Source organism: Gasterosteus aculeatus, chromosome 8, assembly GCF_964276395.1.
Source record: "Gasterosteus aculeatus chromosome 8, fGasAcu3.hap1.1, whole genome shotgun sequence".
NCBI lineage: Eukaryota > Metazoa > Chordata > Actinopteri > Perciformes > Gasterosteidae > Gasterosteus > Gasterosteus aculeatus.
In genome coordinates this window covers 15842496-15981866 of record NC_135695.1, presented here as the reverse complement: position 1 = coordinate 15981866, position 139371 = coordinate 15842496, and the positions used below count along the sequence as shown (strand labels likewise).

At 44.6% G+C, this 139371-nt stretch overlaps 14 protein-coding genes across 20 annotated transcripts; 7 read left to right on the top strand and 7 right to left on the bottom strand.

The window, feature by feature from the left end:
• Positions 1 to 1703: 1703 nt before the first annotated feature.
• Positions 1704 to 7835, bottom strand: mindy4 (MINDY lysine 48 deubiquitinase 4). Its single transcript, XM_040184436.2, has 18 exons — positions 7433 to 7835; positions 7110 to 7229; positions 6813 to 7027; positions 6451 to 6724; positions 6107 to 6360; positions 5933 to 5988; positions 5716 to 5825; positions 5507 to 5623; positions 5314 to 5405; positions 5031 to 5132; positions 4761 to 4824; positions 4598 to 4663; positions 4441 to 4508; positions 4262 to 4325; positions 3897 to 4058; positions 3213 to 3393; positions 2913 to 2991; positions 1704 to 2763 (listed from the first exon to the last, which is right to left on the bottom strand). The coding sequence occupies exons 1-18, from the start codon at positions 7490 to 7492 to the stop codon at positions 2715 to 2717; spliced, it is 2133 nt and encodes a 710-aa protein (XP_040040370.2). The 5' UTR covers positions 7493 to 7835; the 3' UTR covers positions 1704 to 2714.
• A 328-nt stretch (positions 7836 to 8163) lies between these two features.
• nexn (nexilin (F actin binding protein)) lies at positions 8164 to 18373 on the bottom strand. Of its 3 annotated transcripts, XM_040183284.2 has the most exons (14): positions 18089 to 18373; positions 16152 to 16555; positions 15844 to 16041; positions 14506 to 14590; positions 14260 to 14408; positions 12336 to 12536; positions 12075 to 12248; positions 11680 to 11868; positions 10867 to 11058; positions 10280 to 10474; positions 9974 to 10195; positions 9677 to 9865; positions 9215 to 9578; positions 8164 to 9071 (listed from the first exon to the last, which is right to left on the bottom strand). In XM_040183284.2, the coding sequence occupies exons 2-14, from the start codon at positions 16506 to 16508 to the stop codon at positions 9058 to 9060; spliced, it is 2529 nt and encodes an 842-aa protein (XP_040039218.2). In that variant the 5' UTR covers positions 16509 to 16555; positions 18089 to 18373; the 3' UTR covers positions 8164 to 9057.
• A 3351-nt stretch (positions 18374 to 21724) lies between these two features.
• tab3 (TGF-beta activated kinase 1 (MAP3K7) binding protein 3) lies at positions 21725 to 27907 on the top strand. The gene is made up of 7 exons (XM_040184445.2): positions 21725 to 21970; positions 22517 to 22680; positions 22782 to 23991; positions 24750 to 24910; positions 25258 to 25351; positions 26477 to 26560; positions 26992 to 27907. The coding sequence occupies exons 2-7, from the start codon at positions 22579 to 22581 to the stop codon at positions 27132 to 27134; spliced, it is 1794 nt and encodes a 597-aa protein (XP_040040379.2). The 5' UTR covers positions 21725 to 21970; positions 22517 to 22578; the 3' UTR covers positions 27135 to 27907.
• A 1-nt stretch (position 27908) lies between these two features.
• tmem47 (transmembrane protein 47) lies at positions 27909 to 34553 on the bottom strand. The gene is made up of 3 exons (XM_040184498.2): positions 33957 to 34553; positions 29880 to 30020; positions 27909 to 29592 (listed from the first exon to the last, which is right to left on the bottom strand). The coding sequence occupies exons 1-3, from the start codon at positions 34180 to 34182 to the stop codon at positions 29414 to 29416; spliced, it is 546 nt and encodes a 181-aa protein (XP_040040432.2). The 5' UTR covers positions 34183 to 34553; the 3' UTR covers positions 27909 to 29413.
• A 1409-nt stretch (positions 34554 to 35962) lies between these two features.
• On the top strand, positions 35963 to 41721 carry prrg1 (proline rich Gla (G-carboxyglutamic acid) 1). The gene is made up of 4 exons (XM_040184491.2): positions 35963 to 36087; positions 36797 to 36843; positions 37587 to 37747; positions 38773 to 41721. Exons 2-4 carry the CDS (start codon positions 36834 to 36836, stop codon positions 39235 to 39237), a joined length of 636 nt encoding a protein of 211 aa, XP_040040425.1. The 5' UTR covers positions 35963 to 36087; positions 36797 to 36833; the 3' UTR covers positions 39238 to 41721.
• Positions 41722 to 42510: 789 nt separating this feature from the next.
• cpox (coproporphyrinogen oxidase) lies at positions 42511 to 46960 on the bottom strand. Its single transcript, XM_040184465.2, has 7 exons — positions 45788 to 46960; positions 45556 to 45699; positions 45296 to 45406; positions 45004 to 45145; positions 44198 to 44416; positions 43115 to 43219; positions 42511 to 43015 (listed from the first exon to the last, which is right to left on the bottom strand). Exons 1-7 carry the CDS (start codon positions 46353 to 46355, stop codon positions 42931 to 42933), a joined length of 1374 nt encoding a protein of 457 aa, XP_040040399.1. The 5' UTR covers positions 46356 to 46960; the 3' UTR covers positions 42511 to 42930.
• A 253-nt stretch (positions 46961 to 47213) lies between these two features.
• On the top strand, positions 47214 to 51991 carry ccdc181 (coiled-coil domain containing 181). 4 transcript variants are annotated; one of them, XM_040184457.2, is made up of 6 exons: positions 47214 to 47428; positions 48465 to 48584; positions 49256 to 50176; positions 50301 to 50447; positions 50945 to 51102; positions 51184 to 51408. In XM_040184457.2, exons 2-6 carry the CDS (start codon positions 48483 to 48485, stop codon positions 51353 to 51355), a joined length of 1500 nt encoding a protein of 499 aa, XP_040040391.2. In that variant the 5' UTR covers positions 47214 to 47428; positions 48465 to 48482; the 3' UTR covers positions 51356 to 51408. The 4 variants fall into 4 exon arrangements, with proteins under 4 accessions (XP_040040391.2, XP_040040390.2, XP_040040392.2 ...); XM_040184456.2 differs by having other exon boundaries at positions 47215 to 47428; positions 50942 to 51102; positions 51184 to 51991; XM_040184458.2 differs by having other exon boundaries at positions 47236 to 47428; positions 48465 to 48558; positions 50942 to 51102.
• p3h2 (prolyl 3-hydroxylase 2) lies at positions 51827 to 87232 on the bottom strand. The gene is made up of 15 exons (XM_040184437.2): positions 86464 to 87232; positions 61979 to 62131; positions 61188 to 61377; positions 58721 to 58852; positions 57427 to 57554; positions 55360 to 55449; positions 54986 to 55026; positions 54574 to 54665; positions 54348 to 54475; positions 54157 to 54252; positions 53853 to 54003; positions 53610 to 53727; positions 53447 to 53522; positions 53201 to 53341; positions 51827 to 53066 (listed from the first exon to the last, which is right to left on the bottom strand). The coding sequence occupies exons 1-15, from the start codon at positions 86896 to 86898 to the stop codon at positions 52971 to 52973; spliced, it is 2067 nt and encodes a 688-aa protein (XP_040040371.2). The 5' UTR covers positions 86899 to 87232; the 3' UTR covers positions 51827 to 52970.
• Positions 87233 to 88430: 1198 nt separating this feature from the next.
• Positions 88431 to 91025, bottom strand: LOC120823975 (claudin-19). The gene is made up of 4 exons (XM_040184496.2): positions 90686 to 91025; positions 89954 to 90118; positions 89361 to 89436; positions 88431 to 89229 (listed from the first exon to the last, which is right to left on the bottom strand). The coding sequence occupies exons 1-4, from the start codon at positions 90885 to 90887 to the stop codon at positions 89064 to 89066; spliced, it is 609 nt and encodes a 202-aa protein (XP_040040430.2). The 5' UTR covers positions 90888 to 91025; the 3' UTR covers positions 88431 to 89063.
• A 5687-nt stretch (positions 91026 to 96712) lies between these two features.
• On the bottom strand, positions 96713 to 111689 carry ccdc50a (coiled-coil domain containing 50a). 2 transcript variants are annotated; one of them, XM_040184439.2, is made up of 12 exons: positions 111264 to 111689; positions 108559 to 108621; positions 106075 to 106204; positions 104547 to 104637; positions 103828 to 103930; positions 100961 to 101803; positions 100215 to 100366; positions 99668 to 99712; positions 99256 to 99417; positions 99016 to 99104; positions 98825 to 98934; positions 96713 to 98631 (listed from the first exon to the last, which is right to left on the bottom strand). In XM_040184439.2, the coding sequence occupies exons 1-12, from the start codon at positions 111316 to 111318 to the stop codon at positions 98612 to 98614; spliced, it is 1863 nt and encodes a 620-aa protein (XP_040040373.2). In that variant the 5' UTR covers positions 111319 to 111689; the 3' UTR covers positions 96713 to 98611. The 2 variants fall into 2 exon arrangements, with proteins under 2 accessions (XP_040040373.2, XP_040040374.2); XM_040184440.2 differs by lacking the exon at positions 100961 to 101803.
• Positions 111690 to 113629: 1940 nt separating this feature from the next.
• On the top strand, positions 113630 to 114787 carry uts2d (urotensin 2 domain containing). The gene is made up of 5 exons (XM_040184505.2): positions 113630 to 113845; positions 114025 to 114120; positions 114198 to 114235; positions 114424 to 114514; positions 114611 to 114787. The coding sequence occupies exons 1-5, from the start codon at positions 113737 to 113739 to the stop codon at positions 114634 to 114636; spliced, it is 360 nt and encodes a 119-aa protein (XP_040040439.2). The 5' UTR covers positions 113630 to 113736; the 3' UTR covers positions 114637 to 114787.
• A 1761-nt stretch (positions 114788 to 116548) lies between these two features.
• Positions 116549 to 119422, top strand: LOC120824096 (uncharacterized). Its single transcript, XM_040184679.2, has 2 exons — positions 116549 to 116710; positions 116958 to 119422. Exons 1-2 carry the CDS (start codon positions 116692 to 116694, stop codon positions 118823 to 118825), a joined length of 1887 nt encoding a protein of 628 aa, XP_040040613.2. The 5' UTR covers positions 116549 to 116691; the 3' UTR covers positions 118826 to 119422.
• A 6403-nt stretch (positions 119423 to 125825) lies between these two features.
• On the top strand, positions 125826 to 131100 carry LOC144411455 (uncharacterized). The gene is made up of 2 exons (XM_078108373.1): positions 125826 to 127156; positions 128886 to 131100. The coding sequence occupies exon 2, from the start codon at positions 128894 to 128896 to the stop codon at positions 130592 to 130594; it is 1701 nt and encodes a 566-aa protein (XP_077964499.1). The 5' UTR covers positions 125826 to 127156; positions 128886 to 128893; the 3' UTR covers positions 130595 to 131100.
• A 1731-nt stretch (positions 131101 to 132831) lies between these two features.
• Positions 132832 to 135962, top strand: LOC144411433 (uncharacterized). Its single transcript, XM_078108095.1, has 2 exons — positions 132832 to 134041; positions 134113 to 135962. Exons 1-2 carry the CDS (start codon positions 132832 to 132834, stop codon positions 135126 to 135128), a joined length of 2226 nt encoding a protein of 741 aa, XP_077964221.1. The 3' UTR covers positions 135129 to 135962.
• The last annotated feature ends 3409 nt before the right edge of the window (positions 135963 to 139371 follow it).

The window sequence follows — 139371 nt, the reverse complement described above, 5'->3', positions numbered from 1 at the left end:
TGCTGGTACAACTGACCTCAAACAGACAAAGCAATCATTTCCTCCGCGTTGCTGTCTGATGGTGCAGGATGGCCTCAGCTGCTATTTAATGCAGCTCCTCTCGGCCATCGTGCATGAGGGAGTTTACTCTGAGTCTTCACTCAACGAACAGGATCCAACATTCTTCTTCTTGTCATTTGCTTTATCATCTTGTATTGAGACGTGTCCCCGGGGGAATAGTTACAGTGATTGTTTTTTAGGGTAGCGAAATAAACACACAAACACACACACAGACACACGCACACACACACACACAGAGATGGCGACAGACTGTGAAGGAAGCACCCGCCAAACCAAAACTCGGCAGAATTTGTCTCGTTGTGAGATTGTTATAAAAGCTTCATTTAGAAAGGCTGTGGACTTTAACTTGAGTGGAAAGAACACATTTTCTTTTGATCTGCAAATCTAAATACATGCAGGTTTTCCAACGTGATACGAGACGGCCTGGTTCTGAAGGGCTGATTCTTTAACACAAGAACACCCCAACAATCAAAGTCCTGAATGTTGTCAAACCTGCAAAAAGCAAGTATTTCCGCTCAGGAATATCGTATCATGATTACCTCGAACAATTAATGGAAGAGGGTGGTGTTTTCTGCCTGAGCTATAACAGGATTAGGAAGCTAAAAATACAGCTTGCACCTCACTGGGAGGCACTGGGGATCCCTTCCAGTCCAGCTGGGCAGGGCCGGGACACTGGATCCTAATCTGAGGAGGATATCACCTATCTGGAGACAAACAGCATAGATTAGGAGAGGAGACAGAAGACGCGCCGGGGACAGCACGTGGGAGGACTCTAACGCAATTACACACAAGCACCAAATCCCTCCTCTGGTGCCTCTGAGAAATGCCGATGCGATAAATAGTAAATAGAGACCAAAGCCGGGCCGTTTGTTTTCTGTCAGACCGCATCCGGATGCGGCAAAGCTCCGGAGCAGAGAGGAGACAAGCCCGGAGGTTCTGACCGAGAGCGAGTCGCCTCCAACCGCAGCGAGCTTTCAAAAGGAGACAGAGTCATCCAGTCGCTGCGATTCTGACTGACAGTAACACCGGCCTTTGCACACACTTTGGACCTTTTTAGGCAAAATCCAGTTCTGACTTGACGGCAGCTCACCAGGTAAATGGATTATCCCTGATTTCTTGTTTTAATTGACTTTGCAATCACACGTACAATTGTGATTGGATTAGCCCTTTGGCACCTACCAAAATATTCTATTCTACCATTGTGAATAGCACATAACCTAAACCCTGAACATGGCTCCCGTATGACGTACATCACCCCCCCCCTCCCCCCCACCCTCCCGCCCGCCCGCCCGCACAAGAATTTTGTGGCTAAAGTAAACACTTTAATCCAATTTCTTAGACCCCCAAAGCCTCATTCAGCCCGCAACTTTATTTATAGTGACTGTACATTGCACTTTCAAGATATCATGTGGACTCTTGTCCAATTTTTACAGTTCGGCAGGAAGTGGAAATGAACGCAGCACGGCCTGTGTGCCAGCCGAAGCGCCTTTGATCTTTGGTGTGCTGGAGGTGTTGGCAAAGGTCTGCGTGCCACCCACTCCGCGTGCCCCACACTGTGGCTAAGAGACCAAGCGCCATTTACTGCAAGGCATCCTACGTGTTTTATACCCTGACACAGTGTGACACAGTTACTTTAGAGTTGGTTTCTTTATTTGGAACATGTTTAAGCTTTGAAGAAATAATCAACTATTAAAGAGTTCCTCAAATGCACAGAGGGTTGTTGTTGTGTTTTTTTCATGAAAGTGAATTGGAGTAAACTGTATTATTGCAGCGATCATCGTTTTGCTGTTGACGCTTTCTCCCTCAGTACCGGGCCAATTAAAAAAATTGTTGTCCCCATAAGTCACTAGACGGAAAACCATGGGGAAAATACTGAAGTTGCCCTTTGCAGTATTTGATCAATTGACAGCAGATTAAATGCAGATAATTTAAAGGACAGATAATCCAAAAAAAAAACATTGTGTGGAGACAGAAGAGGTGTGAATGATTTGATTTTACTCTGAATTCATAAAAACAGTTTAGGCCTGCAACTGCACATGAAAAATGTAATGAGGTAACTTGATTTGGCGGAACATAAATAAATCTTAATTTCACCATTTTCTGTTCCACATGAGGTCTATCATGATGATGGTGTCCTTGATTAAAATATTATAAGGGAACTAAACTAGTTTAGACATTTAAAATGGATATATTGGTTTAAAATACATCCTACTTTGTATGAAAAAATTAGAATATAAGGCCACTGTGGTCATCGCACAGCATTGTGCAGCAGTTCCTTTAAACTTTTAGGAAGAATTTGCTTACATCGGCAGCGCGGATGACACGCTGCAGCCTGCCCTCATTTTTAACTTTAACTTTTATTCCTTCCTATTTTAAACTAACCCATAGCATTTTTTTTTATTTTATTCTTGTCTTGTCGTCCATTGTCGTACTGTCTGCTGTTACGCACCAACCGCCAAGTCAAATTCCTTGTATGTATGACACATTATGGCAATAAATGTTTCCTGATTCCTGATTGTGAGATGTATTACACTAAGGCCATTATTTCACGTAAACAATTATCTTACCAACTAGAAGAAAACATGATACAATATGAAGAAAATATATGTAACAGAATTGTTTCATAGAACAATAACGTTAAACCATGTGATCAATTAGAGAATAGGCTCTGTGTCATTCCAATTGACTATCGCGTTCTTCCACCTGGAACGAAAAAAAACAAAATACGTTTACAGACTCTTCAAGAGAGGTATTTGAATTACAACACGTTCTTTGGTTCTGCGTAGGATCTTCAACCATAACTGTCCACGTGTGAGTTAGTGTGTGTGCTTTAAATGCCAACAGATCGTTACCGTGTCCGGATGCAGTGCTCCAGCGGAGGGATGAGCTCTGTGTTGTCGTCTTGACAGCGCAGGGCCGATTCCCCAACAGCTGGACATGCAAAAACGCGTTTAGCATTTTCCGTTAAGATATTAAAACATTTTCTAAAGCATTTACAAGATAATTTAGATTGCAGGAAAACATGATCAAAACATAATCACAGAGATTTTACATAAATCCACATTTCTCTGAGTGGTAATGACTAATAATCACTAATAGGCGATGACAGGAAAGACAAACATGTACACCATTAAACAAGTGATGCCACATACAGACGGTGAGGCGGATCTCCTCCTGTTGATTGGCCAGTCCGTCGTAATAGTAGAGTTCAAACTCCATGCTTAGGCCCCGATTGGTCAACAGCTCCCTCTGCAGGCCGAACAGCACGCTGAAGTGGCTCTCGCTGCACACCACCCAAATGGGGAAACGGGGGGTCTTCAGGTGAACTCCTACCTTTGATGGAGGGAACACAGAAGAGAACAGTCATCTATTAGATACCAGGACATGCGTGCAAAGCAGCTGAATGGAATCCAGCAATCATCAATCCTATTATTTTCAAATAAAAGTGTTAAATGCTCACAGGATTTGGAGAGCCGCCTGTCATGGTACGTTTGCATGCCAATATAGAGACAGTTTGTCAGGGCGTAAGAGTGTTTTGTAGTACAATACATTTTGTACATGTTTTGGTATTTCCTGTGTATGTTAATAATGTGTAGAAAATGTGAAAGATATTTAGCATTTCCTCACTTAATTCCTTCAACACTTTGGGTGCCGTGGCTGAGGAAAAGGCTTCTACAGGTTAAAAGAAGGTTTTAACAACACACCCAACACATTACCGTTTGGACTCCTCCACGGCGGTGTGGACAAATGAGGCTCATTAAGGGAAGACTGACAACAAATGTTGTTGTTTTTTACATTCCTGGCAAAGCAAAGAGTGTGCAGCCAACGCCACTCACTTTACAGATGTTGTAGTGTTCAAACAGGGACAGCAGGCCGACGTCACACGGGCCTTTGACTCCCTTCAGCAGAGTCATGTTGCCGTGGCCGGAGTCCAGCTCCATGTCATCGTCAAAGACGTTAGAAACGGCTCGGCCGCAGAGAAACAGGTTGACCAGCTCCTGGTGTACACAAATACAAGAAGCAATCTTAGTAACCAGAATAAAACATGTGGTGAAATGGCTGCTCTTACTCCCGTTTGAACAAAGAGACACTCTAGTCCCTTAACCAACGTCATCAATACCAATTCCCAGACTTCCATTAGTCATTCAAATGTGTAATTCCCAAATCACAAAACCGAGCATAGTTTCCTTTCAAGACAAACCTGCGTGCAGTAGCTGTGGGCACCAATGAGTGTGGCGGTGGGCACGTCCATATCGCCTCTTACTCTAAAGACAGAAGAAAGAGAAGGACCACTAAGGGTGATGTTTCATCATTTAACCAAAAGGGATTTTTATACAGCACATCTTTGTTCTGAGCCAAAAAGAGAAGCCGCAAAAGTACTTCTCTATGGATCGAGAGAGAACTGCAGATATGGTGAGCAGTATGCATCCTGACACCCCGGTCTCAAACTGTGGAATAACAGATTGAAACAATACCGTTGGTCATCTGTTTATGACCGGCAAAATGAAACAGAGGTATTTAATATTAAGTTTCTTGCCTGATCGATATGCTGCTCCAGCAGCGCCTGCAGGTCTTTGATGTTATCCACGGTGAAACATGTGATCTAAAACAAAATGTTATCATACAACTTAAACGGAGGATCTGTTTTGTGAAAAGTTCATTTTGTGAATGTATAGTCTTGACATAGTTACAACATGAACCTTTTCAAAGACTCCTTCAGATTTGAAGTGTCCAGTTGGGGTGAAATGATTCCTCCCTGAATTGCTGTTTTAAGAAAAACAAAAAGCACACATACTTTTTTTTTTTTAATCAACGCTCTACATGAAGCAGCAGATTTGTCAGGCCTTTCTAAAAAGACCTCAACCAATTTGTAAGTATTTACATGCAATAAACCTACTTGAAGACTGTTAATGGGCTTCTGTGTAGTTGTCTCGATGAAGAGCATTCAGTGGCTAAAAGACGGATCTTACATTGCAATTGTGGCCTGTTTTTCCTCGCCCGCCTTCCACAGTATCTCAGCCGTCGCTGAAGCCAGAACCTTTCTTCTGGTCGTGTTGGAGGGTCTCAGCCTCCTGAGAAAAAAGTGGCAGTCGAGTGGAAAGCAGGTTGCGTGGTTAAATAATACACCAAATGCAGCGGCTACAAAGCATGCCTTGATGTGAACTAATGACTGTGAGAAGCATCCAAGGGATTACAATAGGGCACTCAGAGGTTAACATAGTGTCTGACGCCATGACTTGAAAGATAACGTACTGAAGGCCTGTGTTACTGCTTTCAACGTTTTCAAACAGCAGTTTCTTCAAAACAAAGGCTTGCATGGATGCCAAAACTCCACAGGGACCACCCTAGTAAATAAATGCACAGTACATAATATCATTCGTATCAGTAAATCACATGTAGCTAATGTATTACAGAACGTTCAGAAGGATGGTCCAGTTAATACAACCTTTTTCTGCACAATTCCATATCTCAGGTCATGCGTTTCTGAGAATGCGAACCCTTGATTCCTCCACTCAACACTGAAACAGCTTAGGCTTGAACCAAGGAGAAGCACTTTCAATTCCTGGAGAAAAACAATAGCAGAAAAATCAACGGCATTTACAGTAGCTAGCATTAGTTAAGCAACTAAAAGGAGCACTGGTGTAAACCACCAACCGTGGCAGTGTGCTGGTCCATCGGGCGGCCTGTGTAGCTGCGCTCGGTCCCGGCTCTCTGAAAGGACACTCTGGAGAGCTCACGCAGATCCTCATCATCATCAATGTCATCTGGAAAATTGATTAATTCCCCATTAGCTTTGACGAATTCAAGGAAAAAAATGGAAATAAAAAGGAAAAGCTAATTTTATTATTTTTTCTACATGCACAGCACCCACCTAAAACCATCTCAGCCACATCCAAAGCCACTTTTTGCCTGGCCAAAGACTTTACTCTGAAAAACAGACACAATGTACATCAACTTGTGGATAAAACTTTGTATGACATAATTTCAACACTTTAACACTATGAGGTTGCCACAGAGAACATATTATCAGCTTAAAGCGATTTACTTTGTAGTCGTCAACGTGTCTTGTTGCACTTTTTCAAAGCTCTTTTCCCTCTGCACTTTGTCTGGTGCACTCCACAACTCCCGTTGGCCCCGTAAGCAGTCAGCCGAGTTGATTTCAGACAGGCCGCTCTCTGAGGTTTTTTGATGTACGCCAGTCCCTAAAAGTCCATCACTTGACCGCTTGTTTTCTAGTTCTCCACCGAGTAGCTGCTGCCGCACTTCTAGCCTTCGGTTCGGCTTTTTTTTGTTTGCTTCCTAAAAAGGAAAACATTCGTAAACAAACAGGGGACGATTAATATTAGTAATACAATGAATACTAGATGTGTTTTTTTTTATCTCTATTACCTGAAGTGTACTAGCGATTGGTCCAGCAATCATGCCACGTCTTGTTCGATTAATTCTGGTCCTTTGGGTGCTCTCAGTGGTGGAAGTGGTTTTTTCTGCTTCTCTTCTGAGGACGCTCTCATTGTTCCGTAAGGCTGCCGTTAGTGGCTGGTGTTTATAGGCTTCTGAGTCACAAGACGGGTCTTCTGTGTGATTTAGACTGGGCGCTCTATCTGTCTTAGGCAATAATGATGTAAGTGTGGATTGAGATGGGCGTATTTCTCTTGTATCAGACCTGCGAGGGAGGTAAATATCATATATGCTCAAACCAAAATGTCAAAAAAGCACAAAATAAAGTATCGAAAACCACAATTAAGAAATACCTTGATTTGATTTGTTTACTAATAACAAAAGCGGTGTTATTCTTCGTCTCTGTGCCACTCGTCACTGTTGGTGTCTCAGCAGGAGAATCAGCGTTCCAGCTCACAGCGGACTGCAGGGAATCACTTTTACTGATGGTGATCTGATCATTCTTAAGGCCCTCAATGTGATGCTTTACAATCATTTCCAGTAACGTTTTCAGGGGGGGGATCTGAGCCTGCAATGACAGAGAGGTCAGCAAACAGACGTCTTGATAAAGGTCACTTGCACAGCAGCCAACTTCCAGCTGCAAGACTTACTTTATTATTTCTATAGAGACCCTCTATGTTGAGAAGCTGCCTCAGTTGAGATCTGTTGTTGATACTGGATGTCGTGCGTGGATGTTCTTCATCCATACAAGCAATCGTCCTCTTCAGTCCCTGCGAAACAGTCACACAATATGTCGCAAAAACTGGTTTAAGAGTCGAATATCCGCTGCTGGTGTTACAGCTGGAGTCCTCCCACTGGAGTTCAAGCTAAGCTAACGTTAGCATTCGGGGAGTAAAAGCTAGCTAGCTCGCTGGGTCCGCTATAAACGGCACGAAGCCCGTTTACCACCTGGAGGTAACTTCGGCTAACTTACCTTCCGGCTCAGATATTCCCGTACAACGGACGAAGACACGTCTTCAACCGATACAGTCATAATGGTGGCGACGTGGTGATGGCCTTCCTCTAACACACAGATAGCCAACAGGGCTCGGGCCTGCCTGCAGCGTTTAGCTAATAGTTTAGGTTAGTGAACATAACGAGGCTGCGGCATAACTCAAATTTGTGAATAATGAATAATACAGTTTGGGGGAAACTATGCGTGTCTGGCGGTGTACGTTACCATGGCGACGGGCAAGTAAGTCTTCTTCTTTGGAGCCTTGATGTTCAACTACTGCCACCTAGCGGCCTTGTCCGGTTAAGACAGATTTCACTCATGAATTCTACTTTTCTCTATTTCTTCTGCCTTATCCCCCTAACAAATGCAAATAACCGTACTGGCCCGAATCCTTATTCTTACTTTCTCCTGTCCACACGGCAGCCAACCCAGTAAGAACCATACACTATGGTAACACTTTTCACTTTAATTAAATACAACCGTCTTAAGATGCATGCATCATGTAACAAAATAAAAACCAAAATACTGCGTCTCTAAATTGTTGACACAATACCATTCACTTCCTGTTTATATGTGTGCAATGATGATGGGTCAGTGGGTTAAAATGTATTAAATCCTCGAAGGAGCATTTCACCTCAAAACAGATACGATAAGGCAGTAGTTCGTTGTTTTAAACACTTACAACAATAAGAGAAACCACACATATTCAGTTGTCTTTTGTACAACATATTTTATTTATAATATATGACAAATATTCAAGCTAGCCTATGTTTATTCTTCCATTATTGAACCATAAAACAGTTACCCATTGTCAGCTGAAATGTGATAGATGTATCAAGAGTATTATATTTAACTCAAAGAGAAAAAAAGGGGGGTCGAAAATGAGAAATCAACATATTAACTCATTTTGTTGATGATCATGCAGTTTAAAAATATTTAATCTTGACCTAAAGAGTTCCATTTGAAGACTGGACGTAAACACACATTATTTTGTTCCTGCAATATAATTGTTAACACACCCTTCACTTCCTTTTTCCAATTAGCTGATGTTACTCCTTGATATAAAGCAGACAAGTATCACAACACTAGTTACTGATTTGGCAAAGAGTTCTGAAAACTGTAGTGGGGCAGTAGCAGAATACCGAAGCACGATGTTTTACTGATATTCCTGTAACTTATTCTTTAAGATCAGTACACCGCATACTGTTTATATTTCAACGCCTCAACCATAATGTTTGTATGGACTATAAAGAGTGATATTTACAATACGGTAATATGATACTTAAATAGCTGGCATCACAAATATCGGTCCATTGCAGCAAAGATAGCACAGGAACAATAATCGGATCTGTTTTTGGCACAAGTATCGTTCTACTCTACAGGGAGTGCAGCTTTACAAACGTAAACAACATGTTGCATTCGTGTGTGCATGTGTGTGTGTATTCATGTGTGTGTGTGTGTGTTGTGTACCGCTCCCTTAGGAATGCCAAGCATACTGCCATTTCCTTCCCTCTGCTGTTGAAATATACCACGAGGGATGAAGTTTTACAAAAGGAGAGAGAGAGACAGACAACAGGGAAAGTTTCCAGAACATGGAAGGGGCATCAGTAGTCATAGGCTGCGAAAAAGAAACAGAAGAGCCGTTATCCAACCTGCCTGCGTTCACGAGGGAGAGGAGCGTGCGATCCAACTCGTGGCCAGAGATAGAAATGCGCACAGAGGGCATCATGCAGGCATGCAATCACACCAAGGTGGTCTTACTTTCTACTGTGAGGATGCAGGTACTCGCTGCTGTGCCTCTGCTGTTCACAGCCTTGCACATGTACTCTCCCTCGTCCTCTGGGAAGGTCTCCGGCAGGTAGAGGCAGTACGTCTCCCCTCTCTCTATATACTGATAGTCCTCACAATCCTGCAGCATCTCTCCCTCAAACCACCAGGTCACCTCCGGCTTGGGCTCCCCTGTGATCTTCACGGTGAACCGAACTGGCTCCGAGTCCACCACAGATTGATTTTTAAGTGGCTTTTTAAACCACGGAGCCCCCGACCTGGCATGGTCCTCCTCATCTTCGTAGGCCGCCGAGCCGTTGATGATGCTACCCTCCTCCTCTACGTCATCGTCCTTCTTCTGCGAACAGACGACACAGAAATCAGAAAGCGTTGTTAAATTAGCCAAATTAAACGAAAGTGATTGAGATAATGTGGTCATGAAACTGGAATATTCACTTTTTGGAGGGCAGCATCAATTTCCTGCTGCTCAAACTGCATCCTCTGCAGCTTCTGCTCTTCTATCCTCCTCCTCTCCTCTTCCTCTCTGGCGTTGGCCATTTGTTGAAATCTGGCTTTCATATCCACCTTCTGTTTGAATGGTGACTCCTCGGCCCTCAATGACGGGGTTTCTTGTTCCCCATCCTCCTGAAAAACACAGCAATTTGAATATATACGGGATCATGCCCTGTTCATAACAGCAGGAGGGTCCACGTTTAGAAGTACTTCAAACGTCTTGGATTATAAATGTCTTGCCTCCTGGAATCTCTCCGTTTCTCTCTCTTTAATTTCATCATCAACGGCCTTCCTCCGTGCTCTCTCCATATTAATCTTTTTCTGAATGTCCTCTTCCGTCAGCTGCTTGATCTTCTCAAATTTGGACTTGAGGTTCTTGGCCTGGATGGAGCCGGTCCTTTTGAGTTTGGTCAGTTCTTCGTACTCTTTGCTTACAACGTCGGAGCTTTCATTCACTTCATCCTGTGGGATAGAAGACAAATGTGTTTTGGATTGTTTTAACAACTGCGTAAATGATAACTATCATTTCCAATGTTCCAAACTGACCTCGCCCATCTCTTGTCTGAGCTGCTCAAATTCCTGCTTCTCCTGCTCCATTTTCTTTTTGCGTTCCTCGGCCTTGCGTCTCCTCTCAGCTTCCTCCTTCTCTTTCAGAAGCTCTTCAAAGTTCATCTCAAGTTTTTTAGGATGCAGTGCTTCCTGGGATTCACTCTTTACCATCCCTCCTTCCTCATCTAGTACCTATGCAAAGTACACACAAGAGGACGAGATTTCACCGTGGCGGAGGAGTAACTGGTTGCACCACGTAGGAGACGTTCTTAATATTGTTAAGAACTTTTAAAAACACCATGCATGAAATCCCCGTCATCATCCTGTCTAGACCTTGTACTTATAGGAAATACATGCATTGAAAAATGCTGCATAAATAGCAGTTGTTTCTTTTTTTTTTCTGTGAAAAATATGAAATGAAAATATATATAGTTTTTATGCATAACTAAAGCAAATGTACGCGCTGTTTGCTGGTGTTTTTATGTTCTGTTAAGAGGGAAAGGTCAGCAGCAGCAAACCAGGTTGAAGCCTGAGAAGCGTCTTCTGTTATTGATCAGTGAACTACACGATTCATGAAGACGTACCATGCTCTTGCGGGCCTCAGCGAAGAGCTTCTTCTCCTCTTCCAGTCTCTTCTTGGCATCCTCCTCTGCCTTCTTCTGCTCCTCCTCTCTTCTCTGGCGTTCCAGATCCTCAAAACTGGCGCATATCTTCCCGGGCTTGCTGCCCTCCAGGTTCAGTAAGGCCATCAGCACCTCGTCATCCTCATCTACGAGCTGAGCCACAGCACAGTGAGTCAGTTAATCTCTGTGCACTGTAGATAAGAAGGTCGCTGAGGGCTGCTAGGTCAGGTGGAAACCACCTTAAAGGAATAGTTTGACATTTTAGGAGATATTTGTATTTTTTGGGGGGTGAATTAGACGAAGACGTCTATTCTACTGTTATCTGGCCAATAAAGATAATGCTCCAGCCAGCAGCCGGTTAGCTTAGCTTACCACGAAGGCTGGAGACAGCAGCCCGACAGTAACAAAATCAACAAATCGATGTTTGAGAATGTGTAAAAATGACAATTGTTTTACAAGGGCGCAGTTGCCAGGAAACCAGCACAAATTCAAGGAAGTTAATGCTCCCGTTCAATAAATAGTCACATAAATCCATGCACGACTTCAAATGTGTTGTTGAGTTCATGTTTATAGAAAGAATAAGGGTAGCCGTTTCCAACCTGTTTTTAAACTAAGTTAAGCAAACTGGCTGCTGCCTTATATTTAGCATACAAATTTAATAGTAAGTTAAAATGAACCAACTCGGGGAATCCGTTTATTCCCCTAAACGTGTAACTATTCCTTTAAGGTTCTATGCATCTTTGGTGTTGAAAACTGTATTTATGGGAAGCTGACCATGCTCTTCCTGGCTTCAGCGAAAGCTCTTCTCTCCTCCTCCATTCGTCTCTTGTACTCCTCCTCTGCTTTCTTGCGCTCTTCTTCCACCCTCTGCCTTTCCAGCTCTTCGAAGCTCAGCCTGAGTTTTCCCGGTCGGAACTCCTCGGCGTCTTCCTCAGCCGGCTGAGGGTCCTCCTCGTTCTCTCCCTGATGACCCACGGAAGGTGTTTTAAGTACCGGTCGGCTCGTCTGCCGTCTCGTACATAAAGTATCACTGGCTGTGGCAATTAGTTAACGGAACCTGGAGACTCAACTATTGGTTCTCAGCACCAGTTGGAATCAGGAAACAAGAGATAAGAACAGTTAGCAAAAATGCCATTGAAATGCGGGTTATATTTGGAAGTTGGGTTCACCATCTCCAGCCTGGCCTCCTCGAACGCTTTCTTCTCGTCTAGCAGGCGGCGCTTTGCTTCCCCCTCGGCCTGCTTCTTCTTGTGCTCCTGTCTCTCCTTCTCCAACTCCTCGAACGTCATCTTCAGCTTTCCGGGAGTCACCTGCATCCTCTCGGAAGGCTTCTCCTCTTCATCCTGCGTCCGAATGAGAATGCGTCGTTTAAAATGAAGGCAGAATCGGTGACCGTCGCGTTTCGCCCACAAAAAACGTCATTTCTGTACCTGTTCCACAACCGAACGCCGCTTGGCATCCCTGAAGGAGCGTTTGTTTTCATCGTAGCGCCTCTTCTTCTCTTCCTCCACTTTCTTCTTCACTTCCTCCTCTCGATTCTTCTCCATGTCCTCAAAGTTTACCTTGATTTTGCCTGGAGGCCGTGAAGACTTTCCTGGAACCACCCGTACCAGAATTGTGTCATCTCCATCCTAAAAGAAGTTTAATAAATTAATATAAGGAGGTATTACAAAGGCAGGTTTGAGGTTCTTGCAACGTGAATACCTAATAATCTGCTGACGATACTTTACTCATAGTGCACTTGTAATGGAGTTTCTACATTGTTACGGATACATGCGTAATCATGTACTGGATCCTAATATGTCTTCAACCCTTTAGGCTTGAGCTCTTCTAGGTGACACACTAACTTATCAGTGGTAGAGGGAAAGTCAGGTCAATCTCAGCGCATAGCTTCACACAGACAGGCTGGGAATAAGAGCATGTGGGTGGATAGGGGTCAACTCTATTGGCCTGATGTTGCCATTTGCAGCGGGTCCGCGAATGGGAGTCAGTCTAAGATACCAGAGTCTGATTTAGTCCCAGCAAGGAGGTCTAGGGCTAATTTAGTCACTGGGAGGTGTGGGAAACAGTTGCCGGTCATATGCTGTCTACACCTGGCAGTGCTGCATGTGAGCTGCTGCTGGGTTTTTTTTAAGAATCATCAGGCCATTTGTCCCTTGTGTTCCAACAGGAACGTGTTCATCTCGAGAAGTTTCTTCTGATAAAAGATCTGAAGCATGTTTGATTTTCTTCAGATGAGTTGCTACGAAGAAAATACTTAAATCACAATAATACTTTTTCTAATTACTTCATGCTTTTGTCTGCACCATCACCAGGGGTGGTAGCCAGGATTTTAGAGATTCTGAACTCAATATCAGTAACTAGTTATTATCCCAATCAACCTTGAAAAGGTTGTTGTAATTGTATCTTTCATTGCTTTAATTAAGCACTTATTTTTAGAGGAAACCCTCAGAAAAAATAACGACCTTTAATTTCAAGAGAGCCAACTAGTCTAAATACCTGCTTCATTTTTTTTACATATTTATTAATATCCAAGGCAACTATTACATTATACTTAGATTATTGTTATACTGTAGGTCTCCGTAAAAGAAGGTTCTATCATTTTAGTTTCCCTCATAGTGGTTTATATGTTGTTTAAAGGCCTCTCCAAGCTAAAAATAGGGAATTGCTCACTTGCAAATAAAACACGGTTTGAAAATCAACATAAATAAAGTCTATATTTGTAATTGTATAATGTATTTCCTGCAAAATTGCAAAAATCATCAAACTTCTTCCATATACAAGTCGGTTGCTGCCGCCCTTGATAATATCTGAGAAAAGTAGTAAAAACACATTCATAATAAAAACCACTACTGTTTTTTGTGCACTGTTTAGCTGTTGACAATAAACAGCCTTATAAATGTTTGACAGTACGAGAGTAGAGCAGATTTAGGCCAAAGACATGGCAGGTAATTGCCTGTAATTGGCTATCTGGCACAAGAATCCTTTATGTAACCATTCCCAACAAATACACTGTCTGAAGGTATGAAATCCTTCTACCTGTTCCGTACTTAACGAAACAAATGAATTCTAGTTTTGCACTACATTGTGTTTTAGTCTGAGACCCGTAAGCTATATTAACCCATTTAGCGGGTTCACATGCTGTTCATGTCAACAATGCTACTGGTGGTTTCGGACCTATATCCAGCCTCCGCCAACTGTTTGTGCCACTTAAAATAACTCATCCGAGTGGCAGCTGAGGATTACCTGAATGATTACACTTACAACTACCGCATTTCCATCAGTAAGGCAGCACTGAACCATCCCACTTCCCACTGAGACCCTGTAGAAGGAGCTCAGGCCAGCTTCACTTACCTCAGCAGCTTTCTTAGCCAGCTCTTTCTTTATTTTGGCTTTTTCCATGTTATCCTGGGCTTCCCTTTTCTTCCTCTCTCCCTCCATCCTCTTCCTTTCCTCCTCTTGTCTTTGTTTTTCCATTACTGCAAACTTCCCCTTCACACTACCTGAGGATTCCACAGAGCACAACACAAGCCCTCAGCCTCATCTTCTTCTCAGGCGCATGGCTAAATTCCCGTTCTTCCTACCCTTTGCACTTCTTACCTGTGATTTTAGGGACGTAGGATTTTTCTACCTTTGCTGGCTTCACCTCTTCTTCCTCATCGCTGGAGGCGAGCAGCTCCTTTATCTGCGTGCGGATCAGATGAGGAGTGGTGGTGAGGTTACGGTTTAGCTGAGATCATCTCCTTTGCCACTCAGGAGCCATGCTGGTCCCAGCAAGAACAAGGACATAATCTCTACTAATAGCCAGGTCATGTGACCTGCAGGAGGGCCTCTGATTGGGCCGTGGGATTGTTGCACGAACAGGAGATGAGCGTGAGTGCTCGAGCCAAAGCCAGTTATGGCACGGCTGTAAACAGGGAGGTTGTTCTCTCTGAGTATCACGTATAATCCACTCACTTATCACCATATCACTGTGTTTGTTTCACCGCCATCGACCTCAAAGAAAAAAAATTAAAAAAAATAAAAAGCCAGAATTCTTATCTCTGATTCTTTCATTTTCACACTGGAAGCTTTTCTCTCAGCAAAATGTTCCCCAGTGCATCGGACAAATGGCCATTGTGATTTCACAGAGCGATGCGATGTGCTGAAATGGCTCGTTTTGTGTGACCAACAGTCCAAAGATATTCAGTTTGCAAGGATATAGAATGCATAAAAGAAGAAAATCATCATATTTGAGAAGCTGGAACCAAATAACATTTGCTGTTTTTCCTTTAAATATTGCCTTCAAAATCACTCAAAAGTGATGCTGCAGAACAAGGGGAACATTTTCTCTGCACTTCCACCTTGACAAACCCTGGTGACTACATTACCACCATGCAACTCGATCAGCGAGAGCTTGGTCAGAGATTTTATTGAAGTTTACTTGCATCTCAGACTGCAGGGTTACCCTCGCGAGAACAAAGGACAGAGCATGGACTGGTAGAGACGGGCCAGTTGGCTTCCCACTGACGGGAAGAGAAGATACAAAGTTTCTCTGTGTTGTGCTCGTAAAATGTACTGTAACACATTTGATTGATTTGTGTCAAATTTGGGATGTGGAATACAAAATCAAATTAAGATCTGAGAGTGATTCTTTCCTTTGCGACATGCGTTTAGAATTATTATTATTTCTATTTTGGCCTCATTCGATCACACTTTAGTGGTCCTTGTGCACATCATTAGGGTTAAAATGGCAACCATCCTAAAAGTTAAACACAAACCAAAGCAAAATACAACACAAACCGTTATTTATTAATTGGTTAATTCTGCAAAACGCTGAGTGGTGCCTGGAAGACGATGAATTCTCACTCAGCCCGGCGGCCCCGTCCCCCGGCGTCATGCCCCATCATGCAATGCAGGTCTCAGCCAGGGGGATTAGTGGGGTTATCTGTCTTTGACCTGCTGCTTCCTGCGACCCCACTCTCTCTCCTTGACGTATTGTTCCTTCCTCTTCTGCTGCTCCTCCGTGTTCCTCTGCCTGCTGCGCTCCTCTCTGGCCTTCTGCATGGCCTCGAACTTTCCCGTCACGTCCCCCTTGCCTTTGCTCTGCTTGGGCACGTAGCTCCGGGCCACGTGCTTTCTGGATCGGAGGAGTTTCTGTGGTTTAACAGTGAGAGGGATGAAAAACATTATCCGCATGGACGGGGAAGCCCACGATCCACAAGAGATGGATCTCATCACTGGTCCGCTTTCATCTCCTCACTCACCTCTTTCTTAAGTTGCAGGTCAGAAATGCTGAGGCCTTCTCGCGCGTCAGCGTCCTCGTCCTCCTTTGTCTCTGTGTCCTGTTCTCTGCCACTTAAAGCTTCTGAGTTCTCTTCGTGATTCACGCCGTTCACGCGCGACTCGTCGGCCTGGTTGCTTTCTTCAACGTCGGCGTTGAGAGGCTCTTTGTCTTCCGGTCGTGACGCGTCCTCGCTCCCCTCCTCGGCCTCCGCGTCGTCGCCATCGACCTCCGCGCCATCTTCCTCCTTGTTTTCCGCGTCGCTCGTGTTGAGTTCACTTTCGTTGGTGACATCGTCGACGTCGTGGCCGACGACGGCCACCTGCGCCACCTCAGTCATTTTTGTAGCACAGTGAATAGCTGGCGAACTCAAACGTCGAATGTTACCTGCAAAGCGAAGCAGGGCGTTTCGAATGTTATTTTTCTTGCACATAAAGGAGAGGTGAAGTAATTTGACCGTATGACATATCAAATTACCTTTTAATAAAAGGATCTGATGTATTTATGTTTACAAAATGTTATTGATTTGAAAAATAAAAAGACAACATTTCAAATAAATGTATCCGCAAAATACATTTATTCATTTCGCAATGTGTTCATTACTTCACAGCGAAATGTAAAAACAAAAAGCCTTAGTTGGTGTTTACCTGAATTTGTTTGAAGATGGTGCTTCTCTTTTAAACAATCAAGATGTAACAGAATGTTCACTTATTTTCTATGTATTCACTATTCTGACTATTCTTTTTCTTTTTTTATCTGTCGCTATAATGCAACTCATTTATAGCCACGTGAAAATAAATATTGATCGAAAATAAGAGATCTTGTATTTTCATTATTTTGATGATCTCGTGCTGGGATTCAAGTTAGCCGATTATTAAAGTTAAGGGCAAGCAAAGCTGCTCCATTTCCCAGTATGTTAAGGCAGAGTGCAATGGAGGCCCTCTATCTATAGCACACTTGTGGGTCCCGGACATGTGATCACATCTATTTCTGGAGAGCGATAGGCAGTTGGACAGAGCTCAAGTTGGCAGCCACATGTCGTCCTTCAGGCCCATGACAAAATGGCCAGACAAAGAGCGAGACAACTGGATGAACCACAGCTGTTTGGACTGTTAGTCATCCAACACTGAAATCTGCTAAACCTTTGTCCTCAAACACCTTTTATATTCATGCATGAAGACCAGAGCGCCATGATGCTGCCTATTAGGAGCTCGAGCATTTTGTCATTGAATGTGGAACGTTCAGTGTAACGTATATTTCCCATCACATGATTTATACTCAACGCATTGGAGTCGGGAGACTGGCCGGACACACAAGCAGACAGCTGTTTCCAATCTGGAAGAATATTTCTTCTGTTACGCATTGACACATAAAGTTTGGACTCAAAATACACAACTACATAATCTTTGGTATTAAGGATTTAGCGACTTGGAGGATATAAACTTTATTTTTGGCCTGATGTTGAAGATGTGCAAAAATCTCAAAGGAATCTGTTCCATGAAAAAAGAAAATCTCACCCATAAATCTTCTAATTTAAAAGACAAGGCTGTACAAAACAAGTCCTCTTAAATGACAAACTGGAGGTTTGGCTCTTGATTTGACTCTTGGTCCTATTTCTGTACTCTGGCACAAGATGTTGTGTATCGTACAAAATAAGTTTGACACATTAATGTATTTAACTACTACTTTAGTACAGCCAATAATAATGGTAATGTTCCTGTGTCGGTTCACATGTTGCACTATAACGTATAGTTAACTGTTCTACGCCATATAACTAAATTAAAATACTGGTAATGTGTTCAGGGCAACTTTGGGGAACTAATAGTTTTGACCTTGGCACATTATGATGATGGAAAAGACTATTCATGGTTTTACAATCCTTTTCTTCCTCCACAACTCATTTAGAAAACGGCATTTTACCTCTTTAGTCCTCTTCTTTTTCTGACTTTTGAAAGAAGAAAAAAAAAGGGAAATCCTTCAGTTGGACGGAAAGCGGAAAGAAGTGGAACGCAGGACAATCCGAGGTGCGACCACCGGGTGCAGCGACGCGCACTGGCTGCTGGTTGCGTGTAGGTGAGACGTTCCCATAAAAGTACCGTTACTTTCTACCGGATTCTGCACGCACGCGCGCGGCTGCCGCGGGTTCAGCTGTTGCCGCGCGCGTGCGTTCCCGCGTGCGTATGTGCGCTCACACTCACACAGTCTGGTCGAGATCATTTACAGTCACAGCTGCATGCAGTAGTGTTAATAACGGTCCTGAAAAAAACACTGACAGTTTTGATCGGAGGAGGAAGTTTTATTATTATTGTTTTAATGGTTTATTCGTTGTAGCTTAAGTTTCCTTTTTACTGTATTTATTCCAATAACAGGTTATTGGCGGTTATACGTTTGAGTGATGTCATTTTGCTCTGTGATCACTTGTATCTTGGACATAATGCAAAGTTACACTTTGTCAATAAGTGTAACTTTTATACTGACCTTAATTTCACTGTGAAATCTACAATGTAATTTGTTTGCTGTTAAGTTGTTGGAGGACTAAATAGTTTATATCCTTATACATATTGGGCAGAATCGTCATTCAAATAGGTGCATTTATTGTGTGTATAATCACCTGTCGCGCTTCATTGTGCCCTCGCCATTTCCTACATTAGTTAGATTAGCTATAATTGGCTTGAACAAAATAAACTAGACACTCTGTTTAAGTGTGTTTGGCGGGACTACAATCTAAATCCAGACACATGGCGTCATTATCTAATAGAGCCAAGATTCCTCACTTATCAGTTGAGAGGGACACACAAACGCGTCCTTTGTTTTTCACCTATAGATGTTGCTGTCAATCTGCTATGCAGTGACTCATATCATCATGCCAAGAACGTCACTAAAATAGTTTTTCAATATAGTCACGTCTAATCAGAGAGCGTGCATTCCTGTCACACGTTGTGTAGAATATACAGGAGCCTGCACCGCACTGGTGGGGCTTCCTTAAGATGAGACATTTCTCTTGTGGATGTAAATAGAAACTCTGCAGCAGACACATTTCGTCTAATGGCTTCCAGCACAGCTGCTGACTCACAGAGCAAACAGGCTGCAGGCAGAAAACCTGCAAAGTCTTCTGGTAATGCAATAGAGATAGAGAGATTTTTGAGAATTGGCATGCCTCTTTATTGAACTTGATGTCTAATATTCTTTTGTGCTGCATTAAATAATCATTTGTAATTGACTGAAAATCAATTTTGGAAAACTGGTTCTCTTTTAAAAAGATCATGTGAAAACTACTCGACATTTTAAACCACATGAACATCAAATTTGAGTAAATTCACACAATACTCAGTGCCTTTAGTTATGTTGAAGCTTTGGGAAATCCCCAACAAGAGGGCCTGAGCGGCGGCTAACACTGTGGCCTACTTAAAATTGAAATCTGAGAGGCAGAGCAACATTGAAGAAGAAGAACATTGAAACATCTCTTCAATGAAAGAACAGAAAGATGACTTAAAGGTGTGTGCTTCAAAAAGTAAAGCCTCCTGGTGCACACAATTAAAAACAAATTTAACACAGTTAACACACAGAGTCATCCGAGCTGCGTTCTGTGGACTCGGACCCGTCCTCCCCTGCTCCTCTGAGTCCGACCGTCGGGGCCTCGGGCACAACAAGGTGGCCGCTTTAAATAGCACCACAGTTGTGGCAACTTTTCAACGCTAACCTGAGTCACACTGGGGCCTTCGCTCTGGGTGCTGCACCTCACCCCTTGCACCCCCATGAATATTTTTGTTGTGGTGCAGCCCCCCCCCCCCCCCCTCTTTCCGCAGGCCAAAACTGAGTCAGTGCTGGTGGATGAACTCAAGGATGCCAGCTGTCTCTACTGACACAGTCTCAGTTTGTAGTTAACGTCAAACTAAAAAAAGCTCAGCAAAGACGGCTAAACTTGTGGACCATGACATGAATCCTAGTCCAAAAATTGTCATTATTTGTCGACATGATCAAAATATCATAGGAAATCCTCTCGTACTCTTCTCAGTCTGAGGAGGTGCTACAGTTCCCTGTCCTCCAAAACATCCCAACGCCACAGCAATCAATACTCTTTATTGAACCAAGTTAACAATTGCTGTTGAACTGGAAAAGTCTTTTAGCAATTTAGAAAAAGCAATTACATCACAGAACAGAGCGAATCCCACTCCTAAAGATGCTTTAAGACGCACGCAGTCTTAGTAAGTGAAGAGAAAACATCCTTTAAATTTACCAGAGGATAATCAAAGTAATCCAAAGATGTGCTCTGAAACCCTCATGTCACCTCATGTCAACTCTCTCCGCTAACATCGGCACAAGAAGGGCCTAACTCTGCATTACTGGCTTGTTGACAACACTAAACCAGGTAGAGACTGTGGTGTTATGCATCACTGACCACGATCCCTTAACAACAGCAACCACTGCATTATAGAAGAAGGGCACCGCTCAACATTTGGTCCCATGCTCTGCCCTCAAATATGTGTTGGACTTTTGTTGGACCTTTTTTTTCCCCTTAATCTGCAGAAATCAAGATGCTTGTGTTTTGTGTCCTCGACTAAACCAATTAAACCTGAATGTACATTTGTCTTTAAACAGACCCTTCCCATTTCCTTCCGCTGTGTTTAGTGCGTGTGAAGCTCAAGTGTGGATCTCTCACTGCCCCCTAGTGAAAATACAGAGGAATGCGTCTGTCACACATTTCTACTCTGCTGTTACAATGTTTTATTATCTCCTGTTGACATCCAGACTCGGTGATTCAGCAAATCTGAAATATTTTGAAATATCAGGCTATTCTGTATTGTTTTAATTGAAAGGCTGTCCAAATTGGACTGGACAACTGCAAAATTGTCGGAAAGACATAAAGTTGAGCATCATATTTCATCCATGTTTTTAAGTCTGTTTGTTTCGTCTCAGCATTTCTACTTTTTTTTAATGTCGGTGTACCAGAAGCAATTATCAAGTCATCCAAAACGAATTTAGACCAGGTCACTGATCTCCTCTCATGCAGGATGAAGACTCTCACAAGCATGTTAAATACGACATATGATATTATTGGAGACACACACAGTAAGAAGGACCTTGAGGATTAGGAATGTTATATTATATTATATATACATACATACATACACCAAGTTTAATGATTATATTGTGAGATTCCAATCAGTTATAAATTTGATTTGATTGGGCCATGGTTAGTCTCTTTTTAATAAACAGATTTCGCTCTTTGTTACTTGTGTTTTTAAAGTGTTCTACAAATATATCATTTCAATGTTTAGAGTGTGGCGTATCCAACCGTTTTTCATTCAAAAAGTTTAATGCCATTTGTGTGTCATGATTAAATTATACATCACATTATTATGATTTGTATTATTACTAATATTAATGTCAATATTAGGTTATATACATATAACTGAATAGATTTAGGAGCTCCAGTTTGACGGATCACTCTATATGTATAAGAAAATAACCAACACTTATATGAGGCAACTGTTGAAGTGAGTGGTACCTGGATGAAGATATAAGATACACTAAAGAATGGAATGCCGCGCATGCGCACTAGTGGCGCCGTGACCCGAGCCGATTTAAACTACTTCCTGGTCCGGGAAAACTGACATTATCGCGACAGCCTGTTTCGCTCGCAGCTCAGCGACGGCGGCCTGGCGCTGGAATGCGAAACTATAACTTATTTAGTCCCAACAAACCGTTGACAAACATCGGCGTGCCGCTTCAGACACGTCGCAGGTCTGCTGCGGACTCGTTGGCGGCCACCCGGGACGCGAGGGAGACTCCGGACGCATGGTAACGTTTCATAAAGCCGTCAGTGGCTAACCCGCGCTAACCTTAGCATCGCTTAGCTAACGCTAGCTAATCCATCAACAGCCAGGCTTGTGACAGCTGACCAGCCGACCAAGACCAAGCCACCGCTAGCGGGTCAAGTTAGCCGGCAGGCTGTTGACGAATTGGGTCGACGTTAATCTCGGGTGAACGGTTGACTTTGTTAAGCGGGTCGTGTTGCTGATTCAACTGTTAGTTACGAGAAACACCGACTCGTCTCTCGGCGATGGCAAACGTTTCCTGACTCAGCCGTCACAGCCCTCCGGTGTGTTTGAGTGATGTCCGGAGGCTACCGGATGCTTACAGCTAGCTAGCGATGGTTGTGTGTCGTTGCTGCTCGGTGCAACAGAAAGGCTAAACAAACAAACAGACTGACAGGCGTCTCGCTTTGAAAGCCAAGGTAGACCGTGTGCCACACAGAGCTATGGAGTCACACACACACGACGCTGAATGTTTACGAGCATTCCCCTTGACATTTCGGTTTCGTCCGTCATCTTTTTGCATGTTCAGGATATGAGACGCGATCAGCTGTTCCAGCGTTTGCTGCCTCGGGCTCGTTGACTGGGCTCAGGATGGCGCAGGGGGGCTCTCCGCTTGACTACCACATCCTGCAGGACCTCAAGCAACGTTTCCCAGAGATCCCGGAGGGTGTAGTTTCCCAGTGCCTTCTGCAGGTATTTCGCCAGCGCTCACTTTGTTGTGATCACCAACCTCTAAGCGTTTTTCACATTATGCCACCGCATGACCTGACCGCGTCCCACCGTTGCTTTCTCAGAACAACAATAACCTGGAGATCTGCTGTCACCTGCTGGCCCAGGAGAGTCACCGATACCTGTATGGAGAGTTCCATCACAGCCCGGAGGACGTGCGACTCGGTCGAAACCACATGCTACACATTAGCATGGGATACCCGAGCTCGGAGGCGAGCAAGGCGAATGGAGGAGGAGGAGCAGGAGGAGGAGCAGGAGTAGGGCGCTCCCTTGTGCACAGCAACAGTGACAGTCACATCGAACCCCAGCGGCCCAGCTACCCTGAGCCGCTGTCGGCCCCCGCCACCATGGCCCCCTCCCCGGGATACAACCCCTTCTTCATGAACGAACAGAGCCGCTCAGCCAGCACTCCCACTCCTCCACCCTCTATCCAGGGCATGTCTCCCACGTACTCACCAGTCCCACGTTACTCCATGAACCCTATAACGGTCACAATTCCACAAAATAGTATACCCAATGTCCCACAGGCTCTGCAGATACCCTCAGCGCACTATGCTATGCGACCCTCCCCTTCCCAGAGCCCACAGCCAGCACCCTGGTCCTCTTCAGGGGTGCCTGTGTACCAGCATCAGCAGCCCCCATACAATACTCCCACATACGTCTCGCCATACAGCTCCCCGCAGCATCAGGTCCAGCCCCAGCCGCAGCACCAGCAGTACGTTTTCCTCCCCATTAGCTCCCCAACACTTCCCAACATGACCTACCATCACCAGCAACAACCCCAGCAACAGCCGGCTGTTTACAGGTCATACCATACGAAAAGCACCCTGGAGGGTCCGCGGCCTCGTAGCAACTCCCCTGTGCACACAACCCACCCCCAGGGAGCGCTCTACATGGCCAACAGCCCTTCGCCCGGCTCCCCTTCGAGGGGGATCCCTATGAGTGGACCTTCGTGCCCTGCAGCCTTCCATCCCGGGATGTATCTACAGCATCAGGGCCCCACAAGGCCTCGGCCTGCCTCCTCTCCTCAGCCGGGCCAGTCGGCGTATACCTTAAAAATCAAAGTGTCCCCGGGGGGCCAAGCCCAGAGGCCGCTCGGCTCGCCTCCCGTGGCCGAGGCCGAGTCTCTTCTCAACATAGTGGACCAAGGGGGACACAATGCTGCCCCCGCGCCCATCCTGCCCATCTCCGCTCTGCCAGGGAACATTATCAGTCAGTTTCAGCACATGCCCCGACGTTCAAGCTCAGGCTCTGATGATTATGCCTACACACAAGGTAGGATCCCCAATTATCTGCCTGTGTTTTGCAGTTTCCACCACTACCATGTACCAAAGGAGCATATGCAAATCTTCATGTTCACTTCACTATGATTACACTATATACCAAAATCGTGTGTGTGTGTGTGTGTGTGTGTGTGTGTGTGTGTGTGTGTGTGTGTGTGTGTGTGTGTGTGTGTGTGTGTGTGTGTGTGTGTGTGTGTGTGAGAATATCCAAGGGTTCACCATTTCATGTTTTGAACTCTGCGTTGAAGATCCAACTTCTTATGTACTACATCTCTGTGGGCTTTTGATGGAGAGAACGTGTTGCTACCGTTAATGGAACCACTCCTGAAAATCTTATTTCTTGTTGTCTAAAATGATGACAAGAGTTTGATTTAAGTGGTTAATGGCTAGAGTTGCAAAGGATCAGAGCATTTACAAAAAGTTGAGCATATTATTTTATACATAATCATACATTTCTAATAGTAGACTTACGTGGGTTGAATAAATTCAATGAATATGCAAGATGTATCCACTTCTGTTAAGTGGATAGTGGATACATCTTGCATATTCATTGAATTTGTGATGGTAGTGATTATTCCAAGGGATCTGTATTTGTTACACGCATGTTATTTCAAAAAAATGATTTGATAAAATGTTCAGACTTGATGTTGCTCCTGTACATTGGCATTGATTAGAAATGGAGAACTAGAGTATTTCTTTCTTTCTTTCTTCTAGTTTTGAGCATTTTGTGTTGGTTGTGTTTCCCTCCAGCTCTCCTGCTCCACCAGCGGGCCAGGATGGAGCGTCTAAAGAAGGAGCTGCTGCTGGAGAAACAGAAACTAGACCACCTGAAGTCCAATGTTAACAGCATGGAATATGACGCCCTTCAGAGGCGCTTTCGAAGAGTCAACTCCACCAGTCTTATACCCAGAGTAAGGACCGAACACGATAATTAAGTTTTATACTTTTTCACATGCACACGAAAGCTAGCGTTCAACAATAGCCTGGGAAATCATTATCCTTTCACAAGTTCAATGCAGCTACATTGTTACACAGACTCCGTAATGTGCTGTTGAAAGTGAAATGTCACATTTTATTTACATTTGTATTCCAGTTACAGCAAAAATGCTGCATTATGGAAATGCCAAAATGCTGTATACAAATGTATAAAGAGATATTCATAATAATGGCTTGTATGTGACCTGTGAGAAGTTTGGAAGGACGGGGAATATGTTGGTGTTTTATTTTTGTCTCATCTAACTGGGTTGTGTGTCTGCAGCCTGAAGAGATGACCCGATTGCGGAGTCTCAACAGACAGCTTCAGATTGATATCGACTGCACCCTGAAGGAGACCGATCTACTGCAGTCGAGAGGTATACACACGCACGCATGCCGACACACACATGAATGCACATCACTAGACATAAATCAGAGACGCACTTCAAACGGTCTATCTGTAAGCATTGATCTTGAAAGAGCGAAGCCCAGCAGCAGACAACAGAGTTGGGTCTAGAGTGATGCGCGGGGCTCCATCACGCTGCCTACAGATGTAGCGCTCTGGAATGACCTGCTGGTCCCTGCACGGTTAACCCTCATCGGGCCCATGCTCGGTGTTTGCCTGCCGCGGGATCCTTGTCGATTTTACGTATTTTCTTACCGCATTGAACAAATGAGTTACTGCGCTCCATATATTTACCCAGAGTGGTGTTTTTGGAAGCTGAATGGCAGCCGGCTCGAGATTGGGGACCAGTTTGCTTGATATCTGCCCGCTACCACTGAACATTTGGGTCGTGGTCCTCCTGGAAAATGAGTGGAGCATTTCTCAACGTTAGTTTCAGACTTCCAAATGCCCTTTTGACAAAGTTGACTTGTTATCTGTGCAGTTCATCGCATCCCTCGAGAACATGTTCTCTCTACTTCAAACGTGGCGGCTGTGTGGCTGGTGACACAAGGACGTGCGGTGGTGCAATCTGGACTCGCAGGGGTTCACTATTAATTCACTTTGAATAAACAAGCGGCAGCGCGGCGCAGTGGTCGAGCATGTTGTCGGCAGCTGGCCTTGATTGGTCTGATTTACTGTGGCATTCCTCTAGCGGCCGTTCACACCAGGTCACGCGCTGCCGTGACAAAGCACAAGGCGCTCACTTTGTTTTAAAAGCTTTTAACATGTCAAATCACATGTACTGTATAATACTACAAGTGACTGGAAAGTTACTTTACTGACTCCGTCCTAAAGATTCTGCAGTAAACTGTAGGATTACACTGTTCATGTTACCCATCGTCCTCTCAGGAATGTGGATGCATTTGATTAGCCAACATAGTACGTCGCAAAGTTGTGTTTCCGTGGTTGTTGGTCTCGTGTGCTACAATGACTGACTCGGGGGGGGCTTTTTTGTTGGGTCGGAACCAAGCCGTCCGTCAGGAAACCGGTCGGAGCGATTGTGCTTCTGGTTGGAAAGGACACTAAATAAACATCTGCTCTTTGCTTTCCTCCACAGGGAAGTTTGATCCAAAAGCAATGAACAACTTTTATGACAACATTCAGCCCGGTCCAGTTGTGCCACCCAAGCCTGGGAAGAAAGGTGAGTTGTTGTTTTTTTCCTCCATTATTGTTTTTAGAACAGTAAAATAAGTCATGTTGAGACATTTTCATAACCATGTGTAAAGAGATGAAAAAGACATGTCCTACATGTAACAATCATCAATTGACACTGTTGCAAAGACGCAGATTTGAGTTTTGGTTCAAGGACCTTGATGCTCTTCTTTACTCGCAGGCAGTATTTGGCCTGCCATCAAATTGAAGATTTGCGAGGTTTTTATTTGAAAAAGAGACTAAAAGCTCAATTGAATTGGGTCTTTTTTGGTGAACGCGCTCTGCGTTGGCATGAAAACTACCGCTATTCAGTGAATGCCTACGACTAACAACATTTTATGCTTGAGTTTATAACTTGCATGTGTTCTAAATCCAGCCTCGTGTTGATGACTGAAGCTTTTTTTGTTGTTGTTTTTAAAGCGGATCAGGGTCCCAAGCCAGTCCCGGAGCCTCAGAGGGACGAGGATTTCGAAGGCGCCCAGTGGAACTGTGAAAGCTGCACCTTCCTCAACCACCCTGCGCTCAATCGCTGTGAACAGTGCGAGATGCCGCGTTACACCTGAGCTTAGCGCCGCGCTGTATCGCCCGCCCCTTCCTTGACCATTCCCGGGATAGTATGAGCCCCACCCCTCAAAATCTGCAGAATGTGTCTAGAGCTCTGCCCCTGTCAATCAATACGTAAGCCCCTCTTACCTGCTGAGGAAGAGCCACCATCCCTCTCCTGCTCCTATCTACTACTCATGTGCACTTTGACCCTTTTTCTTTCCATTGGAGGAGGATGATGATGATGATGCCTATTCAGGGCAGTCGGAGACTCTGCTCATGGCAAATGTATAAAAGATGGAGTGACTCTGGCCGTCGGTTGTTCAGGGCTTCAGAAAGGCCTAAAGCGATTTAAGGATCAAGGAGGAGGAGCTTCGGTTTACCGAGAGAAGATTCCACGCAGAAAGAGTGACTGCCCTGTTTACACTGAGCCCATTCCTGAACTTAAAATGGAGGCACTTCCACTTTAATGTAGGACCTGTAACTCCCACCCTGACAGCGGAACAATGAAAGCAATGGTATATACATTCTGATTAATGCGAAATGTAGACTGTACACTGTATCTGGCTCTGTATTAGAGCTCCTTTCACTGAAAGAAGAACACTAAGGACATTTGCATATGAGTATATTCCTGGTACTTTTATGCGTATAATGCCACCATGTATTATGTGTTCAGAAGATGTTGATTTCCTGTGCAAATCCCTCAACTTGCTGTACTTAATAAAGGAGCTGATTCTATGTGACTTGACCATGCACAGCTGGCATGTCTACATAGGTTGTTTTTTTTAAATAACTCATAGATGCTCCTTTTTCCCCCCCAAACACAAATGAAACACCTTTTTTTCCAGTACATATTTATTTGAAGTAATCAAACCAGTGGGAATCAGAAACACAGCAGGAAATGGTAGTAACATGCACACACACGCCCACTTTCATTAAAGTTGCAAGAGGAAGTTGGAGATGTTTCTGAGCACGTTTAAATTGGGCTTGAGACCGTTTTCCTCACTGGTCTCACCTGTTGTGATCACACTATCCTTCAGGTTTGAAACTTTCCCTTTTCTGCTTGATCCAATAGTTCTAACACTGATCACACACGGCATATTTAAACTTCTAAAGTACTGCATCACGAAACTTCCTGTGAGTGAAAAAAAACAGACTTTCAATATCAATAATTTAAAGCCACAGCCTCGACATGTCTGACCTGCCGTGTATTCTTACAGGGTCTCATTCCTTACAGGCGATGAGGAGGCATCACATGAGGGAGCGAGGTATGTATGCGTGTGTGAGAGCACATGCTGGGTTCTATGATCATGCAGACATAACACGCTCTGCAAACTTTGCCCGCTTCCTTGCCACTGGTATGGTAGGGATTATAACTGTATTGTGCTTTTTGCGCATACTTTGCATATAACACAACCCTATTATTGACAAGCAGGTGTAACTTGGGATTATGTTGCATGTTTTACATTAGCAGCCAGAGGCTTTACCGCTGTTTAAATATGAAAGACACTGGTATGCATCAACCCATGAATGTTTCTCTCACCAGTATGTTATTTGGAGCCTGCTGTGGAATGTTTTTTACTCTTAGGTAGACTTTGTTTATATACAGTATATCTGACACTTTTAATTCACTCGGCTGCAACGGGAGAAAATAAAGGCCCCATATTTGGACGTTGATGACATGTCCTCGGCGACCTGTTACACGCTACTGGAGGAACAAGGCCGTGCCAAGTTCCAGTTGCAGTGTAACTGGGGGGAAATGTAGCATTTCCTGAGGTGTGCCCTGTCTTCCTCACTTTGTCATCCTCCTGACATCACTTTGATAGGCCTCCCTGGATCTGTCACTTCCGTGGTTGGCCTGAGCTTACATCATTCTCTGCCCTGATTGGTTATTCATGGTCCTCCTGGTATGCGGTTTGTAAATCTGCTCCCTCTAAATTTTCTGCAGAAATCTAAAGACCTGCTGGAGTTCAACTTCAAGGGGACTGAGAGTTAACTGAGCACTGACATTCTCTCCCAATTTAAACTGGCTGGGTTGGATTTCTCTTCACCCCTGGACCTCTGCCAAACCGTCTTGAGAGAGAGCACGGCTCCGGTCCAAAGAGTGAGGATAGACTTTGAAACAATAAGTTCACAGTATAAACCGAAAGATCATTTCCCGTCCTAAACTAACAAGCGTTTTGTATTTTCTGTTGTTTTTTTGGTCTGTGCTTGTGCACTAATAGACAGAAAGTTCCTTTTTTACTGAGAGGACAGCGGGTGAAATAGAGTCTCCACTTCTCCTCTTGTCCCACACGTGTTAGTAGTAGTCTTCATAGTTCTTGGGGTTGAGGCAATAGAGGATGGCTCCTCCAAAAGAGAAGATGGTGGATCCCCAGGCCAGGCCGTAACCCCAGTTGAACTCGTGGTACACCCTCAGACTGACCATCTCTATGAACTTGATGGGGAAGAGGACCAAGCTGCACACCTGGAGCACCACTGCAGAGGGAAATGGGAAAGAGAGACGGTAATGTCAAGATAATTATGGTGGCTATTCAAAACAGTGGTTGGACTAAAACTGTCAGGGGGGTTGATAGAGGGCACTCCGATGGCGAAATCCTATATTCAAATAATGAAAGGCTTTGCCTTTGGTTCTTTCCCCTGACAGCTATAATAGCGGGAGATTGTTTTGAAAGCAGGCAATTATTTCTTTTGTTTCTTCGGACCGTCCTTTGGCTTTTCCTTGCCTGTTTTTTTTTTTTCTGCTTCAGATTGTCTTTACGTACCTGCGGAGAACAGCAGGACGGCCACCGGCTTGCAGCAGCGACTCCTGCAGCTGGCGCAGAGGGACGTTAGCGCCATGAGGAAAGAGAGCAGGGTGAGGGCCGCCCCCCCCAACAGCAAGGCCAGCGTGGCGATCTGCCAGTCTGAGGAGGAGGAGGAGGGGAGGAGGAAGGGGAGAGGCATGAAATCACACTGATACTAAATGGAGGTTACTCTGGAGAGGCAGGAAGGTGGATGGACGAGGAGGGGTACAGAGACGGAATGGGTCAAAGGTCGTGCCGGGGCAGCTACAGTTGACCGGCCCGCGCTGGATCTTACGCAAGACAAAAAGGATTCCGCCCACTAGCTTTTGTGGTGATTCAACACAGCGCAAACAGCGGGTTTCGGAGGTCGACACAACTCCTTGTGCGTATTCCGAGAAGCCGCTTGCTGTGCTCAGGATGTGTCGATGTGAGCAACTGGGGATACAAGAAGAAGAAGAAGAAGAATGTGAACCACGCAGCGAACGACCCCTTCCGAACCGAGCACAGCAGTTTCTGGCTGACAGGAAACAAACAAACGCACACATGCTTGGCTACACGCGGATATCGGCGGGTTCAGCAGTGGATGCAGCAGAAAGGCTTCTGTGAGGCGACTTCGATAATGAGCATCCCTCCCTCCTGGCTGATGCCGGCTCAGCAGCATTATCAGCATTTTATTCTGATTTACACCAAAATACACTCAAGTGGAGATAACTGCAAGCTCACTTCCCCGTCCCTGCACGCCAAGGCGGAAATGAAAAAAGTGAACAAAATTGAAATGTGTCTGTCAATAACAAGCGCAAGAGTAAGGATTTTGCTTTTCGCAGAAAGGAAATCACTGCAACCTTTTTTCAGAGACTTAATTAGCCATGAGACTTTAATTTAAACTATGTATTGTTGTTTAGAGATTAGTGGTGTTTTACTCTCCACTGGAGGAAACAGGAGGTACATTTGTAAACAGGCAGAGGATATTATGATGGGGGATTTGATTACACAGGAGGAAATCATTCATAGCAAAAAAATAACATCAAAGCATAAAGCTTGAGCCCAACATAAGTTATGTGTATTATATGTTACAATGGGTGTAAAAATGCCAATGGAAAGTTTGTAGTGTAGAACATGTTTTGGCTTTTTAAAATGACTGAGCATTGCCAAGAATATTTCCTCTCTATTGAGGCAGAAAATCATCAAAACATTCAGCAGTAAAGAGAAAGTGACGGCACATAAGCTGCTTAAAGTACAGTTCCCACTCTTGTTGAAGAGAACATTTATTCCAGGGGCCAAGCAGCTCAAACCTAAACAAACACCAACCACTTCTGACCAAATATGGTTTAGGGTTTAGAGTTTAAAAATGGGCCCTGTCACCACAGGATGTTGGAAAAAGTCCACGTAAAGCAGAGCACCAGCTCCCTCCGGCCTTCAGCTTGCACAACTCCAGACCCCCCTTGAAGATCGGACCCCTCGACTTTCTCTGCCGCTGCCTCGCTGGTTTCCTCTCAGCGAAAGGGCCACGGCGACTCGGCCTAATTGTCAAAGCCTATCGTTGGTGGGATGCGTTCCCTTCGGGCCTGTTTGTGGCCTTGAGCCCAGCTGCGCTTATCGGTGCGCTCGTGAAAACAGCAGGATGCAGAGAGTCGTCTCATCTGAGATTTGGAACAGACGCCGTACTCTGTGCGAGAAAAAGCCCCGCCCGAGTCGGAGTGCTCAAAGGCTCTGACGAGCAGGAAGGGCCAAACTGTTAATCTGAGCCTCCGCGCGGCGGCAGATGGAAAGGGGAGATACAGCAAGTAAGATGTAATCGGAGGAATCGTGGCCGCCGCTTTCGTTGTAATCAAAAGCATCCTTCGGGGGCCAAATTCTGATTCTTTGTCTGAGAAAGTGGAGGAAGATCTGTGTCACTAAAGAGCCTTGAACACACTCAGTCTCACTCTCTGAAAGACAGCAGGATGGAGAAATTAAGAAGAAGTAAGAGCTTCAACCAGAGGTCTCCGGTTCAAAACCCCGAGGTGCTGAACCATTACGGGCATTACGAGCTCTTCTATTCTGCTGTGACCTCCTTCAAAGGCAACACAGACACCCAAATACTGGCTCGATTAAGGTGTTCAATTATTAATAAGCTCTGGCATCACTGCGTCTGACGGAGCTCGGCACGCTAACACATCGGCTCCACATTTGTCGCTTCGCCTCGCACCGACCTGGCATCCACACCACCGTTCCACATTCCTGGCCCTGCAGAGTCTGTGTCTTTTATTCTTGACCTCCGACCCTCCTGTCTAAGTGTGCGTACGTGTTAGAAAATGGAAGTGAAAAGCAGTGGGACCTTTTTGTTTGTTGCCGTTTGGTTGAAACGCTTGGGTTGCATGAACCCTGCGAAAAGGGCAATTTATCATGTCTGCTTTTGTAGCTCACGCTGCATATTATTTTCCCAGACACACTCACAGAAAAACCTTGAAACATCTGAAAAGCCAGCTGGTGTTTCAGACTAAGGATTTATTTAATGCCCAGAGCGTGACACTGAGGAAATATTGGGAGGGGCAGTAAAGGGGGGGTACAGAGAGCGATTACTGGGATTCAAATCAATAAGCCCAGCCGAGCACAGGCCCGAGGAAATGGGCAGTTTGCTGTGTGCATTTACTGTGGTATGCTGCTGCTGGGAGCCGAGGGCCGACACACAGACAGCATGTCTTTATATGGCACCAAAGTGCACTTTGTCTGCGCTGACACGGTGGAATCGGGGGCCGGTGTGGCGCACAGTTACTCATCAAATGAAAAGCAAACATTTTGTCAGACTAACAAAAACACAATTTACCGCTCAGCACAGAGGAGTTGGTGGGATTGATTTATATGGAGGAGCACAGCGAGACACGAGACACGAGAACAATAACGTAGGCAGGTGTTCAGTCGTTTACATTTTAAGAATGGAATTTAGTCAATGTGTATTCTCCCTTGTGAGAGGAAACTAAATAATATTCAGTGAATCAGATTATATTTTGGTTACAGTGCGGTCACAAGGGAATGCCTTTTTAAAAAATCCCCATATTAAATCCTTCTTTGCGAAGCTGCCAGTGTTTGTAGTGGCAGGGATTATGTTATGTGTTTCTGATACAATTCAGTTTGCCCTAACGTAACCTAAAGTATCACATTTTCCTGAGATCAGGTTTGATTTTTGTTTAATCTGTTATGTTGTTATTATGTTATATATGGTGACTTGTTCTTAACCACCCTGAACTTTGCGATGTGAATATGAAATGCTTCCAGAAACAAACCGAGGGACTCTGTGAAGGAGTTTTCTTAGATCGGGGAGAATCAGCATTACTCGACTGCTTCACTTGTTACCCTGGTTACTAATCTCCAGGCATCTGGATCTCTGGGGAGTTCTCTGCTCTGAGTTGCCCTCACTCTTTGGCCGGTGAAGAAACCCACACAAAGGCTCATTTTGTGAGCAACAAAAGGCCAAATGAAACCCCAGCTGGACCGCTCCTATCCAGGCAGAATTCCCACATCATTCAGGAGCACACTAGGCCAATGTTTTAGAAAGAAAAGTTAACAAACCGATATATTAAAAAAAAATCAAAGATGTCTCATTTATTCTAAATGAATACTCAGGGATAAACTTTTTTTTTTTTAATTTCCCACTTGGAAGGAAGGCAATGTGCGCGTGTAGAAATGTCTTGCCGTTTAAATTAACCGCAGGCAATAGCTGATTATAAAGTAATTAACATTGAGTGCTCCCTTGGGCGATGTTTTCATAATTCTCACCCGCAGAACAGATTGGTTCAGCAGTGCGCAGCGTGCGGGGACCCTTTGTTATCCCCGCGCGCGCTGCTCCTCTGATGCCCGTGGAATAAACACGATGGGGGGGGGGGGGGGGGGGGGTTAATTATATGCACCCCGAAATCTGCTCCTTTGTTTTTTAAGGCTAAATATGCCCCAAAAACTACACCGTGGCACTGGTTTGAGAACTTCAAAAATAACATGGTGGCGCATCACTGCCATCGGACACGACGGGTGACCGTGTGTGCGTGTGCGTGTATATAGGTGCGCGCGCGTCCGTCTCACCGGTGGTCAGCGTGCTGCTGCAGGACCACTGCGCGGAGCTGACGGGCTTCCAGCAGGACACCCACATGGACAAGTAGTACTGGTCATCCGCCGTGACCCACGCCGGGCTCAGCACGGCCCCGACGTCCAGGCACAGCGCGAGAAAGACGCAAACCAGTCCCACCAACTTCAGGGGCGTCAACGCGGACACCCGCACCTCCTCTGCGCCGCTCTCGGATGAAGCCATATCTAAAGTGTCTCATTCATTAAAAAACAAACAAAAAACGAAGAAGAAGAAAGTGTGTTCGGAGGGTTTGTAATGTTCACCAAATCCACCAAAAAGAAGAAGAAAGAGTCCAGGTCTCAGTTCGTGCCCGTGCGCCGGTCCCTGGCGGCGGTGTTTTTCGGGTAGCAGGATGGGGAGCCGCGTCCCGAGTCCGGAGGACGCTGCTGTCGCTGCCGTGGAGCCGGCGCTCTGCTGACGCCCCCCCCCCGCTGCACACTGCTCAAGTTAACACGGGGGCTACACCTGCTGGGTCCTAGTGCCGAGGCGCTACACCCGCTCACACAGCATCCCTCCGCGCGCGCGGGTCCTTGTCAGTAGTTCTCACGTGCGCTGATGTGACAGAAGTCCGTTAGTCGGGATGAGGGCTGGTGTGTTCCATGTGTGCTTTACTTGGAAACCCGGAATCTGAATTTAACATGAATGCCAAATGTTTTTTGATGTCGCCGGAGCAGTTTTAGCTTTAACTTAATAAAGAAACCACGGCTGTTGTTCATATGCCGCTGACTTTTCAGAAGATCTTTTCAATACTGTTATAAACCACCCGGTTACATTATACCCTGTGCATGGAATTACAATCACAACAAAAAATAAAAATCTTTTTTTTTTTTTTTTCCTCCTCTGATTTACGTCAACTTTTGTCTCGAGGGATTCGTCTTTTCCAACAAGCTTTGCCCCACTTTCCCTCTCTCCTCTTCAGGTTGCATTTATTAACATCCAATTCGCTCTGTCTCTGTCACACACACACACACACACACACACACACACACACACACACACACACACACACACACACACACACACACACACCCTTTGCTGAACACAGCTCCTTTTTTTCCTAATTGAACTTAGCTAATCCTTTGGCCTTGGGGAAGAATGCTGGAGTTAATTCACATTGATTAACTCACCATACAGTGATACACGCACGCACACAAACCACACGCACAAAGAACGAATAATTGACAAGCACATTTACTACATAGTTTAACAGAAAGGCAACAACAACATCAACTACTGAGGAATTAGGTGTGCATTGATGTAGCGCTTTAATCAATCAAATAGTGGTCACTCATTCACAGTTTTGAATTTCATTTTTGTGTGATGAACAAGTGATATGGGAAAAAGGAAAAATATGTGAGACTGATAACACCTATAAAACATGTTTACTAAATAATCATTATATTATTAGGTTGGGCTTTTTTGCTGTCAAGGGAATGAAAATATGAATTGTCAAACTCAAACGATTTTTGCAGTCAAAGCCTTTTTCAACGTGTTTCACAGCTATCCCAATTAACTGGGATTAGAAACTAAGTTTGTTACCAATTATTCCATCTTCAACTCCTGCGGTTGCAACATTTTTTTTCCACAGTAAAATCCATCGCTCATATCTTTTAGTTTTAATTGTGTGTTCATAATACTGAGGAATTCAATTAAACTGAAAATAAAAATTCCAGAAGATGATTTTGGTTACACTCTTGCAAGAAAAGCTAATATAAACGCTATTACAATAAGAGAGAAGGTTGTCTTTTAAATCAAGTTAATTATTAACCATTCAATTTGAAGCAACTTTTGATTGAACTATTTGGATAAATAAATATACAGTCTAGGATTGTCACCGTATCAAGGCTCTGAAACGACGAGGCCAACAGGAAATTCTCTCCATAACTGTAACGTAATTGCGTGGGTGGGGTTCATTCTGATTGGTTGCCTCAGCATTGTTCTCCCTGTTCCTTTAATTGGGAGCAAGGGGCCGTTCGTAGTCTGCCGAGGGAAAACAGAGCTCTGCGCATGCGCACAGTGCATAGCAACATTCTGGGGCAGCGGAGGTAACGAGGGGGACGTTCATGCGCATTTCTGGAACGAAAAGAGGTGAGCTGAATTGATAAAGTTTATTCATATCACCAAAACACGGCCTCGACGTGACGTAAAAACCTGCCGCGTTCATCGCAGGCCCCTCTTTTGCCCACTGTTTCGCATACTAACGCTACGTGTTGCTCGTTAACGTTAAATCGCGGTCCGCGAGACGCGCCGATCCCAACGAACCAGCGCGCAGCTAACGGCCGAGAATAGACCCCTCTCCCCCCCGCTTAGCATCCGCGATGTAGCTCCGCCTAAACACAACCCCCCCCCCGGCTTCCAGCGGTCGCCCCCGCTGCCTCCGATGTCAACCGGACAACGGGGCGGCGGCCGCCGCCGCTTTGTTCCGAGCCGCCTCCGGTGATCTATTTCTGGGAGGCACGAGCGCGGGTTCTCGGAACACCGACACTGGCCGGCGGCCGCCATTGGTCGCTGTCACTTTGGTTGGAGGATGCATCGCGCTGACAACGCGCCCTTTCACGTCCAGCTGCGACGTTCTGCACACATTGATTCCGTTATGATGGTGTCTCAGTTAGAATGTAGGGCGATGGGACGTGGTTGCTTCTCTTTTTTTTATGTGCTGATTTTCCTAACCTTGCTAAATGCAACTTTTAAAAAGGAAATTCCCCAATTGGAGCGATGTTATGAACGATGAGGCAGAAACAGACGTTCCTCCATGGAAGGAAGTCTTGCTTAATTCCTGTTTGACTTGTGCCTACAGGTCCAGAGATCATTCAGCCCAACAGCCTGCAGGAATCATGGGGAGCGGTAAGTCTGTGCTCTATGATTCTAACGTTGCATCACCTGTATGACTTCCAAAATGTCATTGGAAACCTTCCTCCAACGTCTTCCCGATTGTGTCAACATCCAATTTTAGTCGTTGGAATGTGACTATTGTGTTTTTTCCCTCTATTGTCTTTATTACCAAAGGGAATTTCCTGCTTCAAGCCTTTTTTTCGCTATTATTTCCTGCAGCCTTTTTTTTTTGAGTCCGGTCACATCACCGAACTTAAAACTCAATAATTCAATTTGGTTAGTTAGTTATTTCGGTAACACATCACAGATTCAGTGTGTCCCATGTTCTGGAACTATTTTTGTCCTTTTTATTTCATTCCTTCCCGGTCTTTCTTAGCCCAGGGATGGATGCCCAAATCAAAGGAGCTTTTGTTTTTATGCAGAAATGTGGGCACTCGGCAGCGCTCTGCTCTGCATGCCTTTTGTTTCACTAGCTTGTTGCACTCCTCACTTCTCTCACCCTTTTTTTTTTTTTTTGGCATCGTCCTCCCTTTTTCCTGCTCATGCTCCTCTTTCTCTTTTTCAATACACACTCTTTGCTTATATCTCCCCCTTCACTTCCTCCCCTTCTCCTCTTTTCATCCTTTTGTCACTGCGTGTAATCCCAATTGCATCATTCGTTTGCTCGCACATCTTTTAAATCTCACATTCTTTTCTCCTCTGTGCCTTTGTTTTTGTCCCCCCCCCATCCTCTTCTATCCGCCGGGCCCCCTCAGTGTTCCTGCCGGCGGACGCGGCCCACTCGGTGCTGCGGCGGCTGCGCAGGGCCAACTTCTTGCTGGAGGAAATTAAGCAGGGCAGCATTCAGAGGGAGTGCCGCGAGGAGGTCTGCACCTACGAGGAGGCTCGCGAGGCCTTCGAGAACGACGAGAAGACGGTAAAGGAAGGTGACGGACGCGTCGCACCGGGCTCACAGTCCCCAACCGCCTCCAGGCTAAATACACACAGGAACAGGAAAGTAGAGCACACAGTGTGCGTGTGTGTGCGCCTACATGAGGACCCACACACAAACTTTTCTTAATATGTCTACTCGGTCTGCTCTATGTCTATACTGGTAAATTAGCTCCGGAGGGCATTCAAATATTTCCGATAAAGCCAGTGACTTGTAAGACAAAATGTACCAGATGATTGGCAGCAACAACGCCATCAGCAAACACACACACACACACACACACACACAAGTGGTTGGAGATCAGAAAGGGGTGGGTATCTATAAGCTTTTGCTTCCCCCTACTCCTTTTCTTGAACAAAAGGTGTATTTTCTCATTTTGTGGTCTACGTCTATGTTGATTTTTAATTTTTTTATTATTTGGTGTCTACATGTTCAAGAAATAAAATTCTTCAAATCAAATCAAATCTTTGGACACAGGACTGTCAGCCGGGGCTAAAAGCCACGATTCGATTTCAGGACAGCGGAGTAAACTCATTCCTGCTGCCCTATGTGAAATAATCCCTAATTTCCCTTTTTAAAGTGCTGTTTCGCAGGCTTCATGTGTCCAGTAATGAAATTCCACGGTCGCGTGTGGAATGCGTATTGTTTTTTCAGGAAGTGATGATTATCAGCAGGAAGAACAGCCGAGTCCAAACCAGAGAGGCATATTTGTAAAACTATTGTGAGAGGCCAAAAGGCGAAGCGACACGGACGGACGCGCACCATCACCGGGCCGCTTTTTGTTCGGATGTTGTTGTCTACTGCCTTTGTGTTGCAGGCATCCAGATAGAAAGTATGCTTTCAGTGGACATTGTGTGTGCGGGGGTTACACCCTGTGTTTTTCGGAAACCGTTTTGTGTCCCCGTGTTTACTCCGGAGCCGGCGTGAGGGAGCCGAGTCTTATCCAAAAGGATGTTCTTTAATCTCCTATTGATTCCTGATTAAATGCGTGTGTCGTGTTCCCGCTGCAGAGACGGTTCTGGGAAGAATACGTGCGGGAGAGCAGTCCGTCCGGAGGGCTGGAGACGGTGGTGGGAGGAGTCCACTCGCTCTACTTGATCGTGCCGCTGCTGCTGGTCGTGCTCGTCATCGTCGCGGTGGCCATCACGGTGTGGCGCTGCCACTCCCGCAAGCGCTCGCAGCGCAGCCCCAGCCTGGGCCACTCGCATCACGACCACGTCCTCTCTGTGGTCTCCATGGACCATTGGGGGAGGGATTACCACCACGGTGACCAATCAGAACTCAGCGTCCACAGCAGCCCAGCGTATCCGGGCTCAGAGCTCACATCGGGGAGAGGGAGCGCCGGAGACCCGCCGCCATCTTACGAGGAGGCCGTGGGCCATTCAGACGTCCAGATAGAGACAGAGCCGCCGCCACAGTATGAGGATATAGTCAACACCAATGCCTCAAGTGTCAACGGTGGTCACGGGAAGTAAACATCGGCCTCACCAATACCACCACCACCCTAACAAAAGCCCTGAGCAACACTAAGACCATCTGATTATTTAGCAGTGTCACTATCGTGGTATCACCAGCCCGCCGCCTTCAACACAGGAACACTTGTAACTTGTCAGTGGGCCGATGCAATCTCTACCCAGCCCTTTTGAAACGTTTCATCAATGAGGTGAGTCGATAGCAGGAAGGATATTGCAATACCACAACCAACCAACTGTGCTGATCTTCCTCAAGTTGCATCTATGCTGTCACACTGTAGCAAATCGTTTAACTCATCATGCATAACAAGGTTCCTTGTGACGTGAAGAAAGTGTTGTGATTGCCACAGTGAAGGACGAAGGGTGGATATGGGTGTTGGATCAATTCTTTATTGTCATTATTTTGACCTGCAGCAGATATTTTGCAACTATTTAAAAGGAATGTATTCAAGTGGATCTATTTGTTGTCACAAAATAGTTATTGTGTTTAGTGCATATTTTGCAAGAATATTGTTTTGCGAGATGCAGAAACGGCATTTAAAAAACACCAATTTTAAGGAAACCCATACATATTCAAATGTAATTAATGAATTGTTGAAGAGAAAACCGTGCTAATGTCATTTAAAGCCTCAAACTCTGCTGCTGATGCTTCAAGTCTCCTTCTGAAATATGGAGCACCGACATGTCAGCGAAAGACAAAAATGGAAACGCAAGTGCAAGCTCGGCAGTTTGTAGTTTTATTTGAATTGGACTGGAGTGTGAGCCAGCTTGTTGCAAGGCAGCGAATCCGTGGAGACTGCTGCTGCTGCTGCTGCTGCTGTTGTTGTTGTGCGGGTGCTGTGACGCTTGGCCCACAGGGGAAGAATGCCATAAAGAGCAGCACCTGTTGCCCCCCCCATATTCAGATTTCAGTACTTCTCGCTCAGAGGGACCTGGACTTGATAACAAAACACAGCCGGATCAAGCGGAAGGTAAAGAAACCTGTTTTATTATTGCAAATATACAATTTACACCAATGATAATAACCTCAGCGTGTCATTGACTGCGCCAACGCGTCGTTGTCCCTCATTACTGGATCCTTTTCCCGCGTGCACTGTATTTTCATCCCACCAGCTAACACGAGCCCCAACTTTGGTTTGGTGAGCAACTAATGTCTTTTAGCTTGTGAAATACGAAAGAATAATTCATTTACTTTTTGTGGTTTAGTGCACAGTGTTATTGCGGCTTGTGGACTGTAAATACTAAATATAATTTAACGCAAATGGTTTAAAATATGGGGGACAAAGGGAGCATTGAGAGCCAGGCATTTAGTAAAGCGGAACCAAAACAGTCAAAACTGTGTCAGGCTGCAACTTTTGGGTGTTGATTGACTTTTCCACATCACAATCTGTCATTTTAGTCATTGTTTATACTAATAATATCACGTAATGCAGGTTTAAATTGTCAAGTTGCCAAACGAATGCATCGGTCCGACTTCTGTATACTCTTGTGGATGTTTTTAATATTTGACCAGCAGTAAAGTGTGGTGGTGGGGGAAAGGACGTGTGTGCTTAGTGTAAATGTGTGCTTATATTTTGGTGATGCATGTAGCTTCGTCTGGCTCTGCACTGTTTGCTGATGGTCGGCGCGTCTCCTACTCTGGGCTGTGGATGGTTGCTTTGACTGTGAAAATCTTTTTCCTCAATGCAAGCGTGACCACAATGGAAACGAAGACAGAGGCTTCTGCTGTTCCACTTTCACTAAAAGCACACTGATAAATCTTTAGATATACATGTAAGTTGCGGAGTGACTTGCACACGCATGTGGGACAGCGAGCCATATGACCACAAGCTCTGAGGGGGGTGGGGGGGGGATGCATCTATGGGGAGAGATTCTGTATTTAATAACACTACGGGAAGAGTTCACATTTAGCATGTCGTACGTACCTATATATAAATATGTATAGTCCTTACATGTGGAAGTGGAGATAGGAATGCAGCACTGCTAACGGTGTGACTAGTATACAGTAGGATGTGGTTACATTGAAGCACTGTTGTTTCAGCTCAAAATGGGCTGTTTGGTGAAAAATAGGACAGTCCGGGTTGACGTCTTCAGCGTCCCACTCGCCATTACGATGGCGACGGGGGGAAAAAAGTGCTCGTGCTCTATATGCAATTCTCCTGCATACATTCTGAAAACCAAAAATATCTGTCTAACGTTCAGATACTGATGAGTGTCACATTTTGTCAGCTCACCGGGGAGCACTGATTATTATTCTTTGTGAGTTGACCTGTGAACCTCAGCACTATGACCTTTGAACTGCGCTGTGCTGGTTGGGGGGGAGGGCTAGGTCAGCTGATGTACTTATTTTTAGTTTTTTACAATGCCTTATTAAAACAACTAAATGTTATATAACACTAAATGCAAAGATAACTTGTTATAAATCCTTTATGTGTGGAATGTTGAATTCATTTGTAATAAAATGTGCTAAACGTCACCTTGATTTCATTCGGTGTCTTGTGATTGGAGTGTGATGTGCGTTTTTATTCTTCCACTTGTCTGTTCATTGCTTAACGTTGAAGGGCAACACGGTGACAGTTTAGGCCGTAAAAATACATCTCAATTATTAAAACACGATGACTCACTTTACTACGGCTTTTTCTTTCTTTTTACATACGGTACGATAACTATTTTTGACATATCAGAATAAAACACTTCATTGACATTTCTTTGACATGTTACAAGGCCTGTTTTTGACATTCTTTGAGTGTGATTCCATTGATGAAAATAAAACTATTTGCTAATATACTTTACCTACTATACATTTTGCATTATTATACAGCTTAACATTTCTTTAACATACTTTGTTTATAAAAAAAACATACTGTCAATTTTTTACTGAAAGAAACAGGACTTATTTGAATAATTTTTGGTATGTTTGGACATACAAGTACGACAATTTCCCACAAAAAGTACTGCTTTTATTTTCAACATACTAACCTATTAAATTTTGTATTTATATGTATATATTAAGTATTTATTTCAAAATACTAGTATATTGATAATCTATATTTAATTCATTCATTATTTACAGCTTTAATTTATTAAACTAAGTGGTACAATCTTTTATATTTGAAAAGCCGTTACAAACATTTCCTTCTCTGGAATGAGTCACATGGGTTGTGACTCACTTCTAACCCCCCCTCTAACATGCTCCACTGTCAAACAAACCAGTGGAGTTAACCAAAAGGGAACAACAAATCTCAATATAAATGAGACTCAAGAGGGATCAGTTCATTATTGTCCGTTAGAATATAGGTTTTATTGTAAAAAATAACCCATTACCTTAAAGACATGCAATGAAACGGAAAGATTTATTAACATTTGATACCAGCTCAGTTTCCCCTACTTTACCTCTCACTGCTGAAGGAGAGCCACATTTAGCACAGGCATAGAACAGAAACTACAGCTGGTGTTTGACACAAACACCGGATGAAAGGAAGCATCATCAGGGGGGGGTAGGGGGATGACCTCACAGCCTGTGGCCAGCGGTAGTAACGCTATCCCTTTGTGATTCAGTGTATTCATGGATGCTGGGAAACAGAAAAGTACCATTGAGTTCAAACAAAACATATCAAGCAAGTTCCCTGTATTATCACTTAGGACAGAGACGGTTTCCTGGATGTTTTTGTCCACTTGAACCCGTGAACACCGCGCTCACACCCACTCCTTGGGGTTTCGTAATACTTCCAGCATCTCTGCCTCGAGGGTGCCTTTGGCGGGCTCGTGCATGTACTCCCACCTTTGGACGAAGGAGGAGTCGGTTACCAGGCAACACAGGTAGCTTGCTGCCGTCATGACAGGGCAGCGCTGGTGGGGCTTTCAACCCCAGTGATCTTACCTGGCGGTGAGGGGGAGGGACATGAGAATGCTCTCAATTCTGGAGCCTGGCGTGGCCAATCCAAACTTCACTCCCCTGTCATACACCAGGTTGAACTCCACGTATCTACAACAGAAACACGGGGAACCGTTGGTCCACGGCCAGCTTTGTGTTGTCTTTGAGACACACAGAGAGAGGGAGAGGGGGGCAGCGACTCCATTTCTTTGCTCGGGTAGATATTATTCCATGATAACTTAGCAACTATTTGTTCGCTGCTTTATGAACTCTGTGGGGCCCTGACGGTCAGGACGGCGTTATCGGTTTACATGAATGACCGCGCACTGGAGGACAAGCAGTCAGCCCGGCTATGTACACAAGGCGGGGAGAAGCTCAGATAACAACGCACACACAGAACTGTGAGCGCTGTTAAGTTCTGTCACACTTTAATGCAAGAAAACCAACAATTTACAATTTATTCAAATCTGGCATGCAGGTATGTAGAAGAAGAAATATCCCTAAAAAGGATTCCAAATGGCCATAAACTGCCTTTCAGTGCAAACCCGACCTGGGGACCAGGGGGCATTACATGTGTTGCGCAATAGGGGAGAAAAGACAGCAAAGTCAGGAAGGTGGTGTGGTTCACGCAAGGAAACAGCAGACGTATGGACACAAGGACGTGTGACGTAGAAGAAGGAGGAGGACTTCAAGACAGTAAATATTCAGAGGATTTCCCGCAAATCCAGAGACTTCTTGAGGGAACACTTTGTAGCAGGGCTGCTCATTAAGTCAATCACTGAGGCAGTGGCGGTAGATCGACGAAAAACTGGGTAGTGCTAATTAGCAATCCTTGCTTACTAACTTACTAATTTGAGTTAAGGGAGTCACCCGGGTAAGGTAAAGACCGGTTGTGACGGTTCCCTCGCTTCCGACAGACGAGAGACTCGTTTCGCGGTTACAGTAGATAACTATATAGTCTTTCTACATGCCTTATGTGCTGACGGCGAGGGGCCTTGACTCACTGGACTAAAATGGAGGTGTGAAATGCATTCTCCCCGTACATAAATGTGTCCATTACCCATGACGGTTCGCCCGTCTCTTCCTCACCTTCCTCGTCGTACCTGCTGCCAGGCCTTCTCCTCGTCAGTAAAGGAGTCATTGAGGTGTTTGCGCACGATGGGCAGGTAACACGGCACCACCGTGCGCGCACAGCTCTTGACGAAGTCGAACGCTTCCTCCTGACTTGGGGAGTCCAGGTCATCGAAGAAGATCCCTCCGATGCCCCGAGTCTCTCCTCTGTGCCGGATGTAGAAGTATCGGTCGCACCTAAACATGTAGACCAAAGCATGTCAAATCAGCAGCCGTTTATTTTAAACCAGGGCCCGACTTTAAAATATTCAGTAGATCTTAGCTGTGCAAATAAATCATTCAAAAAGGCAAAAGGGATGTTTTCCCATTAAGCTAGAAGAAAGCTAAGAAAAGCTTAGCCTAGTTGTATGCAAGTTACACAAGAGGAGAAAAAGCCTGCCAGCATCTCTAAAAGTCAGCCCAAAATATCCAGCTGCTGTTTGCAGCCTTATGTTAATTAAAATACAGATGTGAGTGGTATCAATCCTCTTATCCAACAGCAACAAAGCAAATAGGTCTAATTCCCAAAATGCCTTTGTATTCAGTCATATATTTAGCTTTAAATCAAGTTGACAGAATTGCGTTATTAAGACAAAGCAGATAACCCCCACCCGTCCCTTCCTTATCCCCCAAATGATCATCCACGGGCCAAACGGTTTTACTCCAACTGCAGAGACTTCCTCTTATCAGCACCACACAGGGCGAACACACCCGTTGTAATCCTCACGCACAAATACAAGCAAGTGACTTCATAGGAGCGCGAGTCGCCTCGAGTCAAACTGCACCATTTCTTGAAGTCGGGGTAGTACTGCGGGTGGTGCTTGTCACAGGCCTCCTTCAGGGTGTTGTGGAAGTGAGAGGCGTCTTCTTTGCTAACGTAAATCGGAGTCAGGTCCGTGCCGCCACCAAACCACCACTGCTTGGTGCCTGGAATACACACACACACACACACACACACCACACACACACACACAAGAACGAAACAAAGAAAGAAACAAGGGTTATCATTCATTCTTGCACTCAATAGTGTCACTGACACCAAGATCACAACTGCTGACGTCGAGGACCGACACTCACCATCTTCCTCCTCGATCTCAAAGTATCTGTAGTTGAAGTGCACGGTGGGGATGTGGGGGTTCTTGGGGTGGATGACGGAGCTCACGCCCATGGCACAGAACGGCAGCTTACCTGAGAGATCACGGAGCATGAGGGGAAACTGCTTCTATCACTTAGTCGCTCAGAATGTGGGTTACCGCACCTCTTTTTTTTTTTTTTTAAATGGATTTATCAAGAACCGTATGACGCTTTAAGCCTGCACACAGATTTAGCACACGTACCGTCTTTCCCTTTGAGGACTTTCCCTCTGCTCCTCATCTGCCTGGCAGCCTCCTCAGTCAGGTTTCCAAACACCACGGACACGTTGACTCCGGCCTTCTCAAACACCTTTCCATCTTGCATCACACAGCTGATCCCTCCGCCACCTGGCGCGCACACACACACACACAGAATGAAACACGTTGAATGGAAACGGACGTGAGGTTTGTGAGTTTAATTCAGAGTTCCCCTCACCTTCATTTCTCTGCCACCGGTCCACCTTGAACGTCCCGCCGTCCACCTCCTGCAGGGCGTTGCAGAAGTCGGCCTGCGTCTCCATGATCAGCATCTCCATCCTCGTGCGCATCTCCCCGCTCCTCCCCTGCAGCACACCGATGTCGGTCACCGGAGGAGACATGAACCCCCGGCACCTCTGCGAGATGTCCCCCTCCTGCTCCCGCTCCTTCTCCGCGGCGGCTCGGGGCACCTTCGTGGCCATGTCGGCGCGCTGGAAGTGGTCAGCGTTGGCTAGAAAACCCGCCACGGCCGCTGTGAGTGCCGCCGCTCCGCTGAGCGCCAGGGCTCCCTTCCTGGTCCGCCCGCCGGCGGCTCTGCCTGCAGTCCCCTGGGACACGAACCGCACGCCGCAGCCCCTGGAAAGCCATCTTGAACCCGGAAGGAGAGTCAGCGGCTTGCTGCTACTGGGGGACAACGTCAAGTGTGACGCCGCCGAACTGGCGAGCCTCTTTAAATGTGACATCGAACATCGTCGCACGGTGCTCTGAGCCGTTTTGTTCACAGAGCAGAAGACAATGGTGGCCATTTGAGACAGAGACAGAGACGTCTTTGTTTGTGGCGGTACAAGTCCGTTGCTCACTCAAAACATTATCAGAAGTTGTGTCAGTGTGTTATCAGTCGTGGGTGACGTCGGTTAGGGAAGCACGTAGTTCCTCGGTAGTAACTGGTGCACCATGGGAAATGTCGTTCTTTGAAAAGCTCTAAGTAGGAGCGGGTGGCTACAAAAAAACGTCAACACCCAGAAAGCAGTGCGGAGAAAAAAAGTGTTGCGTTCATCGACTTCTCATATGCACGTTTTTTTCCGCCTTAAGTATTAAGTATTTATACCTCTACACACGAGTCCAATTAAATGGTCCTGGATCAACCCACATTGAGCAGAGCAGCCAGTGACCAGTTGGGGCTTCCATTTGTAATAACTAGGTTTAGTTTAATCAATTCAAGACTATTGTAAATTACATAATATCAATACATACTTTGGTAATTGTTTATTTTATTATCTCAATGAGGTCTTCTTAGAATTATTATTTTTATTGGTTTTGAATATTATTTAATCTATTTCAGATGCATTTTGTTTACAACATTCTGTCACTACCATTTACTCTCCAAGTAATGCTGCAAGCAGTGAATCAAATTCGGCAGTTCAACCTTCTCTCTCTATAGATTTGATTATTTATTCCTAATGTCGTATACTCTGATTTGCTTTGCATGTGTTGAAATGCACGGATGCCATGATATTATTATACTTTAATAACATTGTACATTTCCAAGACGTTTATTTAAAATATTTTCACGGAAGGGGTTAGGGCAGAAATATATAGTTTTTCTCTTGTTTACACGTGTACGTGGAGATTGTATCGCTGGCGTCAGTATGCGCATGCGCAGTTGGTAAAGCGTGTTGTAGGTCTCTATGACGACGGGTATATTAAACCTTTAAGGGCCGGAGAGGGACTAGTAGCAGATTACGTGCACAGGTGCTGCTCTGCAGACTAGGCGATATGTGGGGCAGTTAAAGGGAGCTATAGTCACAAAGCAACCCGGCTGGATGAATTCTTTCACCGCTTTAATCCAACAGGAATACTACGCAACAAGCTGCTTGAGGTAAATAACAATATTGGCACATGTTTACTGCTGTTATTTCCAGTAGCCGAAACGTTTAAATGCCATGACTCATATAAATGAAAATTGCACGCTCGGAGTCAGCAACTAATTCGATTTTCGTCCTGTTGGTTTTTAAGGCTATAACAATAAACAGGATTATAGTCTGAGTTAAACTCCTAGACGTTTTGTTGCCACCAAATATAGTTTTAAGTGAGAACCGAAACATGGCTAATGTAAACACAAGGTATACGTCAGCAAAGCATATTTGTTTTAAAAACAGACACAAAAAACATACAAAAACAAGACAACAGTTTAGGAACCTTGTAGTACTGATTGTCGTCCAGTAGGTGGCGACAGATCCCCAACACAAGTAGCGAGGTTACAGTGATCCACATCTCCTGGATCAAACGTCATATGACATGTGTGGGAATTAGTGCCACAATCATTTAAAAAATGCCTTTTAATACACACAACCTGGAGTTCATATATACTTGTAAGTATGATGCTTGTAATTCGATTTGTTTGCTGTTGTTTTGATCATGCAAATAGATAGAACCTGATGGGTCTGTATGGTAAACTGTTATAGGGGATAATAATATTCTATTCGCTGTTAATATTCTCAGTCACGCAGGTCAAAGGGACGTCTTCCCACTCAAACCGACCTCTAACCTCTATCACCCACCATACTGTCATGCAATAAAGTGGTAAATAAAACGGTCTGTGATGTGTCCATTGTATTTTCATATATGTAATAATATAATATGTAATATGTAATTGTAAGCAACATTCTACAAACTTGATAAACGACACAAATTAGTTTAAAAACACACAGTGAAATGGGTATTCAATTGGCTAGATGTAGCACATGTGGTGGCAATAAGGGTATGAAGCAATGTCAAGGATGTGTGTGTGTGTATATATATGTATATACATTCCGTAATCCGGTCAGTAGATGTTGAGATATGATGCTCTGGGCTGACTTTCAAAAAGTCCTTTTACTGGTGTGACAAGTCATTCTTTGAAATTTGTCTCTTAGCCTCTTCCAGTAAAGACTATGACTGAGGTGGTTTGCGCAAAGCTTCAGGAGGACTATGAGGACGACTTTGAGAAAGAACTGGACTGGCTGATCGGTGAGGAAAGTCACGGTGAAGACCATGTAAGCCATTTATATCAACAATAATTTACCAAACACGCGTGGGCGTGAATTCTGTCTGGAGAAGTCTGGAGATTGGATTCCATCCTGCCCAACAATAATCCAGGGGTTCGGGATGCTGAGGTCCTATGAGACAAATATGATGGCCGTGTCTTTGCTGCTGACTGGAGGTGTCTGGGGTGGAAGAAGGATCGCATCTGACGCACGCTGAAATGACCACAGTCTGCAGCAAAGAGGAGAACAGTTCTTAAAGTTCAATGTAAACGACACGAGTGGCTTACGGAAACTGTGCCAACCTTGTATGTTTGGTTAATTTAACGTGCACGCCCCCCCGTGCAGCTGAAAGAGTAACCACATGGAGAGAGGCGAGTTACTCCAAACTCTGTCAAAGCCCTCTAAATGTGTAACAGTGAGTAGGTTTGAGTTACCTGACCCGGCGTACATCACTGAATGCATGTGAAACCCACTCTGTTGACATATCATGACATACTTTCACTGAGTGAAACAGTACTATGCAATATTCATGAACACACACACACACACACACACACACACACACACACACAGTCGCACGTCTGTTATCAAACCAGCGCCCCATTAGTATTGATGTTGCTCCTTCATTTACCGCTGAACCCATTCAATGAATGCAGCTCGTCTGTCTTTCCGCCCCACAGGGTCCCGACTTCGGCGGCGTAGAAGCAGAGATTGACACAGAACTGGAGGAGGAGGACAAACGGAGAGGAAGGAGAAGAAAACCGAAAAGCCACAAGGAGAACAGAGGCAAGAAAACACCGGAGCTGGAAGAAGATGAAGAGCGGTGGCCTTCGCCTATGGAGCCATTAGAGTATGACCCGGACAGAGACAGCCCCACTAAGTCGTCGCCTACAGTCCCCCCACCGGATGAACAGACAGATGAGGAGAAGAAGTACATTCTGGAGAAGATCCAGCAGGCCAATCGAGACTTGCACGACCAAGAAGCTCCAGACATGGCGAGGCGCAGGCGGCTGCATTTTAAAGAGACGCTGGTGGACCTGGTGGTGCCTCCGCTGCAAGATGGGAACGCTGCTGAGGTGGGACGGCAACAAGGAAACAATTCAGAGGCCGAGGCCGAAGTTTCTGGAAAGCTTTCCGAGCTCAAACTTTACTCTCGTGGGGAAAGCGTAGGATCTGGCAAAGGCGGGATGACCAGTGAGGGCGGAGCGAAGGAGGGTAGAGTCCTGGTAGAAAAGGACGGTAAGTTTGATTTGGTGAGTCTGAAGGAGGTGGAAAGTCAAGGACTCCTGCCTCCTCTGGCGAGGGACTACTCCTCCCAGCGCCATCAGCAGCCCGCTGCGAGCTCCTCCGCTCGTCCTCGGGCCGGCTCGTCCCCCTTCCAGCAAGGCGTAGACCCCCCCCGGGCGCCCAAACCTCCCGCTCAGCCCAGGGACAGGCCCAGCTCCGCCAGCCACGGCCAGAGAGGCCACCAGGGGAGAGGCAGCAAGCGGCGGGTGCAGTCGGCCACGGGGACGCCCTGCCGGGCCACCTACAGCCTGTCCCCGCAGCAGAAAGAGCTGCTGCAGAGGATCCACGAGAGGAGGGAGAAACTGGCCAGAGAGGTAAAAAACAACAACAAAAAATGGCATATGGCTTAAGAAAGAGATTTTAAAAAGTAGCACATCCAACATTAAAACATTTCCCCTTCTCGGCGTCGGTCTATTCACCACTGGCCTCCGATGTCAGGAGGAGCAGAGGAAACGGGAGGAAGAGGAGCAGAAGAGGCAGGAAAACGAGCTGGCGTTTAAGGCGTGGCTGCTGAGGAAGAGACAGCAGTTTCAGGGGGAGAAACGGATCCAACGAGCCCAGGAGATGGAGAGGATGAGTTCTAAGGTAACACCACACAGCACCCCGTAATCGGATAAAGGGTGGATGTTAAGCACCCTTTGTACTGCAAAAATAAAGATATTCATTATGCAAAATGGCCCGTTTTAATTTGACTAATTTGAATTAGTGATCTGCAAATGCTGGTAAAATGTTCATTTCAACCACGTTTTAAATTTCATTAAGCGTAATCCTCCAATAATAAATGGACATTGCCTTAAATGCTTTTATTGATTATCTGAAAAAGTACATTAACTAAAGTTAAAAAAACGTATTTATTTATTCGTTCCACCTGCTTTCCCCGGCCAGATGTTTTTAAGGCAGCCTAAAATAATAAAAAACAGAAATCAAAAGGAAATTAAATGATATATATACAATTCATAGACAAACTGACACAATGTATACACACAACTAATACAAAGTTGAAAAAAAAGTGTACGACAATAGACTCATTTTAAATGTTATGTTATTTTCAAATAAGCACATTCCTTTTGCCCTCAAAGCAGAAAGACTGCAGCGAATCGGAGGACTCCTTCCGCCTGTGGCTTCAGAGGAAGCAGGAGCAGCAGCAGAGAGAGAGACAGCTGGTGGAGCTCAAGAGGATGGAGGAGGAAGGCGGAGAACTCCTGCGCAGCCGCGCACAGTGTGAACGTGCCTTTAAAATGTCAGTTCATCCTTACAATTTGCATCATCTGACGAGCGAAGAACAGGCGGAGACGTGCTCCTGTCCCTCTCCGTCCTCCAGGTGGCTGAAGCGGAAACGGGCGGAGAAGCGGGCGCAGCAGCGCGCGGCTCGGGAGCGCGCCCGCATCCTGGTGCTGGAGGAACGACGCGCGCGACGCACGAGGGATCTGCTGTGTTCCGTCAACGAGAGCAAACCGTTCCGATTCACCGAAGTGCCGGCGTACCACTTCTGAACGAACACGACTCACACGCACCACACAACATTAAAGCCGCCATTCTGTGCGTAGCTGTAGCTGTGGTTGTGTTTGATCACTTCTGTTTATGTGCCGTGTGTGTTTAGTCACATTTATAAAAACGGTTTACCTCAGTGTGATGAACATGTATTGACTGAAGCATTATTTTATACTACATTTGGCAAATGCACCTAAATGGAGCCTCTTTGTCAGTATTTTTAACTAAACACCTCAATATTAATATATTTTTTTTGGGGGGGGGGGGTTTAATAAATCCCAAGGGGGGGTTTAACTCCAATCCTACATAATATATAGTCTCATATCAACATGAATGTATTGATAAAATTCCGGTCGTAACGCAAGTATTTGATCAGTTTCTTAATTTTAAAATTTTGGCAAGTTTGGACACTGTTTTTATGTCCAAACTTTTGACTGGTATGAATACATCAAATAAAAATAAAGTGCTAAATATAGATGTGAAATTTCACGTTTTTAATAGGCACGTACACATACACATTGGCATGTTACAGCATTTCAGAATTAAATATCAGTGAAACAAAAGTGGCCAACCTCATAACATGACAGGATGACGGTACTGGTTAGCAGTTTTAATTAAAATAAAAAAGAAAGAAAAACATCTCTTTTCCGTTTCTTTCCATCGGATTTACAGTGCAAGACTCGGCCTATCACCTGTATCATCAACACCAATATAAAGAAATAAAAGATAGATACAAAAACGTATTCCTTGAAACAGGAATGATTGACCTCTTTTATGAAAAAAAATTCCCCATATAAAATGCAGACAGTAACGACAGCAGCTGCCGATTATTAAAAAATGCATAAATAAAAGTAACACATAAACAGCGTGTTCGCATGTCGGGCAACATGTTAACCAGTATGTTCTGCTCGGTGTGCCCAGGAAAGAGGGGACTGATTCATTGCGCCAACAACAAAAGGACAACTGGACCAAGTCGCCGAAGAGAAGACGAAAACTCCGACACGCAGAGGAGGAAAGAGGGCATGATCATTAAATATTCATCATATTAGAACGTATCTCTTTCTTAAAACTGGTTGTATGAGTGATATGAGTGAAACAGTCAGTAACAACATGTAGTATGTAACAGTACCGCTTGTGAACTATTTTGAACTACTGACCACTGAAAGTAAAGCATCTTTAATAGTTGTACTTGGTGTTTATGAGCAAAACCCATCAGACACGTTGTCCAGGACAACAACAAGTACAACTCAAAGCAACAGCAAGAAGAAGTTAACTACCGATTCTTCTCTCTGGATTCTTCACAGTTGAGTGAGATTACAGCTACGATATCAGATATCAGTCTTCCATGAAACAGGTGCAACAAAACTAAGTGAGCTGGACTTTTAGAAGCCGTCCGGGGAGGGAAACACAAAGAACAGAAGCTAAACTCAAGTACTTGTGTGTAGAGAAACATTCAAAAAAACGCCACTGAAAGCACAAAAACTGACAATATCATTAATCTTGCACCTCAAACAGTACGAAAAAAAGTTCTTATCCAAAGGTCGGTTCAATAAATAGTTAAAATACAGAAGGATTCGATTGAAGCGGATTTGGACTGCGGCCGTTTTGCTTCAGCTTCTACAGCTCATCTTTGGGGTTGATGTTGAGGCCTCCGCCCCCCCACACGGACTGCGTGTCCAGCGCCTGGATCACCTCGTCCGCCTGCAGCCTCTCCTGGGAGAAGAAGAAGAAGAAGAAGACCGTCCAATTACCGCCTCGCCAACCCACCCCGGGGTGCAGCTCACATGCGTGATCATTGCAAAGTGATCATTGCACCTGTGGCAATAATGATGCTAACGTTAGTTTACCAGTTCTCTGAAGAGCGGGTCCAGGGTGAACCACAGAGCGACGGCACACCGCTGCCCGCTGGTAACGGCCTTCACGCCGTGTGGATTCTCCCCTCCGCTTGAGAAACCCACCATCCGGCCGCACAAGGGCTTCACCGATGCCTGGAGGGGACGGAGAGGGCCGTCAATCTCAGCAAACCGATACATTACCTGCAATAGGAGCGCGTCCGCTTCCGTCCCGTGCAGTTAAAAATGTTCCCATGTTACCGTGACGGTTTTGGCATCCATTTCTGTGAATATGAACTCCCCTCCTTCAAAATCTCCATTTAGATATAACAGTGCACTGAAAGCAAAAAGCGAAGGACGGATCACTTATCTGTCATCACGTGCAACGCGTATAGTAGGTTTGTCTGTTCATTCAGCCCGGTACCTGAAGTCTCTGTACGTGTACGCGGGAGGTTCCTTCCAGCACTCGTTGGCCTCGGGGTCCAACAGACAGTTGTCGGCGTGGATCGGGTGGCTCAGGTCGTTCCTGTGATCTTGCTGGCCTGTTCACAGGCAACCAGCAGGCAAATGAACGACGTATCAGTGAATCAAACGCCTTGAGTACTTTTGCCCGGGTCCCTCCACTACCCCAAACGTGCATTGGTTGAACCGGGATCACGCAGGGCACCTGTGATGGCTGTCCGGCACACCAGGTGCGTGTAGGAGAAGTGCAGGGTGGAGTTGAGCAGGAAGTACGACTCGATGACCCGTCTCGCTCGCTCGCTGACGTCGTAGAACAGGCGGGCGCTCCCCATCGGCACTCTGCCCTCATACCCGAACTGCACCGAAACACATGTACAGTCAAACCAATAATCCAGGAAGGCGCCATGCAGGTTATCACAGCTGATAATGATCATGGATTTTGGCTCTGAGTGTTGGAATCTGCAGGTTTCAATGAGAAAGGGAAAGTCCATCTTCAGGGGTGAGTGTACCTGCAGGGTTTTGAGCACAGTGGCCCCTTCGAACTTCTCATTAGGAGTGTGTGGAGACATCCGCCCCCGGTAACCGTCTCCCGCCATGGTGACGGCCTTGAAAAACAAGAGGAAAAACAAAGCCGGAATTAATCTCTAAACTCTCTGAACGCGACCGGCGTTTCCGTCGCTGATGTTGCGTGAGGTCCTACGTGAGCCAGGCGCCTGAGGTCCGAACACTCCTCCTCGGATATGACGCGATCCAGCAGCACCCGCTGGGTCCCGTTCAGCGCCGCGGAGTTCTGCACCAGCTGCACGTCTTCGTACACCAAGGGGCCGCCTACACACACACACACACACACACACACACACATCACCAAGTGTGTAAAAAAAATGTCATCTGAGAGATGCTTTAACGGAGCACTTAACGGCTTTTACCTTCTTTGAGTTGCTGTTGAGCAGCAACGACGACGTTCTTCTTTTCTGAAATGGGAACATACTCCATCCAGCCGTCTGTCCCCGAGGGAATCCTGGGGAGAACGGACAACATAGAAGGCGCTGAGATATTGGTCACCAAAGCTGAGACTTAGAAATAGGCCAAAAGTCAAACATTTTTTTTATTATTTACTCATCCAGCAGATATAAAGCCATAAAATCATTCATCTGGAGATGTGTCTCCGACCGCCTAATGAATGTCTTCTTTCAGTATGAGAGCGGTGAATGTTAATAAAAACAGTAAAGCTGCAAGCCTGACAGCACGGCTGTGAGTGGAAATCAGCAAAAGATCTCAGAGTTGAGGAGATCAGCAATGTAGTAAAACATATAGAAGACTACACTCAATATCTCTCACCTGTTGGAGTCCTCTCTCCCGCCCGTGCTGCTCCAGTAATTCTGTAAATGACACAAGCAAAATGCATCAGAAGGACTGAGTTTGCAGACAGGCGTGAGGCGCGTCAACGTGGCCAGCAGGTGTCGCTGTGGGCCGAGAGGACGGCCGCGGAGCGGGTCGGCTGGGTCAGACACCTGTCGCCCTGCTTTGAGTCCACCAGCAGCAGCAGCAGCAGCAGCAGCACATCAATGCCTTTAATGACTCTACACAACCGCATCTGTGCATCAGACACACTTTACGAATAACGTTAAATGACAGAAACATGCCCTTTCATATCTGGGCGATCATAAGGGCGGTGGTGGGATGTTGTTGTGTTGTGTGTCCCGTTCACTCACCCCTTCTGTAAATTCCACTCCCATGGTTTCGCTGCCAATCAGAAGGAGCTCCAGTTCCTGTTTGTGCCTCCTCAGGTACCAAGCAGCTTCCTGGGAAACACAACACAGTTTTTAAGGAGTTGTTAAGGCTATTTTAAGGAGAAAGGGGAGAAAAATGCACAGTGTTTATTCTAACAGGACTATTATAAAATGTTCCACATTCACGCCGGTGATTTAGCTGATATTAAATGACTGCATTGTTTTTATGCGCAGTTACGGCAAAAATAAGTTTTTGTGGTTTGTTATGTATTGAAACTCATTAACAGAACTTTTCCTCCTGTCGTCACCCTTTCAGCACAGATAAAAAGCGAAGCACAGTGAGTCCTTCCCTCGGCTCGGTGCTCGGACTGATGGAGAGACACATTTCACTACACTTCACTGCGAAGCAAAACGTTGAATGGAAGCAAAAACACGCTGCTCGACACGCCGCGGTTCACGCGGTTTGACGCGGTTCTTGGCTTTATATATCGGTGTAAAAACATAACAGCTGATACGTACGCCTTCTTAAATGAACGCGTAACGTAACCGTTTTCCATCAAATGTGGTTAATAAAGCACGACAAAAATAAATGTAGTCAGCGGGACATTTTAAGGCGGAAAGTTGAACATTATGAAACTGGAGCATCCAGTAGCGTTTTTTCCTGTTGTGGTCCAGAACCCTTTATACAAACATCCCTTAAACGGTTTCAGGGAAATCTGTGGGCCCACTGACATGACTTCTGGAAGCGGGACTCTTTGGCAGGGAGGAAAGGCACTCCGATCGAAAGGGCCTGAAAATGAGTTCCCCAAGGCCAGTGGAGGGGAGGCCGTACTGTAAACTAATGGGACTGGAAATACTTGAGGGCTAGAAAAATGTAAGCTATGAGTAGAAAAACATAAGCATGGACAGCAACACGTCGGCTTCTCTTCATCACGCACACACACACGCGCACACACACACACATTCGCTGCGGGAGGCTTCGCTCGCAGTAATGAGCAGCAGGCTTTTGCAGGAAAAGGAGGTTGTGTAATTGAGACTTGAATATGGCGCTTATTGACTTTTCAGACCCCAGATTCAATTTTCTCCACTGGGCAGACCTTCTGCCTTTAATCAGCAGAGCGTTGCGAATACCAGAGGGCGAAGGAAATAATAAATAGCGCAGCCAGATGAAGGACTATGTCGTCGTAAACACGTTGGCTGCATGGGACTTCCAACAAGTGAAAAGACAAACTTCAAGCGTCAGTAGCTGCCAAGCAGCAAATAGCAAGTTCGTCCAAGAAATACAGCAAACTGCGTGCTGCCTCCCACCATTCCCTCTCCAGTCTGCTTCCCCCAACTGCTGTGCCAGAATGCGATTCTACCCTCAGTGATGTCTAAAGTCCTCCAAACATCAACCAAATCCAGGAGAACGAGCTTGCATTTCAAGTACAATTGGAGAAACTGGCACGGGACGTGCTACGGCCGTCATCTCTACGCAGCCATCCTGCGTATCGGGGAGATGAGGTGCCTGCGCAAGACGCCAAAGGATATTAAAAGACGCCAGCAGAGCCGGCTCACCCCGCTGCCATCTGGCAAGTGACAGAGACGTATCTGCTGGGGAGCCAGCGGGCTGCAGGTCAGCTTCTTTCCTCTCCACGATGAGATCTACAACTCATCCTCCACACTTTGCTTTTGTCTTTTGCAGAATAAAAAGGGACAAGGTGCTGCATTACACTGTGGAAAACTGTCTGGAAATCTCTGGAAGCTTTCCAAAGTGTTGCAGATTCAGCTGGTCAATTTCAGTAATTTGTGTAGTTTTAATCTCAAAATCCTTCTTTGCAAACCTACATTAAGTTTGTTTACCTTGCTTATGTCCAATTAATGTTAATAATATCTGTCTGTATTTCTTGTGGTTTTTTAATCCAGCTACTTTCTGCATGACATTGTTTTTGCTCACTTTTGCACAGACACACAAATTAAACCATCATTCGAAAATCCGTCCATCCCGTTGTCTAGCGTATCCTTCGCTCTCAGCCTCCGAATCATCTGCTGAGACCAGCAGACGCTCACCTCTCTCGGCTGGCCATCATGTCCCAGCATCTCCCTGTAGTAATGCACGTTGTCCGTCATGGACTCCTCTCCCTGGTGGAACAGCAGGTACGTCAGGGAGCACTGCAGCGCCTCCTCCAGCCGGTCCTCTGCAGAGAGAGAGAGAGTCACAAAGCATTTACAGGCGTCGTCTCTGCATAAACGGTTTATTGAACAGGTAAAAGAAACCCGCAGCGGGTTTTTAGTAGTTCTATGGTTCGGTTTGTTCTCACGGTACACAGTCCTGACAGTGGTGTCCTCTGATCGACGGAGGAATGCATCTATTGTGGGGGACATTCCCGACCGATAATAGAGCATGACTGTTTGACATGGTGGAAAAAATTACATGAGCCTCGTGACGTTAAGCGCACGCACTTTTATTTAAGCCCAAACGCAGATACGCAAAGACGGCTGTAACCACTTACACACCTGAGCTACACACACACGCACACACACATTCTTTAGTGGCTTGTAAAAGCGCGGTGTTAACATAAGACTTCCTGTCTTGGCCTTGAGTCGAGTCGGTTATGCAGGGTAACGTCACTCGGGGAACTCAAGCAAGTCCCGCAGTGTGGCTGCGTCTCATAGTACTAACATAACTGATCTGTGGTACTAAAAAATATAATGATGGATATGAAAACTGTTTTAAAAAGGAGAAATAGTCTTGTATTTCATACATCTAAAACCTGACTGACAGCAATAAAATCATTCGCTGCCTTGGTTTTAAACTGCTTAACAGACAAGTAATTAAACAAGTACTTATTTAGTCGTAAACTCATGTTTACTCAAGAGTACGGCACGTTAAGAGATTGAACCGAAAGTTATATAAGCTGAGACAGAATGCAAAAATATTTAATGGATTTGGCTGAAAATTGGCATTAACAGAAAATATTATAATTGCGTTTGATATCAGAAAAAAAACAATGTAAACAATGTAACTTATAAAACAGAAGCAGGTTTACCGTTTCATAAACAGTGGAATAAGCGACTCACAGACCTACAATCACAGACGAGACGACTGAAATACAGACCGGCAACGGCGGGTAGAAATCAGAGCCTGTTCGCCGAGTGTTTAAACAGATCCAAAGATCCACTTTGCTCGATTAGAGCCGCATGCTTACAGGTCGTTAGGGATAATCTGGTGATCTGTTGATCTGGTCTTTTCCGGCTACACTTTGTTGTCGTGCCAACAGCAATTGTCTAGAAGGGCTTCCACTGGATCACACTGGATACGCCAATTTAGAACGATGGTGATCGCGTTCCTTGAAAAACCTACCGTGGAAGTACGCAAACTGAAGGTAGTCGTAGTGCTGAGGCAGGTAGTTCTCCATCGGCGAGAGGCGGCCTGGCCGGGTGGCGAGGTCTCGAACGCACTCGTGTTCACAGTGCAGCACCTGAGTGAAGTGATCTACAATAAAAAAAATAAAAAGAGTTTGATACCAACAGCTTTAAAAACTCGTTCGGCTTGATATTTAGTTTAGTTTTGGTTCAGGCTGCAGAATTTTACAGAAAACAGCACTATAGAGCAATAATAATAAAACTATAATAAAGAACCATAGAATTATCTAAACAAGGATAACCCTCCAAAAAAACTTGAATGGGAGAAAGAAGGAAGAAAGATCCTTCCTCCAGGATGGATAATCCTATTTCTTTGGTTAAATAACTATCCTAGTGCATCACTTGTGTGTTTTTAGTGAATGGTCTGTTATTTGTGGGGGAAGGACCGTTGAGTTCAACTCGAGGAGCTGTATCAAATCAAATACAGCGGGTCAAACATCACGTTATTCCCTCACGCTGGGATGTCCATCGACAAATTGTTCTTCTCCTTTTTTCCCCACCTGAGGAACAATATCTTTCACCGGGGGTTTACATATAATTTCCTTATGTCGAGCCCCAAGAGAAGAGCCATCCGAGTGGATGAAAGCGTGTTTGTGGGTGTTTTCTGTGAGCGTGATTGTACAGTGAGGTCATTTGAGCAGCTGCAGCACTACTTGCCTCACTCGGAAAGCAGAGCTGTGGTCTTTTTCCATCTCTTTGAGAGTTGCAGAGGGGCAGAAATATGAAATGTTTCAGGCCAGATTCATGAAGGACTGTAAAGCGATTTCTTTTTTTCCCATAAGAAAAATGAAATCATTACAATTAAAGTCATTCTTGAATTGAATACTTTCTAGTATTATACCATGAATACTAGTATTCATACAACGGATTATATTACCGTAGAAGCACACATCCCTTATCATAATCACAGACTCGTTAAAACTGTGAATGAGATGAAATGAGCAGGAGGCTCCCCGCTGTGAGTGCTGTGCTGAGCTGGAACTGTCTTATAGCTCCTCTCAGCAGCAGAGGGAGAGGAGACGCAGCGTTGGACACCGGGAGAGGGACAGTTTCTGAAACCGTAGCTAATAGTCGAGTAGTTCCCCTCTGCTGTGCAGGCAGACATGGGTTTCGTTCTATTTGCCAGGGTTATAAAGGTGCATGTTGCTTTAAATAAATAAAATGGTAAAGAATCAGTGGTGTACTCTGGTCACATTCACACCACTGTGTGCAGAACGGTACTGAAAGCTGTAACCGACAGTGCAGCAGGCTTGTTTGGGTGTTGGTAGGATCTGAATTTAATCTTGTGAACAGTGATTATTTAATAAAAAATCAATACAATATATACAATATTTGGGATTCGGGTCGCTGTTCTGGCTCGGCTTCAGGCTACTTTTCTGGACTGATTTGATTTATTTCTAAGAGACCGTCTCCAATTATTCAACAGGCCGATTTGATCGGGAGTTTTCCTCTGTTTCAGACATCTTATCTAATGATTGATTCTATTAACAAGCTTGTTATTCAAATATTCATTAGAAGCTTCCAAGTCAACGCATTGATTTGGGCTGTCAGTCGGATCATCCGTGTCTGGTTTGCGCCCCCCCCCCACATCTTAACATCATTAGTAGTTTGGAGACTCTCGAGGGTCTGCGATGTGGTCTCGCCTGTTAAAGTAACAGCGATGTTCAGATAACGTTTCTAAGCCATACATCTTAAAATGTGGAATGTGTGCTGAACTTAAAAGAGCTGGATGCAGTTTTCCACCTAATTTAATAATCCCCGGATTTCAGAGCCGTACAACAAAGGAGACGTGAAGGAAGGCCGTGGGAAAGAATCTTGCGACATAACGTGTGGGGGACCAGGGGCCTCATTTCTAAAACAGTGAGTACCAGAGGAAATATTATGATTTAGAAAACCTTGTACATCTGTCAGTGTGCAATTTCTGAATGAGCAATGGGGCTTTACTGGGGATCCCGGCAACTACCGAGAGGAAAGAGTTCTTTCCGCAGTGGCAACACACCACGAGTGTCACCGTAGTATTTAAGTTCACGTCAATTAGACGGATGACGCCCAATATGAACAGTTCAACAGGCGAACACAATTTATCTATTCGCGTTATCATCAGGACTGACAGTGATGATGTGCAAAGATCGCACAAGAGCTGAAATATTTACAAATAGTGCTTTGCTGCTGTATTAATGATCCGAGGGTCGTGTACCGGTGCTTTAAACACAGCTGCTTTTTTCACGGCCGTGAATGTAACACAAACGGGGAGTGAACAATTTAAAACCAGAACCGGAAACGGAAAGTCGCGGTTCTTGTTACAAGCTTGCAGTAGAAATAGTTAATCATTCCTATAATTATGACAATGTGAAAAATAAATACATTTCCGTTCATGTAAAGTGGCCCAAGATGTCGGCTCCTACCTGATATGATTTCATAGAGGCTGTAACGGTAGCGCAGGTGGTCGTGGCCGTCGAACCTCTGCGGCCATTGACACAAGGCGCGGCACTCGGAGTCGGCTTCATAGTACTGCACCAAAGCCTCCTCAAACAGGGCGATGGCTCCTCTGTGGTCTCCTTCATCATACAAACCCACCGCCGCTGCAAAGGAACGCTGTGAGCAGAGACGGAGCGTTGTGAGAGTTACTGCAAAGCTCTTTATGATATGACGTGCAGGTGTAATGAGGTTTTTATATAAGCAACGCGTTATTGTCCTCTGGCACACATTCGGTTTCCTGCAGCAGTAATGGACTTTTGTTTGGGATAAACAGAAGAGACGCTGGGTGTGTTAACTCCTAAAAGTTTGGTTTCCCTTGGAATAGATTTATATTTAGAGGTAAAGTACTCTTAAGTTAGAGGCACACGATGACAGTTGAGTTGAGGTGCGGTTGGTATGAATGACATATTCAAGCAGTGCGTGTAACTTCTTCTGGAAGGTTCTGTGGGAACTTACAGCAGTTTGACTTGAAGACAAAAGAAAGAAAAGAGAAATGAGACTATAAAAGAGCAAAAGGATCCAAAAACAAGCACTAAAAAGTACCACATGAGCTACCAAAAAGGACCACAGCGTTCCTTTCACTCCTTTCGTAAAATGCAAGTTGAAAAAGTAGCCAGACATTTGGCCCGATTGGAGAAAAACGATGACATTGTGTCACATTAGTGTAAAAGTTTGCGTCTCCACGTACAGACTTGCACATTATGATTTCCTGACTCACCTGGTGAGGCCGAGCTTCTCGGTCCACAAAGTGCTCCTCCTCGACACCTGGCTGGTCTTTGTACTGCTCCAGGTTCTGGCCCATCTCCACATGTTCTGGATTTGCCTGGAAATAAGTGTGAGCCGCCGCCGCCGCCTGGTCAGGCTGCTCCAACTGAAGAGAGAAAGAGTTATGAATTATTATTAACAGACCTCTGAAGGCACAAATCCAACTGTAAAGTTGATGAAGCTGAAATAAGTCACTTCAGGATAAATGAGGGCATTTGTACCTGCAGGAAGAAGAGGTTTACCAAGTATTCATCCAAGCCAATCCCCAAATAGGAAAGAGTGATTCAAATTCAAAACAGAAATTAATTTTTTCTACATTTAAATACTTTCAGAACATTTGGAAAAACAGGAAGACAGTTTGCCAGGCGTTCGTCTGAAGCCGCTGCTGCAGGAAGAACAGGCCGCTCGCCAAAACACGAGAGTGCACTCAAACGTTTCCTATAAATTCATTGTTGGCAAGCCATTTGGAATCCAGAAATCCAGATTTAAGATACAAAGATTTTAAAAAAGGGTGAAAAACAGCAGCTGCAATAGATCAGCTGGTTAAGTGATAAATAAACCAAGCACATCAAAACAATAAAAAGGGACATTAGAATAACAACAGCAGAGTGGAGCTTGTTATGCTTCAATTGTAACCTCAATCAACTGAAACGTACATCAATTTTTTTGTTTCAATTAATCTGCCGGTTACTTTCTGGTTTAGTGTATTATTTGTTCAATGAAACGCAGAAAATAGTTTTGAAATGTCCGAAACCAAAAGACATTCAGTTTAGAAATTATGAGAAAATCGTGTCATTGGATGAGATGGACTTAATAATTATAGACTAAAAAAATTCATTTCTTTTGATTGACTCATTAATGAATTGACTAATATTTTTTTCATGATAATACCTAAAATAGTCTGTGAAGTTTTCCAACAACAAAAACAAAGCTCATTTCAGAGATCCCAGATGCAGACCAGATGCTCTTATCCCTGAAATCTTGTCATTTTGGAAGAAATCAAACGTCGGAACATCACTCATCAGATAAGACCCGTATCATGTTCAAGCCTCAACATTGGTCTCCTTACACAACACCACCCGACTGGTTTTCTTTAAATCCATCCTGCTGCCAACAGGTACAACGGTAACAGTAACGTTTCACGGTTGAGAAGGTCAGCCTGGTACAACAGCCGTAAACACAACGGTCAGAGGGAGCTTCTCAACACAGCCGGCCCTCTGTTTGACCACTCAGCACGGATTTGTGTTTCCCAAGAATTACATTGTTCCAATGAAATCCTCTCTCGCTCCCCTTCATGAAGAACGGCTCCCACGAGGGAAACATTGCGTCTCTTTAATGCAGTAGCAGGAGAGGCAGCAGAGAAAAGCCCAGCTGGACATTCTTGGTTCCCAATAAAAAGGCCAAAGAGCTGAGGTGGCGTTGAATGCATTCCACGTCAGATTATTTGGCAGCCACAAGGAGACAGAACTTGATGATTGAGGTGAGTGGCCGATATTAGGTTTCTAATTCTATTCATGGTTTTATAAAAACAGCTGAACAGCAACTCCAATACGGAATAGGTTCAGGTAGAAACGACCATTACAGCAGTCACAGATTCCATCTATGTCCATCAAAAATTTAATTATTTCATACATTTTAAAGTGTTTCATAAAATCACAATAACCTTTGACCACCATATTCTAACCAATTCATCCTTGAGGTTAGGTGGCCGTTTGTGCCACATTATGAAACCATTTGCTCTAGGTGTTTGTGTTACTTCCAGAATGATGAATCAATCATGTTGCCTTTCTTATTCACATTGATTACTGGCCCAGGGATCCGTATTCACATGAGCACCTACGTGCAAATTCTTGTTTTCATGAAATATGCCGATTTGCACCACAATCCAGTAGAAACAGACTGCACATTGAGCAAAGCCAAAGCGCTGCGACACTTGAGCACACAATGAAGTGTGGAATGCATTAATCTCTGGTGAAATCAGTGTCAGTGGAGCTTCGGGTTGGAGTTTTCTCCCAATCTCACGTCACGTGTCCTCTGTCTGAAAAAGGCTCCCCGAGGTTATTCAGCGGGAATCTCCTCGTCAGAGAAGCTATGTTGTCGACTTTGATAATCATCTGCGATTACGTTTAGTCCAGACTCCCGAAGACGTAACAGCAAAGAGGCGGAGGGGGGCGGAGGGGGGGAGCTAGCCTTCAGTCACCGCTGTGCCTCCACCTCCTCCTCCTCCTCTGGCCCCGGCTGCCCTCAGCCCCCTCAGGGACAAACTGGCTCGGGCCAGTTTAACGGAGGAAGATGGGAATCTCTCCGCAGCAAAAAGCAGCTGTGGTCGGCAACAACAGGATCGTGTCCCCAGACGAGACAAAACCTGGGCGAGCCTTAAAGATTTAGAGGCTCACTGGACTTCTCCCGTTCCATCATGAGGTTTTCACGGTGCCTTTATTTTGAAAGGGAAACTAAAATACCAATTTGTGATGTGAAATCACATTCAATCTGCAAAAAAACATCCTGTCCCGTATGGTCTCTGTATAACAGTATAACAGTTGAGCATGTGGAGAAAAACATACCAAATCTAACTTGTGTTTCAGTGAGAGACAGATCCAGAAAAGCACAGCCATATTTTCAACAACACCGAAATTCACACGCTACTCTTTTAAGGAGAAAGATAATTAAACATGGAGGATTACTTAATCAAATCGTTGAAAACTCCAAACCGTCCAAGCTCGGAGATTCTAAATCAAAAACACAAGGTCACCCACAGCAGAGTGAAAGGCTGAAAGGCCCCCCAGGGGGGGCCGGGGACCAATAAATCACAGGTTTAAAGTGAGATTGCCAGGATTTTGAACAGTGTCATGGAAAGGAAAGCAGCCGTGTGTTGCTAAATCAAAATGTCCCGTCTCTGCTTTATCTGCCAAAGAGCAGCAACTGGATACGAGGAGAGTGGGTTGTTTTTCCGTGAAAACCTCAGCCGTTGTTCTCCCCGTAGGAGTGAAATAGTGAGGAAATCAATACATTTTCCACGCCATGAACTATATCAGTAAAATCTGCCATTAAAGTGGACAATATTTAATATCAAAATCAAACCTTGTGTACATCTTGTACCACGTGAGTACATTTCCCCCCCTCACATGAATTTCAAAGGAGCACCTGCAGACGTGGATAACTACCACTCCTCACTAAACAGTGGCCCGTTTTAGAGCCGCCGGGCCGCCCTGCTGCCTCGCCCTGCACCCAGAGAGATGTGCTCTTGATGTGGGCAAGGGAAAAACCACATATGCATGCTTTTCACATGTGGGCCTCCTGCCTGATTCCCAGGTATGTAGATAAGCTTGGGCTGGCGCCGAAGATGCAGGCATGAGGATGTGGCAAACAGCACCCGTCCTACGCAGAACCAGCACACACACACACACACACCAAAAAGACGGAAGATCCTGTATACTTGATAGACAAGCTGTTTCAAAGAGTTCCTAAGAGGTTAAGGAACCCTTGGGAAGATGATAGAGTTTAGTGTTCAGGTTAAGACCGGACACGATTACAGCAGCAATGAATCAGAAAGGATGTCAAGGTGAAAGAGAGCAGTCGTTCCGGCCTGCGTGTGCAAGGCTCAGGTCTCAGGCGGCCTCAATGGGGGTCCTTGTGTGTTATGGTTGAACGAGGACGGAAACCACACTTCCCCCCCTCTCGTCATTTTTTGAAACAGCTAATGTGAAACTCCCTTCACGGCGTGATTGGCCAGATATGTAGAGATATGTTACACAAGCATGTCTATTTGTATTGTAATGTAACTATTTTCCAGAAAAGACAAACTATGTTCTGGAAACTCCATATTCTTCCTTCCAGCATGTGAAACAGCGAAATATGTTTGACTTTCCACTTGAAGAGCGGGTTCTATAAATAATGAATTTTTCAGACATCTGGGTTTAAACGCAATCAGAAACTCCTGAGTGCAGCTTCAGCCGCTGCGGACAAAAGTCACCGGACTATTCGACGTAATGGCCAATTGAATGTACACGGAAGCACAATCCAAGTAATAACGACTTGTTGAGTCGACCTCATGTTCATACCGCAGAGGACAACGACAGGGTTTTAGAACACATTGATGTATTTACTCAAATTAGACTTCCGCAATGGGATTTCCTCTTCTTACTTGTATAATCAGCCATTTTCAATCTGAACTTAACTTCATTGCTAATTGCTTACATCTCACCGCTGCATTTGAGTGAACCCTTTGGTTCGGGACTGGCTTCTGGCGTCCTGCAATACAGTTTGGCCTCCGTTTGCATTAAAACCGCAATACTTCTGCGGCTAATTCTGCTTTGTGATAGAGGTGGTGTCTGCTTTAGAACGGTCAATGCGTTGAAGCTACGCAGAGGAACAGTCACGTTATCAGAGGTACAAAAAAAGGTTTTCAGCTCAACCTGACGTTGTAAGAACCTTTGAAGGAAGAAAAGGAAATAAAGCTCGTAATCAGTATTGAAAAAAAAAAAAAAAAAAAAATGCCAGGAGTTCCTACTTAATATATCTAAAAATATATCTTTTCTACACAGCTGGGCCCTAAACATGACAGACGCAGTGTCCTAACGGGAAGAATATTTACTTCAGTCTAACTGTTGTCATTTTCAAGACTAATAGAAAAGTTTACCATCATTAAACCAAGATTTGAACGGTCGAGGTATATTTATCATAGAACGTATTCATCCCACAAACAAGCAAGTAAACCACATAATTATCTCTATTAACAAAAAGCACAACACTTTAGCAGTTTAGACACAGCGTTGAGGGCAACTTTAGGAGAGTGTATTATTGGTAACAGGAAATGCATTTATTTGTGGGTTGTTGGTGCTTGCTGGGCTGGAAGTTTGTTAAAGGAGCTGAGAATCATTACTCAACATCTCCTTTGAGCCGAGTCTGCAGCGCAGACTGTAACAGTTAAGTGCTGAAGGTTTTTATTAGATTTCTTGTTCAGCTGCTTGTGTTTGGACACAATTTGGAGTCTGAGTTGTTTGTCTGTTGTCAAATGACAAAAAAGTGTTAATGTCTTCATGATGGTATCCAGTAAAGTAAAGTAAGGATTGAAAGAACATGACAAAAACAAGTCAAACATGGCGAGGGCTGCTCTTCTTTTTTTCTTGGTCAAATATTGTGATCTGGATTTTTCACTCTTTACAGAAGAACAGATAACAGAAAATAATACACAGATTGATCGATGATCAAAATAAGTCTGCGTGGAAAACAACCTGCGTCTGTTTTACACTGAAAGATCCCCTTTTGTAAGACAACACGTCAAACCCTCTTCCCCACACCAATTAGACAGGAAAACATCACCATTACAGATGAACCTCTCCATCACGCACCCTTTGGCCTTTCGTCTCATTAACGCGGCGGCTTTGATGGACAAAAGGCTGCTTCAGCGCAGGCTTACTGTCCACGCAGGCCACAGAATGCCTTCGCTGTGCACCGGAGGCGTGAACTAGTTGCTTGTTATCTCGGCTAAACGAACCAGACAAGGGTCTGTTTTTCTTCCGCAGCTAAATCCAATAGCACTTTAACACAAGACGCCGGACTGCGCCTCAGACCTCTGCCCGTCAGGAAAGCACCCGGCTGGGCAGCGTGCGCGTTACATGCCACGCGGCTGACATGTGAAGCACATGCGCTGGAAAAGAAAATAATAGGGAGCGTTTGTTTTTCTTTTTTTCTCCTCTGAGTGATGTCATGGGGAAATGTTGTTCACCTCTCCGTCACACCAGCCCTCTTCCTCTCATCTGCCCGCCCACCGACGGCTCGGCACAGTGGGCTCTTTCTCCCAACCCACCCGGGGCCGCGGCGCGTTCCTCCTATAAGGTCATGCCTAAGGAATGCTTGAAAAAAAAAAAAAAAAAGGCTCACCGCCGTCGCCGCTAGAAAAGCCCCTTTTATTACCCCGTGATAGACACGGGAGGCATGACGGCGCTCGCTGGCTCCTTCCTTCACCGGCCCACCGGACCCCGGGGGCCGTCTGAACTCATAGGGAGCCCGAATGTGGCGAACAGGCGCTTGGGATGCAGAATCCATACGTTATCAAAGCCCTGTTCATGTCTGTATGAGGCAACTTGAGCCGCCGTTAGTGCGTCTGCAGATGTCTCTGCCCTGCGGCTGATGCCGATTTGATGTAAAAGGGACACATTCAAAGACTTCACGGCCTTTATCGTCCAAGCTGAGCAACCCGACACCGCGTAGGCTACTGTATCCTCAGCCGACCATCGCCCTGTTGCACACGTCTGATCTCGCTCGCTGGGCCGTTCCAGTACAAGGCCAGCTTTGTGTGGAAATTTAGAAAAGGGAAGGTGTTCATTTTAAGTAGCGCAGACAGGCTGGAAAAACACCCATAATGTCTTCCTCCTCCTCCTCCCCTGCCGCCCACACGCTCTCCTCCCGACACCGGTCTCACGTACCCTGCTGCCCGAAATACAGTAACACACACACACTCCTTTATCCTCAGACACGGTCTAAAAACAGCTGCTCACGCCCACCGACCTACGTCTTATTTTTACGCTACAATCCTCTGATCTCACGCTCCGCCGGTTTCCACTCACATAAAGGTGCCTTTTTCAAGACTGGAAAAACACTCACTGGTCCGATAAATGCGAAACAGTTGTGTTTTGTTTCTCTAACTTAGGCCTTGGTTAAGGATGTGGGTGTGAATCAAAGGTGCGCACAGACTGGAGCTGGAGCCCACACATGGGAGGCCACAGATAGTAGAAGTAGGCTTTTCATCAGGAACCTCTACGGCCTTAAAGGACCAGTTTGCCACTAAGAAAGAGATTGATTTGCTTTCTTAGTGGCAGTTAACTTTTGTCTAGACATGTTTCAGCCCTTTGTGTGTAAAGTTTTAAACCAGCGGGTGAAAGCAGCTTCACGCTTGTTTTGTAACAAATCTATTTCTTCCCGCTGTGATATTTGCCTTTAAAATGGCAAGAAAATCTAAAATACAGTCAGAAGTTATGCATATTGTCACATATTGCATATTGTCACCCAAAAATTCTTTACGTATTCTTTACACTGTGTTTTGCTGAATGTGACTTGCATATGTTCCTGCCCCAATCTGTACACAAATAGATGAAACACACATTCCAAATGACATCTGTTTATATAAGTGCAGCCTGGAAAGGTGCAGCAGGACTCGCAAGCAAGAAAGCGAATAAGAATATTTACCAAAATGTCAAACTATTCCCTTCACATGTTTGTCTTTAGGGTCAACACAATCCCAGAGGCGGTGACATGAAACCGAGCCAATTCAGAGGTTGTGTAGACCTTTAGGAGGGGATCATTTCCCCTTCCAGAGAAACCTTACGAGGCCAAATCACATCCGAGAGACACATTTACAAGCACGCCACTCAAAAACAAGAGTCAAAGGTCAACCGCTCACATGAGCGCGGGCGCGTTCAGCTTTTCCACCGAGCCCGTAAAGACTGAAAACATGGCGAGCACCACCTTGTGTTACATCTAAAGCAGACAAATGTTTAGTTCAAACACAACAGTGCCTTCAGGAAAGAACAAAGGGGGGCGCTGTGCGTGTTTGTGCGTGAGTGTGCCCCAGCAGACAATGCCAGCATTCATCCAGCAGCTCAACTCTCCCCCTGTCTGGGTGCCACAGAGAAATGTAAAATATATTTGTTCTTGTTGAAATCGATCTTGTGTTGCAGCAATGAGGCACTTTTTTAAAAAGACAAAAAGGCCATTACACAAACATTCAGCTGAGAGACTGGAACGCTTCAGAGAACCAATGACAGATGCAAAGATCAACCAGCAATTTGTCACACGGGAGTTACACATTTGGAAACCATAGCAGGTCATTAAACTGAAAGTAAGCACTTCAGATAAAATTCTAATGCTACTGAGAAGTGTTAGTCGGCATAGTTGATGACGAGTGAGTCAACGGAGACATTCTCCAAAGACATAAAAGACCGCCAAGTGTCAGAAGATTTTAACCCAAGATTAGAGCACGACAGGTTCAAGTGCCCTCAAGGTTCTATTTCCTGATTTATCCTCCCTCCTCCTGATGAGGTAATGGATAAACCTTTTTTTCCTGGAGGCTAAATCAAACAATGACAGAACGGTCCTGTCTGATGCCCAAAACAAAAGTCAGCCCATCAATCAAGCCGTTAACCTCCACCGGCACACTTCAGTCGGTTGTGTGGAAAAAGGTCAAGAAAGAAAAGAAGCAGAAGAACGTCCGCCCCGCGTGGTTTAAGGATTACCCAAAGGAGACAAGAATGTGCCTCCTTCTGTCCCTTCCTTAAGCTCGTGATGGAATGCGCGCTGAGACTAAGCCACCCAGATGCACAGCGCGAAGGCCGAAACGCCAAGCGGACAGACAGGGAGTCCTCTCAGCACCAACACAGGGACAGATCAAGTGTTTTTTTTCCCTCTCACTCAATAGATAAGACGGTGTGGAGATTACAGTAAGTGTCTTTTCCCCTTTCGGCGGCCTCCTGGAGCTACACGGTTAAGTTCCCCTGCAGCGATCTCCGCTTCAACAACACTACTGCTGCTACTGCAAGCGGATCCAGTGGAAGCTCCCCGCGGGTTTGAAAAGACGGATGTTATGGCGGCGCGCAGGAGCTCGGTGCTAAACCGCAAAAGGAGATACGAAAAATGCCGACTCAGGTTGGCTGTGTAAACACATTAGCAGGGGGCCAAAGACTCCGCCTCAGTAGCTGTGTGACTTGTGGCTCCAGCGTAAGATCGGGGAATCGGGTTTCTCGTGTTTTGCAGTCCCTCCTCTTGCTCCAGTAAAATGAAGGACACCTGTTGCTGAACAAATCAGTCTGGGCTGCTGTTCATTGGCATTGTTGCACCGATAAGGGAGGCTTCATCCCCAGCTGGGGAGATTTAGGTTGTTTTCATCACAGAGCAAATCCACCGGCGTATTTATGACCAGCCTCTGGCTCCTTGTGACTCTGGGAGAGTGGACTCGACAGACGTAGGAACAATGTGTCGATTGTAAAACGCAACGACAGCCTTGAATAATAGTTAAAGCCGGTCATTGCGTATTTACATAGCCGCTGGGAGATTTTGGCACAGACTGCGTTAAAGTGACAGCGACAATAACGTGAATTTACTGCAAGTGTATTTTCACAGTTGAACTTTGCACTTAATGAGATGAGCGAGCACATTTCCAGTTGGAGTGGAGAAAAAAGGCTGACAAGACCGTATTTCAGACATTTCCTCAGCTCGCCACCACTTCCCTCTAGGCTGCTTGTTTTCAAACCCCCCCCCCCATGCCGCCTCGTTTCATCCGGATTTTACACGGACTCGCTGAGTTGGAGCGTGTGCACACGCGTGCGAGAAAACCCAAAAGGTGTGAATTTGTTTGCGTGTGTGAGAGAGGCCATGTCCGTCGGCTGCACACCAGAACACCAGAAAGGTAAGTGCATGTTCCCTTGTAGAGAGAAAAGACTGTTAGGAGTAAGTGGGAAAAGCCTCAATTTGGCAAGTTATTGTATCGTATATTTTTCATAACAGTCAAGGAAACGCCCGTTTGTGTACTTTGAATATGATCAGAAGCACTCATTTCAAGTACTCATCTCCTTCCCATTTGGTGAGCGTTTCGTTGGGGATCCCAAGTCCAATGATAATAACAAAGACAGAAAATTGACATCCAACGCGTCGGTGACCGTTGCTGGACGCACGGTGAACTAATGATCCAACCTGCGCTTCCCAACCACCGCGACCAGGAACACAGCCGGGTTAGGATACAAGGATACAAGAAGAGGTCACCTTTAATAACAGATGGTTGTTTCTGCAGTCAGTTTTATTGACTTTGTTTTAAATACATTTCTTGTGTGCTCCATTTTGTTTACCCTTGTTATGTATATTCAAACTTTCACAGGTTCCTCTCCAACTTTTACTTTAGGAAGGTTACTGTGGTAACGTGCTTTTCAGAACAACCCCCAAGGTGATGGAGGTAAATCTCTTCAAAAGGCCTCAAAAAATGATTTACACCACATGTTCCTGTTGCTGCTGTCACATTACACAAATCTAGTTGTCTTGACACACAGCATGACGACTTGGGATCTTAAGGAAGGATCTTAGGACTCGCGTAAGTCAAGCCAATGTAAGACGAGACGCAGAGCGCTTGAGTTAACCGCGTCTGAGGTGTCAATCAGTGACCATCGCCTTGATCAAAGTCTTTCAATTTGAAAGTTTAGTTTTTTTTTTTTTTTGTAAGTCTTTTGCTTACATATATTGACAAAAGGTTCTGGCTTTTAATTATATTCATTCGAAGGTGGTCATTTTGTACAGAGAAGCTTAACGGAGAGCCGTTCAAGAGTCCGATTGATACGGAGCCACTTGTTTCTTAGATTTGATCGGCTCACAGTCGGTCGCCAGGCGGGACAGGACAGGATCGCTGTCAGGGGAATACGAAGAATTGAGGTGATCGGTTACTTTCGTGGCTCAGTGAATGGTTTAGTTAATATATGAGAAACTACTGCATGCTGGGACATTTTAAACAGATAATCATGGGGCCCAGAGTTAGAATCCTAATGACGTCATGGATTCCTCGACTTTAGAGAACGTTTACATGCTAACAAGCTAAGAAAATGTTATGCATTGTCATTGTGGCCATGTTGTAATAGGTGGCTTTGCATTTACCTCGAGCACTGCCTCTCAGAGACGTTCGCTCTGCACGGGTTCTTTTACTTATTATCAGACGGCATTGCATCCCCATTAGTTTGTCCAGTACAAATAAAATCTAGGCACATATCACACTTGTCTAAAAAACTTTGAGCTTCACGGTATAAGAAAGTCCAGCCGGGATCGACTGTGGAAAACTTTGCTTAATTTCTTTAAAGGTTGGAAATCTGGTTACAAAAGAGAAGCTCTTTCAATCAGAAATGCCAAGAATACGCGTTTTCCCTTGAGATGTTAAATATGGTTCCAGCAGGGATTTCCATCCCTCATTATTGAAAGCTGCTTCCACTTTGCTTCTGCCCGCCATTATCCTCTGTTTAGAGGACAACGCTCACACCCCTCAGCTGTCAGAGGAACTGGGACCACTAGCATCGTAGCTAAAAACGGATGAATCAGAATCTCAAAATTGCGGCACATACATGGAATTTGTGTCCGGTTACACGCCGCTCTGTCATACATAGATTTACAAATCGAGAAAAAAACATTAAGGACAACGAAATAGAACACAAAAACTGAGCATAAACATTACTGATATGTACAATATAAATATGAGGTGGCAGTAGTCCAATATGAATATGTAGTGCAATGGAAACCAAGAGTCAAAGTCTGCTCATTTGGATTTCAGTCCACAGCAAATTAGAGAAAGAGTAAAAGTCCGTCGCCATGATTTGGTGTATTTATGAAAAATGAAGCGCTCCAGGCCGGGTTGAGAAAAAGGGACAGAACAGGGAGAGAACTGGCCCAGATGTGGGCAGTCTGTTTACAATCCTGCACTATTTGCTTTTCTGTTAAGATACTACTTCCTGTAGAAAATCCTGTTTGGCCGCACACCGAGTGCCCTCAAACATCTGTGTGTGTGTGTGTGTGTGTGTGTGCGCGCGCGCGTCTGGTTCTGAGAGTTTATGTGAATGAGAGAAAGTGAGAGATGAAGACCAAAACATAGACTCAACAAGTTGCATTTGTATACGTGAGAAAGAATGTTGTTTTGAAAGTTTAAAGGAAAATAATTACAGAGCAGATTACCATTTAAAAAAGGGGACTTTTGTAGCCATTTGTAGTTTGTAGCTATCAGAAAGGCTCCACGAAACGCTATTAAAAATATCCTTGACTGATTCTGGAGAAAACAGGCTTTACAAAAGCCTCAGCACCTGAGGCCCATTATCAGAGAAAAGCACCGTGGGAGGTGAAGATAATCGCCTCCATCTCCCTGAAAAAGATCTCATATCCTGTGGAGACAGAGCCTTGAGCGTCCCTCGAGACCTTTGTCTCCACGAGGCACATGATTGACTGACAAGTAAGATAAAATCCAACTGTCAAGGTAAACTTATTCATGTGTTATGTGTGTGGCGCTAGAGCAAAGCTCATGAAAATCCACCCAACAGCTATTAAAAATTTGAATCAACAAAAATGTCTACCTCATCCTTTATTGTATCCTTTGGTTGGTGTTGTGAGCATATGGATTTGAAATCGTATTATAGACAAGGTGAAAACGAGCAGCAGCACCAGACTCCATTTAGAAGATGTTTTTTCTGTGTGTGCTGCTCCTCGCGACAGTGGTTGCCTCGTGCAAACGGACGACCTACGTACAAACCAGCCCGACACTCTCGCAGTGAGAGATTTCATCGGCCCCCCTCGGCCTGCAGCCCACCTGGCGGGGGCTTCTGCTGCGGTCGTGCTGGGACACGGGCAATAAAATCAGCACACTTCCCACTGTACGACGGAACACTGGGAGCATTCCTCTAAAGGGCGCTTTGGAAAGTAAAAACACGTGCGGAGATTACCTGTCGGGGGGGGGGCGAACGGGGGTCACTGTGAGGTCAGCTCGGAGGGCGGTGGGAAAGACGCGTGTGGGCAGAAGGATCCACGCGCCGAGTCATTTCTTTGTTGATGGGTCCCACCTGCATCAGCTCCACTGGCTGTGTGTGTGTGTGTGTGTGTGTGTGTGTGCAGCCTCGCATGCGTGTGCACCTCAGGCTGAGGTTTGTTTGACCGTCCGCGTGCTCTGGCATGACCGTGAGTGTTCCGCACACCCACCTGCGTGGGCTCTACCCCCCCCGCTGGGTTTTTAGGTGCTTACTCTCCGGTCGGACTAACCAATGATCTGCGCCGGCGACGTTACAAACGGATGCTCTCTAAATGTTTTACCCGTTAAATGTCCTCCGGGGCCAATGCACAAACGCAGGCAGAGACAAACAGGCCAAGGGGATCTCCCCCTCAAAGAATCTCGACCAATCAGACTCACTTAAAAAGTCACTTTCAGGGCTGTGGCTCTTGCAGGAAGCAGCGCCATCTGCCTCTTAAGATAATGAACACAGAGGCTTCTGGAACTCAGAAGCTATTAAACCCTGAGTGAGTGTTTTGAGACGTTTGCTGGATGGATGTCACCTGTACCTACAGAAGGGAAAGGCCCAAAGTTCTCCGTTTCAGGTCTGGACTCACTGCCCTGTTAAACTACTGTGAGGAAGTGGTTTGGCAAAGAAGGACACGCAGGAGGTCTGAAATTAGACATCTGTTCGTTGTAAGAAGTCTGTTTCTGTTCTGCGGAGAAAACCTGGCATTAGCTGAAAGACCGAGGGCAACCGAACCACACGTTAATATCGGACTTTGCTCCACAAACACATGGTGAAGACTGATTGATGAGATTACCTAAGTAACATCTGAAAACCGCAGACCTGATTCAGCAAAAATGAAAACAATTATCAGAGAAATATCTCAAAACGTGTGCGAAAATGGGGAAGGTGAGAAACAAGTAGTTAAATCTAATTAATTACTGCTCTAATTGAACTTCATATTATTTGATTAGTGAGTGACATTCTTCATGCATACCTTATGATAACGTGGTAAAACAGGCTCACGACAACAATGAGTGGAAAGAAACCCAATATATTAACATCAATAAATGTTATTCTTTTCAATTTTAAGCTTGTTGAAGTCTTGACATCATGACCCAGACACGAGAAGCTGTTGCCCCGTGATACTTCGCTCACAATAGACATGAAAGTGAGGTCATCGAACTGAGCTTAAGTGAAGGAGGAAATTAAAGAAAGATACTAAACTTGGAAAAAAGTTTTAGACTATGAGTAAGAAAGCCCGAGAATCAACAAACCTCAAGAAGGCTAACGAGGTGCAAACTGCTGCAACCCTTTTTTTTTCCGTGTCCCTGTTAACATGCAATTTAGTCTTTTATTGGACACAAGAAACCCCAAATCCCAATAATATCAGTTAAATATGCTCGGCATTGAACTGTTCACTCTACCCTGCTTTTTAACCGAAGACCTTCTGGCACAATCGGCCTAAATTACTATCATCATCTTTCTACTTCTCAAGACATATTGATGTTAATTACACTGGGAAAAAAAACACTGCTCTGAGAGTGAAGCTCCGTTTTTTTGCTCGGGTGTAGTTGACTCAAAGGGTAGAGCCCAAGAGAAGTCCATTTCCTCGCTAATGGGTTACAACATCTAGTTTAAGATGAATTAGTGTTGGACATGTTATGAATGAAAGAAATAATTTGTTTCAACTCAAACCATCCTCTCTCCCTTAAGTTAACCAAACTTTATCCATAGCGTTGTCCCTTCAAAACACTAATGTTGTTCTTTTGGGGCATTTTGGTGATAACCCTCCAACCCGTTCAAGCAGAGCAAAAAGGATGAATGGATGAAAAATTGCCTTAAACTTTTTTTAACCCCACAAAAGGGTTTGACAACTCCACACAGGACAAATGTTAGAGTCAAGCTGTTATATTCATTTCCCTCTCCCCATTTCCTCCCGTCCAGACCGGAGTCATTCCACACACCGCTGCTACCGTTAGAGGAGAAAATGATTCACTTCCTTACATGAATATCAATTGAGGAACGTTATATTCCCTAACCCCATTAAGCAATGCTAAAAACGTTTCAAATTAGAGTTATGGATGAAGGAGGAAATGGTCCAGTCACTGAAAGCAGGTCTTTCCACTGAGTCACAGCTCAGATAACAGGATGTCTCTGGGGGGGAGGAAGGGAAATCCCAGACAATCTGGAGAGAGAAAAACTCCCCCGGACCTCCGGGATCCGAAGCTTTTAGGACAGTTTGACCAGCAGCACCCCCCCCCCCTTCCTTTTTACCAAATGTCCTGTAAAGATGCCTTCAAATAAAGGGGGACAATGAAAAGATCTGAAGCTGTATCCTTCGTCGTCGGTGGTTCCAAAAATGTGACCCCCTAAGTAGAAGGTGACATCATCGCCTCCCTCTGCACGGCTGGCTCGTATACGGACCCCCTGACACTGAAAACAAGCCGCAACCTCCCCTCGCCTGGTCTTTCTGCCTTCCGTTGAATGACGACCGAGATTCGACCCGACATCCCGCCTTCAGTCAAAACTGCTGTTTCCATTTACTTCATCAACTGCAGACCACAAACCCACAGACACAATATTCCCGTGACAGTGATGTGAAGATTTGCTGTGATCTGTATCGCGTGTGGCACTGTGAGTAACGGCGGGAAAGCGGCCAAATTATGTAAATGACAGTTATAAAACTTCACCATCGCGCCATTGGAAAAAAGAGGCTCGCTTGATGTTTCTGTGCGAGGAGGTTCAGAGGCAGCTGTCTTGTCTTAGAGGATGAAAACCTTATCATTACATGCTTACAAAATAGGGGTTATTCCCAAAAACACAATCCCTGAATTATGAAGCGTGATGTGACAGGTATGAGGCGCTCAAACTTTCGCTCAACAACCCACGGAGGTACGTACCTACAAAGAGCGAGAATAAGTGAGGCAGTAAATTATACCTGCTGTCGTCTCTCTAAGGCCTGCCGGATCACCAGGGATGAAGGATTATTGTGAGTGTATCATTTCTACACTAAGCCATGTCAGCTCTAAGTGTTGGGTCTTCCAAAAACAAAGCGGGCCTAAGACATTCCCAGAAACCTGCAAACATTCACCTCTTAATGCCAAAACGGGTGAGGCAAAGTGATTTGTGGCAGACCGGTGATCCAGACAATAACCGATGTATAACAATATGCATAGGAGCACTTTCCATCCCAGAGCCAAAACCTCATCATCAGTATCCACGGTCACGTTACATCTACACAACATTCCCTGTCAATGAATCGGCTCTGCTTGATCCTGCTCGCGCACGTCCGCTGTGAAGGCAGCACGCCCGTACGGATAAGAAGAGACACAATCCATGCTGGAAAACGTTAGGATTTCACAATACACATGAATCGGTCGATATTTAAAAATCCAGCACCACTTATTTACATGAGCTCATCCTGGCCTGAGGCCGAGTCAGTGCCTGCGAAATCCCGTCACACGTCCAGCCTATAAAGCCGCAGCCCGCAGGCTGACGGTGCACCAACGCCTCGCCGCCAGGACCATAAATCACCGACGAGCGGTACAGCGGGAGCAGGCTGCCGATGGAAAACACGAGGCGTGCGTGACATGTCTTCACGTTGCTGTAAACCACACTGCGCCGGCGAGTGAGAGGACCCGAAAAAGGGCTGATTATGGTTGGCTACTGCGAGTGCAGGCCCGCACATAAGGACAAAAGAAGCTCCTCGCTGAGAGAAACATCGGCCAGTTAAATAAACTTAAGATATTTGAAAAGATCCCGCAACAAAGATGGCAAAGATGACATGACAGCGTGTCAAGCCAGCGCCAGCTGTGGGCTGATGTTTAATAAAGGGCTGTGATGATAAGAGTGAAACACTGGCAAAACTAAAACCAATAAAACTTCACTTTGGAGAAATATGCAACTCTAATAACCCGCAGCCAGATTTTCCTAATCAAACTGTGTAAGACAAAGAGTAGTTGTTCTGTATGATGTCATGAATACATTGCTACAATGGCTGTACTGTATGCTCTCCGTTAGCTCACATTATGGACCCGTGGGGATTTAACAGATGATTTCCACTGAATGACACACTCAACAATTCAACTTTCTGGCCAAACCATGTAGTAATTTAATAAAAAGAGGCTAAAAGCCACCAAACCACTGAGCAAAAAGCCTGTCATTGGTTTTGTTTGTATCTCTGCTGCTTCTAAGAAACCCGCCCACAAGGTGAGCCTCCTACTCCGGCTTTAAACCATTAGCGGCATTTTCTGTGACAGACACGTTTCACATTATATATATATATTTTTTTAAAAGCTTAATTCGATGTGGTTCAGCTTGTGTGAACGGCAGTTAAAGTGGAGAATTTATTCAATTACAGTTGATTTTATTTCCCGATAGGCCGAAGCAAAACCTCACACCCTCGGAAACATACGAGATATTCTTAGAACGTAACACCTATAATTAACTAAAGCCACTTTAACTACCACGCGCACACTGTTTTAGACCATTAAAAGAAAAGAAACAGAACACTTGGGCTTCACTTTACAAGAGTTTGGGTTTTGCCAGCAAGGCAACATGAAGGGAACTAGTTGCGTCATGTGGGTTTCTAATGCGTCAGCTCTATAACAGATGTACAGTACCCAGATAACAGCCAGACTGCACCATTTAACAGCAATAATAGTTAAATAAAGATAACACAACGTCATGATCGGTTAAATCGATTGAGTCGGTTTACTTTATTGTAAACTTGGCCAGTCTTAACATAATTAACTTGGTAGGCCACTAACCATTTTCCCGTGAAAATAAGCACCAGCGTTTGTAACTAAGCAACCATAAACAGTGTTACAGCCCCTACCTGTGAGTATAAACATTACATCATCATGAACAGTCCGATGGTGATAATAAAACACGAGACCAGTTGCTATCCAAGTAAATATTGACACAGACTAAACGTTTAAGACATGTCTTATCATGTGCATCTGAAGTGTTCCATGGACGGAAACGCACCGGCAGCGCCGTTGTCCTGGTAGCTCGGGGGACAGACCGGCCTTCCAGAGGACCCGAATGCTGTGAATACCTCAGAGCGTTTTACTGCTAAAAACAAGAAGCCTGTTGATCCGAGTCAGCATAGAAAAACTATTTCCATACCAGACAGCAATAAAAGAAGGTAATCCTCTTGCTATTACATTTATATTTACCAGTCGACGCATCAGGAAAACATTTCCCTCGCAAAGAAAAGACAGCTGCCACTGTTAAAACGGCAGTCTTACTCAAATCAAAAAGAAGCCCGACTGTCCTCGTCCTCAGGCTAAATCCACACAAATAGCGCTTTTATTTAACAGCGTTTTAATTAACACATGAGCTTTTACTTACACTGGCGAGCGGGTGCCAATGTAAACAGGGAGCAGATTGATTGCTGAGTGACTGTACTGATAAAAGGTTGGGATTGATACCCAAGTTTCCCCTCTTTTTCTATATTAGGTATCAAATAAAATCTGTAATTACTCATGTGATCTACTTGTTGTTTACACCTGCACCGCATCACAGTGGACATGGACACACAGGACTGGTTTCAAAACAACTTAAAGTATAAAAGTAAATGTAAGAAATTCCACTAAGGACAAACTCTTAATGCGTAACCTCGCTCACACAACACGTCAGTCCGTTACAATGTGATCAGAAGGCGCCTGCAGATCACGTGACCTGCCGTTGGGATGATGGAAACAACAACAAGAACAAATGTATCTGACTTAAACAGATAAAACCACAACCCATTTTCAAGTGACACGAGTCACACACACACGTTGTTCGCATTGATGAGGTAGACTGCAGTGTCTCCCCTGGTTTACTACGTCATGGGGGGGGCACCCCTGTTTATAATGATGGGAAACACTGAACTGGCAGCAGTCGGTTATCAAAACATTGGCCAAATAACCAGTATTTTCAGGCTTCATGAGCAAATACAGAATCCATTTGTGTTCATTTCCAAAGCCGCATTGAGACACATGTCACTTTATTTAATACGCAAGTCGCTGTGTTGTGCCAGACTCTCAATAAAACATTTAGGACAAACCCACGGTCACGAAGACACTCATTTAACGTTACATGGAATCTGCGTGAGGAAGAGGAGGAGGAGGAGGGTCCATGTCGCTAAATACCAACTTTCCAAAGACCACTTTTCCCACCCGCTGTCGCTCCGATCTGCTGGCGCAAAGCGGAGAAAACCAATCGGGTGTCTAGATGCTCAATGTTCATACTTCTCATCCAAACACAATCACATTCACTGTCCGCATAGCGCCGTTTATCTGGATAGTTTTTTTGTGTTTGTGTTTTTGAACTGCGACAAGCCGGAAGTAACAAGACTGTTTTTAAAATGTAAGGAGTAGAAGTAAAAAGTCGTCTGAAAAATAAATACTCTAAAATTTCTACTTAAGTACAGTAACAAAGGATTTGTACTTCGTCACTTGACACCTCTGCTACTAAGCAGCGTTGTGAAACAAAGGCCACCGCGTTTAACGCCGCCGCTTGGAGCTGACGGACAAAGACTGAGCAGCATGTTGATCGTCGCGACCTCCTTGTCTCGTTACCAGACACATCCAGAAGAACCTCTTCATTGCCTAAAGACTACATCAAATCCAATCCAAGAACAAAAAGCACCCTGGTGCACATTTCAGCTGGAGCCTCACTTTCCCCCCAATCCGGCATCACTCCTTTAATAGAGAGCAGACGGGCCTTTCTTCAGCTCCAACGCTGTTTAGCACTTGTGGGTTGCCGTAGTTTGCGGAGATCTGAACCAGATGTGGAGACACTGCTGCGAGGTCAGAGTCAGCAGGGGGTCAGGTCAACATGGGATCATGAAAACTCTTCTCTCCTGTTGCCTAAGTAGGTGTAATACTACCTGTTTCCCCGCAGGGGAAATACCCTCGGACGACAAATCGTCCTGGTGTTGTGTGTTGTGCAGCTGTTCCGAGAGTTGTAATTTTGCCTTTTCATGGAGTGAAATAGAGACATCTGCATGGTAACATTCCTAATACAAAACCAGACAAGACGTTTTAGCCGAAATCAACTTTAGGGCCGAGCTCAGTTGACTGAAATTGATTGAAATTTCATCTCTACTTAACCAACAAATCCGCTTCTCCATGAAGACTCAACAAAAACACCACTTCAAATCTTGTGTTTTGATGAGTTTCTTGGAGATTTCATGTCATTTACATTCAAAACATATTATTTTCCACTGAAGACATCTTTAGGGAGGGGTTCCCCAACCAACTGAATACCTCAGTTTCCCACACATTCGGCACAAATAAACAGTGCCACATAAGCACACATGAGCTAGAGAATCACCATGGGATCATCGCCCTGCAGGCTGACGACAGCAGAGAGGGCCTGAGTAAACAATCAACACTTGTAATTGCATTTCACAGGAAACAGCTGCAGGGTCAAGAAGGCAAACAAGCCGCCCACAAAAGGATGATTGTCTCGGACTTCTGAGGTGTACATGAGGGTTGTGGACAGGATCCAGAATTTACCTTTTCAAATCCAATTAGAAAATGTACAATCTTGATCTGCGTAAAGAAGACGTTTTAAATTGGATATCCGTTACGTCATGTATGTATCAGGCGCAAATTAAGATTAAGCCCAAAGGCGAATTTTCCTGATTTCAAACATTACAAGAAATAACCTTAAACGAGACCCGAGACAGCTCAGAAAGGTCACGACAGACTGAGCCAGAAGCACTAACCTACTAGCGGCTATTAGTTTATTGCCCAACAAGACAGGCTGTGACAGGCCGCCCGCCTCTGGGAACACGCACTCAACGCGAAAGGCCTTCTGTCGTGAAACACTTACCAGGGGAGCTCTCACTTGGGTGCAAGGCTAAATATAGACTGAATGTTCATCAAAACACACCGTGTACATTCAAGCTGTTGAGAGACAAAACGATCTACTTTAAATCAATAGAGCTGCATTGAAAACGACGTCATTTCCCAGTGTTTTACATCTCAGATTTGACTTCTTGTTCCCTCTTTGTTGTGTCTACAGCTCTCGAGAAATAATCTGCCGAAAGACGGAAGCGACCTGAGACGTTGGACCAATTCATAGCTCACGGTTGCTTTTTGTGTGGACTAAAATATTGGCCTAAATATGTGCCGACAGTTCTGTCAAGACCAAACTTTTTTTTTTGCTCACACTCAGAATAGTCTCTACAGGCTCCGCGTGAACAAACGGTTTAAAACGAACAACATCGCTAATGGGTGCACACTGGGCCTTTCGGCCACGAGTCCACTGAATAACAGCAGAGATTAATGCGTCAGCCTGGTCTTCAGCTTAGAAGCTGCCATCTCTCTGATGCAACCATTTACTGCGAATCCATTCCAGCACACACTCGAAACTTTCCGACGTCGACCACATTTTGTGTCGAAAAGTCAGCGAAGGAGAACATCGGTTTACGTGAAGGCAAGTGTGTGTCGGACAGGTGAGCCACTTCTTTTCTTCACGACATGATGGAAGAGAAACACCAGCTGGTGGCTGGTGTGTGAAAGATAACGTGACGGACGGAAGCGGTTTCTCTGCTTGCATCGCCGCAGCAGCCAGCACATAGTCCAAGTCACGAGTGAGGCTGAACAGATGCCTGGCAAACTTTGTTTTTTCCATCCCAGCATGAATCCTTGACTCAGACAGCCGGGAGTTTTCGGCCAGACCGAGCCAAGAACAACTCCCTCCCACAACCTGCTGCCGTCCCGTCCCGTCCCGTCCCGTCCCACCAACCACCGCAGTGGCCCATTAGCAGCCTGCAGCTCTCTCGCAGCCGTTTAATTGTCACAGCGTGCCCCCAACATTCCTGGGTGTTATCCGCTCGTACCCAGTCATGCAGGAAGGCCTTTGGCAGAGCCAAGTGCCACACTGTCTGGGCAAAGCAAAAGGACGGCGCGCTAGTTGAGGGGGAGCAGCATGTTGGCACAGTAAGTGTGTGCAGAGGAGTAGGTGATGGTGGTCGTTTACTTTTGTTCAAGGATTCTCTTGCTAGAAATATGCCGTGGTTGTGCACGACCGTCAACCTGCAATATTATCCCTCCATTGCCCAGGTGCTAAGCAACTGTATTTATTGCAAACTGACAGCGATCATTAGCGCAAAAGCTCTAATCACAACCAAACCAGTGGGTTTGGTCCCCTAACGTGGTCCGTCTGAGGGGGACGGAGCTCGAGCAACAAGCCGCCTGCTGTGTTGTAATCCAATCAGCACAGTCGCAGGGCAATCACAAATGGGTCAGACTTTAAAGAGAAGGTTTCAGAGGAGGCTGTCCTGACCCAAAGTCGTCTTCTGACGTCATGCTGGCACGCACGGGGAACTTCTCAAAACAAAAGGAAGATTTGCTTGTGGTTGTGTCCAAATTCCTAGGAATTCATTCGGTGTCAAATTTCGTCCAAAAAACGTCCTGGAGAGAAAATGTAAATGTTTGACCGTAAATCATTCATTCATAATCAAACTAAACATTCATGAATTAACAGAGCAGAAACAATAAATCCTTCTTTTATAATTGCTCCTTGGAACAGCAGAGTTTCAAGTCCGATCAGATCAAGGACATGAAGGCTGGAGACATGAGCTCTTCTTGCCCCTGAGGACAGTTCGGGGCCTCTGATCCCTCTGCAGTTGCGCAACTCACTGATCCAGAGGTCACTTGAGGCCATCAGGCTCCAGCCCTGAAGCCTCCCTTTTAATACCTGCAAAAGGTGGCGTGTCTCTCTTATTTTTAGGAAAGCAAACAGACTACAACGGGAAAATAAAATATTTGCCAGGCTAAATGACGGGCGAGCCGGAGCAAAGAGAACCGTTGTTGACTGTGGACCCTCTTCTAACAGGCCCAAAGGCCACATTGTGAGGCTGTCAGGAGGAGGCTGTGTGATGCTGGAATGTTATTTATTTTCACAAACACCACCAATTGCCCCCAAACTAACACACACACAAGGCGCCTGCACACCTAAACACACACATGTAGAAGATGTGCATATGCACACACTGACTGGTCTGATGTGCTCTCGGCGGGCTGGCCAATGGGAGGGCTGCAGGTCGGCCTCTCCTTACCTCTGGCTAAGATCAACATCAAGGGTCTAAGGGCCTTGATGTGCTGCCACATACTTAGTTTGTACAGACGTCAACATGCGAGGTGACACAGCAGAGGTCAGGAAAAAAAGATCCGCTGAAACATTCATGAGCGCTGCGGTTTCTGCCTTGTTGGGAGAGAAAACAAAACTAATTGGGGCCAGCTCTTCCCCCAACAGATGTTTAAGAAATCATAATTATTTTCACAAAAGATTCGTAATGCTTTTTTACAGCTGGGCGAGCGTGTGTGTGTGTGTGTGTGTGTGTGTGTGTTTGTTTCTGTGTGGTAAGGCAGTGTCTATACAATCATGTCTAGACAGGAGCGGGCTCTTTTATGCAGGCTGGCATCAGCTCCGATTTAGGCAGAACGGGGGAAACGCTTTCGCCCGGCGACAGACGGCAGACGAAGCCTGTGAACTTCTCGCCACTCCTGAGAGGTGGAAGCTGTGTGTCATCACGCCGGCATCTGGAGCCGGTCTGAGGTAAGCAACGGTGGAGGTCGACAGAGTCTCGGGTGCATGTAAGGCTTCTCCAGTGAGCTCCACACAGTCTGCTGCTCTCATGAAGTCACTGCCTTGTGATTGCTACTGAAACTACAAGTGTCCCAACACAAAGTACCCTGGAGTTGACCCTGGCTTTGCTGTCGCGGAGGACGGATGCAGAAAGAGGATTTCTTTGTATAGATATTTGTGCACTTCTTATTGGATGCCCTGCTGTTGAATGAAGTGTTTGCAAAGCTCAAGTTCTCCTCTTTTCATCTGTCAGAAGTCCCAGATAATGCTCAGCATACAAGAAGATTGGGAGACCTTTGGGATGTAATGCTTTGTATCTTCTTCCACACAAAACGTCCTGCAGTAAAACTACGAATACACCGACTCATACCGGAGATTCCAACTCTTTTTAAGGTGGTTTGAATACCAATATCGATTTTGTTGTGAAACTACAAAATACAAACTGGTCTGGGTGGTAAATATTCGCCAGGACCAGCAAACTCCTGACAGACAGATATATCACACGGTCGGTGTTCCCCGCTGTCCTGGATTGTTCCCAGGCCTTCCGCAAAACATCATCAGCAGACACTGAAAATGTGTGTGATTCGTACAGTGAACGACAAATATTTCTTATGCAAACATGGAATTTGACGCCGGTTCAGCCTTGCAAAGTGTTCTTTTAAGTAAATCTTCGCTTGTGCACGCTCACTTGTTGACGCCCAACAACGCTGCTCACAGAGGAGCAATAAAAATCCAAAGTGTGGCTGAACGTGCGCACACATGTGTAGAGTCATCCCGGTCCTTAATCTACCAGCAACCAAAACCAATGTTCTTTGAGATGGGTTTGATACACAGACGCAGAGGCACATCGAACTTCATCTCAAATGTTTATCGGCGGATCATTTCTGCTGAGCGGTTTGCATACTGTTGGGTGCTTCAAAGCTTTTGTTTGTATATATTCTGTATAAGAGATCAGTTGAAATCACAGGTGAACATGTTTATCTTTTAGCCTCAACTTTGAATCGTTCAACTTTCAAACCTCCTGTTGATCAATTAAAGCTATTCTCCTCAAGTTGCCATTTTATTGTCATTATTCAAAGGAAATATTGGCTAATATTTGTTTATTTAATATCCACATTGGGACTTAAACGTAAATATGCGTTTTATACAGTTCAACTACAATGGAGTTCCAGGCCAATGCCCCCTGTACTACATGGAGATTTACTTATGAACCGAGGAACTTATTATTTCATGTAAAAATACCAGCATCTACACATGTACTATTGAATCCCCAGGAGCAGCAGACCTCCCGTCTCTCTGCGTGGATGAACAAAAAAAAAGAGGAATGCTTTTGGATGCTCACCTTGCGATACGCCAGTTGAAGATAGTTGTAAGGGATCCTGCGATGGAAGTCCTGCACTACATCCTCGCCGACTTTGTGCATGGACTGAGTGCCGATTCTCTCCTCGATGCACGCGTTCATGCACGCCGCTCTCCGCAGCACCACGTCGGGGAAGCGCAGGTCCGAGAAGGTCGCGTCAAAGGGATGCTGGTCCTGGCACCTCAACCGGCACCGGACCCTGGAGCTCCGCACCTCCTTGCAGGCGCGCAGCGCGCCCTCCATGTGGCGCGCCACGGCCGCGTAGTCGCTGTTGTAAAACGCCCGCACCGCGGTGTCGTACAGCAGGTCGTAGGGCTCCGGGGGGGCTGAGGAAGATGACGGCGCGGTGGCGAGGAGGAGGAGGAGGAGGAGGACGACGACCGAGAAGATAGCAGCCGGTGAGAACTTTCCATCCATCCTCTGCTTCGGGTTCCGACGGACGAGGTGGTCGACTAGGGGGGGGGGGTAGGGGTGTGGGAGGGGGGGTCACAACTGCGATCAGCTTCGACTCGTTTTTGAGTCCATTTGAATGTTTAAAAAGCTCCGGGTGGAGATAACGCAGGACGGCACCGGACCGAGGCGGAAATAACGCTGCGTTAGTCGGGGACACACATTTTGTAATGGGCCCCTCTCCGGCTGCGCTGGCTCCTCCCCCCTCCGGCGAGACGCGAATGGCCGCACCGCGATGACGGCTCTCCTTGCGGGGGCCGCTGGAGCAGCGCGGCGGGGACCCGCGAGGGTCCTTCGGGGAGGCGGGAGCTGCGCAGCTGAGGGGACTTTAAAGAAAAAGGTGCTTGAATTAAAGGACTTTAAACATGTCCTTTGTTAAACAAACGGGGACCAAAAACTAAAAACACGAAGCACTATTGATCAGGCAGCATATACACACTTAAAATTGTGACTAATTCAAACTAATTCAATTTCGATTTAATGTTAAGTATTAATTATGAATATTGCTCTGTACTTACATATATTCTTCAAGAAAATGACGCAATGATACATCTTGTTTGCCTAATATAGGTAATATATTATGAGCTGTATGCATGTACAAATACTTGCTGCCTTGTGTACTAGTTTCTGACGGTTGGAGGCCAAGTCACACACAACCCACCTAAAGGAGACTGGCTCCCTCTGGAGGTCATTCCTGCTTGGAGCAGTTTAACAACAACCTCTCAATGCTTCATTGAGAAAAAACACACACACATGCCTGAATCTTTAATACATAAACATTGCATTATTGAGCAAATCCCTTCACTTTGAATGATGTCCTTGTTTTGAGTGAATGTATTTCTGATGGAGTGATAAATGTCAATGTAGTGATTTCGGCACAAAAAGACCAAACTTCAGAATTTTCCCCCCTGAGGTTTACTAAGATGGTGAAATGTCACATGTCGCTTTTGCTATGAAAACAAAGACAGGTTTTACAGCAAATCCCAGCATATTTCACCAGGCACTGTGCACGGCTGAACTGCTGTGCAGATTTATGTACATTTTTACTTTTCCTTCTTCTGTGAGGATTCAGGAAGCGTGCGGGCAGCGGTTTCCCAGCCCGAGAGAGATTCCTGATTAGTTTACATCCGCAGAGGGCAAAACAAAGTCCCCTGTTGTTTGTGGAAGAAACAACGTCCAGGATGACTTTCCCGCACTAATTAGCCTGCAAGTAATATTGTTCTGGCCATTTGGTGGGAGGGGGAAGGGGGAGTGCTGATGGGACACTTTGTATCTGTGTGTGTGTGTGTGTGTGTGTGTGTGTGTGTGTGTGTGTGTGTGTGTGTGTGTGTGTGTGTGTGCGCGCGCGCTAAATAAAAAGAATATTGGATTGCTTTGGACGGCAACATGGGAGTCTCACTTTGAGTATAAAGAGTCATTTAAGTAGCATGAAAAAGATGACATAGAACACAAAGTGAAGAAGACAAGACTATTTTCTTTTTCTATTCAAAACGTTGACAGAATGTTCTACATTATTTTTATTCTGCAAAATGACATTAAAGTACGACAAGGCAATATAAAAACGGACGAACAACATCGCACAAACATTCTATATTAAAACCCAGTGTGAAGCTGAAGAGGAATGAACTGTACAACAATGTACACCGTTAAAATCAATCTTTGCATCAAGTGTCAAAGCTTTGTGTCTACAGTGCAAACTATTGAAATAAGGATTTGTTCTTGTGGAGCATCGCACATGTTCCCTCGGTACAAAGCCAACAGGATTTCTCTGGGTTTCTAAGACTCAAGAGTCCTGCACCACATTGCGCACTTCTTCTTTTAATATTTCCATTTGTTGTATTCAATTAAGAATGGAACCCTTACTTGTATTTCTCTCGATGGAACCAACAGCTGACTGTGACTGACAGCACCTAAGTGACAACCGAACCCGTTTTATGGTGAAAGGGAGGAAATTCAAGCTACTGCATGAAATGGGATTCAAAATGAGAACAAGCTGCTTGATCTTTGGTGTAATCCTGATCCTGGTCACTAACTTGAAGTTCAGCAGGTGGTGTTGAGTATTTATAATCCTGATTTGTCCTCATTGTAGAAACACCACCTGCTGCTGTTGGTAAATCCAGCGCTCTCCTCCCCTAGACGTAGTTGGACTTTGGGTGGGTGGTGGAGAGGAGGTGGTTGGAGCTGATGGAGCCGGTGGACTGGGACCGCGAGCATCTCCGGCAGCCCAGGAAAGCACCGCCGGCCATCGTGAGGATGCCGCCGGCCCAGCTGACGAACACCGCGTTACCGAACTCAAAGCTGCAGAGGGGAAAACACACATTTAGATGCACAGTAATCACATTTAACTGTAATTGTCTGTGTGTGTGTGTGTGTGTGTGTGTGTGTGTGTGTGTGTGTGTGTGTGTGTGTGTGTTTGCACGCATGTTCACCTCTGCAGGGGATTGGAGTCGAAGATCTGAACAATCATTTTAACGTACCAGGATGTTATGATGAGGGTCAATAATCCTGAACAATGAAAACACAATGAAAAGTTTTATGCCGCTAATCATATTTTTTAAGAAGACTTTCACTCAGATGTCATTCTTGTTCTTTTATGCACTGCTTGTGTATTCTTAATGGGGAGGAAACAGCTGCAGACACACCACATATGTAAGATAGAAGTTAACAAGGATCTTCTCTTATACCAGTACATGATCCACTGTTTTTACAATTTCACAAAATTTGAATTACGAAAGGAGCGATTGTGTTGTTTTTGCCTTTAGGTTGTTTATGGAAAGAAACATTTTACGAATTAGAACTGTTATTCTAAATTGTAAAATCCCTTTAGTGTTTAGTTCTTATTTAGTTTGATAACTACTGCTGCCTATACTGGCCAAGAGAACGGAGGGATTAAGACAATTCCTTCAGCCTTCCAGGTGAAATAAAGGCTGACAAAAAAGGTGAGATGAATCTGAACATTTTTACCACATTATACTCAACGTATCATCCAGTGAGAGTGTGAGTGGAAGCCTGTCAGACCCACCTGCAACCATTAACATGATTCCTCCGACCATAGCTGTCGTGGATTTGCTCTCCTCGTTGCCGTCCATGAAGCGGGTGCACTTCATCCCCACTGTGGACACCAACAGGGCCACAGCCGAGAGGAATATGCTGAGCATCATGACGGCCCTGGTGGCCTGGACCTCAGCTAGAGCAGAAAAGGGAAATGTTGATATATTTAAACGGTGAACTTTTCATCAATTCGGTCTTATTCTTATTACATTTATTGCCATAATATGTCATACAAGGAATTTGACTTGGCGGTTGGCGCGTAACAGCAGACAGTACGACAATGGACGACAAGACAACAGTGCACGAGGAATAAAATAAAATATAATGCTATGGGTTAGTTTAAAAATGAAAGGAATAAAAGTTAAAAATATTATTTTTAAAAATTAAAAATAAAGTGCACCAGGGAACAGAAAATGTTAATTGTATTGCTTCTTTCTGTAACTAAATGTATTGAAACTGTAGTCTTTTTTTCTTTGGACTCTTTGGCTCAAGTTAAAACTGTGTTAATAAAGCTGAAATAAAAACATGCTAAAGAATTTCCACCTCGCGTCAAAATCAGACATGGCACAAAGCCACGAGGAGGTCAATCCAAGGAGCTCGTCTACCACAAAGACGCACTTGTGTCTAATTATAGTAACTCATCGGCAGTGGAAGGTATCTCAACGAGGAGCGCCTGGTTTTTGGAGGAGATAAAGAAACCTACTCGGCAGCTTCAGGAGGTACTGGTGAAATTCACAGGTCGTTCTCTCGTTGCCACTGCAGCTCATCCACAAGCCCTCGAAGATGCGGTGCGTCTTGCCCTGGTACTGCTTCTTCCATTCGACCATCAAGGTGGCGCCGACAGTGGCGGCGAGGCCGGCCAGCGAGAGGAAGAACCCGAGCAGCTGCAGTCCGGTGTTGGCCATCGTGTCCAGATGGAAGCGTAAAGAGGTCGTTGAAGGGAAAGGGAAATGATCTCCCTGTGTGGATGCCTCCTCGCAGCGTTTCCCACCGTTTTACGCGCGCTCCTCTGCGACCTCTATTTAATGGAGCGAGGCGTGTTACGCACGGGGGGGCGGGGGGGGTCTCCGCTCCACGGACCCTTCCCATCACGATGGATGATGGGAAGGGTCCGGCTTATCAGATCCAGCTCACAAATGACCGAGAATATATGAGGACTGTCTTCCACTGCGGTCCCTGGTGTGAAAGTCCCCACATATCATCAAATTCACGTGAATAAGACGTAAGCTCAACGTTGAAATCGTTCCATTTTTTTTTTTAAATCTCACAAAGTATCTCAAATAAGTCATTTTAGCAGCAAGAGCTATCCTTGCCCATTGAGTGTGTACATGTCAGTAACAATAACAAGAAAACCAACGCGTAAAACATCATCAAACTCCCAAGTGACGTTGATGCTCGAGCAAATTACAGTCCAAACCGTTTGTTTATCGCCTTTTACTTACATTTCCAAATGATTACACCATATTTGGTGAAGGAGATGCCAGTTTGTAAACACTGTATTTGTCTGTTAGATTGGATCAGTTTCCACCCTTTCCTGGGGAAAAAAAGCTAAAATCAAAACACTGCGCACGACAATTAAGAGTCACAGCTCCCTTCTGAATTGGCGCAGACAAAGAACTAATGTTGTCCTCCTGTACGGGCAGCTTTTGTTTTTCACAGCATTGTTTAACAGGGATTTAAACGGGTCGCTCGGGTCAATCTTTATTTCAGGAAATTCCAGCTGCATGTTTGATGACCACATGGCACTGCCGTGACAATATCAGGAAAAGTGTACTGTCTCAAGGACATGCAGCGCACAAAAAACGGCAAACTACCGTCGGAAGTTATATGAACCCTGAAGCTATAAACTTATTTACCAAAATCCTCCGGTCAAAAAAAAAAGAAGGTTATTTCCCTTTTGATTGACAGGAAGGCTCTGGGCCCTGAAGCTGTCACTGCAGCAGGTCCCCGTCCTGCTTTCACACCAGCATGTTGCTGTGTGGAGGAAACATTTAAGCCTACTGTGAAGAGCTGAGATGACATTAAAAAACACATGTAACACTTGCATTTGTGTAGAAAACAAAAAATGATGCAATGAAAACTCCCTGAAAGGTTTTTAAAACAAAGAAAGTGGCAGCAAGGCTGGAATTGTTTCCTGCAACAAATACATGTGTGGATATGGAATAGAAAATGACCAGAGGGTGAATGGTATTTAATGTTTTTTAAGGAAACTAAAGTCCTCTGAGATCTGTTGTAAACTCTTAATGTTTTCCTATTTAAGCCTCAGGGCCTTTTATTCTGTGTTACCGTGTGTTACTGATGATTACATTCAATAAAACAGGAGCAGGATTGTCGAGCAGCAGATACAATCCAAATTCTTTTAAAGTTGTTTTTCACGCAAGAATAACAAAATGTTAAGCTACTATTCTATCATCTGGGAAGGCAGGAAGAGCATGAGGTTTTACACATGGGTTTTGTGCGATGTGCTCCTGCAACTGATAAGACCAATTTGGCTATTTACAGCACGCCAGAATGACTGTGGACACAACGTAGAGAAGCAATGAGTCACTTATCATTTACTGAGCACTTATGAAGAGCGCATTGCTGGAATAACCCCAAATTAAACTGCATTTTTTCACTTTTGGTTCCCTTGTCTCATAGTCAATTACAAAAAATTTTTTTTGCTACAATAAATAATATTTGTTGTTAACTCAAGAGATTTTCACATTTTGTTCCGCAATACAAATAGGCTTCATCAAACATCCCTCTTTTGAATTTTGAAGCTTTTAAAACCAGCCACAGGCCAACTGCTCATTCCCAGAATCCTATTGGTTTTCTTTCAAGGGAAAAGTACGTCATCCCTGCAGCAGGTTGTCATCCTAGTTCACTTTTCCTGCAAAAGGGGACGAGGCCAATCCCCTTTACCGTCTGTCATTTGGCCTTTCTGTTAACAGCAGCTTGGCTTCCTGAAGCCTAATGCGCCCCACTTCCATGCACACAAAAGAAGGAAGCAGACGGAGTTACAGTATAATCTCAAGTTCTTGGAATAGTAGTGAGGCACTTGAGTTAATTACACGAAAATATTTATTGTGTCAAGTTGCCAAGCAGAGAGGAAAGAAGTCAAAGTAGGCTTAAGTCACGTGCCTTCCTCCAATGTTTTTAGGGCTGACTGCCAAAAGCTACGGATGATGCAAAATGATGAGTCAACATGCTGACCAGTACCCCTCCCACACCTCCCACCATACACAGTTTCTCAGCTGGCAAAGTGCTGTTGAAGAGGCATCATGTACTAAGAAATGTGAGAGGAAGATGCCATCTAGTGGCCCCTGTGAGCAGGAGACCTGAACAGGTGACTCTGAGGACACCTGACCCACCTGACTCCAGGGTCACTGTAACCGTAGCATATGATTTTGATCCCAGTCAGTCCTGTACCCCAATAAAAGGCTTCACACAGTATGCATGCAGTGACATACTTGCAATTTGTATGATGCAATCTCTTTTCAGAACCTTGAAAACATTCCTCCCTTTGTAGAGAAGATCAACCAGGTTGATTCTTCCCAACAGCCCCCTTTTTCAGACATTTTGACTTGAAATAGTACGAAAAGCACAGGTGGAATAACATTGCAGTGTTCCACAAATGGCCTTTTTCTATTTTAGGGGCTGGTGATGAAGCCACGACCTCCCCGTCGACCCCCCAGGAACCACTGAGCTAATTGGAATTCGGCCAGCACTGATTTTATTGTTTAGACGTGTGCTTTTTCTAACTGTGACCAAGTCCAAATGTTTTTTTGTGAAAAAGGTGATACCTGTGCGATTTGTAGTCGACTGAAAGCCAAACAAACTGCTGTCCACCTGTCCACCTTTAATTTGATTAGAATGAAACACTGTAATAAAAAGTCAACACAACATTCACTTGTCGGTGCTTCATCTTCAAACAAAAACAAACTCATTCGATTTTATTTCTCATACTCATACTTTTTAAAGATTGTCCAATGGGCTTTTTCTCTTAAAGTACAACTGTAGCAGTAGATCGATATCCCTAAATAAACCTGGTAATGCTGTGTCCTTTGGTGCAGGATAAAACAAAGCACCGGATAATGCTGGGGCATGCGTTCAAGGGTGACTCCCTGTGAAGAGGAGCCACGATGCGGCTCCAAACCAGTCCAGCGTCATTCCTGCACCGGGCCCAGCGCGGAGCGCCCGGGGCCCAACGGCCTGCTTCGCTTTTTCACAGCTCACGTTGAGAATGTTTGCCTTCCTTCACATGCCGGCATTCAACACATGCCACCCGCAGCTCCATTTGAAACCTTTAGAAAAATGGCATCCTCTGCGAGGGGGCCATTCTTAAAATGATCAGATTTTAGGGGGGGGGGGGGTTGTTTAGGTAAAAAAAACATGACTGGAGGAAATGGCTAGTATTGGCTAGTGTCAGATGTCACATTATTGGATACTATACAGAGCTGCCTCTTTGGCATGAAGACAGGCATCAGACTTGAGCTAGACTTTGTGTTTACAATAGATTTATTTATTTAGGAACAGTGTGCGGCCGAAGGTGTGGCACACCTCTGCTGATACAGTTCATTGTACAAAGACATCCTACAGAGTATTAACATGTTCAGATTAACACCAGTAATGTGGTGTTTAAACAACTCTTTTCTTCTCCATTTTATATGTATATTAGAATCTTTAGATGCTGTATATATAACTACAGTTTATCGCTTGAGTGTCTGAAGAAAAAAAACAACCCACTTCTGTGACTCCCTGCACCGGTTTTTCCTGAAGGTGCACCACACCCACCCTCTCCCCCCACCCTCCCCCATTGGGTTCGACGGACAGAGAGAGAAGAGGAAAGACATGTGATGCATTGGGTTAATTAAAAAACACTTTATCCTCTCACAGAATCACACCAATGAGCGCCTGCATTCACTGCCTCGCCGTCCTCTCTGCGGAGGATTCGCACGTTGCGAGAAACTCCACCTGAACGAACCGAAACATCCCGAGGGGAGAGAGTGATCGAGTCTCTCTCTCTCTCTCTCTCTCTCTCTCTCTCTCTCTCATATATAAGTGGGCGTGTCTTCGTGTCCCAACACGGCGCGCCGCGGATGACGGGCAGCAGCACTCAGCGCTTTTACCTGCCAGGTGAGAGACGCGGAACATAGAGAGTGAATCCCACCGGCCCGGTGAAGTCCTGCAGCGGCGGCGGCAGCAGCTGTTGACCCCTCGGCGGTCGGAGGACAGGTGAGTCCACTTTACCTGCGAACACACCTGTTACCTGTTCTCTCAGGCAAAGGCTTTCCGCACGCAAGGATGCGCGGTTCCGGCGGTTTGCTGAATTCCACCAGGGTCACACCCGGGATGCGTCGCGGTACTAAACGGACAACACGTCCAACGAGCTCGAGCTCACTAATGAGTGTTCGCCCGCAGCGAGGAGCGCGCGGGGCCCGCTTCTCGCGCAGCACCTGAAGGCGGTGTTGACACACAAAATAACTTTTCGTTTCTCTCCACAGGATTTTGTTTTTGTACAGCGTTTCTATTACCCGCACTGCTGGAAACCTTGCCTGTGAATTTCTATTGAAAATTTCAGTCATTGTTTCTGGTCGTGTGTGTAATGTGCATCCGGCACCGAGGACACCTGCCAGTCTGAGAGGACAATTCATCTCTACTTCACTTGTACTTCTTTAAAACTTTACTGCTTGTAGAATTCACCAACGTCTGCATACAGTGTAAGCAAAGACTCACTTTTTGTTCAACTCATCTGAAGAGCATTTTATTTGATATTTACTCCGATAGGCCACCGGGAGCCAAGTGGATGTCATGTTCTATATAACAACCCTTGTTGCTTTTTCTTTTTTTTTTTTTAATTTTCAAACTGCAGCAGCCATTTTTGTGGTTAAGGAGGTGTAGTTTAGTTGTGACATAAAGGGCATGGCAGTGGTGTTAACACATGCAGACGAGGCCTCAGTATGTCTGGTATGTTGGTGAACCAGATCCTCTCAACCATTCAGAGATGGAGGGTGTAACTGTACTTTCCTCTAGCTTGGCAATAAAAGACTGACCTGGAATTATGTACAAGGAAATGATTGCATTGAGCATTAAGATGAAAGTATGTAAGTAGTCCTGGATATAGGAATTTTTTTTAAATGTAAAAATAAAACATGCTGAAAATGATCTTTGCAGTGAATAACAATAAAAGTGAAACTAATGCTTGTACTGCATTCACTATGGCACAGTGTTCATCTTTAAGTTACATTACAGGTCATTTAGCCGGCGCTTTTGTCCCAAAGCGACTTACTTTGAATTTTTAACCTAATGATTTTTACATTTTGGCGCAATTAGGGGTTAGGTGTCTTGCTCAGGGACAGCTTGACATGGGACAGCCAGGGTTCAAACTACCAACCTTGCTCCCCAGCACACCCTCTGCTCCGTGTGCCACTGTCAACCCGAAGTTAAATTGTTCCAGTTGATCATATATAATCGAAGCGGGTTCACTTTTGTTTGGTACTGCTGAGGTGCAGACTTGTTTACAATGACCAGAATTACCGGTTTAACGGGACAGAGACATTATGTAACATTCGAATGAGTCAACACTAGGCAGTGGGTGCACATCTTATGAGTCTTTTTGGGCGCCTTGTCTTTCTATATTTGTATTAAGGGGACACTCTGGAAATAAAAGTGAGGGCTTAAATGAGTCATTTAAATATGCTGGTGCAGCATTGTGTGGTGGTCCAATAAAAGTCCTGCTCATAAGCAGTTGGGAATGCTGATAGTTTATTACATCGAGATGCCACAAGAGCAACTCCTTCATTTTTACAGCAAGTTTCAACACTGTTGAATCAATTGGCAAATTGCATACAAGCCCTGGATTAAAGAAAATAAAGTAGCATTCAACGTAGACTGCACTTTTTTCTAAAGTAACGTCTGATGAACGACATCCCAATCACATCAATTTTGTACATTTGATTTCAATTGTCAACATGTCCACATGGTGGTGCTCTCAAAGAATAAATAAAGAGTCCCGTCTTGGCAGCTCTGCTACGTCCACAAAAGCTTTCCCCATTGGCAAGTCCCTGATAAAATGAACACACGGCGCAAAGCCCATTCAGTCTACAGAAATAAGCACATTAGAACACAAACACATTTTGTCCGTGGCAATGCAAACGTCTCAGTTCACTCAACCGGGAGGGAATCATTTTGGAAGCTGATTTACAACTCAAACAACACTTCTAATGGGGGGGGCATGGAAACACCACGAAACGGTCAAAAATGGAATCACCTCATTCAATATGAACAGAAAATAATGGATCCTGGAGGCGGTATAATACAAAACCAGTTCCCTTTGAGCATAGATATACATTAGAGCAGATCTGGGGACAGATTTCTGTCTGTCCAGAAGTAGATCTATTGTGGGGATGTTTGTCTTTACTGCAGCAAGGAAGTGATGTCTGCCTTTGAGCTTAAGAGAAGACTGAAGGAGGGAGGGGGGACAATCTGCAGAAAGACATTGTATAAAAAGTAACTCCCTTTTCAGAAAAAAAATGAGTAAAACACAATGTAGTTGCACACGTAAAAAAAAAAAAAAAAAGCCAACAGAAACGATATTTACATTTAAATAAAACAAGAGCAGATATTCAATTGCACAACATCTGTGCCGTAAGCACAAGCATGATATCAGGTTTGACAGACAAGCCATGTACACGCACTTCATTTTGGTACTGGTCCTTTTATGGGTCAGCCATTGGTTTGTAAAAGGTGATTCGATATGAAATAGTGGCAAAAAAAATAAATAAAAAAAAGGGATTATTGGCTTGTTGTGGCTGAAGACCTTTCAAACGGAGTGCAAAGGTCATCCGATATAGAGCTGAAATGCATGTACACAGTTGGACACTTTCAGTAAGCATGCACATAGAAACAGTGACTCACACAAATCATCATCCATCCATAGTTTTAAGGGTGATTGAGTTACAAAGTTCCCCTCACAAGCAGAAGAAGAAAAAGGCGACAGCCAATTAAACGTCCGTGGATGATCCACCAAGCTCCGCCTCCTCTGGGCTGGTGCACGTGGTAAAACACGTCGAAGCCACCAGCATCTTGATAAGAGCTTATTTTTGTTCTCGGGAGTTGTACGCCGTTTGTTGTAACAGCATGACGAGTGAGCAGAACTTCAGCGCGCGGGTACAAAGCAGCTGCCATGTTGGTATCCAAGACGCTGTGGCAGCCGCGTTGGACCGGACGGGCACGTCCCCATGAAGAGTCACGAGGAGTTTTAAGATTGGCTGGTTGCGTCCAGCAGAGGCCGTGAGCCCTTTCGATGGAATGGTCCACGGGAAGGATGAACATCAGCACACAATGATCACAGAAAAAGTTCAGGTTCCTTTATGTCAACAGCTAAGAATCAGGGGGAGGTTGTGTCACAAAGGCTGTTACTCTGGCTGGTCGTGATGTTGAGTCAGTTAAAACATAATATAAACTACAACTTATACATATAAAAAAAAGAATGCGTTGTTGCAGCACCCACAGACTCCACTTCTTTAACTCTGGGCCAAACGTCAAGGCTTTTGATTGAGAGTTCGAAAAAAAAAAAAATAGAATTTTAAGAGAAAAAAATGTGAGGATGAAGGAGGACTGACAGCATGACGGCAGAGAGCCTGAGTCACCGCCGGTGATAGCCACCTGGAAGAGATGGAGGAGGGCTGTGTTAAAGACCGTCACTGATATAAATAAGTAATCAATTCCAGAGTAAGAAATATATCATCACTTCATTATTTTATCCCATTAGATATTCTTTGAGTAGCTGTATCAATGAGCTAAGGCTGAATATCTAATGATCAATCTGTGATCACCATATTATAAAACCAATAAAAACCTTTGTAAGCAGCCTCCGGTCTGGTGGGGGCGCGGGGGGGAGCCGGGTGGTCCGAGTAGCCGTAGCCAGAGTTCACGTTCTCGTAGTCGTGAACCCCAGGCTGAGGAGGCCTGAGACGGACAGAGATCATTTTATTTACACGCCTTGGCTGACTTTAGTGTTCGGCCTTGAGAAATGACGGGGTTGAGTACCTGGCAGGCTTGTTGTGGTTCCGCTCCCTCTGCCTCTGGTACTCATGCTCATCTCGTGTTCTGGGTCGGACTACTTCCTCCGCGCTCGGCTGCAAACCAACACAAATCATTATGGTTCTGGAACCGCGGTAGAAACACACTTTTATATATATTGATATAAGAACGTCAGACGTTGCAAAAAGGCATTTCATCCCATGCACTCATTTAAAAAGAAAAAGGAGCGTGGTTAAGGCAAATGACCCTGTAGTCTCCCTCCAGCCGCCTCCTTTCCATTGCCTTCCTCTCCATGGCCAGCCTCTCCCTCTCTCGCTCCTTCTCCTTCTCCCGCTCTCGCTCGTTCTCCCGCTCTCGATTCTTCCGGTACTCCTTCTTCTCTCTTTCCATCAGCAGTCGGGCAATTTCCTGCCACAGAGAGACATCCGAAACATAATGATAAACGCAACCCCAGCGAAACCTCCGTATCCTACAGGATTCCACATTTGGGATGTCGAGTCACTAGCTCTATGTATTGGATCTCTATTTCTTCTCACATCTGGTCTGGTTGAGGAACTACTTGGCTCGGCTTTATAAACCGATTCAATTGGTTAAGCTGAGGAAATGACGGATATGAAGAAAACAAACAGCACGACGGCGTGAGACTTCAGCCACTCACCTCATCCTGCGCCACTTGGGCGGTGCGCACATGCCCCTTGCTGGCCTGAAAGCAGAGAACAAAAAGTCACATTTTTCCCCCCAAGTGGAACACATTGTTCCAACGTTTTGTAACATAGGAAACGACAGACGGAGGCTTTTTAAAATGTTTTTTCAGGCTTATTGAAGCTGAACTTTATTCAAACCGAATGACAGCTCCACACATCCTTTGAATTACCTAAATGAAAACCTTATTTAAAATAATTGTCCCAAAATAGAACAGAATTCAAATAACCTCCGCCATTACAAGTCCAATGGTGTGAAGTTACAGTATTTAGGTGTTAATTTCAGTTTACAGTCAAAATGCTGGCATCTATCATCAGAACAAAGAAGCTTAAAGGCTTTATTAAAATGAAATGCATAAGCAAACATTATCAGATATCTTCAACATACTATGATGTATTTTAGGTTGTTTGATTTCACTCTCATGCATAAAACTTTTGTTTTTCATATCACCCTTTATTCCCACAAATTAAGTAAATCCATCACTTTTCCTTTTCCTCCCTCACCTTGATTTCCTCCTCTTGCATTTTCCGGGCCACTTCCAAGTCTTTCAGCTCCTGCTCACGGACATCGAGCTTAGTCAAGTCCTTGGTGGCCTCGCTCACGCCGTACGCAGCTTCTGATATCACTGCCCCGCTCACGCGGTGCACGATGCGACCTGTGGATGTCAGCACATTATATCAACAACACAGTAGGCCTGTAGCATTTATTTCAATTGTTAAGTCTTTAAGACATCTGCAAAAAAATGAAAAAAATCCCAATATTCTGTTACTTGATTGATAAATTATTCAAAGTTTTTTGACTGATTGAGTCATCGTTTCAACACGATAATAGATTAATTTGCAGGTGGATTAAAGCTTTTAAAAAGGCAACTAAAAGGGCTGCAGTGCACGGTGTCCATCACTGTGTTAAGACAAAGGCCTTAAACAGCTGGGGAACAAAATAACCAGCCCTGAAGCCCCTTGGAAATGCCACGTTTCAGCCATGTTACTCAATAGCAGTGTAATCCTGTAACGCTCAATGCAACAACGCAGCAGACAAAACCAAATAAACCCCACAGCACAACAGCAATAAATCAAATCATTGCAAACCATCTAAATCAGTCAGTCATCAGAAATTGTCGTCATCCCCGTGAGAACTGAAAATGAGCGTCTTCATTAGTGATTGCAATGTTAGATCGACCCACCACCGGGATTGGCAAAGCAGAGAACAACCTCCGGCACACCACACAAAAGGGGGCTCAGCGCGGTACCTGTCTCTCCGTTGGGGTGAGAACGACCCCCGCCCTGCTCTCCCAGCACGTCAAACACGTCCTCGGGGCCAGAGAGGACACGTTGCCGGCCCCGGGCCCTGCCTTCCCTCTCGCCCTCCTCCTCCCCCGCCTCCTCCCAAGAAGCCCTGCCCTCTCTGGGCCCGTCCCTTCTGTGCCCCGCCTCCTCTTCCAGTCCCCTCTCGCTGCTCCTGGTTCTCGCTCGTTGCCCGTCTTTGTCCTTCCGCCTGTGCCCGTCTCTCTCGCTCTGTCCGTCCCCACCCAGCGTCCCATCTCTGGATCGTTCCCGGTCTCTTGCTCTAGCCCCTCTTGGGTCGTGCTCCCTGTCTCTCCTTGGCTCTTTTTCCACCTGCCTCTCCCATTCCAGATCTCTGCCCCGGTCCCGTCTCCCCTCTCTCCCCACGGGGCTCTTTGGTGGAGGAGGTCTGGCCGGTCTTTCCTTCCTTCTGACCGCTCGGTCCGGGTCATCCCCCCCGGGGCCCCTAGCTCTGCCGGTCTCTGTGGGCTCAGGATCTGCGTATCTGTCCCCCTGCTTGCCTCTAGGGGTCAGCAGGTGTTCTGGGTACGGCTCTGCGTGCCTGCTCCGCCCTCCTTCTGCCCCTGGGGGGTGGTGCTCGGGATTCCTGGAGCGGCTGTTGTCTTGCTTGGGGTATCTGCTCCTTTTGGTCTCCATGGAGCTGTAATCTGGGGAGTAATCACGGTGTGCGCTCAGGGGAGCGTAGTGGTCCAGTCGACCCAGGGAGGTGGACCTGTGACGGGTGTGTTCGTCCAGGTCCAACGGTCCCCTCGCGGCTGAACGGGGCAGAGAAGGAGAAGGGCGGGCGGCTAGGACGAAGGTGATGATGATGACGGTTGATGAGAACATAGAAACGTGACACACAAACAAAAAAGGACAGGATTGACATAAGCTAAAATGGTTTGTCAGCACGTGAGAGTATCAAAGGCAGAGAGAGCTACAACAAGATAATAATATCAATCTTTTTTTATGCGACACAGTAAACAACAAGCGCTGTAACACCCTTGTCCTTGGTTAGATGGAGCGCTTGAAACAAATACGTAGCGCGCTTCACATGGACGAAGAAAGGCGGCGTTATTCCCGGTGCACGGACAGAACTCAAGATCGAGAACAACAAGCTTGTCTCTACTGGAAGGCGCCCAGCCGGGAGTCGACTGAAGTGTCAACGAGCGGAAAAGCACAACGAGGGAGCGCACAGCGGAGGCTCGTCACTCCGTCAGCGCAATGGAATTCAGGTTATCTAACTGGCTGGTTGACATCCAATCGATCGGACACACACACACACACCCTGAAGGGAGCAGCAAACTACTCAGCTGGATGATTTCACATCGCTCAGAGATTGAGGGTGTAAAGAAGAACACCTTAAGGTGCACGAGTACCACGTGCTGACTGACCGCAGGCCCTTTCAGCACTGATTTAGGAGCTCAATCCTTTGGTTTATGTTTAGGGTAAATAGAGCGGGGCAGATTGGCACAGTGGGCGTGGACGCTCTGCGGCTTCATTGCGACCACCCGCCGCGTGACACATCATTAGAAAAAGGGTAAAGCAGCACCTGGAAGGCTGGTGATCTTTAGAGACACAACATGACCGGCAGACTGACAGCAGAGGACATAAAGTACCAGTCAAAAGTGTGGACACACCTTCTCAGTAAAGGCGTGTCCACACCTCTGCTGATACTATACGCTGCGTCCTGTTAGCTTCTTTAAACCCCGCCTCTCTTTTGACAACAGTCCCCCCTCCGCCCTGTTTAACCCTCAAATTCCCGAGACAGTTTCCCACGGGATTTGTGAGAATGAGTTGAGGACCTTGGACCCTTTAGGGAGGTTGAGTAGTAGTTGAGTAGAAAAATGTTTCTCATAAAAAGGTGTGTCCGGCCTCCAGTCTGTAATCCATGGGAAACTGGCTGAAAGGCCTCAGGAAAGGAAAGAAATGAAAATACCTCTTGTAAAGCAGACAATAACAACACGTGGTCAATACATCTGCGCTCTCACAGTGAAAGTAAATACTATTGTGTCTCTGGAATACAGGTGCAGCGCAGAGAACACACATATTCTGGTTAACAAAAAACTAAACCAAGCAGAGTGGAGACTGACTGTTCTTTGTGTTATTTTAAAATATATATTTTTTCCTCTCCTGCTCACATTCTACAAATAAAATGTCAACAAATTGAAAATACCACACAGCCAATAGCTCAGGCAGGAACACTGGGAGGCAAAGTGCAGCATTTGGTCCAGCAGGCCGAGAGGCAGCGAGTCTGAACACACTATTCTTCCAGGTAACTACATTTCAGCAGCAGAAACATTTCTAATTCCGACAAACTGGTGCTTATTAACATTTTCTACAAAAAGGATCCGCGCTGAGCCTCGATCTTGAGAGTGGGACTGAAATGAGCCACTGTTTCTCTTTCAGGAGAGAAGGAACAGACCTCCAGTTGGATGCATCATGCAGTCGATGATGATGATGATGTGCACGAAAACAGATTCCAATACGCGACACTGAGTCCGTCACCGATGTGTAATAGAAGCATGAGTGAGTAAATCCTACTGAATTTATTACCCACTAACTAGATATTTATCTAATGTTGAAGGGAAAATCTATTTTAAGAGCTGTTAAATTTTGTTCTTAAATGGGGGCAAAATGAAAATTCCCAAATCTTTGCCCTCGAGTCAGCGACAACCTGCAGCGCCACGCAGCTTCAAAGGCACACAGTCACACAGCCGGAGCTGAAAGAAGGAATACATCCTGGCCCACAGAACAGGACGTACGTCTCCTCTGTCGTCCTTACACACAGGAACAGGCACACAGGAACACGAGTCAGTGGTGCTCTCGTTACCTCCGTGATCCTCAAAGTACTCCTCCTCAAAGTTAGCTTCAAGCTGCTTCTGTCTCTTCCTCTCCTCTTTCATCTCCTTCTCCTGCAGCTTACGAGCTATGGCCTATAAAACAAACACAACATGCATGAATATGAAAATGTATATGGAATTTGTCAGAGGCCTTTTTTTCCTTTTACAAGAGTCTCTTTAGCTTCAAACATATAAGATTACAGTGAAAAGATTCCCGGATCATTGAGCCGACAGTAGTACGGACCAATGAGACCAATCGCTGACTGAACTCATTAGTGGTATAGGATGATAAGAGTAGGACCTAAAGTAGAATATAAGAATATCAACCGTGGCAGCTCGTGACCTGAAGCATATTGACTTTATGTCATCGAATTGTGATGACAATTACAAGCTCACCGGCGAAACTGTCTGTCTTGTTTATCAACAGTATTGTGGGAAAAAAAAAAAAGAAAGACATTCACAAATGCAGCCGGGTCCTGAACAGCACACACACCTAAAACTATCCCCTCTGTGTCGGGTGTCAACATTGGGATTCAAAGGTTTGTGACAAATAACCGGCCAGGCCACCGTGGCTGTTATGACATTATAAAAATCTGGAGGCAGGAACAAAGGGGCGATTCACGTGGAATGACTCGCCCACAGCGGCGCATTGACACGCGCGTAACACGCTGTGTGCTTGACGGAACCTCGGGAAATGTGCGTTTCTCACCGCGTCCTTCTCTTCTTGCTGCCGCTGATGCTCCGCCTGTCGGACCAGTTGGTCCTGAATCTCTTGGGCGATCTCATTGTCTTGCCGCTCACTGGAGGTTCCCGAGGGTTCACGTGCACACGGGAGGGGGGAGGGAGGGGTTTGGAGAACATCAAAAGCAGCATTCACCATAAAACAACAAGCTTAGACAAGTTAGTATGATAATGAGAACACTTGTGATTACTTTTTAAAAATATATCAAGAACAACACAAAGCTTTGAATATACAAATCTATTTCAATATCTCTCCCCTCTACATTGCAACAGAACTTCAATACATCAACTCAATCAAAACTAAGAGCTACACAGTTTAAATCATTTTTGATTGGAACAGAGAAGTGGTACATGATCATCCGATATGTTGTGTTTAGTCAAGCGTCTGAGTGGGTGTTTGTGAGGCGGCGCTGGCAGGTGCCGGTTGCGTGGCATGGAGAGCTCCCAGCACAGCAAGCCTCTTTGGCCCGCCTCCATCGACGGCGCGGCATCTGGCGTCTCCGCGGGGGCGCCCTCTGCTATGCGACAGGGTGCGTTTGCACAACAGTGATCCCACTAAGAAGGTGCGAGTCAGCAATATTATTGCAAATAGGAGCGCAGAAAAGGGGTGACCGACTCCCGAGTGGGCTTCGGAGCAGCTACTGGTCCAGACTGAAGCAGAGGCAACAGAAGCGGGTCTGTGTGGACGGCTGCACAGCTTTGGACGTGCAGCTGGAGGCGACCAAAACCCCCTTTGAAAATATAATTATACTTCAGGGCTTTAAGGATTGGAGACACCACACGGAGAAAAACAAGCGAGTGATCCACTTTGCGTTGCAAAGCCTTTCTAAGCACAAACCTCCTCCACACTGTTGGGTCTTTATAACAAAGAGTCAAGTGCACGGCTGCTGACCATAGAACTCTGTAATCCTCTTTATTAAATCAGAATAACAGATTCCTGACTAACGACCCTAAACCTTTGGCTCTTTGCTTCCCAGCACTCGGAGCTGAAAGGAGCTGGTAGTGAACGCCGGACATCACCTCCTAAATCCCGACAGCGGAGTTGTCTGTGGCGGGAGTGATGCAGCACGTTGATGGCTGTGTTCAGGGTTCGGGAGTATTTACACCAGATTACACTAGTCGCCAAGCAGCAAATACTATACGCAGCTTCTTCTGAAAGGCATTTTGAGGAGTTCTTACTGAGGGTCATTTCACGTTAGAAACTAAACCCATAAAGACCCATAATTCTGCACTTCAAAAGGATGATTATAGCTACAGTTTGATGATCACATACAATTATAATCAGCTAAAAGCTTCTAGATCAATATTGAATCCCACCGCACTAATCATATCAAAGTACAATTAATAAGTAATACATTGCAAATTAAATGTTTCACTAGGTAATCACATGAGGTTGCATTTATAGGTTATAGATTTATGGTCAATTTCTCCCCCCCAATTGTGTGCGTTTTTTGTATAGACATATACAAGTGTGTGTGTGTGTGTGTGTCACCCACATGTCAATGTGCTTTTTCTGGGTGTGGCCCTTGGCCCTCAGATCCTCTTCCTCCTGCAGCTTCTTGGCCACCTGAAGGTCCTTCTGCACCAGACGGCTCTTGTTGACGTTGGACGCCAAGTGGCTTTCAACTGTGGGACACAAAACACACAAGCGCCGCTCTCAACACGTGCGTGCGTGCGTGTGTACACACACACCAAGTTTATTTTACGCAGACCAGCGTTTGTGATGCTTTTCCTCCCTCTGAGGAGCTGCAGTGTCTGTGAGAACACGGACGCTTCGGTCTCTGGTGATAAACAAGCAGCGACCTCGCTTACTGACAAATGACTTTCCGCAGCAGAGGTGCCGTGCCGAGGTCGCGGGACGGCGCTCCGCGGGTCGCAGCGGGGGCGATAAATCCTGCCGGCTGACGCACTCTGAGCACGGAGCGCATCACTCACTCGCAGCTGTTTCACCTGGATATCGACCTGCGCTGGTGTGAAAAGGGGCCTGATTGCGTTTGGCAATTTACCGGTGAAAGGCTCCATAAAGTTTCTGCCAGCTGACCGGAGGGATTGAAAGAGGGAACAGAGTCTCCGCTGTGGAGACCTGATAAAAGCCACAGGGTTCACATGGAGGTTTGTTTTGTGAATGACACTGATCAGTGGTTTACATTTATGACACCTTACAAAAAATATATTTCAAGGGGAAAGCTGATGTCACAACTCAAGATAGGGCTGTTATTTATCCACCGCCACATCTCCGAAAGAGAGAATTGATTAACCTTTCAAAGCAGCAAAAAAAGAACTGCGACATCTGTTCATTCAACAAACTCAACCCTCTGAGGTTCAGTTGGACTATCTGGACCTCGTGTTCCACGTGTGATTTGGATGCTTTCTGCTCAACATTTTGCATGGAAATAAAAGCCGGCTCTAATTCCACCTTGAACTCGAAGCAAAGAGCCTCTTTTAGGACGGCCAGCTGTTGATGTCATCCGAGGAAAGAAAGAAGGTTACACTACAAATTTGGATGACAGTCAGGTTTTGTCAGCTGGCATTCTCCTCAGTGACATCCGGGGTCAAAGGTGACGCTAAGATTTTCCAGCTCAAAGGAGATCAGTGCAGTGTGTCAACAAAAGGAGCCAAGGGATACGAGCCTTGCTCGTGGATCACGAGGGTTCTAAAAGGAGTTAATGACAACACAAGGCCAGCCAAAACCAAATTAATCGCAGCTAAAATGGAGCCTAATCTGCACTTAGAGTCCGCCTGGGTGACATCTGGCCTCCTCTCTCGCAGAGCTCGCTCAGAGAATTAACCATTCATGGTGACACATGGTAAGAGGAAGACCATTGTCGTGTGCGGATGTGAAAAAGCACTCAAGCTTCCACGGTCTACTCTCTAAATGTATCCGCTTCTTCCAATTAAACCGGAAAAAAGATATCTGATCAGTATCCGACTCATTTGCTGCACAACCTAAAAATCAGTGGCCTCTTTCAGTTTGATTCTTTTCTTTACGAATGAGTGTGATGGCCATTAGCCATCGGCGGGTATTCATTTGCGTAGGTTAAAAAAAGGCTTGTTATGTCTGGGACAGAAAATGGCCTCTGAACTGAGATATCCTCCGGCCAGCAGCTGCAACAATAGCAGAAGGAAGCTTGTGATTGAGACAAGACGGTTTAACTTAGAATCACCTCAGTGCACAAACTGGGGAAAAACCCTCTTCAGTCAGTCTGCAAAGTGCCTCTATTGTAATCAAGTACCAGCTAAATGAATGAGTCCTGCAGGGACAAACACCTGCACGGCTTGTACATAAGCGCACAGCTATGGCTCACAATGTGTTCTAGATACGAGCCCCCCACCCCCCCTGTAGTAATGCTTGTGTTCCAAAACCGCATGGCATGCACCAGGCCTGTGCTGTAGTCAGCCACAGCCCTGACGCAGCAGCATACTGGCATCCTGCACCACTCGCACAGTTAACGGTGTGGCGGAGGAAGGGTTTATGTCGGCTTAATTGCGCTGCAGCCACGGACGCCGCAGTTCGTCCGACTTGACATGTTTTCCAGAAGGGGGAGAAAAAAGAAAAAGAAAGAGGAGCCATGTGGACTGCATTCATTTTTCTACTGCCAACAGCATGTTTCATAGCTTGTGCTTTCGCAAAGTAAGTGTTAAATGACCTGCAGGGGGAAACGCAGCGGGGCGGCTTGACGAAAATAGTCCAACGCGCCTGATGCAGAAAACATGCAGAGACAAGGAACGATTTCTGTGTGCAAAACAGACTGGCGGGGAAGAAGGAATGAACCGACAAGCATCTGCGTGGGAGCTACAAAATGTTTTTCGTCTTACAAAAAGCAGTCGCGCTTTTTTTACTGGCTGTTTACGGTTGATCACAGATTAGTGATCTGAAACATTCACAGCAGAAGTCCCCGTTTGCAATGAGTAAGTGTTAGCGGTCTATAAATAAAAAAGGGGCCGAAAGTGGGGGTTGGGGCAGATTTGAAGTTTCTTACTTTCTTGCTCCTGGAGGTTGTAGGCCAGGCAGTGGTCTTCCAGCACAGCAAAGTCTTTGCACACTGGAAAAAAAAAAAGAAAGAGGAGACAAATTGAAAAGTACTGAGATTTTAAAAATGTGTTTCACCAACTGCTTTTTCATTCAGACCAACTTGTTGAGCTTGAGGCGGCAGAGATACAAAGATCCTTATCTAACATTCACGGTTTCAGGCGTTTAGACATCCGGCCCATCGGCCAACGCAAACTCTCACATAGAGAAATAGAGAATGATTTTGTGTTCAGTGAGTCTTTATGCAATGAGCTGACATGAAGCGTGGATTGGCTTCCATGACTTGTATGACTAATGAATTCTACTGAATCAAACGTTCTGCTGTGTTTTCAGACACGCGTCACCATGTAGCAATGGTTCAGTGGTTTGGACGTCTTCTACCTGGAAAGACATGAAGTGAAATTCGCTTATGGGTTTGAATTGATCTTGTTCCCTCAGCTCTAGGACTGGAGATGTACAGGCATAGCTGGAAGATTTCAATTATCTGTATACACAGTGAAAGTCATTTTACTGCTATTTTTTCCATCACAACTTTTCAGAAAAAGTCCAAAAGCCACAGGCGTTCCATTTGTGGGTTTAATGTTGCAAAACAACAAAATGCCGTGACCAGTAACTCTGGAAACAATTGTGCACACAGTGGAAAGAAGAGAGTCTTCCTTGTAAACTGAACTGAAATGAGGCAGATTCTCCTCCTTTGAATACTCATCTACCGGTCTTCTGCCTTAGATTTGTATGAACCAGTATAACATGGTGGGACATCCAAGCCCTTTCTCAACCCCCCAGCTAACCATGGATGTGGCCCTCATGGCCGTGTGCTCCTTAAAAGAATCTGCATGTACGTTTAGGTCATTGTTGATTTAAAAAAAAAAAAAAAAAACACTCCAATGTTTTCCACATCTTTAGAACACTCCAGCAAGAAAATGATACTCTGCCACGTGACTGTAAACATTGTGGCATCGGATGTATAAGGAAAAAAAACAGAAGAAAAACCTTAATTTCATCTTGCACCTCGGCAGTGGTTCTGCTCAGAGGAGAACAAACTCAATTAACTAGCTGACCCAAATTATTCACGTTGCCTACTCCTTAATAACACAGGGATTAATCGATATCATAAGTCATGTACATTAAGTCATGCCAACCATTAGTGTGACATTAATCTTCTACGTCCGCCGCTCTTCCTCAACTTGCATTACGAAGCCGAACCACGCTCAATAACTACAAGCTGCCACAGACTCACAGTCCATCATCTACGTGCACAAAGATCCACATTAAAAATAAGCAGCAACAGTCTACAACTTTGCTAGAATGAGTTACTGACGAGCACAAAAAAAGTTCTCGTAGCGAAGCACCGGTGCGTAGGCCAGATTGTCTGTTTAAATAGGAGGAGGGGGGTGGGGGGGTGGTAACAGATGCTGTCAAGAGTAGGGGAAAACCCCCACAAAGCCCCCCCAGCGCCACCAATCAGTATGAAACTGAATGAAAACAGAACATTTTTCCAGCACAAGCTTAATCTCCTTAGATGTATTCTGCCTGGTAAAGAACAAGTACAAGTGACGCTTCCCTTAAAAGATCGTGCAAGTTAACAACAAGTATAATAACAAGTAATTAGCTTGGTGTAGTTTTCACAACACTAATCAAGTATTTCAGCAGCGACGGTGGTTTAAGTCCTCACACCATCACTTTGCGTGCTGGAATCAGAGAATCTCCGCCGACACAGAGGACGCACGCATGCAGAGGGGAGACGGCAAAGGACGAGACCAGTTACAGCACAACGACAGGACCGGTTCTCCTGAGATGATGATCAAGAGATGAACATTTAAAAGCTCTTCTCGGGGCTTTCGGGCCGAGCAGCGGGAATGAACGTTCCTCAGCTATCTGAGCAGAATAACAAGCATCCTGCTGAGCAGCTGCTTCCCACCAGCACACCTCCACCTGCTACACACCTTCACATCAACAACACACACGTAGACAAAGTGGTGGATGTTTGTAAACGTTTTAGGAAGGGGCAGGGGGGGGGGGGGGGTCTCGAATCATTGTGGCTGGGAAAGCCTCTTCAAGAGAATGTTTCAAAGCAGTAACTTCACAGCAGAGAGCTGAATGCAACCGGAAATGATCCGATTTGAACTTCAAAAAGAAAAAGGAAGACCTCCCAAGCTTTCATCACAACAAACAAAACAGGGTCTCTACACATTGCTCACGACACAAAAACACCACAATGTGATCGGTACGAAGGCTATTAATTATCGGACTACTAAACGGTTCCCACACACACACACACGCGCGCACTGGGGTCGTGGCCACGTTGTGTATACACAACCCTTTGATTATAACGTACCTCCATTTACCCCACAAACCATTTAACCACAACACAAAACATGAAATAGGAAGTTGACACAATGTGACAACTCGCTTTCGTTCTGCTAAAATAACCTTTGACAGGGACACTAAACCGGGGCACAACCCCCCGCCGTCTTCTAATCAGCGTCGGCTAGCTAACAGAACACAGCATTAAGTTAGCATTGAACTAGCGAGCCGTGCTAACAACAACCAGCAACGAGGAAAACAGCCGCGGTCACTCAGTCAACATTCGCCTCGCTCGCGTCACCAAGCTCGGTGCGCGTGATGCTTAATTCACAGGTGTGTGATAGACGTTACCCTCTTTCACTCCAGGTAGTTTATTCTTGTCGATGCTAACGTCACATTCAGCCATGTTGTCAACGATAATAAGTCAAAAAGAGCGTTGACGTTGAATTACACTTCCGCGTTTCGCCGAAGGTTAACGGCGGGCTGATTGATCGCCTTTTGCTTATAAAATCGATCGGTGGTTCAGGTGCTGGTCGGCCCTTTTGATTAGTTTCGGTGTCCGCCTTCTCCCGATACGTCGCCGCTGTAATTGCCTCGGTCGCTGCTCTGCGGGAGCTGGTGTGTCAGACGCTCCGCGAGCGCCCCTCCCTCCTCGCGCCGTCACACAAAGCGATGTGGATGCGAGACACCACTTCCGCTTAGGAATGTCACAATAAAAGACTCTGGATGTGTCGGCGGGTGAAGTCCCATAAAACCGTCGCTTATTTTGTTTCTCTACAACACGAGCTATTCGTGATCGTATGGGACAATGACACCAACAAATAATCAGATTACGTGGTAGTTATTGAGATATTCACAGGGAGAACTGAGCTACTTTTCCTCTCAGTAGGATGGGTGACTTTGGTTTGCTTACATGTGATTGCTAAAGACTAAACCAATAATGCTCCCATCACTCTTAGAAGGTATGGCCTGTTGAGGATTTAATTGAGGGATTCATCGTCATTTCTTTAAATATTTCTCAGTTTTTGATGACACTACTTTTAAAATAGTTCAAAATGAGGAACATTGACATTGATTTAAGGATATTTGTGTGTTATTGCTTATTGTATAATAATAATAGTAAATACAGACATACGTAATTACATTAATACATAATACAGTAATAATGAGTTCAAGTCACACAATTACTGGAAATAAACGGACCACACTAAAATTGGTCAATTCAAAGTCTGTGGCCAGTAATTCACTTTAAAAGCCTAAGCAGCCATGCTCTTACTTTGCAAGTCAATTCGGAAGATTTATTATAACGCTTCCGGTATAGTTCCCGCTCCCTTTGACGACTTGGCGCAGTTCGCAAGGCTCAATAGTCGTAAAACCCTGCAGCTTGCAAGGAGTCGGAGCCTAAAAAGTTAAAGGGAGCTCCCCTCGTCGGGAGATAACTAAGGGCCAGATGTGTGATGACGTCAGGAGAGAAATATACGCTACGCTTGCAGGCGAAATAATACAAAACAAAACAGCAGGACTGCATACGTGCTTGTCTGAATTAGAATAACAGCATTTATCTCTTATTTACCTGATGAAATACCCACTACACACACACACACACACACACACACACACACACACACACACACACACACACACACACACACTCACACACACACACACACGTGTGTCTGACAGCAGTCCGTGTTATGATTGTGATTATGTAGATGCTCCCTCTAGTGTTCAACTGCAGCATTTCAAGTTGCCGGTGTCCACCACACCTGCACTAATTCTTCTCTACTGAGCATTAGCGGTCCATGTGCTGCCCAGTCAATGACATCATCAGTAGACCCAGTGGCTGTGTCCATACGTAATGCTGAATTAGTTAAGTTTAGGCTTTGGTGCATGATGGTGATATTTACTTGATATGCACAACAAGCGCCCCTGTTATGTGTTCCCCTAATAATGCCAATTATTTATTTGTATTTGTAACATAACCGCTTTAGGTGCCTCTTCAACCCATTTCACTTTACTATGTGTGACTAATACAACAAATTAGAAAGAGATTGTTCCTCCTTGCACGCCTTGAGATGCTGCCTAAAGTGACTAAAGTGATGGATTCATGAACGGATCTTGGATGTGAGCGACCAGACTTCACTCGGCTCCGCAGTGCTTCCTGACAAGCTGCGTGGCAGCTTTTTTACGCGTGACCCTCACCAGCCAAATTCAGTGTGGGCCATCAAGCTCATTTCCCGAATCCCGCACGATGCATGTGCCTTGACGCACGACATGGCCGACGGTGACTTAGGAGGTTGTCACCGTCCACGGGAGTCACAGGGCAGTTGGCTTAGCTGCAGTGATCGATGTTCCCTGAGCTCCGAATCCATCCTGAAGACAAGAAAAAGGAGTTGGTGTCTGGCTACGATGCATTTAGAGAACCAACCAATTTACTTGGCCCCTTTCTTCCCACACCAACCCAGGACCATGTATCTATTTAAAGAACCAATTATTGTAAGAGACACACACTTGCAGGTGCTAAGACTCACAACCTGATTGATACCTTCCTCTCTCGGTTTGATTTGGCCGTGTCAGAGTGATGTAGGGTTACTGGCTTGCCTGCGTCACAACCCGGTATTTCACTCAGACGCTCTACAATTTTTGTGAAAAGGTGGCCTATTGACGAAACCAACAATGACTAGCAATTGCTTTAGTGCGTAAGGAGCCGAGTGGCCCCTCCTCTCGGCCCCTTAGAGGATAAATATATTGACGCGATGGACCCAAGGCAGTGATCACTCGTGTTACTTGAGGCAGTGGTCACAGGACGGCAAAGTTTGGGACAATGAGTACTATGGATAGGGTAACAGTTGTGAACTACTGCGTAGGGCTCCTAGGTTTGCTACTGCTGCAGGGAGTGCTGAATGTGGAGGGACGGAGCATATTTAACCCAGGTAAGTGTGACAAACTCTCATTGTTTTTGGTCTGCATAGGATGGAAGCTGCTGCTGTCGATGCAACTACCGCACCCTTTTACGTCTGTGCCATTTTGGTTTAATGGTTCAGGTCGTCTGTCTGTTTTAATAATATTTAGGCTGCTAAAAGTTGCATTTGTAATTGTTTTGTATGTGCAGGAAACCGGGTTGATGATCCAAAAGATCCTCAGAGCAAGATTATATCACTGTTTTTACACAAAGGCGTAGTTCCTGTCGAAAAGGATGATCCCTTAGGTGAGAGATGAAATAAAATGCTGATTATAGATAATTGCATCCCCTGCTTTGATGACCACTGGTTTTCCTTGCTGCAGGTCTCCAGCTGGCCAATAAATTAGCCGAATTAGAGGAGGTAAGAGAATTCACAGATTCACCATGAAGTAACTTTGAAAAAAAAAAAAAGTGGCCTATACAGAAAGCTTTGATTAACCACAGTGTAAACAGGTGATGTGGCATATCCTCACTAAAAATCACTGAGCAGCTACTGAGATGTCGTCTACCTGTCTCGATGCGTTTAATCCCTCTGATCTCCGCTTGCAGCTGCGGGCGCTGAGGGAGAACCTGGAGCTGGAGAGGGAGATCACAGCCAATTTGGCGGAAGGCAAATCCATAAGTAGGAAGAGGGGCGAACGTGAGTTGAATTTAGAACTTCTGCAAAGTGATTCATATTTTTAGTTCATTCTATCCATCGCAGTATTAATGTTCTGTGTGCTTCTTCTGCCTGCAGCTTGCTTCTGGAAGTACTGTGTCTGACACGGATGCGAGAGGAGGAGGAACACTGTGAAATCTTGCTGCAAAGCCCAACATAGCCTTAAGACTCAAAACACCTGTAATATAATCTGTATTTATCAATGCAATATGGAGTTGTAGCATAATTAAAGTCATTAATAAACATTTCCATCGCACTGAGGCGCTGTCATGGGAGATCTAAGGACTGCAGGTGTACATCTTTAATCTGTAAATAATCAGCTACTCACTGGAAACACTTAGAGGTCAGATTTGACTAAATGTACTTGACAGCTATCCTTTTATTTGCATGTTTATGTGGCTCTCTTGTGGCCAAATTGGGCAAAACCTTTTTTTGTACCGCAGCCAACGCGTCAGTCACTGCTTCCATTCTGACTGCTGTTCATTTAGAAAAATAAATAACGTCAATCTACACTTTATTTTTGAGCTTTAAAGAAAATTACTGGTCACTGAATGGGTTAAAAGAGGTGACAAATATTTGCGTGACTTTTGGTTAAAAAAAGTACCACATGTTATTGCACTCTGAATAAATCTCCCCTCCTATCTTTTATTGTTATTCGCTTAAATTATGAAATATTTGAATCGGTGGAAATAAAAATGTAAAGGAAAGAATGTGGCACATGATGCACATCTGCGGTGAAACACTGCACTATAACAATAGACTGCTCTATGGTTGTTCAGTACCAAAAAAATAATGTTTTCTATTTTATCTTTTTTATATTTAGTGTAATTCCCAATTGAGTCATTATTACCTAGAATAATTGTTTTGACACTATTTGCTTCTGTATGAACACCAATAATATGTAATTGAAACATTTGAGGAAATTCCAGAAAACAAAATGAAAACTTTAATTATTTTTTTCCAAATAGAGGAATTTAAATTCTGTCCCAGTTTTAGGTTTGTTTAGTTGCCATCAGCAACACTCGATGTTTCCATCACTACTAGTTCTCTTCTACGAAATTGACTGACGGAAAAGAAAAACGCTTACCACATACAGTAAATGTATATAATTAGATTTTAATTTTACTCTGACTAGATAATTACTGTCAGTAAGACGTTAACAACTAGAAACCGTAGCAGAAAAAAAAGTGTTTTTTCTCCCTGGGAAATAAAACACACATGACACATTCAGAGAAGACACATTTAAAAAGTGGTACAGTTGTCAAGAACCCAAACTGACTTGATGCAGAAATGGTTGTTATCAGTTTCAGTTTGGTCCATTAATGGGAGCGTATGCAGGCAAAGTGCAGTCAGACCTTCCTGTTGAGATAAGTCCACAGGAAATGAGCCAGCATCCTGTGTGTCGCTCCACACCAGTAAATAGAAGTTAGACTCAACTGTTTAGGACCGATTAGGAAACTCAAAACAATACATTAAAACGCCCTGAACCTGGCACATACAAGGAACACATAAAGCAACCATTGCAAAGGCAGTCTGAAGATCTTTACTGTGCTTTAACTGGTTTAAGACAAAAAATGTAAAGGGTACAATCTTGGCAAAAGTCTGTTCAAGCTACCGAAAAAAAAACTACATGATTAAACATCCACAATTTTGAAAAACAGGTTTTTGGATCATGAATTACATTATTATTATTATTGTCTGGTTGACACAGTTTCTGATATGTTTACAGTTTGTTACAATTAAAAACATTTTTTAATGCAGTTTGTTTTTTAATTAAGTATTTTATTTGCATTTCTATTTGGAGGTTGGGTGAAAATGTTACCCTGCCATCTTGGCCATGACAACCTTGTGAATGAGAATAAAAATCCGGGATTATCTTTTCTAAATATGACCATAAATACAGTGTTTTACTCAAAATTATTCTTTTAAGGTTAAGGAAATAAGTCATAGAATGTATTTGATAGTGTCATATCATTCCAGGTCCACCACAGGCGAGATGGGGTTTTGTGGTTGGGCAGCAGGAAGGATGTGCAGTGCGATGGCTGACTTTTGGACGGGCATTCTGTTGGAGCAGAGGTCCGGGTAACTTGATAGACAAGGTGCTCTGATAACAGCAGAATACATCCCAGTAGCAGTATTGTAATATCAAACAGACAACGATGGAGTCTCGCTTTAAAGGTTGGTTGAATATTGTTTTATTATTATTTTGGTTTAAACCCAAACTCAGGTTTAGGATTGTATTGTTATTATATCCTATATTTGATGTCAATACTTGCAGTCCAGTTTTACATTAAAAGCTGACTTTTTTTTTAAGCTCTTTTAAGTAAACAGTGAAATATCGGTACTTGGCTCAACTGTTTCGGGGGGATATTAGTGAGACTTCACTAATAGTCCATCTAAATGTCTATTTCTATCGATTTTGCAGGCACCTTGTGGAAAACACTCATCCTCGTCACGCTGCCACACCTCACCTGCCACGTGCTCTGCCCTGCCAGCTGCCTGTGTGGATTAGATGGGGGTGTCCAGTGCCACGGCAACACCATCGCAGATGTACCCGAGCTGCTGCCTGTCAACGCAAGCCAACTGCTGCTTGATAGAACAAACATTACCGTCATAAATGAGCAGAGCTTGGCGAACAAGAAGCTCCTGTTGCGTTTCGGTCTGACCTCCAGCCCGCTGCATACCATCTATCCAGGAGCCTTCCAGGTTGCTCCGCAGCTCAAGTCTGTCAAGCTGTCATCCAACAATCTCTCCACCCTCCCTGCTCGAGTCTTCAGTCCGCTGAACACTCTGGAGCAGCTGCATGTAGATTCAAACCAGTTGGAGACCATAGCTCCAGATATGTTTAAAGGACTCAGAGAGTTATTTGATCTTGACTTAAGCAGTAACAGACTGAGCAGTCTTGCTTCAGGTCTTTTCGAGGGACTTACCAACCTCACCAACCTGAATCTTTGCAAGAACTCCATTAAGAAGTTTCCACCAACCATCTTTCATAACTTAACTAATCTCCGCGTGCTTGCAATCTGTTACAACGAACTAGAGGTGCTGGAAGCTGGGATTTTTGATGATCTCGTCAACCTTGTGGAGCTTAAAATTCATCGGAATAAGATAACCAGCCTCCCACTTCACGTGTTCTGGGCTCTGAGGAACTTGAAGACCTTGACCCTGTCCTCCAACCGACTTGAGGCGATCCCGGAAAAAAGCTTCTACAACATGCCCAAGCTGAACAAGCTGAACCTTTTCAACAATCCGCTACTATCTCTACCAAAGCAGCTAATGGGTCACATGCCGGACATTACAGAGTTCTATCTGAGCGCCACCAACCTCACAACTGCTCCTGGAAACTTGTTTGCCAACATGTCCGGACTCAGGAAGCTTAAATTCAATTTTAATAAACAGCTAAGAGAGTTGCCCTCAGACCTCTTCTGCTGCAACCCCAAGTTGCAGACGCTATCGTTGATATCAAACAACCTCCATTCTCTACATCCTCAGCTGTTCTCCAGACTCGGCAAACTGATGGAGCTGCTTATTGATAACAATGAGCTGCAGAGCCTTCCGGATAACATTTTTCAGGGAGCTGTGAATTTGGCCGTTGTTAAGATGGGTGGCAACCCCTGGAACTGCGTTTGTAGTATTATCAGCAAATGGATGAAACAAAACCGTCATGTGGTTGTGGACCGCGCTAACGTGATATGTCACAGTCCAGCGTACCGACTGAACCAAACGGTTGACTCTCTTCCGGACGAGGAGATCGACTTTTGTGATGGTAGAATATTCAGACCAACACATCATCCTGGACGTGAGCCAATGACACCACTTCACACCATTCAGACCAGCAGACCGACAACAACTGTTGCATCAACAAGCACACCGCCCACACAAACATCTGCCCCCATTCGAGTAGCAACCCAAGAAGTCACCATGACAACAAACCCTCCAACGGCAAAACTCGCCGCCTTAATTACAACGGTACGACCAACAAGTTTCCAATCCCCCACCATCACTCTGCCTACCAACAAGTTTCTTGTCATCACAGAGACTCCCTCGTCCGCTTGCTCGGCGCCTGCTTTCTACGACACGTTGGTGGTTGGACAAGGGCCCGAGTTTGTTCACCACAACCTTTTCAAGGGCTGGGTGTACTTGTGGTTTCTGCCCTCGGATGCGGCTTTGACCGGGTTCCTCTTGTTCTGTTACATCCTTCTTGTGGCCACAGGCTTGATCCTCATTGCTGCTGCCATGTTTTGCATGTATCGCCTCAACAAGTCCATGGATGAGCTGAAGTCTAAGTGTTAACATCCTCCAGGGTAACGCAACATGTTATCAGGCCTGGAGCCAAAGAGCCCATACGGTTGGTTTTCTGCGGGCTGCATTTTATAAAAGATCTCTCTTACTCGTAGGTTTGCTAGATGTGATGATGATTGGTATCTTCAAGTGTTACTTTAGGACAGTCAGACTTGGAATTTTAGAATGATAGGAGTTGTTCTAAGATAGCAAAGAATTACGTAAAGATAATACCGTATTCAATAGCATGCGACATATAGCATTAGTTAATGCAGTTTGTAAGCCTCTCACCAGCTATACCTTTTTTACCACTTGTTTATCATAATATTTTATCCATATAGAGATATAATTTAAATAATCAATAAAGTAAAGAATCAATAAATCCAAATCAAAATAAGTTATAGTTAGTTAGTTATTTCTCTATTAGCTCAGAAATAGATTTGTGTTTGGGAAAGTTGGTCTGACAAATTAGAACTTCCCTTTTTAGGTTTGTCATGAGCATGATTGCACTACTTTTTAATCAGACTAATTGTAGACGCTCAATGGATTGACCACACTTGGGATACTACTCAAGTTGTTGCTTTTAAAATAAACACAAAATAAAACCTCCTTTTTTGTCATCCTTTCATTGCTACTTTTGCTTTAAAAATGTGATACATATTAATGTGTTGACTACCAATGTAGAATTAATATATCTTTTTGTAGTTAAAACATGTAATGTTGAAAACTTAATGAAGCAAACTCAAGTTCATGGAGTCGGATGTAAGCACAAGTTATTTGTTTCCCTCTAGTGGCCAAAGCTTTAAACTGCAAAACACTGTTGCTGTATTGTTGAGTAATTCATCAGAATTAAATGCTTTATGGTCAAATGTCTCTATCCTTGATGTTTCTAAATATTGAAATTGAAATAGTTTCATAAACTTCTTACTTGAGAGGACTACTTAAACCGAATCATCTGGGTTTCCTATTTTTTTTAGGAATGTTCATTTCCAAAATAACCATTATAATAATTTATTGAATACCAGGAAGAAAAACCTCCAAAACAGGAAACTCTGACAAAGTCCTTTTTCAGATTACAAAAGGATGGGGAGCAAAATAACTGATTACTAGAACAGATTACTCTTCCTATTGCAAGACACGTTTCCATTATGACACACACGCACAGAAATGTGTAATTCCATTTATTTTCCAGTGATCCAAGAGCGTTTATATAAGAACCATCGTATGCAGCCAATAAAATGATTGAAAACAGTTCACATCTCATCTTTTAAAGCTGCAGAAAATGACAGCGGATGCCACAAATTCCACAATAAGTGATTGGACAGTAAAACAAACAGCAAACAAAAGAGGAGGAATTGCCGAACAGCACTCAAGTTCATTGCTATGGCAACGGATGATTAGGCCTTTCCAGTACGCTGAGCTCACACAACAGTGGGCCTACCAACACACACACACACACACACACACACACACACACACACACACACACACACACACACACTCACACAGACAGTAATAGAGGGAGATCGTTGGGGAAGGAAATCATCCTGACCACAGTGGAAAATAAAAGGGATCCAACCCTAATTTGTCTGCGATGAATTTATTTTAACCTGGTAGTCAGTGGGATTTTACACAGTACATTTGTTCCTCTGGTCTGAGCTGACTCCTGCGTCTGGAGTAGAGCGCTAATCCTCTTAAGTCCAATAATTAATCGTTAGAAAGCCGAACATTTTGTCCAAGACAGCTTCAATAGTATCTTATTTATATCATAAAATCAAAGTCTCTGTTCAGTCACGTCTAATTCGATATGTATTTATACCTTTTGAAGCATTTAGGGAAACAATTAAACTCATTATAGCAACATATAGTTGCTATTAGAACACTTGTAAACGTATTAATCTATCATTCCTACCTCGCTCATCTATTTACTTACTGCTGACCTTTGACCTCACTCAGATGAGGAACATGGACTTCTGACACAACCTGGTTCGCCTGGCAATCACTAGCTCAAGGTTCACAAACTGTCGTATGGTGAAGCTGCAGCTGCTAAGGAAGTACAACAGGAAGACTTTCTCACATGATTCATGTGTCACAGTTTAGATGTCTGGATGTTTCCCAACATCCGACAGCACGTTTACTGGAAATGAAAGTATCAGAGCCTGAATCATGCTTCTTTTCAGTAACTCTCTAACTCTAAATAAACGACAGTGATGACAACTCATAAAACAACAGTAACTCCAACGCTGTCCCCCAGTCTGGTATAATGTACCAGTTTATCAATGAAGTTATGGGACAAACACCCGCAGTAATACCAGCAGTTACGTTTAGAAACTAAGGAGGGGAAATCGGGAAATGTTCCTCCTTGCTCCAAAGACGATAAAAAAAGACGTCCTAATGTGGAGAAGTAGCTGAGGCTGGTACGGCATGTTATATCAGTAAGTAAACCAGAAAAGTGTACGTTAACTCCACCCTCCTTATCTGCTTTCTGCGGAGAGTTCGTTTGTAATTTTCCAACAGATGGATTTACTTTTGGCAACTCAGGAATGTTAAGCGCAGTGGAACACTTGCTGCTCGGCCTTTTTTTGTTTCACTGAATATATGGGGAATAGACCATTCAACACTGTAGCACTAAAGCTAAATTCTCTTCAGTTTCAGGAGGTTACAGCAGGATATTTCTTTCTCCGGAATCATACAACAGCATTTTGTTACTTTTGCCAAACATGTCAAGTCATTTTATTTTGTATAGCCCAGAATCGCAAATTACAAATTTGCCTCAGAGGGCTTTACAGTCTGTACACATACGACATCCTCTGCCCCGAAACCCACCATCGGCACAGGAAAAACTCCCCAAAAAATGAAAAAACCCTTACAAGAGGGAAAAAAAGGGAAGAAACCTTAGGGAGAACGTCAGAGGAGGGATCCCACTCCCGGGATGGACAGACTACAATGGATGCCATGTGTACAGAATGAACAATGTATAATACATGCAATTCCTATGACAGAAATGATTCAAGTAATTGTGAGTAGTAAGCCAGGCGCACAGCAGGACCACTGCAGAGGCAACCACCATCAGATAGAACCACCATCCACAGAATCCTGTGGGGAGGGAGAGCACAGAGATTTTAGGAGAGGGTAATGTCGGTTTATGAGTAAAGTAATATTATTAATATCTAAAATAATGATGATGATGATGATGATGATGGCAGCAGCAGGCGTCAGCATGGCCACGGTAGGTGTCAGGACCAGGGTCCCGAAGGAACCACGATCTATGGACCTGATAGGGGCGAAAGCACAAAAAAAACTCCCGGAAAGAAGCTGAATTAGTCATGTGCATTAATAAAACTTGAATTATGGTAGAACGAGAGCGTGAGAGAGGAGCTCGGTGTGTCCTAAGAATTCCCCCGGCATTCTAAGCCTATAGCAGCTTAACTAAGGGCTGGTCCGGACTAACCTGAGCCAGCCCTAACTATAGGCAGAATCAAAGAGGAACGTTTTAAGTTTTACTTTAAAAGAGCTGACCGAATCTGCCCCCCGGACTGAAAGTGGAACCTGGTTCCACAAAAGAGGAGCTTGATAACTGAAGGCTCTGGCCCCCAGCCTACTTTTTAAAACCATAGGAACAACAAGTAACCCAGCATCTATGGAGCGCAGTTGCCTTGTAGGGCAATACGGTGTTACAAGCTCTTGAAGATACAACGGTGCCTCACCAGCAAGTGCCTTGTAGGTGAGGAGAAGTACCTTAAAATCTATTCTTGATTTAACAGGGAGCCAGTGCAGAGAAGTTAATACAGGAGTGATATGATCCCTTTTCTTAGTTCTTGTTAATACACGTGCTGCAGCATTCTGAATCAGCTGGAGAGGCTTAAGAGATTTATAAGAGCAGCCTGATAACAAAGAATTACAGTAGTCCAGTCTGGAAGTGACAAACGCATGAACTAATTTTTCTGCATCACTTTGAGACAGGAAGTTCCTGATTTTTGATATGTTACGTAGATGGAAATAGGCAGTCCTTGAAGTCTTCTTTATATGCGAGTTGAAGGTCATATCCTGGTCGAAGAGAACTCCCAGATTCCTGACGGTGCTGCTGGGTACCAGAGCAATTCCATCCATAAAAACTGTATCACGCGACAGCTGGCTTCGAAGGCGCTCTGGGCCTATCAGGATAACTTCCGTTTTTTCTGAGTTTAGCATCAGGAAGTTGCCAGTCATCCAAGTTTTGATGTCTCCAAGACATTCTTGGAGTCTAACTAACTGGTCCGTCTCTTCTGGCTTGATCGACAGATACAGTTGAGTATCGTCTGCATAACAATGGAAGTTTATGCGGTGTTTCCTGATAAGATCGCCCAAAGGAAGCATATAGAGGGTAAATAAAATCGGTCCAAGTACAGAACCTTGTGGGACTCCGTGACCAACATTGGTGGTCTTTGAGGATTCACCGTTTACAAGCACAAACTGGGATCGGTCCGATAGGTAGGATTTAAACCAGCTGAGTGCAGTTCCTTTGATACCAATTAAATGTTCTAGTCTCTGCAACAGGATACAATGGTCTATGGTATCAAATGCGGCACTGAGGTCCAGCAAGACAAGAAAAGAGATGAGTCCTTGGTCCGATGCAAGTAGAAGATCATTCGTAATTTTCACCAGTGCGGTTTCTGTACTGTGATGCACTCGGAATCCTGACTGGAAATCCTCGAACAAAGCATTGTTTTGTAGAAAGTCACATAATTGATTTGCGACGGATTTCTCAAGGATCTTAGAGAGGAAGGGAAGATTAGAGATAGGTCTGTAGTTAGCCAACACCTCTGGAGCAAGAGTAGGTTTCTTAAGAAGAGGTTTAATTACAGCTACCTTGAAGGACTGTGGTACATGTCCTGTTAACAAAGACAGATTCATAATATCTAATAAGGATGTGCTAACTAAAGGAAAAACTTCCTTAAGCAGTTTGGTCGGAATCGGATCCAAGAGACAAGTAGAAGATTTAGACTTTGAAAATAAAGAAGTCAGTTGATCAAGGTTGATGGAAGAGAAGGCATCCAAACAGGCATCAGGGCCCACTGCTGCATCCAAGGAGGACAGGTCGGCACTGGTTGAAGGCAGGAGACCATCAATTTTCTCTTTGATAGTCAGAATCTTATCATTGAAGAAGTTCATGAAGTCGTTACTAGTGAGGTGCAAAGGAATACACGGCTCGACAGAGCTGTGACTCTCTGTCAGTCGGGCTACAGTGCTGAAGAGAAACCTGGAGTTGTTTTTATTTTTTTCTATTAATGATGAGTAATAAGATGCTCTTGCGTTACGGAGAGCCTTCTTATACGTTTTAAGGCTGTCTTGCCAAACTAGCCTAGATCCTTCTGATTTGGTGGAACGCCATAATCGTTCAAGCTTCCGCACAGTTTGCTTTAGGTTCCGTGTTTGAGGGTTATACCACGGTGCAGACTTCCTTCTTGTTGCTATTCTTCTTTCCAGAGGAGCAATAGCGTCCAGCGCCACTCTCAAAGAGCCTGTAGCAGTATCGACAAAATTATCGATCTGAGACGGACTGAGGTTTTCACAGGAGTCTTCTTGTATCTTGAGGCAGGGCACTGAACTTAGAGCAGAAGGAATGGCTTCTTTAAATAAGGCTACAGCGGTATCCGATAAGCGTCGACTGTAGAAACCTTTGGCAGGAGGAGGTGGTTCTGATAGTAGAAATTCAAAGGTTATCAGACAATGGTCCGACAGGAGAGGGTTCTGTGGAAAAATTGTTAAATGTTCAATCTCAATCCCATACACAAGAACCAAGTCGAGAGTGTGGTTAAAACAGTGAGTTGGTTTATTTACACACTGACAGAAACCAATTGAATCTAACAATGAAAGAAATGCAGTACTAAGGCTGTCGTTGTCGACATCCACATGAATGTTAAAGTCACCCACAATAATTACCTTGTCCGTTTTAAGGACCAAACTCGTTAAGAACTGTGAAAATTCAGAAAGAAATTCTGAATAAGGACCTGGGGCCCTGTACACTATTACAAAGAGAACCGGCTGGATTATTTTCCAGGTCGGTTGCGAAAGACTGAAAACCAGGCTTTCAAATGAGTTACAATCCACCTTAGGTTTAAAGTTTATTAAAAGGCAGGAGTCATAAATAGCTGCCACTCCCCCCCCTCGGCCTGTGCCTCGGGGAATATGAGTATTAACATGACTCGGAGGAGTCGCTTCATTTAAACAGAAATATTCCCCATTCAACAACCACGTTTCAGTAAGACAAAATACATCAACATGGTGATCTGATATTAGTTCATTTACCAAAACAGCTTTAGATGACAGAGATCTAATATTCAAAAGACCCCCTTTAATTCTCCTATTTTGTTGCACTATTGCATTATTAGTTTTAACTTTAATTAAGTTATTTACTACAACTCCTCGGTTGTTTACCTTTAACTTAGATAAGTGTGTCCGTGGGGCAGACAAGGTCTCTATAGGGTTCATTATGCTGAGTGACTGCTCAGATTGAAGCGCAGAGAAGTGTGTAAGACTGCGACTCTGCTCCCTGGTCTGAACTCTGGGTCATGGATTAAGTCCACTAAGAAACTGGGTCAGGTTCTTAGAAAGAAGTTCAGCTCCGTCCAAAGTGGGATGGATGCCGTCCCTCCTAATCAGACCAGGCTCTCCCCAAAACGTCTTCCAGTGATCAACGAAGCCCACATTATTTACTGGGCACCACCTCGACAACCAGCGGCGGAATGACGACATGCGGCTATACATGTCGTCACTTGTCAAGTTTGGGAGGGGGCCAGAGAAAACTACGGTGTCCGACATTGTTTTAGCGTATGTACACACCGATTCCACATTAACTTTAGTGACCTCCGAGCAACGTAATCGGGAGTCATTACCGCCGACATGTATTACAATCTTACTGTATTTACGTTTATCCTTAGCCAGCAGTTTAAGATAAGACTCAATGTCGCCCGCTCTGGCTCCCGGTATACATGTAACTATGGTCCCTGGTTTCGCTAACTTCACGTTCCTCAGAATGGAGCTACCTATCACCAGAGTTGGCTTCTCAGCGGGTGTGTCGCCGAGTGGGGAGAAGCGGTTTGAAACGTGAAGTGGTTGGTGGTTAACCGTGTGCTTCGACTTAGACTTATGCTTACTCCGAACAGTCACCCAGCCTCCCGGCTGCTCGGGGGTTGCCGGGGGACGGCTAGCAGGAGCGAACGCTACGTCTATGTGGCCCGCACCGGCTACGGGGGTGGGCTGGGTAACTACAGCGGCTAACGACTGAGCTTCCATGGTGCGGAGCCGTGCTTCTAGCTCACTAAGCCTCGCCTCCAATTTATCAAATATACTACACTTCTTACATGTACCGTTATCGGTAAGGGAGGCAGAGGAATAGCTAAACATGTGACACACCGAGCAAGAAAGAGCAGGAGAGGCAGGGAGGGAAGACATCACCAGGTTAGCTGCTAAGCTAATGCTAACGCTAATAGAAGTAACGTTGCCGCTAAACAACGTCCAAGCAACTATTCGATGGAGCGAAAATTTGCTAGACGGTGAGGCGCCTCACGTAGATAAGAATTCACCGTTGTGATGAAAAATATCACGCTACATTCAACTCAGTATAGCTAGAGCTGTGAAAAGTTCGATGACATCAAACACGCTGGTAACAGGAAGTGACGCAACACGCTTACCGTAAGCCGAAGTGCATCCTGCGGTAACATGGAAATAAATCGCCTTGTAATTTGCAATCAAACATGACTGCATAAGGGTTCATTAAAGATGAATTATCTCCGCAACACCAGTCAGATTTAACAGACTTTTGCATATTGTGTGGTTGTTTTTCGAATTATCTTGCAATCAGTTATTCCCTAACTGTTGGATTTGTGAACCTCCAAAACTGTTCGCAAACTATCGGCTCAGCAGCATTCCAGCGACATCACATCAAAGATATGTGCAGCTAAATGGGCACACCCTTTTAATTCTAAACTCCAACACAAATACACCAGAGGAGAAACACATGGATCCCCATAAAGTGAAGCACAGCTCACACGGACTTTTTGATGCAATCAAACAAGGAGGGGCCGCCTTGCTGTATGGGGAGGGTGGAGGGGGTGGGGGTGGTGGAGCTAGTGGCTAAACAGTTCTGGGGCAACCTAAAACGGGCTCTGGGAAAAACCCAAAGCTGGCTGGTGACGGAAACCCAGTGATGACGAAGAGCAGGCAAATGTGATGGTGTGAGGGTTCAGATGGTGCCGGAAACCGGAGGATTTGTGAAGGTTGAAAAGGAAGGGAGGTCGTACGTAGAAGATAAACACACCAACCCACTGTGTCTGTTCACTCAATCGTCAGCCACCAACGGAGGTGAGTTCTGCTGAACGGCATGCTGCCTTTGTAACGGGAAAACTGCTGTTTTCTTTATGCTTTATACTCGGATCGCCCTCACAATACATTTTTGTGTCCTTGATAATGTAATAAGATAATGTCTGAGTTGATGTACAAATTACAATACTGCCGATACTCACTGAATTTTATTTTATTTTTGAATGCTTAGTGTTAGTTTAAGAGGTGATCCAAATGTGTAATTGACAAATATATTTTAACTTCACTGGCTTGACTGCTGGTCTGCTTTAGCCTCTGAACTGCACAGCAGAGCTCTCCACGTTGTCCCAGTCAGGAGCAGATGGGGGTTTTGGTTTTGCATTATGCATCAGAGACAAAATATGGTTTGGCTGTTTAATTTGTTGGCTGTTTATTTGATTTATTTGTTTGCTAAACGCAGTGATGCTGGAATGTGTTGTGTGTCTTTTAAACGCCACTAAAGCTCCTTGTTTGTTACAGAAAGTGTTTTTTCTTTTAGGTCGTATTGTTTTGAAGTAAAGAAAAGTGGATTTTTCATCGTGGTAAAATCTGTGTTAGTGTCCCAACCTAACGAAAAAAACTCTAAACTACTTATTAAAAGTAAGGAAGAAAAATATATATATTTTAAAATAGCAGGAACACTGGCGGATACAAAACATAAAAACACAAAGTGGACACAGCTTTGATGCAGAAAGATGTATTTGATGACCCTCTAAAAAAATAAAAATAAAAATCAGGTTCCTCTGGCTCAATTAATGGACATTCTGGTCTCTTTAGAAAGTTACTTCCTCGGAAAGACTCTCTGTGCACACTAATAAATCTCAGCTACTGAGCAACAACTCATGCTTGCCAACATTACGTTGCAGAACTCTAAATGGATTTGTATTGAGAAGCAGGTCTTTAAGTTGGCACCGCTTTTCTGTCGGAGTCTCCTGTGCCATAACAAACAGCAAGCGCACCCTCCGTCCACAGCCTTGTGTATTTTAGATACAGAGATAACTTCTGCTTGTGTCAGTAAACCAAACACATGTGTTCACATTCAACGAGGTTTGGGGATTTACCTCGTAAACATTCTGCAGCAAACGTTACATGTGAGCTTCAAACACACTGTTGAAAAACAGTTTTTGTGCCAAAAGGTTGCTAAGCAAGGTGGTGTACCAGCCAACTTAATGAAGCCACAGGCAACAAAGTGCATAGCTGAATCAATTTCTGCAAGTTTTAAATTCAAACAGGAATGCTGAGGCTGCACCGTCACTAATAACAGTTGCTTTACTATGGTCATGATTTCAAATGCAGATAATCTCCTTTGGCTGTTCTGTCAATGAGAGGAAAAAAAACACAGTCTCTTCTTTTACTGTCCTGGAAAAGTAACTATTAATGTACATAAAGTGAAAACACCAAATGCAAAGATTCTCCATGTGGCTTTCACTGTTTGTAGTGTGGACTGTTTCTAGTGTGGACTTAAAACACACCAGACTTTTTGATTCTTTAAAAAATGAGAAGCAATGCCATTGGAGAGTCTTTTATTTGGACTTGACTGCGGTGAGGAGTTGCTGAGGTGAAATGCTTCCAGGGACCAGTTAAAATGACTGCACCTCAAGGGACCAAATAAGCTGTATTTATTTCGTGTATGAGGACCGTGGCACGTTCACATGGCCCTTTGTCACCCATGTAAATCTGTTTCATCATAACAAACCTTGACTGTAACATAGCCGTTTCTTTTTTTTTCTAGGTTAAATAATGGACCCGCCCCAGACACTCTGCATTCTCCTTCTTCTCTGTTCTATCAACGCCGTTGTTTGGGCGTGTCCGGGTGGATGCAAATGTCAAGAAACCAAAATCTTATGCAGTGGCCTCTCAGACTTCCCCACATCTGTGCCCGGATCTACCACAGTTCTTTACTTCACCAGTTGCAGTATCCATTTGTTGAAACCGGAGGACTTGCATGATTTTTCCAACGCCCTTAGAATCCTTCTGATTAATGACACTGTTTTGAGGGAAGTGCTCAATGGCACATTTAATTCCACTCCGGACATAAATACCATAGCGTTTACTGCCACTGAGCTGGAAGATCTCCCTGAGACCGTCTTCCAAAATCTGCAGGAGCTTGAGACTCTGAATCTGAACGGCAACAAGCTCCTCGTACTCCGCCCTAAATGGTTTTCCCAGTTGGCAGCGCTGAAAAACCTTGACCTCAGTAGAAACCTTTTCAATTTTGTACCTGTGGAAACTTTTCGGTCGCTAACTGAGCTGAAGCACCTTTTTCTTTCGGGAAACAACATTAGTCAACTGCCTGGAGAGACATTCAATGGGCTTTCTAAGCTGAAAATCCTTCGGCTAAATAAAAACCTGTTAGAGGAACTCCCCCTCGGCAGTTTGGATGACCTTGGCAACCTGGAGGAACTATCCCTACAGGACAATCTTATCACTCATCTCCACCATGACCTGTTCTCCAAGACTTTGAAACTCCAGAAGCTGTTCCTCTCCCACAACAGGCTCACGTCTCTCCCGCAAGGGATCTTCTTAAACGTGCCCCTCCTTTCCAAGATCTCCCTGTATGAAAACCAGTTGGAGAGCCTGGGACCAGGAGTGTTTGGGCCTGTGGCCCTGGAAGAGTTGTGGCTGTATGACAACAGGCTGAGACGCGTGGAGGATGGCGCATTCAGGAACCTGACTCAGCTGCGTCTGCTGGTGCTCAGTCGCAACCAGATCAGCTCTGTGTCCACTGGGGCGTTTGGCGGCTTGGAGCATCTGGAAGAGATATCCCTTCACACTAATCTGCTCACAACCCTGCAAGCTGGGCTTTTCCAAGGTTTGCCAAGTCTGGTCAACATTTCCTTAGAGCACAACTCCATCAGCTCTCTGCCGTCGGGTTTTCTACGAGGCCTGAGCAGCCTGGGAGAGATAGACCTGCGAAATAACTCCTTTCCCAACCTGAAACAGGAGAGCCTGGATGCCCTCGCTATAGCAAAGGACGTTCTACTGCAGCAGAACCCCTGGAGGTGCGACAAGGACATCTTGCCACTGAGAGACTGGCTGAAAAAGCACACATCAAAGACCAACCAAACTCTTGTAGTCTGTGAAACACCTTTCAGTCTGAGCGGTGAGATAATTGTTGAACTGGCAGAAGAGAACTTCCTGCCTCTCAGCTTTACAGAGAACCCCGCGTTGACCCCCGCAGAGACATGGAGAGCATCCCACACTCCTCCAACTTCCTCGCCTGCGCTCAAGGCCACCCCCACATCAGAACACCAGGAGGTCACCAGTGGAGGCCAAGGAGAGACGGGAACAACTTCTAATGATACTTGGATCGCCCTCATCGCCATTGCTGTAGTGGCCGCTGTCATCATCAGCACTGTCCTCGTCGGCTGCATGTGCTGGAGGAGGACGAAGAGAGGCAGGGGAAATATAGGCCGCCGAAGTAAGAACTCTGTGCTGTAGTCTAGACCACCCGATGTTGGCAACCCGAGAACTTTTAAAGCCAAGGGAAAGTACTTAGTAATTACTGTGTGTACCAGCCATAGCGCTCCATTTGTAATGATCAAATGCACTAGTCAGCGTTCCCTTTACTGCTGTACAAGTAGAACAGACGTTGCATGTGCTGATGATGAACCCATAGTGCCATCTTGTGGGAAACACAGATATTTTGTTGAATATAAGCTTGGAAGCGGTGAACAGTTGTACTTCTTGTGGTAGAATATAGAATTCAGGCAGAATCAGTATTACTTTTCAGAGTTATTAACAAAAGTCTTACAATGGATTTTTGTGCCACCAACAATTCATTTAGGAAGCAGTTTTACTTTCATGCCAAGTGGCGATTTAAGAAAAATCAAAACATGTCATTTTGATTCCACTGTAACACAATTCATCTCATGGTTTTGAGACTCACAATGCAAATTGCTACTATACGTTGAATAAACGCACTACTTTTAGTGGGAGGAATCTTACCTTGTGTTAAACTTACTGAACTAAGCAGTACTACATGCAGGTTTCACCCCCCTCAAAATCAACTGCTTTCTACACATTATTCAGGAGGGAAAAGAGGGTAAGTTTTAGGAATAAAACGTAGTATAAGGCTTGCATTATGTAAGCATTTGCATAAACATAAAGAAACACATTATTCAGAAGGAAAAAGAGGGTAAGTTATTTGAATAAAACGTAGTTTAAGGCTTGCATTATGTAAGCATTGCATAAAAATAAAGTAACACATTAACACACCTGAAAGCATTGAGATTAGGCTTTTACAAAGTACTACTACTTTTTGCAGTATGATGGTCTTGAGATCCCTATAGTCATTAGACCTATTTCTTTTATCAGCGGTATGTTGTTGGTTTTGTAGATTTAGGTTTTTTTTACCAATTTAGTTTGTGGTTTATCCAGAAGAAGACAAACCATTTGGACTGAGTAGACACACCATTGCATTAGCAGAAATTAGTCTTTTCATATCTCACAAGTGATAGTAAACATCTACCCCTGGTAATCACTGTAAACTTTAGCCCCATGTTACTTATTTCTAGCTTTTCATTCGACCAATTGTATAAAAAACACCCATTGAATGGAAGGGAATCAGATTAATGTTTGTAACATTTTGATAAAATAACCAAGTTCCACCGTCTGCAATTACAAATGGCAGCCAAAAAACCCGATTTGCTTTGTCTCAGCCAACAGAGGAGTAAGAAAAAACATGGCAGTGATGGCCGAATTAATTAGGTTTCACGTTCCTTTTATCCTTCATGTATTCATAAAATAATTATGTATTCCTAAAATAATGGATTTTTAGTGGCAAATACTTTATTGCACTGACAGTAACAAGCGGATTGCCGGCCAACTTGACAATCATTACCTTTACAACAGCAGCCTAACTGCTTGTGCTTTGTGTGTTTTTGCGTCTATGTGTGTGTGCGTAGTTCCAGGAGCTAAGCTCAACAGACAGCAGACGCTTCAAACATTTAAAAAGTGCTAATAACCGTAGTTTTTAAACATTTAAAAAGTGCTAATAAAAGCCAATACAACAATCTTTCATCAGAGAGGCTTGTTTACGCCGGGTTTTTTAACGTATCCCTACGTTCAGATAATGCAAAATACAAAAGGCTGTTGCCGCAGCCAGGGCATAGCAAACATGGTTCTATTAAATACCTCCCAATAACCCCCCATAAACGTCGCACTCTCCCTATGTTTAGAGTATTTGCATTAATGTGGAATACTTAAGCTTTTCTATATAGTTTAAGCTGTTGTCCTGGATGAATAACACGTCATATGGTAAGTACAGCTTTAAAACAGTAGTGAAATCATACATTATTTCCAAAAAAAAGAGAAGTAACTGTCTAAAATATCATATCAAAAAACATTTGGTCCCGGCTCTTATCTCTAGTTGCAGTGTGTGCAAGTGCGCTCCACCACGCCCCACACAGGAAGCTACACTGCAGGCCAACATCGGTACAAAGGATAGCTAATGATATTTAGCTGGTTTGCTGTAATAACCGAGTCCATCCTGGGACAGGAAATACGGTAAGCTTTTGGCATTTGATTCTAACAGCTCCTTGATTTATTGATAACTTGATATGATGTTGTTGACACTCATATGCGATCACAAGAGAAAACAAACTGCTATTTTTTAAACTGTATACAAGGTCTAGGTAAATATACTCAACCTTTTATTTCTTTTTTAGTGCATAATCATGTCAGGAGGAGAAATTGTTGTCCTCTGTCTGTGTTTACTGCTCAAGTCTTCATTGACTCAAAACAAACCGTGTGAAAAGGAAACAGACTGCCCCAAAGAAAACCAGGATGTCTTCAGTTCATCTACAACAGAAATCCCCCGCCTGCTGAGACCAGCTGTGACCGAGGTTTTCTTTGTGGAAAGCCAGATTAAAACAATCCCCGAAGCAGCCTTTGTGGAAAACCCGCAGCTTGAAAAGGTGGAGTTCATGAACACCCACACGACATCCATTCAGCCGGGAGCTTTCGATGGATTGTCGAACCTCAAGCACATTGAGATCTCCAGCACTCCGTTAACGTTGATCCCGGTGGGAGTGTTCAGAGGCCTTCCCAACCTGGAGAAGATCATACTGAAGCTGAACAAGCTCCGCAGGCTGGAGAACGGCCTGTTCGACGGTCTTGTAACAGTGACGGAGTTGCAGTTACACGGGAACGAGATCGAATCGATTGAAGCCGGGACTTTTGATAGTCTGGAGAACCTAGTGATGCTCCATTTGGCCAAAAACAATCTGTCTACCGTATCCACCGACTGGTTCTCAAAACTACACAAACTACAGACGCTGCGGCTTTATGAGAATCAGCTGACCACTATTCCCGATGACATTTTTGTGAATTTGCCAAATTTGAAAGAAATTGGCCTGCAAGGAAACCAAATAGCAGCCCTGTCACCTAATATTTTTCCACATAAAGACAAACTAAATAAGCTGCTTTTGGATAGTAATCTTCTGACTCATTTACCTCAAGGATTCTTCATTGGTTTCCCTCTGCTCAAAGTGCTGACTCTACAGAAGAATAAACTGACAAGTCTACCACCTGTGCTTTTTGGAGAAATGCCTAAAATGACAGATTTAAGTCTGAGTCAAAATAATCTCAGCGCTCTTCCTAAAGGAATATTCAGCCCTCTGAAGAAACTCAGGAAATTAGATCTGTCTAAGAATTACCTTGTCACCTTGGACCAAGAGCACTTTGAAGGTCCTGAGAAGCTCATTGAGCTCAATCTACAGTACAACAGGATACAGTCGCTGGACGCAGATGTGTTTGAAAGGCTACAATCAGTGGTGACACTCAGGTTGGCTCACAACCACCTGCGGACGCTTCCTGAGGATATTTTTGAGCCCTTAAAAAAGCTGAAGAAGCTTTATCTCAATGACAACCCGTGGCACTGCGACTGCAATCTGATACCTCTTCACCTCTGGATGAAAGACAACTCGGACAAGATGGTGTCTCCTGTTGTCTGTGAGTATCCAGACGACCTAAAAGGGCAGGAAATCAAATCGTTATCCGAGGATCGTTTGTATTGCCCCACTCCTTCCCCAACAACGACTCCAAGAACTACCACGGCCCTCCCAACGACCCAACCAACAACCACCACCGCTACTACCACAACACCAACCACCGCTGCACCAACCACCACCACCACACCCACCGCTACCACACCCGCCACTACCACACCCGCCACTACCACACCCACCACTACACTTCCAACTACTTTGCCCACAACCACCACCGCGTTGACAACAATTCCACCCACAACCACCATGACAACTACACCTTCAACAACAATTCCCACAACCATTATGACTACAACAACACCTTCAACAACAATGCCCACAACCAGTGTGACTACAACTCCACCTACAACAACAATGCTCACAACCATTATGACTACAACTCCACCTTCAACAATTCCCACAACCACTATGACTACAACTACACCTTCAACAACAATTCCCACAACCATTATGACTACAACAACACCTTCAACAACAATGCCCACAACCAGTGTGACTACAACTCCACCTACAACAACAATGCTCACAACCATTATGACTACAACTACACCTTCAACAACAATTCCCACAACCATTATGACTACAACTACACCTTCAACAACAATTCCCACAACCATTATGACTACAACTACATCTTCAACAACAATTCCCACAACCATTATGACTACAACTACACCTTCAACAACAATTCCCACAACCATTATGACTACAACTACACCTTCAACAACAATTCCCACAACCATTATGACTACAACTACACTTTTAACAACAATGCTCACAACTTGTATGACTACAACTACATCTTCAACAACAACGACCACAACCACAATGACCACAACTACACCTTCAACAACAATTCCCACAACCACCACGCTAACAATTACCCAACCAACCACCCAAAAGACAAGCCCTCCTCCACAAACCACTGCAGAGATCTTTACCTGTCCGTTGGGGCCAGTGACTGAGGAGCCATCGCCCTCCTTCATGTATCAGTACAGGAAGAGAGTTGATAGCTGCAAATCTCAGATGATGATCTACACTTCGCTGCTGCTGGTGATGATTGTTTGCACGCTGTCGCTGGCTAGGTTCACCCTGTCTCTGTACCGCCTGCTGCACCGGAGGGAGAGGACGAACCACTGGGTCAAACTCACCCGTTTCTCCCTCAGGAGGGAGGTCACCTTCAGGCCTCTTCTAGAGGCAGAGACTGTAGGACTTTAAACAGGACTTCGGAGAAAGCTATCTTCTGTGTTGCCGATGACAACCAATCGAGCACATTGGCCGCATTCCTAGGTATGAAGTTGAAACCCATATGGAAATAAGCTTCAGTGTTTCCCCTACCATTACACCGGGGGGGCGCCGTCCCACCCTGAAATAACCCCCCGACCTGAAAACGTCTGGAATAAAAAAAATGCTCATATACGCGCATGGCGCTCACACCAGCAGACAGAGAGCACCCGCTGGATGGACAATATTATATTAATGCTGATGACGTTCTTAGGCAGGTTGTATATATTATGTGCCGATGTTACATCAGGAATCTGAAAAAGCCCTGATGTGTTAGCATAATAATGTGTTGCATAATGGAATTCACAATGATGAAAAAAAAACATTTTCCTGGAAATCTGTTTGTCTTATTTTTACTGGAATCCACTCACAACAAACACCCTCTTGCAGCAGGGGGAGACAGATGTCAACAAACCTTCCATTCTCATTCCCAGAAAAATTATTTAGGAAACTATCCAACACCATCTGGATTTTATGTACTTGTGTCTGCAGATAATAAAATAATAAGAATAAAATGTACAGGCTCATTTCTTCTGCTCAAGTATTTACAGCTTCATTTTTTTCTTATTCTATAAAGGTGCAGTTTGATGCTACTTTCCAGAAACTGGAATGATTGCACTGAAAAGATCAAAATGGTTATTTAAGGCCAAGGAGAAGATGTCACAGGTTACATCATATAGAACAGAGGTCAGGGAGTGGGACTTTATTTGTGTCTGGTGGGGTGGGCTGCCTGAACACAATAGGTCAGATTCATAACCCAGTTTCTGTGAGCATTTTGGAGTTTGCATATGAGGGATAATAACAAAATAAAAAACAAAAATAATGAAAATGTCACCCAACAGTAACAATGAAAGGTCAGATTTAATTTCAGGATTTTTATATAATGTCTGATGACTACTTTTCAATAGCCCTAATTCAAAAAAGGTTTAAGGGGCTACAACTCCCCAGACAGCCCAAAAACCAGTGGTGGCTGGTGGATTTTCTTTTTGGTAGGGCCGGTCAATCAGTTTCAGTAAACATCCAAGTATGATTCAATGCAAAGAAAAGGGTATCAAACACGTACTTACTTTGCAGTTAAATATTTAACATTTATTCCAACAATTTTACACAATAAGGACATCTTATTGAAACAATTCACTCATTATCTTTATCAGTGATTGGCTAACTGCTTCTTAGACCCGCCGCGTTCTGCCCGAGCCCAGCTGAGACGTGCAGACAAGCGGAGAGGATGTGCAGGAAAAGCATATATTTTGCATAGATATCTTAATTTAAAAATATTGCCGGGTATATAATCCACGCTTAAAAAACACAAATATTGACTATTTGTAAAGTGTATTTTTAATGTAATAAACAACAGACATGGTGGAGACACACCTTATTATTCTCTATGGACCAGCCGCCACTGCCGAAAGAATAGAGACATTAACCTCGTTGCTAAATGAAAAGTTGAAACAACGGAAAAACACATCACTCTATATTATATGTCCGGATGACTTTTAACCCTGCACATTCAACTTCAAAAGGCCACCTTTTCTAAGATCCACATTATCAATTCAGTGAATATATTACTATTATTATCAGTAATATTGATTCATTTAAAATAAATAAAACACCTTGGCTTTTCTCCATTGTAGTAGTTTATGTGGAGATGGATATAAACTCTTCCACTAGTGGGTGTATTTGTATCGGATAAAACAGCAACTTCCAAACACTAAGAGAGATAGAAAAAGATTAAATTCATCTTCACATCTTAAAATGCTCTGATGAAGCCGTCGTATTGAATTAAAGTTCCTGTTAAAATCAAGCGATACAGACAATAGAATTTAGTTTGAGTAAAATAAAATATATGTTAATAATCGAATGGGATCCAATCCGAAACTACTCCAGACATGTTAATTAATATAAATCCCTATGGAGGATGCTTTTGTAAAGAAAAGATCTATGAAGTCTTGCCAGACAGCATTGCTAATAAATGAAGCGACTGAATGAGAGTAACATTACTTTGCTTTACAAGATTTACCTCAAGGCCGCATGGAGAAACACACTAAGAGCAGAGCGGTTAAAAGTCAATTAGATCAGGATCTGATGTCAGTCATTCTGACGTCAGTGGGGAGTCATCGATAGCCAGCTGTCAGAAGGCACAGAATGTAAACCAAAATGAAATATATATACAGTATATATCTTGATTTTAACCGTCTTGGTCAAATAACAAGTCTTCAGTCAGTATAACTAGAGGTGTCTTATACGGAATAAAATACCACATAACTCAACCGAAGAGTTGAGGGTGCTAAATATTTCATCCCGTTGCATATTGCAGCCGAGTGTAATACTTTATGGTTAGCTGTTGTTAAGTCCTCTCCTATGATGCTGCATCACAAAGCTATTCTCGTCTTCAAACAAAGAAAGGAGCCTGATGTTTTTATTATTTATCCTGATTTGAGTGACTGGTGTATTTTAAGTGGCTCAACGCTTGCTCCTCTTTGTGTCTTTGTTTACGGATAAAACCATTGAGTCACAGTTTAAATCTTTTTGTTTATTATATTGAACATCTGTTTCTACTTTTTGAGGAGGAGAGGTGGCGGGGGAGGTAGTAGTATATTAAAAGCAGTCTATTAGTAGTAGTATTCAAATGCTTGGTCTGCAAAGTAAGAGTTTCTAAACCCAAAACTCTTCCGAGACATAAATAAGCTGGCACAAGAAGATTGAGGCGGCAAATAAGGAAATTGACTTATTTTTGTAACACAACATTATGCTTTTTATTTATTATTGTGGATACTTTCAGCTCTTTGGTGCCTGAAGGGAAACAATGTTGAAAGGAAAACTGTCTCTTTGGTTGGACGGCTTACAACTCTTCCTACACTGATGGTTCATAAGTAGACATTGATTTGTTTAATGGAGTCACAAGCCAAAGGGTCGGGGATCCACTGACATACACTGATGTCTTCTGATGTTTTGGTACATCTCTAACAGCGCACCTACATCACATCCTCACCAAGCTTTGGGAAACGTTCCTAAATAATCTTTTCTCTTTTTCCTTCATTCCAACGTGAATCCATGTCTTCTATTTTCTCCTGATTCTAATCTTTGTCTCTCACTCAAAGTTCTAACATTAACAATTCCGACACCATCACGTCCCACCAACAATCAGTCCCTGGAATCTCTTTTTTTAGACCTTCTGTTGTGCGTCCCATCACTAACATGACCTCCTTCAATGCAATTTAACTGCAGAGAGTTTCCATCAACCACCCACTGGCTTCACTCCTCTGCACCAGCAGCTCGTCTCCACGGCATCTCGTCCCATCTCTTATCTTGGTTTAGGCTTAGCCAATCCTCAACGGCAAATTCTCTTCCTGTTGCTAACTTCAATAAATATAATTACACCTCCAATTTGTCTCTTCTTACTGGATTGGCTTTGGCATGCTGGCAGCTTCAGTAATTCATTCAAAAGTGTGTATCTGATTTTTTGTCAGTTGATTGAACTTTTTTTTTTTTTTTTTTACATTATCAGTTCAAGAAAATGTGTGTTACCTAGTCACCAAAACATACATTTCTGCATCATTTTAACTCACAGTTTGAAGTGAATAAAACTTAACAATGTGCAAGTGTAACTGAGAATTAATTTGCAAACAAAAATCACTCTCAAAAACAAATCTCACCGGTGACTTTGTCATGAGGCGGTGTGACTATAGTGACTAACGGAGCTGACTGTTGAGGTTTATGCTATGAAGGTTATCCAGGTTTAACCACTCAGACATTAAATTAAGTAGAGATCAAAGGGCAATACGTGATAGGTTACATGGCTATTGTAGGGATCAAAGTTTCTAAAAGTATTTTTCATGGACAATAACCAGCTGATTTCAAATGAACATGCGGAAATCTGCAGAAGAAATCTTTATGGCTTCTACAATACGGTGTAGCCAAAGT

Bases quoted from the DNA above. Each gene is read 5' to 3' on its own strand.
- mindy4 (XM_040184436.2), bottom strand. From the start codon at position 7,492: ATGACTGTATCGGTTGAAGACGTGTCTTCGTCCGTTGTACGGGAATAT. The intron at 4,825-5,030 runs GTAAGATCCGTC...TTCTTAAAACAG, and splicing joins AAACAGGCCACAATTGCAAT to CAATTCAGGGAGGAATCATT. The intron at 4,664-4,760 runs GTTCATGTTGTA...ATTTTGTTTTAG, and splicing joins CTGAAGGAGTCTTTGAAAAG to ATCACATGTTTCACCGTGGA.
- nexn (XM_040183283.2), bottom strand. From the start codon at position 16,508: ATGACTGAGGTGGCGCAGGTGGCCGTCGTCGGCCACGACGTCGACGAT. The intron at 11,059-11,679 runs GTCAGCTTCCCA...GCTGTGGCTCAG, and splicing joins CTGAAGCCAGGAAGAGCATG to CTCGTAGATGAGGATGACGA. The intron at 10,475-10,866 runs GTACGTCTTCAT...TACTTTGCATAG, and splicing joins CTGAGGCCCGCAAGAGCATG to GTACTAGATGAGGAAGGAGG.
- tab3 (XM_040184445.2), top strand. From the start codon at position 22,579: ATGGCGCAGGGGGGCTCTCCGCTTGACTACCACATCCTGCAGGACCTC. The intron at 24,911-25,257 runs GTAAGGACCGAA...GTGTGTCTGCAG, and splicing joins CCACCAGTCTTATACCCAGA to CCTGAAGAGATGACCCGATT. The intron at 26,561-26,991 runs GTGAGTTGTTGT...TTGTTTTTAAAG, and splicing joins ACCCAAGCCTGGGAAGAAAG to CGGATCAGGGTCCCAAGCCA.
- tmem47 (XM_040184498.2), bottom strand. From the start codon at position 34,182: ATGGCTTCATCCGAGAGCGGCGCAGAGGAGGTGCGGGTGTCCGCGTTG. The intron at 30,021-33,956 runs GTGAGACGGACG...CCTCCTCCTCAG, and splicing joins CAGCAGCACGCTGACCACCG to ACTGGCAGATCGCCACGCTG. The intron at 29,593-29,879 runs GTACGTAAAGAC...TTCCCTCTGCAG, and splicing joins CGTCCTGCTGTTCTCCGCAG to TGGTGCTCCAGGTGTGCAGC.
- prrg1 (XM_040184491.2), top strand. The intron at 37,748-38,772 runs GTAAAGGAAGGT...TTCCCGCTGCAG, and splicing joins TCGAGAACGACGAGAAGACG to AGACGGTTCTGGGAAGAATA.
- cpox (XM_040184465.2), bottom strand. From the start codon at position 46,355: ATGGCCACCATTGTCTTCTGCTCTGTGAACAAAACGGCTCAGAGCACC. The intron at 45,146-45,295 runs GTGAGTGTCGGT...TGTGTATTCCAG, and splicing joins TGAGATCGAGGAGGAAGATG to GCACCAAGCAGTGGTGGTTT. The intron at 44,417-45,003 runs GTGCAGTTTGAC...CTACATGTTTAG, and splicing joins TACCCCGACTTCAAGAAATG to GTGCGACCGATACTTCTACA.
- ccdc181 (XM_040184456.2), top strand. From the start codon at position 48,483: ATGACTGAGGTGGTTTGCGCAAAGCTTCAGGAGGACTATGAGGACGAC. The intron at 48,585-49,255 runs GTAAGCCATTTA...TCCGCCCCACAG, and splicing joins AAAGTCACGGTGAAGACCAT to GGTCCCGACTTCGGCGGCGT. The intron at 51,103-51,183 runs GTCAGTTCATCC...TCCGTCCTCCAG, and splicing joins TGTGAACGTGCCTTTAAAAT to GTGGCTGAAGCGGAAACGGG.
- p3h2 (XM_040184437.2), bottom strand. From the start codon at position 86,898: ATGGATGGAAAGTTCTCACCGGCTGCTATCTTCTCGGTCGTCGTCCTC. The intron at 58,853-61,187 runs GTAGGAGCCGAC...TTTTTATTGTAG, and splicing joins CCTCTATGAAATCATATCAG to ATCACTTCACTCAGGTGCTG. The intron at 54,004-54,156 runs GTACACTCACCC...GTTTCGGTGCAG, and splicing joins CTGTGCTCAAAACCCTGCAG to TTCGGGTATGAGGGCAGAGT.
- LOC120823975 (XM_040184496.2), bottom strand. From the start codon at position 90,887: ATGGCCAACACCGGACTGCAGCTGCTCGGGTTCTTCCTCTCGCTGGCC. The intron at 90,119-90,685 runs GTAGGTTTCTTT...TTTCTGCTCTAG, and splicing joins GTACCTCCTGAAGCTGCCGA to CTGAGGTCCAGGCCACCAGG. The intron at 89,437-89,953 runs GTGGGTCTGACA...TTCATTGTTCAG, and splicing joins AATCATGTTAATGGTTGCAG to GATTATTGACCCTCATCATA.
- ccdc50a (XM_040184439.2), bottom strand. From the start codon at position 111,318: ATGGCTGAATGTGACGTTAGCATCGACAAGAATAAACTACCTGGAGTG. The intron at 99,713-100,214 runs GTGAGGGAGGAA...CTCTGCTTTCAG, and splicing joins TGCAAGAGGAGGAAATCAAG to GCCAGCAAGGGGCATGTGCG. The intron at 98,935-99,015 runs GTACTCAACCCC...TGTCCGTCTCAG, and splicing joins AACCACAACAAGCCTGCCAG to GCCTCCTCAGCCTGGGGTTC.
- uts2d (XM_040184505.2), top strand. From the start codon at position 113,737: ATGAGTACTATGGATAGGGTAACAGTTGTGAACTACTGCGTAGGGCTC. The intron at 113,846-114,024 runs GTAAGTGTGACA...TTGTATGTGCAG, and splicing joins ACGGAGCATATTTAACCCAG to GAAACCGGGTTGATGATCCA. The intron at 114,236-114,423 runs GTAAGAGAATTC...CTCCGCTTGCAG, and splicing joins AATTAGCCGAATTAGAGGAG to CTGCGGGCGCTGAGGGAGAA.
- LOC144411455 (XM_078108373.1), top strand. From the start codon at position 128,894: ATGGACCCGCCCCAGACACTCTGCATTCTCCTTCTTCTCTGTTCTATC.
- LOC144411433 (XM_078108095.1), top strand. From the start codon at position 132,832: ATGTCAGGAGGAGAAATTGTTGTCCTCTGTCTGTGTTTACTGCTCAAG. The intron at 134,042-134,112 runs GCAATCTGATAC...GTTGTCTGTGAG, and splicing joins CAACCCGTGGCACTGCGACT to TATCCAGACGACCTAAAAGG.